Below are 144,179 nucleotides of genomic sequence, written 5' to 3'. Positions count from 1 at the left end.
CGTAGCGATGTTACACCATTTTCCTCCAAAGCCTTTGTTTAACTTTGGGACTTCTATCACTAAAACGTGTATGTCCGCAACAGCTTCTTTAGCTGTATTGTCTGCAATGTGTATTCAAGGAAAACACTTATGCAATGTATGCGCTACACATTTTAAGACGACTATATGTGTAAATAGTAACACAATTTACTCTCTTTAGTTTACACGCTTTTGTTTAAGATACTAATTCTGTTGCATGAGCTGAGTAATTTGAGGAGTAACTGCTAAGTTCTTTTTCCCAGTGTCATTTGATACAACTACAGTATTTTATTTATTTATTTATTTATTTATTTCCATCTACAAATAGCACTTCTCCGTTTTCTGAAGGCGAATCTTTTTGATGCCTTTACTTTTGGTTACTTTTTTCTACTAACTCATAACAATCTAGTTTTGTACCATCCTCCTGACATAATAATGACAGCCGGGTTTAATGTTGTACATCTCTCTATAATCAGATGTGGTTTTGATAACAATGTATTCATACACTATAAATGTCCCGCCGGTGACAAAAACGTCATGTTCATCAGCAAAAGCAATGCAGAAACCGCACGTGGTACTCTCAAAACCAGAGGATGGAACAAAACTATGGTTGCACTTGTTTCTGCAATTTCCAGATTGTGGGACTAATAAAAGACCATCTTTATCTTAATCTTATATCTACAGCAATAGATACTGCATTAACTGTTCTCATGCAGTGCTTCAATGCACATTCTACGTTGTCTAGTTTGGAATAGAAGTATGCGATTGGTTTCATCTTATCTCCATGTTTCTACACTAAAACTAAGGCCTTTTGCATCTGGACAAAGGGTCAGTGCCATACTTAATACGAACACTTGTTTCCTTTCACAAAAGCTGAATATGCTTTATCAGTCCAGTGTAAGGACAATGTCATTTAGAGGTTTTCCTCATTCATCATTTTACTCAGTGGCACAGTAATTTCTGCATAATTTGGAACTCAGACTTTACAATAATTTGTTAATCTTAAGCATGTTAATTTTATTTTTATTTCCTATTTTTCTAACTTTATGACTCATTTTACTTCAACCAGTTCTACCTCAAAGTGAACAAGTACACATCAATGTTATTTGTAGTCTCTAATTTCTTCTCTGCTTTAATTCCTTGGATGTTAAGATGGCGGCGCGCATGGACGCAGCGGCTAACAGCTCCCCCTCACAGTGCTCCTTATTACTTTTTATTAGTGTTTGCTTGCTCTTATTGGCATCAACTGAGGCACAACATCGATATACCCGCCAGGACATCGTGAACATTGGATATCGATGCGAAATAACCATCACAGAGGAATTTTGCTATGATCGCAAAATTCCGAACGAACTGGCGAGGCTGCCCGGCTCACCGTGGCTGGTCATCGGGACCGGGAGGCGGCGCAGGCGACGCAGAGAGAGGAAGCAGAAGCGAGGCTGCAGGTCCGGTGTCTTGCAACGGCTGCGACGGCAGCCCCATAGGCAACCACTACCGAGTCTGCACCTCACCAACGCCAGATCCGTGGTCCACAAAATCGACGACCTGGGATTACAAATCCTGGGAAACCGCTATGTGCGCGATAGCAGTGTGATCGTCGTCACGGAAACCTGGCTGCACGCAGACGTCCCCGACGCTAGCATCCAGCTGGCCGGGCGCTCGCTACATCGCGCGGATCGGACGAGGGACACCGGTAAGAGGAGGGGCGGGGGGCTCTGTGTTTACGTGCATGAGAACTGGTGCGGCGATAGCACGATCGTCGAGAAGCACTCTTCCCCCGACATCGAGTTCATGTCCGTTAAATGCCGGCCTTATTTTCTCCCGAGGGAGCTAACGGTAGTGATTCTCACAGCTGTTTACATCCCTCCCGACGCTAGCACTAGCACGGCGCTCTCGCTACTCGCGTGCGTCATCAATAAACATCAGCGGGCGCACCCTGATGGCGGTCACATTGTAGCGGGAGACTTTAATAAGGCCAATTTAAAGACTGTACTCCCAGAGTTTCACCAGCATGTCAAGTGCCCGACGAGGGGAGACAACACTCTCGACCATGTGTACTCGAACATCAAGCACGCATACAGAGCCCTCCCACTCGCCCCCCTCGGCCAGTCAGACCACCTGTCCTTGCAGCTCGCACCTGCGTACACCCCTCTCAGGCGCAGATTCAGGCCTACCACAAAGACTGTGAAAACCTGGCGTGACGACGCCATGAGTGAATTACAGGACTGCTTTCATGACACAAACTGGGACCTCTTTGATCATCAGGACCTTGATGTCTACACGCATTGTGTACTGGACTACATCAAGTTCTGCATGGAAACTGTGTCCCAACAAAAGACTATACGGACCTTCCCAAATGCGAAGCCCTGGATGTCCAGCAGGGTTCGCGCTCTCCTCAAGGCCCGTGACGCTGCCTTCAGGTCAGGCGACAAAGCCCAGTACAGGGTGGCTCGTGCTGACCTGAGCAAAGGCATCAAGCTAGCAAAGGCAACCTACAAGGGGAGGCTGGAGGCCCACCTTGCCAGTAACAGACCACGGGAGGTGTGGCAGGGTCTACGGAGCATCACCAACTTCCGTGGCAGCAGCACGACCTCTGTAGACCCGAGTGCATCGCTGGCAGAGGAGCTTAACTGCTTCTTCGCTCGCTTTGACTCGCCCCAACCATCACACCCCCGCACTTCAAGCTCCAACTCCCCCCCACTCATCGTAGAGGAACACGGTCAACCCCAGGAAAAGCTACTGGACCCGACGGAATACCAGGCAAGGTCCTCAGAGCATGTGCCCACCAACTGTCACATGTTTTCTGCAGGATCTTCAACCGCTCCCTGGCTCAGGCAGTCATCCCCTCCTGCTTGAAAACCTCCACCATTATTCCTGTCCCCAAAAAGTCACCAGCCGTCCACCTGAATGACTACCGTCCTGTTGCTCTCACACCAGTCATTATGAAGTGCTTCGAGAGGCTGGTTCTCCAGCACATCAGGGACTGCCTTCCTCCCACTCTGGACCCCTACCAGTTTGCATACCGGGCTAACAGATCCACTGAGGACGCCATCGACACTGCTCTGCATGTTGTACTGGGCCACCTGGAACAACAGCGGAGCTATGCAAGGATGCTCTTTGTGGACTACAGCTCGGCATTCAACACGATCATCCCAGACATCCTCGTCGCCAAACTGGACACTCTCGGCCTCCCTGCCCTCACACGCATCTGGATTAAGGACTTTCTGACCAACAGACCCCAGACTGTGTTGCTCGGCCCCTACACGTCCTCCACCCTCATGCTGAGCACCGGTTCCCCCCAAGGATGCGTGCTGAGCCCTCTCCTGTACGCCCTCTACACCTACGACTGCAGCCCGGCCCACGGCAACAACACCATCGTCAAGTTTGCTGACGACACGACAGTGGTCGGTCTGATCTCGGAAGGTTACGAGACAGCCTACAGAGAGGAGGTAAAGAGACTGACAACTTGGTGCAAGGACAACAGACTGCACCTTAACTCTGCTAAAACAAAGGAGATTGTCGTCGACTTCAGGAGGAACAAGACGCTGCCGCCCCCCCTCTGCATCGAAGGCGTGTGTGTGGAGAGGGTCCACACGTTCAAGTTCCTGGGAGTACAGATCTCCGATGACCTTTCTTGGAGTCACAACACCACAGCAGTGGTAAAGAAGGTCCGCCAACGTCTGCACTTCCTGAGAGTCCTCAGGAAATTCAACCTGGACAGGAAGCTGCTGCTGGCCTTCTACCACTCGTCCATCGAGAGCCTGCTGACGTACTCTGTCTCCACCTGGTACAGCGGCTGCACTGAGGCGGACAGAGTGAGGCTCCAGAGGACAGTCAAAACAGCGCAAAGGATTATTGGCTGCCCTCTCCCCTCGCTGTCGGACATCTACACCGCCCGGTGCCTCAGAAGGGCTCTCAACATCGTCAAAGACAATACCCACCCAAACTCACACCTGTTCGACCTGTTGCCCTCTGGCAGGCGCTACAGATGCATCAAATCAAGGACCAATAGACTGAGAAACAGTTTCTTTCCGAGAGCCATCTCCATACTGAACTCTCACACACACACGAGACCACCCTAACCTTGCAAAACAGCATTGTGATGTGTTTCTATATGCCCTATTCAGTCTTATTTATTTATCTAATTTATATATTTGTCTGTATTATTGTTGTATTGCACTGGAGAGGGGAGCCCTCTAATCTCGTTGCACACTTGAGTACAATGACAATAAAGGGATTTCTATTTCTATTTCTATTTCTATTTCTAATGTAAATACTAGCCCTTCTTATCAAATTACCATCTTTTTTTTCCGTGTCATTTCCATCTGTGCATTTTATTCCAGTTACTAACTACAGTTACCTTAATAGAAAGATCATCAACTGAAGTATGAAACATAACATATTTATTTCTTCAAATCATCCTTACAGCAGAACCTAATTCTTATCCTTATTCATTTGTTCAAGTCACACCTTCTTCAATCACCAAACTCTCTCTCTGACTTCCTCCCCCTACTTGGGAACGAGCATCTAACTTCAAAGAGCTGTTAACTCTTTGTTACAGCACACTCATGAGTTACGATTACACCAATACCCATTGCCCTCTGTCAAACTTTCCTCACTCCTTTTTTTTTTTTAATTTTCCAAATTCACTGTAGCCTTACCAAAGCCACTCAAAACTATCAAGGTATCAAATCAAAAACTACAAAATCAGGAAACACCTATGCTCCTACAAGGGTTTCTCATGCTCACTTCTTCATTCAATTAAGATTTCACAACACCTACTCCTCTCTTTCTGAAAAAGACACAAGTATACAATTAAGTAAAACCCATCATCAGAATGATATACCTTGTCTGTCGGATCATGTAAGTATAAATTGTGCCATCAATAATCTTTTTCTGTAAATTAATCACATCCCCACAACTTGGGCTCTCATTGTTCTGTAAAAGTAAACCTAATTTCAATTCATGCAACCAACTCAGTGTCCTTCTGGGTCCCTCAACCACACAGGTTCTAATTCTTTTACTCTAGACAGTTTTCCACTTGCAAATCTGACTATGACACATTTCTCTTGCTCTATCATTTGGAATTAATTTATTACAAGCAATCCTACATGCACCAGTGTCACATAAAAAGGTAATTGGTGACCCATTTACCAATAAGGTTATTTCAGCTCAGTTATTTCATCAAAGGCCAATATCTCTTGTAAATTTAGGAGGACCTCTTCATCTAGAAACTCATCTGTTCCTTGATCAGCCTCTAAATCCTGTTTAGATGCTTCCTATCCTAGTCATGCTGAAGGTTGCTTTTTCTCAGGGCAATCTCTTGCTATATGGCCTTCTTTACCACAACGCCAGCAGCCTGATGTATTTTGCCTGTTTGCTCCTCTTCCTATTCTTCCTCCTCTCTGTCGTCTGCCCCTTTGTCCTCTAAAGCTACCTAGGCCCTTTCCACCTCGATAAAAGACCTCCTGTCCTACCTGTCCTACCTGACCTGTCCTGTCTATAGACCTCTGCTTCTTTTTATTTTCTATCTTCTCAGCATGGAGGGCGTGATTTACATACTCCTCCAGGGTACCTGTTGGCAGGCAAAGGAAATGTTTATTTACCCACTTATGAATTACCTCTCTTGAGCCTGCATGTAAAGCATTCTTCAACTGCTGTTGAAATGGCCCATTTACATTACCATTTTCCTGTAGCCCGCTGTGATTTTTAAACACAGCTGTCATTCTCACTTTGTGTTGCTCAAAAGTCTCATCATCCTTTTGTTTTACTCTTCCTATTTCAGTGTAATTTGCTCTATCTGACTTTTCGCATTCCTTTCCTTTGCTTATTTTGTTTTCATTCTCTTTTTGTTTCCTGTATCCCTCTTCTCTTTTTAAGGCTACCCTCATCCAATATTCTGTTTCCTCAAAGCCATTTTTCTTCATCTTTTTGGGGTCTTTTTCGTCTTTCCTATGATTGATCCCTGCAATGCGGCTATTTTTTGTGTATTTAACTGACCATTAAAGCCATGTTCAGTTATCCATGTATCTAAATACTGAGTTTTATCAGGATCCTGTTTTTCGATGAACTTCCAATCTCTACACTGCAGCGTATCCCTGGGTTTTATTTTACTACCTAATATCCCCATTTTAGAAAATTTGGACCAGTTTGTCAACACCTAAGGTGTTCTAAAAACTGGTTTCTCATCAGTAGGACAGCAACTCAAATTTCCTGTTGTGGTAATTCTCAATTCAACCTTTTCAGGTGGAGAATTATTGCCTTTGCATCCACACCAGTCTGCTGTGTACAACCCTACTGTATTACATCGGATAAAATACCAAGTGGTATTTGTAATCCCCAATCACACCGTTCACTCACTTTACATACGGTTTGCGCAAACATTCACACACGGAATTTAAGTGTACACACAGACTCCGCCGTCCTACTTTCTCCACGGAATTTCTCGGACTCCGCCGTCATATACCTGCCATTGACTAGTATTCACAGGGTTTTTTTATTTCTCACTCCACTGTCCTTCATGGACCTGCCATCGACTAGTATGCACAGGATTTCTTATCTATACACAATTTCTTTCTCTTTTCTCTATCTTTCTTTCTTTCTCTTTTCTTATTTCATCTCTACTTCATGTCTTTCTTTGCTTTTTTTTCTTTTTTATGTTTTATTTTTATTTATTTATTCTTAATGCTCATTTATTTATTCTGAACACTTATTTATTTATTCTTAACGCGCAATGACCTCCAGTCAGTCACTTCCCCCCTAAAAAAAAATATCTCACCACTGTTGTCTTCCCTCCATTGGATCGCCGTCAACCGTCAGATCCCAGCTGGTGGGGTGAGGTCCAGTCCTGGAAAAGGATTTTTAGGCTCTCTCTAGTGAGCCTGCCATGGCCATGGTCTTTCTGGAGTTCACCACACCCGCTGGAATCCTCAGGTATCTTGGCTTCCCGCTCGAAGGACCAAAATAATGTCAGGTTCAATCACCTAAGCATTCACTGAACAAAGGCAAAATGAATGAAAGGAAGACAAGAGTTGATCTTTTACTCGCGAGGAGAACGAACGGAGGTGTGCTCAGTTACATCTCCAACTTCGTTCTGGAGCACACTCCGCCGAGCCCTCTATTTTATTTGGGAAGTCCCTAAACAATACAATGTATTTGCACTAAGGAACGAAGGGGGGAGCACCAGCAGGAACATGTAAACATTTCAGACACAAGAGGAAAGACAGACATCAATGGCAGTCATTTACTGATTGAAAAGGCAGATATGCCTTTTAGTGCTCTGGCACTAAAGTCTCAGTCCTTTTGGTTCAGAGGTGTGTCTCGGCACACCTCCTTTGATGTTGTAGACGTTGATCCTGTCTTCAGGCATCCGCTTCTCTTGAAGTCTTCTCATCCATATGGTCAAACATAGGTCACACTGTGGAACAATTCTTTTGCAATACTAATAGAGTAAAATATGGGATAAAATATATCTTCAACCTAACAATAGTGTAAACTGACATACTGAAGACTGGACAGTCATTAATTTGATTGTCCAGTCTTTCCCTCATGAGATAATGCTTCACTTAGAAAATGTGTACAGCGCGAGCTGAAAATGCATTTGCAGTACTAAACTACCACATTTCTATAACAGCTTAATTCAACGTTTCCAATGTAAATTTCTTCCTTTATATAGTGTAAACTGACATACTGAAGACTGGACAGTCATTAATTTGATTGTCCAGTATTTCCCTTATGAGATATTGCCTCACTTTGCAAATGTGCACAGCGCAAGCTGAAAATGCATTTGCAGCACAATAAAAACCCAAACTTCTATAACAGCTAAACCAAACGTTTCCAATGAAAGATTCCACCTTTATATCGTGGAAAAAGACATCCTGAAGCCTGGACAGTCATTAATTTGATTGTCCAGTATTTCCCTTATGAGATAATGCCCTTTGATCTTGTTCTCTTTGGGAGGTCTCTGTGGCTGAGTGGGTTCTACCTCCTGCAATTCTGTGTTTATAATACCCTCCTCAGTGACAGGGGGGCTGATGCTCTGCGAACTTTGGGTTTTTTCCCGTCGCTGTGCTTCACTCGACTGATTTGACGCATTACTTCGTAAGAAGTATTGGTCAATGCGAGGCCCTTGACTCGGCTTTCCCAAACACCGCTTCTTTCCTTGGTGGATCTTCAACCCTGTAACTGATGTTACTTTTGCCCAGCCACAGGTGCAGACCTGAAGTGAGTGTCCTGCTGCCATTGTCTCATGCACCGTGTTCTTGCTCGTAGTCATGTTTGTTCCTAGGTCTGTAACCGTGTGGTCAGTCATTGAGCCATCTTGCGCCCCCGCTCTCGCAGGCTGTAGGGGTGTCATTCTTTGTAGACTTTCTGTAGCACTTGGCGGGTGTCTCCAACAAACTGAACACAGTGTCAGAGACTGCCAGCATGGGTAGCTAGCCCATGTCAGCCCCAGTGGGGTCTATTCCCTCCTGTCAGCAGTCTCTCCAGGCTGTCACACAGACTTTTTCTAAGTGTTGCTGTATCTCATGAAGGAAATACTGGACAAAGAAATTAATGACTTCCCAGGCTTCAGGATGCATTTTTACACTATATAAATGTGGAAATTTACATTGGAAACGTTTGGTTTAGCTGTTAATGAAGTTTCGTTTTTTTAGTGCTGCAAATTCATTGTCTGCTGGCGCTGTACACATTTTCTAAGTGTTGCAATATCTCATGAAGGAAATACTGGACAATCAAATTAATGACTTTCCAGGCTTCAGGATGCCTTTCTACACTATATAAAGGTGGAAATTTACATTGGAAACGTTTGGTTTAGCTGTTATAAAAGTTTGTTTTTTTAGTGCTGTAAATGCATTCTCAGCTCGCGCTGTACACATTTGCTATGTGAGGCATTATCTCATAAGGGAAATACTGGACAATCAAATTAATGACTTCCCAGGCTTCAGGATGCCTTTTTACACTATATAAAGGTGGAAATTTACATTGGAAACGTTTGGTTTAGCTGTTATAAAAGTTTGGTTTTTTAGTGCTGTAAATGCATTTTCAGCTCGCGCTGTACACATTTGCTATGTGAGGCATTATCTCAAAAGGGAAATACTGGACAATCAAATTAATGACTTCCCAGGCTTCAGGATGCCTTTTTACACTATATAAAGGTGGAAATTTACATTGGAAACGTTTGGTTTAGCTGTTATAAAAGTTTGGTTTTTTAGTGCTGTAAATGCATTTTCAGCTCGCGCTGTACACATTTGCTATGGTGAGGCATTATCTCATAAGGGAAATACTGGACAATCAAATTAATGACTTCCCAGGCTTCAGGATGTCTTTTTACACTATATAAAGGTGGAAATTTACATTGGAAACGTTTGGTTTAGCTGTTATAAAAGTTTGTTTTTTTTGTGCTGTAAATGCATTTTCAGCTCACGCTGTACACATTTGCTATGAGAGGCATTATCTCATAAGGGAAATATTGGACAATCAAATTAATGACTGCCCAGGCTTCAGGATGCCTTTCTACACTATATAAAGGTGGAAATTTACATTGGAAACGTTTGGTTTAGCTGTTAATGAAGTTTCGTTTTTTTAGTGCTGCAAATTCATTGTCTGCTGGCGCTGTACACTTTTTCTAAGTGTTGCAATATCTCATGAAGGAAATACTGGACAATCAAATTAATGACTTTCCAGGCTTCAGGATGCCTTTCTACACTATATAAAGGTGGAAATTTACATTGGAAACGTTTGGTTTAGCTGTTATAAAAGTTTGGTTTTTTAGTGCTGTAAATGCATTTTCAGCTCGCGCTGTACACATTTGCTATGAGAGGCATTATCTCATAAGGGAAATATTGGACAATCAAATTAATGACTGCCCAGGCTTCAGGATGTCTTTTTACACTATATAAAGGTGAAAATTTACATTGGAAACGTTTAGTTTAGCTGTTATAAAAGTTTGTTTTTTTAGTGCTGTAAATGCATTTTCAGCTCGCGCTGTACACATTTGCTATGTGAGGCATTATCTCATAAGGGAAATACTGGACAATCAAATTAATGACTTCCCAGGCTTCAGGATGCCTTTTTACACTATATAAATGTGGAAATTTACATTGGAAACGTTTGGTTTAGCTGGAAATGAAGTTTCGTTTTTTTAGTGCTGCAAATTCATTGTCTGCTGGCGCTGTACACTTTTTCTAAGTGTTGCAATATCTCATGAAGGAAATACTGGACAATCAATTTCATGACTTTCCAGGCTTCAGGATGCCTTTCTACACTATATAAAGGTGGAAATTTACATTGGACACGTTTGGTTTAGCTGTTATAAAAGTTTGGTTTTTTAGTGCTGTAAATGCATTTTCAGCTCGCGCTGTACACATTTGCTATGTGAGGCATTATCTCATAAGGGAAATACTGGACAATCAAATTAATGACTTCCCAGGCTTCAGGATGCCTTTTTACACTATATAAATGTGGAAATTTACATTGGAAACGTTTGGTTTAGCTGTTATAAAAGTTTGTTTTTTTCGTGCTGTAAATGCATTTTCAGCTCGCACTGTACACATTTGCTATGTGAGGCATTATCTCATAAGGGAAATACTGGACAATCAAATTAATGACTTCCCAGGCTTCAGGATGCCTTTTTACACTATATAAAGGTGGAAATGTTCATTGGAAACGTTTGGTTTAGCTGTTATAAAAGTTTGGTTTTTTAGTGCTGTAAATGCATTTTCAGCTCGCGCTGTACTCATTTGCTATGTGAGGCATTATCTCATAAGGGAAATACTGGACAATCAAATTAATGACTTCCCAGGGTTCAGGATGCCTTTTTACACTATATAAATGTGGAAATTTACATTGGAAACGTTTGGTTTAGCTGTTAATGAAGTTTCGTTTTTTTAGTGCTGAAAATTCATTGTCTGCTGGCGCTGTACACTTTTTCTAAGTGTTGCAATATCTCATGAAGGAAATACTGGACAATCAAATTAATGACTTTCCAGGCTTCAGGATGCCTTTCTACACTATATAAAGGTGGAAATTTACATTGGAAACGTTTGGTTTAGCTGTTATAAAAGTTTGGTTTTTTAGTGCTGTAAACGCTATGTGAGGCATTATCTCATAAGGGAAATATTGGACAATCAAATTAATGACTGCCCAGGCTTCAGGATGTCTTTTTTACACTATATAAAGGTGGAAATTTACATTGGAAACGTTTAGTTTAGCTGTTATAAAAGTTAGTTTTTTTAGTGCTGTAAATGCATTTTCAGCTCGCGCTGTACACATTTGCTATGTGAGGCATTATCTCATAAGGGAAATACTGGACAATCAAATTAATGACTTCCCAGGCTTCAGGATGCCTTTTTACACTATATAAATGTGGAAATTTACATTGGAAACGTTTGGTTTAGCTGTTAATGAAGTTTCGTTTTTTTAGTGCTGCAAATTCATTGTCTGCTGGCGCTGTACACTTTTTCTAAGTGTTGCAATATCTCATGAAGGAAATACTGGACAATCAAATTAATGACTTCCCAGGCTTCAGGATGCCTTTTTACACTATATAAATGTGGAAATTTACATTGGAAACGTTTGGTTTAGCTGTTAATGAAGTTTCGTTTTTTTAGTGCTGCAAATTCATTGTCTGCTGTCGCTGTACACTTTTTCTAAGTGTTGCAATATCTCACGAAGGAAATACTGGACAATCAAATTAATGACTTTCCAGGCTTCAGGATGCCTTTTTACACTATATAAAGGTGTAAATTTACATTGGAAACGTTTGGTTTAGCTGTTATAAACGTTTGTTTTTTTAGTGCTGTAAATGCATTTTCAGCTCGCGCTGTACACATTTGCTATGTGAGGCATTATCCCATAAGGGAAATACTGGACAATCAAATTAATGACTTACCAGGCTTCAGGAGACCTTTTTACACTATATAGAGGTGGAAATTTACATTGGAAACGTTTAGTTTAGCTGTTATAAAAGTTTGTTTTTTTAGTGCTGTAAATGCATTTTCAGCTCGCGCTGTACACATTTGCTATGTGAGGCATTATCTCATAAGGGAAATAATGGACAATCAAATTAATGACTTCCCAGGCTTCAGGATGCCTTTTTACACTATATAAATGTGGAAATTTACATTGGAAACGTTTGGTTTAGCTGTTAATGAAGTTTCGTTTTTTTAGTGCTGCAAATTCATTGTCTGCTGGCGCTGTACACTTTTTCTAAGTGTTGCATTTTCTCATGAAGGAAATACTGGACAATCAAATTAATGACTTTCCAGGCTTCAGGATGCCTTTTTACACTATATAAAGGTGGAAATTTACATTGTAAACGTTTGGTTTAGCTGTTATAAAAGTTTGTTTTTTTAGTGCTGTAAATGCATTTTCAGCTCGCGCTGTACACATTTGCTATGTGAGACATTATCTCATAATGGAAATGCTGGACAATCAAATTAATGACTTCCCAGGCTTCAGGAGACCTTTTTACACTATATAATTGTGGAAATTTACATTGGAAACGTTTGGTTTAGCTGTTATAAAAGTTTGGTTTTTTAGTGCTGTAAATGCATTTTCAGCTCGCGCTGTACACATTTGCTATGAGAGGCATTATCTCATAAGGAAAATATTGGACAATCAAATTAATGACTGCCCAGGCTTCAGGATATCTTTTTACACTATATAAAGGTGGAAATTTACATTGGAAACGTTTGGTTTAGCTGTTAATGAAGTTTCGTTTTTTTAGTGCTGCAAATTCATTGTCTGCTGGCGCTGTACACTTTTTCTAAGTGTTGCAATATCTCATGAAGGAAATACTGGACAATCAAATTAATGACTTTCCAGGCTTCAGGATGCCTTTCTACACTATATAAAGGTGGAAATTTACATTGGAAACGTTTGGTTTAGCTGTTATAAAAGTTTGGTTTTTTAGTGCTGTAAATGCATTTTCAGCTCGCGCTGTACACATTTGCTATGAGAGGCATTATCTCATAAGGGAAATATTGGACAATCAAATTAATGACTGCCCAGGCTTCAGGATGTCTTTTTACACTATATAAAGGTGAAAATTTACATTGGAAACGTTTAGTTTAGCTGTTATAAAAGTTTGTTTTTTTAGTGCTGTAAATGCATTTTCAGCTCGCGCTGTACACATTTGCTATGTGAGGCATTATCTCATAAGGGAAATACTGGACAATCAAATTAATGACTTCCCAGGCTTCAGGATGCCTTTTTACACTATATAAATGTGGAAATTTACATTGGAAACGTTTGGTTTAGCTGTAAATGAAGTTTCGTTTTTTTAGTGCTGCAAATTCATTGTCTGCTGGCGTTGTACACTTTTTCTAAGTGTTGCAATATCTCATGTAGGAAATACTGGACAATCAAATTAATGACTTTCCAGGCTTCATGATGCCTTTAAAAGTTTGTTTTTTTCGTGCTGTAAATGCATTTTCAGCACTAAAAAACCAAACTTTTATAACAGCTAAACCAAACGTTTCCAATGTAAATTTCCACCTTTATATAGTGTAAAAAGACATCCTGAAGCCTGGGCAGTCATTCATTTGATTGTCCAATATTTCCCTTATGAGATAATGCCTCTCATAGCAAATGTGTACAGCGCGAGCTGAAAATGCATTTACAGCACTAAAAAACCAAACTTTTATAACAGCTAAACCAAACGTTTCCAATGTACATTTCCACCTTTATATAGTGTAGAAAGGCATCCTGAAGCCTGGAAAGTCATTAATTTGATTGTCCAGTATTTCCTTCATGAGATATTGCAACACTTAGAAAAAGTGTACAGCGCCAGCAGACAATGAATTTTCAGCACTAAAAAAACGAAACTTCATTAACAGCTAAACCAAACGTTTCCAATGTAAATTTCCACCTTTATATAGTGTAAAAAGGCATCCTGAAGCCTGGGCAGTCATTAATTTGATTGTCCAATATTTCCATTATGAGATAATGCCTCTCATAGCAAATGTGTACAGCGCGAGCTGAAAATGCATATACAGCACTAAAAAACCAAACTTTTATAACAGCTAACCAAACGTTTCCAATGTAAATTTCCACCTTTATATAGTGTAAAAAGGCATCCTGAAGCCTGGGAAGTCATTAATTTGATTGTCCAGTATTTCCCTTATGAGATAATGCCTCACATAGCAAATGTGTACAGTGCGAGCTGAAAATGCATTTTCAGCACTAAAAAACCAAACTTTTATAACACCTAAACCAAACGTTTCCAATGTAAATTTCCACCTTTATATAGTGTAAAAAGACATCCTGAAGCCTGGGCAGTCATTAATTTGATTGTCCAATATTTCCCTTATGAGATAATGCCTCTCATAGCAAATGTGTACAGCGCGAGCTGAAAATGCATTTACAGCACAAAAAAAACAAACTTTTATAACAGCTAAACCAAACGTTTCCAATGTAAATTTCCACCTTTATATAGTGTAAAAAGGCATCCTGAAGCCTGGAAAGTCATTAATTTGATTGTCCAGTATTTCCTTCATGAGATATTGCAACACTTAGAAAAAGTGTACAGCGCCAGCAGACAATGAATTTTCAGCACTAAAAAACGAAACTTCATTAACAGCTAAACCAAACGTTTCCAATGTAAATTTCCACATTTATAGAGTGTAAAAAGGCATCCTGAAGCCTGGGAAGTCATTAATTTGATTGTCCAGTATTTCCCTTATGAGATAATGCCTCACATAGCAAATGTGTACAGTGCGAGCTGAAAATGCATTTTCAGCACTAAAAAACCAAACTTTTATAACAGCTAAACCAAACGTTTCCAATGTAAATTTCCACCTTTATATAGTGTAAAAAGACATCCTGAAGCCTGGGCAGTCATTCATTTGATTGTCCAATATTTCCCTTATGAGATAATGCCTCTCATAGCAAATGTGTACAGCGCGAGCTGAAAATGCATTTACAGCACTAAAAAACCAAACTTTTATAACAGCTAAACCAAACGTTTCCAATGTACATTTCCACCTTTATATAGTGTAGAAAGGCATCCTGAAGCCTGGAAAGTCATTAATTTGATTGTCCAGTATTTCCTTCATGAGATATTGCAACACTTAGAAAAAGTGTACAGCGCCAGCAGACAATGAATTTTCAGCACTAAAAAAACGAAACTTCATTAACAGCTAAACTAAACGTTTCCAATGTAAATTTCCACCTTTATATAGTGTAAAAAGACATCCTGAAGCCTGGGCAGTCATTAATTTGATTGTCCAATATTTCCCTTATGAGATAATGCCTCTCATAGCAAATGTGTACAGCGCGAGCTGAAAATGCATATACAGCACTAAAAAACCAAACTTTTATAACAGCTAAACCAAACGTTTCCAATGTAAATTTCCACCTTTATATAGTGTAGAAAGGCATCCTGAAGCCTGGAAAGTCATTAAATTGATTGTCCAGTATTTCCTTCATGAGAAATTGCAACACTTAGAAAAAGTGTACAGCGCCAGCAGACAATGAATTTTCAGCACTAAAAAAACGAAACTTCATTAACAGCTAAACCAAACGTTTCCAATGTAAATTTCCACATTTATAGAGTGTAAAAATGCATCCTGAAGCCTGGGAAGTCATTAATTTGATTGTCCAGTATTTCCCTTATGAGATAATGCCTCACATAGCAAATGTGTACAGTGCGAGCTGAAAATGCATTTTCAGCACTAAAAAACCAAACTTTTATAACAGCTAAACCAAACGTTTCCAATGTAAATTTCCACCTTTATATAGTGTAAAAAGACATCCTGAAGCCTGGGCAGTCATTAATTTGATTGTCCAATATTTCCCTTATGAGATAATGCCTCTCATAGCAAATGTGTACAGCGCGAGCTGAAAATGCATTTACAGCACTAAAAAAACAAACTTTTATAACAGCTAAACCAAACGTTTCCAATGTAAATTTCCACCTTTATATAGTGTAGAAAGGCATCATGAAGCCTGGAAAGTCATTAATTTGATTGTCCAGTATTTCCTTCATGAGATATTGCAACACTTAGAAAAAGTGTACAGCGCCAGCAGACAATGAATTTTCAGCACTAAAAAAACGAAACTTCATTAACAGCTAAACCAAACGTTTCCAATGTAAATTTCCACATTTATAGAGTGTAAAAAGACATCCTGAAGCCTGGGAAGTCATTAATTTGATTGTCCAGTATTTCCCTTATGAGATAATGCCTCACATAGCAAATGTGTACAGTGCGAGCTGAAAATGCATTTTCAGCACTAAAAAACCAAACTTTTATAACAGCTAAACCAAACGTTTCCAATGTAAATTTCCACCTTTAGATAGTGTAAAAAGACATCCTGAAGCCTGGGCAGTCATTAATTTGATTGTCCAGTATTTCCCTTATGAGATAATGCCTCACATAGCAAATGTGTACAGTGCGAGCTGAAAATGCATTTTCAGCACTAAAAAAAACAAACTTTTATAACAGCTAAACCAAACGTTTCCAATGTAAATTTCCACCTTTATATAGTGTAAAAAGACATCCTGAAGCCTGGGCAGTCATTAATTTGATTGTCCAATATTTCCCTTATGAGATAATGCCTCTCATAGCAAATGTGTACAGCGCGAGCTGAAAATGCATTTACAGCACTAAAAAACCAAACTTTTATAACAGCTAAACCAAACGTTTCCAATGTAAATTTCCACCTTTATATAGTGTAGAAAGGCATCCTGAAGCCTGGAAAGTCATTAATTTGATTGTCCAGTATTTCCTTCATGAGATATTGCAACACTTAGAAAAAGTGTACAGCGCCAGCAGACAATGAATTTTCAGCACTAAAAAAACGAAACTTCATTAACAGCTAAACCAAACGTTTCCAATGTAAATTTCCACATTTATAGAGTGTAAAAAGGCATCCTGAAGCCTGGGAAGTCATTAATTTGATTGTCCAGTATTTCCCTTATGAGATAATGCCTCACATAGCAAATGTGTACAGTGCGAGCTGAAAATGCATTTTCAGCACTAAAAAAACAAACTTTTATAACAGCTAAACCAAACGTTTCCAATGTAAATTTCCACCTTTATATAGTGTAAAAAGACATCCTGAAGCCTGGGCAGTCATTAATTTGATTGTCCAGTATTTCCCTTATGAGATAATGCCTCACATAGCAAATGTGTACAGTGCGAGCTGAAAATGCATTTTCAGCACTAAAAAAACCAAACTTTTATAACAGCTAAACCAAACGTTTCCAATGTAAATTTCCACCTTTATATATTGTAAAAAGACATCCTGAAGCCTAGGCAGTCATTAATTTGATTGTCCAATATTTCCCTTATGAGACAATGCCTCTCATAGCAAATGTGTACAGCGCGAGCTGAAAATGCATTTTCAGCACTAAAAAAACAAACTTTTATAACAGCTAAACCAAACGTTTCCAATGTACATTTCCACCTTTATATAGTGTAGAAAGGCATCCTGAAGCCTGGAAAGTCATTGATTTGATTGTCCAGTATTTCCTTCATGAGATATTGCAACACTTAGAAAAAGTGTACAGCGCCAGCAGACAATGAATTTTCAGCACTAAAAAAACGAAACTTCATTAACAGCTAAACTAAACGTTTCCAATGTAAATTTCCAACTTTATATAGAGTAAAAAGACATCCTGAAGCCTGGGCAGCCATTAATTTGATTGTCCAATATTTCCCTTATGAGATAATGCCTCTCATAGCAAATGTGTACAGCGCGAGCTGAAAATGCATTTACAGCACTAAAAAACCAAACTTTTATAACAGCTAAACCAAACGTTTCCAATGTAAATTTCCACCTTTATATAGTGTAAAAAGACATCCTGAAGCCTGGGCAGTCATTAATTTGATTGTCCAATATTTCCCTTATGAGATAATGCCTCTCATAGCAAATGTGTACAGCGCGAGCTGAAAATGCATTTACAGCACTAAAAAACCAAACTTTTATAACAGCTAAACCAAACGTTTCCAATGTAAATTTCCACCTTTATATAGTGTAGAAAGGCATCCTGAAGCCTGGAAAGTCATTAATTTGATTGTCCAGTATTTCCTTCATGAGATATTGCAACACTTAGAAAAAGTGTACAGCGCCAGCAGACAATGAATTTTCAGCACTAAAAAAAACGAAACTTCATTAACAGCTAAACTAAACGTTTCCAATGTAAATTTCCACCTTTATATAGTGTAAAAAGACATCCTGAAGCCTGGGCAGTCATTAATTTGATTGTCCAATATTTCCCTTATGAGATAATGCCTCTCATAGCAAATGTGTACAGCGCGAGCTGAAAATGCATTTACAGCACTAAAAAACCAAACTTTTATAACAGCTAAACCAAACGTTTCCAATGTAAATTTCCACCTTTATATAGTGTAGAAAGGCATCCTGAAGCCTGGAAAGTCATTAATTTGATTGTCCAGTATTTCCTTCATGAGATATTGCAACACTTAGAAAAAGTGTACAGCGCCAGCAGACAATGAATTTTCAGCACTAAAAAAACGAAACTTCATTAACAGCTAAACCAAACGTTTCCAATGTAAATTTCCACATTTATAGAGTGTAAAAAGGCATCCTGAAGCCTGGGAAGTCATTAATTTGATTGTCCAGTATTTCCCTTATGAGATAATGCCTCACATAGCAAATGTGTACAGTGCGAGCTGAAAATGCATTTTCAGCACTAAAAAACCAAACTTTTATAACAGCTAAACCAAACGTTTCCAATGTAAATTTCCACCTTTATATAGTGTAAAAAGACATCCTGAAGCCTGGGCAGTCATTAATTTGATTGTCTAATATTTCCCTTATGAGATAATGCCTCTCATAGCAAATGTGTACAGCGCGAGCTGAAAATGCATTTACAGCACTAAAAAACCAAACTTTTATAACAGCTAAACCAAACGTTTCCAATGTACATTTCCACCTTTATATAGTGTAGAAAGGCATCCTGAAGCCTGGAAAGTCATTAATTTGATTGTCCAGTATTTCCTTCATGAGATATTGCAACACTTAGAAAAAGTGTACAGCGCCAGCAGACAATGAATTTTCAGCACTAAAAAAACGAAACTTCATTAACAGCTAAACTAAACGTTTCCAATGTATATTTCCACCTTTATATAGTGTAAAAAGACATCCTGAAGCCTGGGCAGTCATTAATTTGATTGTCCAATATTTCCCTTATGAGATAATGCCTCTCATAGCAAATGTGTACAGCGCGAGCTGAAAATGCATTTACAGCACTAAAAAAACAAACTTTTATAACAGCTAAACCAAACGTTTCCAATGTAAATTTCCACCTTTATATAGTGTAAAAAGACATCCTGAAGCCTGGGCAGTCATTAATTTGATTGTCCAGTATTTCCCTTATGAGATAATGCCTCACATAGCAAATGTGGACAGTGCGAGCTGAAAATGCATTTTCAGCACTAAAAAAACCAAACTTTTATAACAGCTAAACCAAACGTTTCCAATGTAAATTTCCACCTTTATATAGTGTAAAAAGACATCCTGAAGCCTGGGCAGTCATTAATTTGATTGTCCAGTATTTCCCTTATGAGATAATGCCTCACACAGCAAATGTGTACAGTGCGAGCTGAAAATGCATTTTCAGCACTAAAAAAACCAAACTTTTATAACAGCTAAACCAAACGTTTCCAATGTAAATTTCCACCTTTATATAGTGTAAAAAGACATCCTGAAGCCTGGGCAGTCATTAATTTGATTGTCCAATATTTCCCTTCTGAGATAATGCCTCTCATAGCAAATGTGTACAGCGCGAGCTGAAAATGCATTTACAGCACTAAAAAACCAAACTTTTATAACAGCTAAACCAAACGTTTCCAATGTACATTTCCACCTTTATATAGTGTAGAAAGGCATCCTGAAGCCTGGAAAGTAATTAATTTGATTGTCCAGTATTTCCTTCATGAGATATTGCAACACATAGAAAAAGTGTACAGCGCCAGCAGACAATGAATTTTCAGCACTAAAAAAACGAAACTTCATTAACAGCTAAACAAAACGTTTCCAATGTAAATTTCCACCTTTATATAGTGTAGAAAGGCATCCTGAAGCCTGGAAAGTCATTAATTTGATTGTCCAGTATTTCCTTCATGAGATATTGCAACACTTAGAAAAAGTGTACAGCGCCAGCAGACAATGAATTTTCAGCACTAAAAAAACGAAACTTCATTAACAGCTAAACTAAACGTTTCCAATGTAAATTTCCACCCTTATATAGTGTAAAAAGACATCCTGAAGCCTGGGCAGTCATTAATTTGATTGTCCAATATTTCCCTTATGAGATAATGCTTCTCATAGCAAATGTGTACAGCGCGAGCTGAAAATGCATTTACAGCACTAAAAAACCAAACTTTTATAACAGCTAAACCAAACGTTTCCAATGTAAATTTCCACCTTTATATAGTGTAGAAAGGCATCCTGAAGCCTGGAAAGTCATTAATTTGATTGTCCAGTATTTCCTTCATGAGATATTGCAACACTTAGAAAAAGTGTACAGCGCCAGCAGACAATGAATTTTCAGCACTAAAAAAACGAAACTTCATTAACAGCTAAACCAAACGTTTCCAATGTAAATTTCCACATTTATAGAGTGTAAAAAGGCATCCTGAAGCCTGGGAAGTCATTAATTTGATTGTCCAGTATTTCCCTTATGAGATAATGCCTCACATAGCAAATGTGTACAGTGCGAGCTGAAAATGCATTTTCAGCACTAAAAAACCAAACTTTTATAACAGCTAAACCAAACGTTTCCAATGTAAATTTCCACCTTTATATAGTGTAAAAAGACATCCTGAAGCCTGGGCAGTCATTAATTTGATTGTCCAGTATTTCCCTTATGAGATAATGCCTCACACAGCAAATGTGTACAGTGCGAGCTGAAAATGCATTTTCAGCACTAAAAAAACCAAACTTTTATAACAGCTAAACCAAACGTTTCCAATGTAAATTTCCACCTTTATATAGTGTAAAAAGACATCCTGAAGCCTGGGCAGTCATTAATTTGATTGTCCAATATTTCCCTTCTGAGATAATGCCTCTCATAGCAAATGTGTACAGCGCGAGATGAAAATGCATTTACAGCACTAAAAAACCAAACTTTTATAACAGCTAAACCAAACGTTTCCAATGTACATTTCCACCTTTATATAGTGTAGAAAGGCATCCTGAAGCCTGGAAAGTCATTAATTTGATTGTCCAGTATTTCCTTCATGAGATATTGCAACACTTAGAAAAAGTGTACAGCGCCAGCAGACAATGAATTTTCAGCACTAAAAAAACGAAACTTCATTAACAGCTAAACTAAACGTTTCCAATGTAAATTTCCACCCTTATATAGTGTAAAAATACATCCTGAAGCCTGGGCAGTCATTAATTTGATTGTCCAATATTTCCCTTATGAGATAATGCCTCTCATAGCAAATGTGTACAGCGCGAGCTGAAAATGCATTTACAGCACTAAAAAACCAAACTTTTATAACAGCTAAACCAAACGTTTCCAATGTAAATTTCCACCTTTATATAGTGTAGAAAGGCATCCTGAAGCCTGGAAAGTCATTAATTTGATTGTCCAGTATTTCCTTCATGAGATATTGCAACACTTAGAAAAAGTGTACAGCGCCAGCAGACAATGAATTTTCAGCACTAAAAAAAACGAAACTTCATTAACAGCTAAACCAAACGTTTCCAATGTAAATTTCCACATTTATAGAGTGTAAAAAGGCATCCTGAAGCCTGGGAAGTCATTAATTTGATTGTCCAGTATTTCCCTTATGAGATAATGCCTCACATAGCAAATGTGTACAGTGCGAGCTGAAAATGCATTTTCAGCACTAAAAAAACAAACTTTTATAACAGCTAAACCAAACGTTTCCAATGTAAATTTCCACCTTTATATAGTGTAAAAAGACATCCTGAAGCCTGGGCAGTCATTAATTTGATTGTCCAGTATTTCCCTTATGAGATAATGCCTCACATAGCAAATGTGTACAGTGCGAGCTGAAAATGCATTTTCAGCACTAAAAAAACCAAACTTTTATAACAGCTAAACCAAACGTTTCCAATGTAAATTTCCACCTTTATATAGTGTAAAAAGACATCCTGAAGCCTAGGCAGTCATTAATTTGATTGTCCAATATTTCCCTTATGAGACAATGCCTCTCATAGCAAATGTGTACAGCGCGAGCTGAAAATGCATTTTCAGCACTAAAAAAACAAACTTTTATAACAGCTAAACCAAACGTTTCCAATGTACATTTCCACCTTTATATAGTGTAGAAAGGCATCCTGAAGCCTGGAAAGTCATTGATTTGATTGTCCAGTATTTCCTTCATGAGATATTGCAACACTTAGAAAAAGTGTACAGCGCCAGCAGACAATGAATTTTCAGCACTAAAAAAACGAAACTTCATTAACAGCTAAACTAAACGTTTCCAATGTAAATTTCCAACTTTATATAGAGTAAAAAGACATCCTGAAGCCTGGGCAGCCATTAATTTGATTGTCCAATATTTCCCTTATGAGATAATGCCTCTCGTAGCAAATGTGTACAGCGCGAGCTGAAAATGCATTTACAGCACTAAAAAACCAAACTTTTATAACAGCTAAACCAAACGTTTCCAATGTAAATTTCCACCTTTATATAGTGTAAAAAGACATCCTGAAGCCTGGGCAGTCATTAATTTGATTGTCCAATATTTCCCTTATGAGATAATGCCTCTCATAGCAAATGTGTACAGCGCGAGCTGAAAATGCATTTACAGCACTAAAAAACCAAACTTTTATAACAGCTAAACCAAACGTTTCCAATGTAAATTTCCACCTTTATATAGTGTAGAAAGGCATCCTGAAGCCTGGAAAGTCATTAATTTGATTGTCCAGTATTTCCTTCATGAGATATTGCAACACTTAGAAAAAGTGTACAGCGCCAGCAGACAATGAATTTTCAGCACTAAAAAAAACGAAACTTCATTAACAGCTAAACTAAACGTTTCCAATGTAAATTTCCACCTTTATATAGTGTAAAAAGACATCCTGAAGCCTGGGCAGTCATTAATTTGATTGTCCAATATTTCCCTTATGAGATAATGCCTCTCATAGCAAATGTGTACAGTGCGAGCTGAAAATGCATTTACAGCACTAAAAAACCAAACTTTTATAACAGCTAAACCAAACGTTTCCAATGTAAATTTCCACCTTTATATAGTGTAAAAAGACATCCTGAAGCCTGGGCAGTCATTAATTTGATTGTCCAATATTTCCCTTTTGAGATAATGCCTCTCATAGCAAATGTGTACAGCGCGAGCTGAAAATGCATTTACAGCACTAAAAAACCAAACTTTTATAACAGCTAAACCAAACGTTTCCAATGTACATTTCCACCTTTATATAGTGTAGAAAGGCATCCTGAAGCCTGGAAAGTCATTAATTTGATTGTCCAGTATTTCCTTCATGAGATATTGCAACACTTAGAAAAAGTGTACAGCGCCAGCAGACAATGAATTTTCAGCACTAAAAAAACGAAACTTCATTAACAGCTAAACTAAACGTTTCCGATGTAAATTTCCACCCTTATATAGTGTAAAAAGACATCCTGAAGCCTGGGCAGTCATTAATTTGATTGTCTAATATTTCCCTTATGAGATAATGCCTCTCATAGCAAATGTGTACAGCGCGAGCTGAAAATGCATTTACAGCACTAAAAAACCAAACTTTTATAACAGCTAAACCAAACGTTTCCAATGTACATTTCCACCTTTATATAGTGTAGAAAGGCATCCTGAAGCCTGGAAAGTCATTAATTTGATTGTCCAGTATTTCCTTCATGAGATATTGCAACACTTAGAAAAAGTGTACAGCGCCAGCAGACAATGAATTTTCAGCACTAAAAAAACGAAACTTCATTAACAGCTAAACTAAACGTTTCCAATGTATATTTCCACCTTTATATAGTGTAAAAAGACATCCTGAAGCCTGGGCAGTCATTAATTTGATTGTCCAATATTTCCCTTATGAGATAATGCCTCTCATAGCAAATGTGTACAGCGCGAGCTGAAAATGCATTTACAGCACTAAAAAAACAAACTTTTATAACAGCTAAACCAAACGTTTCCAATGTAAATTTCCACCTTTATATAGTGTAAAAAGACATCCTGAAGCCTGGGCAGTCATTAATTTGATTGTCCAGTATTTCCCTTATGAGATAATGCCTCACATAGCAAATGTGGACAGTGCGAGCTGAAAATGCATTTTCAGCACTAAAAAAACCAAACTTTTATAACAGCTAAACCAAACGTTTCCAATGTAAATTTCCACCTTTATATAGTGTAAAAAGACATCCTGAAGCCTGGGCAGTCATTAATTTGATTGTCCAGTATTTCCCTTATGAGATAATGCCTCACACAGCAAATGTGTACAGTGCGAGCTGAAAATGCATTTTCAGCACTAAAAAAACCAAACTTTTATAACAGCTAAACCAAACGTTTCCAATGTAAATTTCCACCTTTATATAGTGTAAAAAGACATCCTGAAGCCTGGGCAGTCATTAATTTGATTGTCCAATATTTCCCTTCTGAGATAATGCCTCTCATAGCAAATGTGTACAGCGCGAGCTGAAAATGCATTTACAGCACTAAAAAACCAAACTTTTATAACAGCTAAACCAAACGTTTCCAATGTACATTTCCACCTTTATATAGTGTAGAAAGGCATCCTGAAGCCTGGAAAGTAATTAATTTGATTGTCCAGTATTTCCTTCATGAGATATTGCAACACATAGAAAAAGTGTACAGCGCCAGCAGACAATGAATTTTCAGCACTAAAAAAACGAAACTTCATTAACAGCTAAACTAAACGTTTCCAATGTAAATTTCCACCTTTATATAGTGTAGAAAGGCATCCTGAAGCCTGGAAAGTCATTAATTTGATTGTCCAGTATTTCCTTCATGAGATATTGCAACACTTAGAAAAAGTGTACAGCGCCAGCAGACAATGAATTTTCAGCACTAAAAAAACGAAACTTCATTAACAGCTAAACTAAACGTTTCCAATGTAAATTTCCACCTTTATATAGTGTAAAAAGACATCCTGAAGCCTGGGCAGTCATTAATTTGATTGTCCAATATTTCCCTTATGAGATAATGCTTCTCATAGCAAATGTGTACAGCGCGAGCTGAAAATGCATTTACAGCACTAAAAAACCAAACTTTTATAACAGCTAAACCAAACGTTTCCAATGTAAATTTCCACCTTTATATAGTGTAGAAAGGCATCCTGAAGCCTGGAAAGTCATTAATTTGATTGTCCAGTATTTCCTTCATGAGATATTGCAACACTTAGAAAAAGTGTACAGCGCCAGCAGACAATGAATTTTCAGCACTAAAAAAACGAAACTTCATTAACAGCTAAACCAAACGTTTCCAATGTAAATTTCCACATTTATAGAGTGTAAAAAGGCATCCTGAAGCCTGGGAAGTCATTAATTTGATTGTCCAGTATTTCCCTTATGAGATAATGCCTCACATAGCAAATGTGTACAGTGCGAGCTGAAAATGCATTTTCAGCACTAAAAAACCAAACTTTTATAACAGCTAAACCAAACCTTTCCAATGTAAATTTCCACCTTTATATAGTGTAAAAAGACATCCTGAAGCCTGGGCAGTCATTAATTTGATTGTCCAGTATTTCCCTTATGAGATAATGCCTCACACAGCAAATGTGTACAGTGCGAGCTGAAAATGCATTTTCAGCACTAAAAAAACCAAACTTTTATAACAGCTAAACCAAACGTTTCCAATGTAAATTTCCACCTTTATATAGTGTAAAAAGACATCCTGAAGCCTGGGCAGTCATTAATTTGATTGTCCAATATTTCCCTTCTGAGATAATGCCTCTCATAGCAAATGTGTACAGCGCGAGATGAAAATGCATTTACAGCACTAAAAAACCAAACTTTTATAACAGCTAAACCAAACGTTTCCAATGTACATTTCCACCTTTATATAGTGTAGAAAGGCATCCTGAAGCCTGGAAAGTCATTAATTTGATTGTCCAGTATTTCCTTCATGAGATATTGCAACACTTAGAAAAAGTGTACAGCGCCAGCAGACAATGAATTTTCAGCACTAAAAAAACGAAACTTCATTAACAGCTAAACTAAACGTTTCCAATGTAAATTTCCACCCTTATATAGTGTAAAAATACATCCTGAAGCCTGGGCAGTCATTAATTTGATTGGCCAATATTTCCCTTATGAGATAATGCCTCTCATAGCAAATGTGTACAGCGCGAGCTGAAAATGCATTTACAGCACTAAAAAACCAAACTTTTATAACAGCTAAACCAAACGTTTCCAATGTAAATTTCCACCTTTATATAGTGTAGAAAGGCATCCTGAAGCCTGGAAAGTCATTAATTTGATTGTCCAGTATTTCCTTCATGAGATATTGCAACACTTAGAAAAAGTGTACAGCGCCAGCAGACAATGAATTTTCAGCACTAAAAAAACGAAACTTCATTAACAGCTAAACCAAACGTTTCCAATGTAAATTTCCACATTTATAGAGTGTAAAAAGGCATCCTGAAGCCTGGGAAGTCATTAATTTGATTGTCCAGTATTTCCCTTATGAGATAATGCCTCACATAGCAAATGTGTACAGTGCGAGCTGAAAATGCATTTTCAGCACTAAAAAAACAAACTTTTATAACAGCTAAACCAAACGTTTCCAATGTAAATTTCCACCTTTATATAGTGTAAAAAGACATCCTGAAGCCTGGGCAGTCATTAATTTGATTGTCCAGTATTTCCCTTATGAGATAATGCCTCACATAGCAAATGTGTACAGTGCGAGCTGAAAATGCATTTTCAGCACTAAAAAAAACAAACTTTTATAACAGCTAAACCAAACGTTTCCAATGTAAATTTCCACCTTTATATAGTGTAAAAAGACATCCTGAAGCCTAGGCAGTCATTAATTTGATTGTCCAATATTTCCCTTATGAGACAATGCCTCTCATAGCAAATGTGTACAGCGCGAGCTGAAAATGCATTTTCAGCACTAAAAAAACAAACTTTTATAACAGCTAAACCAAACGTTTCCAATGTACATTTCCACCTTTATATAGTGTAGAAAGGCATCCTGAAGCCTGGAAAGTCATTGATTTGATTGTCCAGTATTTCCTTCATGAGATATTGCAACACTTAGAAAAAGTGTACAGCGCCAGCAGACAATGAATTTTCAGCACTAAAAAAACGAAACTTCATTAACAGCTAAACTAAACGTTTCCAATGTAAATTTCCAACTTTATATAGAGTAAAAAGACATCCTGAAGCCTGGGCAGCCATTAATTTGATTGTCCAATATTTCCCTTATGAGATAATGCCTCTCGTAGCAAATGTGTACAGCGCGAGCTGAAAATGCATTTACAGCACTAAAAAACCAAACTTTTATAACAGCTAAACCAAACGTTTCCAATGTAAATTTCCACCTTTATATAGTGTAAAAAGACATCCTGAAGCCTGGGCAGTCATTAATTTGATTGTCCAATATTTCCCTTATGAGATAATGCCTCTCATAGCAAATGTGTACAGCGCGAGCTGAAAATGCATTTACAGCACTAAAAAACCAAACTTTTATAACAGCTAAACCAAACGTTTCCAATGTAAATTTCCACCTTTATATAGTGTAGAAAGGCATCCTGAAGCCTGGAAAGTCATTAATTTGATTGTCCAGTATTTCCTTCATGAGATATTGCAACACTTAGAAAAAGTGTACAGCGCCAGCAGACAATGAATTTTCAGCACTAAAAAAAACGAAACTTCATTAACAGCTAAACTAAACGTTTCCAATGTAAATTTCCACCTTTATATAGTGTAAAAAGACATCCTGAAGCCTGGGCAGTCATTAATTTGATTGTCCAATATTTCCCTTATGAGATAATGCCTCTCATAGCAAATGTGTACAGCGCGAGCTGAAAATGCATTTACAGCACTAAAAAACCAAACTTTTATAACAGCTAAACCAAACGTTTCCAATGTAAATTTCCACCTTTATATAGTGTAGAAAGGCATCCTGAAGCCTGGAAAGTCATTAATTTGATTGTCCAGTATTTCCTTCATGAGATATTGCAACACTTAGAAAAAGTGTACAGCGCCAGCAGACAATGAATTTTCAGCACTAAAAAAACGAAACTTCATTAACAGCTAAACCAAACGTTTCCAATGTAAATTTCCACATTTATAGAGTGTAAAAAGGCATCCTGAAGCCTGGGAAGTCATTAATTTGATTGTCCAGTATTTCCCTTATGAGATAATGCCTCACATAGCAAATGTGTACAGTGCGAGCTGAAAATGCATTTTCAGCACTAAAAAACCAAACTTTTATAACAGCTAAACCAAACGTTTCCAATGTAAATTTCCACCTTTTTATAGTGTAAAAAGACATCCTGAAGCCTGGGCAGTCATTAATTTGATTGTCCAATATTTCCCTTTTGAGATAATGCCTCTCATAGCAAATGTGTACAACGCGAGCTGAAAATGCATTTACAGCACTAAAAAACCAAACTTTTATAACAGCTAAACCAAACGTTTCCAATGTACATTTCCACCTTTATATAGTGTAGAAAGGCATCCTGAAGCCTGGAAAGTCATTAATTTGATTGTCCAGTATTTCCTTCATGAGATATTGCAACACTTAGAAAAAGTGTACAGCGCCAGCAGACAATGAATTTTCAGCACTAAAAAAACGAAACTTCATTAACAGCTAAACTAAACGTTTCCGATGTAAATTTCCACCCTTATATAGTGTAAAAAGACTTCCTGAAGCCTGGGCAGTCATTAATTTGATTGTCTAATATTTCCCTTATGAGATAATGCCTCTCATAGCAAATGTGTACAGCGCGAGCTGAAAATGCATTTACAGCACTAAAAAACCAAACTTTTATAACAGCTAAACCAAACGTTTCCAATGTACATTTCCACCTTTATATAGTGTAGAAAGGCATCCTGAAGCCTGGAAAGTCATTAATTTGATTGTCCAGTATTTCCTTCATGAGATATTGCAACACTTAGAAAAAGTGTACAGCGCCAGCAGACAATGAATTTTCAGCACTAAAAAAACGAAACTTCATTAACAGCTAAACCAAACGTTTCCAATGTAAATTTCCACATTTATAGAGTGTAAAAAGGCATCCTGAAGCCTGGGAAGTCATTAATTTGATTGTCCAGTATTTCCCTTATGAGATAATGCCTCACATAGCAAATGTGTACAGTGCGAGCTGAAAATGCATTTTCAGCACTAAAAAACCAAACTTTTATAACAGCTAAACCAAACGTTTCCAATGTAAATTTCCACCTTTATATAGTGTAAAAAGACATCCTGAAGCCTGGGCAGTCATTAATTTGATTGTCCAGTATTTCCCTTATGAGATAATGCCTCACACAGCAAATGTGTACAGTGCGAGCTGAAAATGCATTTTCAGCACTAAAAAAACCAAACTTTTATAACAGCTAAACCAAACGTTTCCAATGTAAATTTCCACCTTTATATAGTGTAAAAAGACATCCTGAAGCCTGGGCAGTCATTAATTTGATTGTCCAATATTTCCCTTCTGAGATAATGCCTCTCATAGCAAATGTGTACAGCGCGAGCTGAAAATCCATTTACAGCACTAAAAAACCAAACTTTTATAACAGCTAAACCAAACGTTTCCAATGTACATTTCCACCTTTATATAGTGTAGAAAGGCATCCTGAAGCCTGGAAAGTCATTAATTTGATTGTCCAGTATTTCCTTCATGAGATATTGCAACACTTAGAAAAAGTGTACAGCGCCAGCAGACAATGAATTTTCAGCACTAAAAAAACGAAACTTCATTAACAGCTAAACTAAACGTTTCCAATGTAAATTTCCACCCTTATATAGTGTAAAAATACATCCTGAAGCCTGGGCAGTCATTAATTTGATTGTCCAATATTTCCCTTATGAGATAATGCCTCTCATAGCAAATGTGTACAGCGCGAGCTGAAAATGCATTTACAGCACTAAAAAACCAAACTTTTATAACAGCTAAACCAAACGTTTCCAATGTAAATTTCCACCTTTATATAGTGTAGAAAGGCATCCTGAAGCCTGGAAAGTCATTAATTTGATTGTCCAGTATTTCCTTCATGAGATATTGCAACACTTAGAAAAAGTGTACAGCGCCAGCAGACAATGAATTTTCAGCACTAAAAAAACGAAACTTCATTAACAGCTAAACCAAACGTTTCCAATGTAAATTTCCACATTTATAGAGTGTAAAAAGGCATCCTGAAGCCTGGGAAGTCATTAATTTGATTGTCCAGTATTTCCCTTATGAGATAATGCCTCACATAGCAAATGTGTACAGTGCGAGCTGAAAATGCATTTTCAGCACTAAAAAAACAAACTTTTATAACAGCTAAACCAAACGTTTCCAATGTAAATTTCCACCTTTATATAGTGTAAAAAGACATCCTGAAGCCTGGGCAGTCATTAATTTGATTGTCCAGTATTTCCCTTATGAGATAATGCCTCACATAGCAAATGTGTACAGTGCGAGCTGAAAATGCATTTTCAGCACTAAAAAAAACAAACTTTTATAACAGCTAAACCAAACGTTTCCAATGTAAATTTCCACCTTTATATAGTGTAAAAAGACATCCTGAAGCCTAGGCAGTCATTAATTTGATTGTCCAATATTTCCCTTATGAGACAATGCCTCTCATAGCAAATGTGTACAGCGCGAGCTGAAAATGCATTTTCAGCACTAAAAAAACAAACTTTTATAACAGCTAAACCAAACGTTTCCAATGTACATTTCCACCTTTATATAGTGTAGAAAGGCATCCTGAAGCCTGGAAAGTCATTGATTTGATTGTCCAGTATTTCCTTCATGAGATATTGCAACACTTAGAAAAAGTGTACAGCGCCAGCAGACAATGAATTTTCAGCACTAAAAAAACGAAACTTCATTAACAGCTAAACTAAACGTTTCCAATGTAAATTTCCAACTTTATATAGAGTAAAAAGACATCCTGAAGCCTGGGCAGCCATTAATTTGATTGTCCAATATTTCCCTTATGAGATAATGCCTCTCGTAGCAAATGTGTACAGCGCGAGCTGAAAATGCATTTACAGCACTAAAAAACCAAACTTTTATAACAGCTAAACCAAACGTTTCCAATGTAAATTTCCACCTTTATATAGTGTAAAAAGACATCCTGAAGCCTGGGCAGTCATTAATTTGATTGTCCAATATTTCCCTTATGAGATAATGCCTCTCATAGCAAATGTGTACAGCGCGAGCTGAAAATGCATTTACAGCACTAAAAAACCAAACTTTTATAACAGCTAAACCAAACGTTTCCAATGTAAATTTCCACCTTTATATAGTGTAGAAAGGCATCCTGAAGCCTGGAAAGTCATTAATTTGATTGTCCAGTATTTCCTTCATGAGATATTGCAACACTTAGAAAAAGTGTACAGCGCCAGCAGACAATGAATTTTCAGCACTAAAAAAAACGAAACTTCATTAACAGCTAAACTAAACGTTTCCAATGTAAATTTCCACCTTTATATAGTGTAAAAAGACATCCTGAAGCCTGGGCAGTCATTAATTTGATTGTCCAATATTTCCCTTATGAGATAATGCCTCTCATAGCAAATGTGTACAGCGCGAGCTGAAAATGCATTTACAGCACTAAAAAACCAAACTTTTATAACAGCTAAACCAAACGTTTCCAATGTAAATTTCCACCTTTATATAGTGTAGAAAGGCATCCTGAAGCCTGGAAAGTCATTAATTTGATTGTCCAGTATTTCCTTCATGAGATATTGCAACACTTAGAAAAAGTGTACAGCGCCAGCAGACAATGAATTTTCAGCACTAAAAAAACGAAACTTCATTAACAGCTAAACCAAACGTTTCCAATGTAAATTTCCACATTTATAGAGTGTAAAAAGGCATCCTGAAGCCTGGGAAGTCATTAATTTGATTGTCCAGTATTTCCCTTATGAGATAATGCCTCACATAGCAAATGTGTACAGTGCGAGCTGAAAATGCATTTTCAGCACTAAAAAACCAAACTTTTATAACAGCTAAACCAAACGTTTCCAATGTAAATTTCCACCTTTTTATAGTGTAAAAAGACATCCTGAAGCCTGGGCAGTCATTAATTTGATTGTCCAATATTTCCCTTTTGAGATAATGCCTCTCATAGCAAATGTGTACAGCGCGAGCTGAAAATGCATTTACAGCACTAAAAAACCAAACTTTTATAACAGCTAAACCAAACGTTTCCAATGTACATTTCCACCTTTATATAGTGTAGAAAGGCATCCTGAAGCCTGGAAAGTCATTAATTTGATTGTCCAGTATTTCCTTCATGAGATATTGCAACACTTAGAAAAAGTGTACAGCGCCAGCAGACAATGAATTTTTAGCACTAAAAAAACGAAACTTCATTAACAGCTAAACTAAACGTTTCCGATGTAAATTTCCACCCTTATATAGTGTAAAAAGACTTCCTGAAGCCTGGGCAGTCATTAATTTGATTGTCTAATATTTCCCTTATGAGATAATGCCTCTCATAGCAAATGTGTACAGCGCGAGCTGAAAATGCATTTACAGCACTAAAAAACCAAACTTTTATAACAGCTAAACCAAACGTTTCCAATGTACATTTCCACCTTTATATAGTGTAGAAAGGCATCCTGAAGCCTGGGAAGTCATTAATTTGATTGTCCAGTATTTCCCTTATGAGATAATGCCTCACATAGCAAATGTGTACAGTGCGAGCTGAAAATGCATTTTCAGCACTAAAAAACCAAACTTTTATAACAGCTAAACCAAACGTTTCCAATGTAAATTTCCACCTTTATATAGTGTAAAAAGACATCCTGAAGCCTGGGCAGTCATTAATTTGATTGTCCAGTATTTCCCTTATGAGATAATGCCTCACACAGCAAATGTGTACAGTGCGAGCTGAAAATGCATTTTCAGCACTAAAAAAACCAAACTTTTATAACAGCTAAACCAAACGTTTCCAATGTAAATTTCCACCTTTATATAGTGTAAAAAGACATCCTGAAGCCTGGGCAGTCATTAATTTGATTGTCCAGTATTTCCTTCATGAGATATTGCAACACTTAGAAAAAGTGTACAGCGCCAGCAGACAATGAATTTTCAGCACTAAAAAAACGAAACTTCATTAACAGCTAAACTAAACGTTTCCAATGTAAATTTCCACCCTTATATAGTGTAAAAATACATCCTGAAGCCTGGGCAGTCATTAATTTGATTGTCCAATATTTCCCTTATGAGATAATGCCTCTCATAGCAAATGTGTACAGCGCGAGCTGAAAATGCATTTACAGCACTAAAAAACCAAACTTTTATAACAGCTAAACCAAACGTTTCCAATGTAAATTTCCACCTTTATATAGTGTAGAAAGGCATCCTGAAGCCTGGAAAGTCATTAATTTGATTGTCCAGTATTTCCTTCATGAGATATTGCAACACTTAGAAAAAGTGTACAGCGCCAGCAGACAATGAATTTTCAGCACTAAAAAAACGAAACTTCATTAACAGCTAAACCAAACGTTTCCAATGTAAATTTCCACATTTATAGAGTGTAAAAAGGCATCCTGAAGCCTGGGAAGTCATTAATTTGATTGTCCAGTATTTCCCTTATGAGATAATGCCTCACATAGCAAATGTGTACAGTGCGAGCTGAAAATGCATTTTCAGCACTAAAAAAACAAACTTTTATAACAGCTAAACCAAACGTTTCCAATGTAAATTTCCACCTTTATATAGTGTAAAAAGACATCCTGAAGCCTGGGCAGTCATTAATTTGATTGTCCAGTATTTCCCTTATGAGATAATGCCTCACATAGCAAATGTGTACAGTGCGAGCTGAAAATGCATTTTCAGCACTAAAAAAACCAAACTTTTATAACAGCTAAACCAAACGTTTCCAATGTACATTTCCACCTTTATATAGTGTAGAAAGGCATCCTGAAGCCTGGAAAGTCATTGATTTGATTGTCCAGTATTTCCTTCATGAGATATTGCAACACTTAGAAAAAGTGTACAGCGCCAGCAGACAATGAATTTTCAGCACTAAAAAAACGAAACTTCATTAACAGCTAAACTAAACGTTTCCAATGTAAATTTCCAACTTTATATAGAGTAAAAAGACATCCTGAAGCCTGGGCAGCCATTAATTTGATTGTCCAATATTTCCCTTATGAGATAATGCCTCTCATAGCAAATGTGTACAGCGCGAGCTGAAAATGCATTTACAGCACTAAAAAACCAAACTTTTATAACAGCTAAACCAAACGTTTCCAATGTAAATTTCCACCTTTATATAGTGTAAAAAGACATCCTGAAGCCTGGGCAGTCATTAATTTGATTGTCCAATATTTCCCTTATGAGATAATGCCTCTCATAGCAAATGTGTACAGCGCGAGCTGAAAATGCATTTACAGCACTAAAAAACCAAACTTTTATAACAGCTAAACCAAACGTTTCCAATGTAAATTTCCACCTTTATATAGTGTAGAAAGGCATCCTGAAGCCTGGAAAGTCATTAATTTGATTGTCCAGTATTTCCTTCATGAGATATTGCAACACTTAGAAAAAGTGTACAGCGCCAGCAGACAATGCATTTTCAGCACTAAAAAAAACGAAACTTCATTAACAGCTAAACTAAACGTTTCCAATGTAAATTTCCACCTTTATATAGTGTAAAAAGACATCCTGAAGCCTGGGCAGTCATTAATTTGATTGTCCAATATTTCCTTTATGAGATAATGCCTCTCATAGCAAATGTGTACAGCGCGAGCTGAAAATGCATTTACAGCACTAAAAAACCAAACTTTTATAACAGCTAAACCAAACGTTTCCAATGTAAATTTCCACCTTTATATAGTGTAGAAAGGCATCCTGAAGCCTGGAAAGTCATTAATTTGATTGTCCAGTATTTCCTTCATGAGATATTGCAACACTTAGAAAAAGTGTACAGCGCCAGCAGACAATGAATTTTCAGCACTAAAAAAACGAAACTTCATTAACAGCTAAACTAAACGTTTCCGATGTAAATTTCCACCCTTATATAGTGTAAAAAGACATCCTGAAGCCTGGGCAGTCATTAATTTGATTGTCTAATATTTCCCTTATGAGATAATGCCTCTTATAGCAAATGTGTACAGCGCGAGCTGAAAATGCATTTACAGCACTAAAAAACCAAACTTTTATAACAGCTAAACCAAACGTTTCCAATGTACATTTCCACCTTTATATAGTGTAGAAAGGCATCCTGAAGCCTGGAAAGTCATTAATTTGATTATCCAGTATTTCCTTCATGAGATATTGCAACACTTAGAAAAAGTGTACAGCGTCAGCAGACAATGAATTTTCAGCACTAAAAAAACGAAACTTCATTAACAGCTAAACCAAACGTTTCCAATGTAAATTTCCACATTTATAGAGTGTAAAAAGGCATCCTGAAGCCTGGGAAGTCATTAATTTGATTGTCCAGTATTTCCCTTATGAGATAATGCCTCACATAGCAAATGTGTACAGTGCGAGCTGAAAATGCATTTTCAGCACTAAAAAACCAAACTTTTATAACAGCTAAACCAAACGTTTCCAATGTAAATTTCCACCTTTATATAGTGTAAAAAGACATCCTGAAGCCTGGGCAGTCATTAATTTGATTGTCCAGTATTTCCCTTATGAGATAATGCCTCACACAGCAAATGTGTACAGTGCGAGCTGAAAATGCATTTTCAGCACTAAAAAAACCAAACTTTTATAACAGCTAAACCAAACGTTTCCAATGTAAATTTCCACCTTTATATAGTGTAAAAAGACATCCTGAAGCCTGGGCAGTCATTAATTTGATTGTCCAATATTTCCCTTCTGAGATAATGCCTCTCATAGCAAATGTGTACAGTGCGAGCTGAAAATGCATTTTCAGCACTAAAAAAACCAAACTTTTATAACAGCTAAACCAAACGTTTCCAATGTAAATTTCCACCTTTATATAGTGTAAAAAGACATCCTGAAGCCTGGGCAGTCATTAATTTGATTGTCCAATATTTCCCTTATGAGATAATGCCTCTCATAGCAAATGTGTACAGCGCGAGCTGAAAATGCATTTACAGCACTAAAAAAACAAACTTTTATAACAGCTAAACCAAACGTTTCAAATGTAAATTTCCACCTTTATATAGTGTAGAAAGGCATCCTGAAGCCTGGAAAGTCATTAATTTGATTGTCCAGTATTTCCTTCATGAGATATTGCAACACTTAGAAAAAGTGTACAGCGCCAGCAGACAATGAATTTTCAGCACTAAAAAAACGAAACTTCATTAACAGCTAAACTAAACGTTTCCAATGTATATTTCCACCTTTATATAGTGTAAAAAGACATCCTGAAGCCTGGGCAGTCATTAATTTGATTGTCCAATATTTCCCTTATGAGATAATGCCTCTCATAGCAAATGTGTACAGCGCGAGCTGAAAATGCATTTACAGCACTAAAAAACCAAACTTTTATAACAGCTAAACCAAACGTTTCAAATGTAAATTTCCACCTTTATATAGTGTAGAAAGGCATCCTGAAGCCTGGAAAGTCATTAATTTGATTGTCCAGTATTTCCTTCATGAGATATTGCAACACTTAGAAAAAGTGTACAGCGCCAGCAGACAATGAATTTTCAGCACTAAAAAAACGAAACTTCATTAACAGCTAAACCAAACGTTTCCAATGTAAATTTCCACATTTGTAGAGTGTAAAAAGGCATCCTGAAGCCTGGGAAGTCATTAATTTGATTGTCCAGTATTTCCCTTATGAGATAATGCCTCACATAGCAAATGTGTACAGTGCGAGCTGAAAATGCATTTTCAGCACTAAAAAAACAAACTTTTTTAACAGCTAAACCAAACGTTTCCAATGTAAATTTCCACCTTTATATAGTGTAAAAAGACATCCTGAAGCCTGGGCAGTCATTAATTTGATTGTCCAGTATTTCCCTTATGAGATAATGCCTCACATAGCAAATGTGGACAGTGCGAGCTGAAAATGCATTTTCAGCACTAAAAAAACCAAACTTTTATAACAGCTAAACCAAACGTTTCCAATGTAAATTTCCACCTTTATATAGTGTAAAAAGACATCCTGAAGCCTGGGCAGTCATTAATTTGATTGTCCAATATTTCCCTTATGAGATAATGCCTCTCATAGCAAATGTGTACAGCGCGAGCTGAAAATGCATTTACAGCACTAAAAAACCAAACTTTTATAACAGCTAAACCAAACGTTTCCAATGTACATTTCCACCTTTATATAGTGTAGAAAGGCATCCCGAAGCCTGGAAAGTCATTAATTTGATTGTCCAGTATTTCCTTCATGAGATATTGCAACACTTAGAAAAAGTGTACAGCGCCAGCAGACAATGAATTTTCAGCACTAAAAAAACGAAACTTCATTAACAGCTAAACTAAACGTTTCCAATGTAAATTTCCACCCTTATATAGTGTAAAAAGACATCCTGAAGCCTGGGCAGTCATTAATTTGATTGTCCAATATTTCCCTTATGAGATAATGCCTCTCATAGCAAATGTGTACAGCGCGAGCTGAAAATGCATTTACAGCACTAAAAAACCAAACTTTTATAACAGCTAAACCAAACGTTTCCAATGTAAATTTCCACCTTTATATAGTGTAGAAAGGCATCCTGAAGCCTGGAAAGTCATTAATTTGATTGTCCAGTATTTCCTTCATGAGATATTGCAACACTTAGAAAAAGTGTACAGCGCCAGCAGACAATGCATTTTCAGCACTAAAAAAAACGAAACTTCATTAACAGCTAAACTAAACGTTTCCAATGTAAATTTCCACCTTTATATAGTGTAAAAAGACATCCTGAAGCCTGGGCAGTCATTAATTTGATTGTCCAATATTTCCTTTATGAGATAATGCCTCTCATAGCAAATGTGTACAGCGCGAGCTGAAAATGCATTTACAGCACTAAAAAACCAAACTTTTATAACAGCTAAACCAAACGTTTCCAATGTAAATTTCCACCTTTATATAGTGTAGAAAGGCATCCTGAAGCCTGGAAAGTCATTAATTTGATTGTCCAGTATTTCCTTCATGAGATATTGCAACACTTAGAAAAAGTGTACAGCGCCAGCAGACAATGAATTTTCAGCACTAAAAAAACGAAACTTCATTAACAGCTAAACTAAACGTTTCCGATGTAAATTTCCACCCTTATATAGTGTAAAAAGACATCCTGAAGCCTGGGCAGTCATTAATTTGATTGTCTAATATTTCCCTTATGAGATAATGCCTCTCATAGCAAATGTGTACAGCGCGAGCTGAAAATGCATTTACAGCACTAAAAAACCAAACTTTTATAACAGCTAAACCAAACGTTTCCAATGTACATTTCCACCTTTATATAGTGTAGAAAGGCATCCTGAAGCCTGGAAAGTCATTAATTTGATTATCCAGTATTTCCTTCATGAGATATTGCAACACTTAGAAAAAGTGTACAGCGCCAGCAGACAATGAATTTTCAGCACTAAAAAAACGAAACTTCATTAACAGCTAAACCAAACGTTTCCAATGTAAATTTCCACATTTATAGAGTGTAAAAAGGCATCCTGAAGCCTGGGAAGTCATTAATTTGATTGTCCAGTATTTCCCTTATGAGATAATGCCTCACATAGCAAATGTGTACAGTGCGAGCTGAAAATGCATTTTCAGCACTAAAAAACCAAACTTTTATAACAGCTAAACCAAACGTTTCCAATGTAAATTTCCACCTTTATATAGTGTAAAAAGACATCCTGAAGCCTGGGCAGTCATTAATTTGATTGTCCAGTATTTCCCTTATGAGATAATGCCTCACACAGCAAATGTGTACAGTGCGAGCTGAAAATGCATTTTCAGCACTAAAAAAACCAAACTTTTATAACAGCTAAACCAAACGTTTCCAATGTAAATTTCCACCTTTATATAGTGTAAAAAGACATCCTGAAGCCTGGGCAGTCATTAATTTGATTGTCCAATATTTCCCTTCTGAGATAATGCCTCTCATAGCAAATGTGTACAGCGCGAGCTGAAAATGCATTTACAGCACTAAAAAACCAAACTTTTATAACAGCTAAACCAAACGTTTCCAATGTACATTTCCACCTTTATATAGTGTAGAAAGGCATCCTGAAGCCTGGAAAGTCATTAATTTGATTGTCCAGTATTTCCTTCATGAGATATTGCAACACTTAGAAAAAGTGTACAGCGCCAGCAGACAATGAATTTTCAGCACTAAAAAAACGAAACTTCATTAACAGCTAAACTAAACGTTTCCAATGTAAATTTCCACCCTTATATAGTGTAAAAAGACATCCTGAAGCCTGGGCAGTCATTAATTTGATTGTCCACAATATTTCCCTTATGAGATAATGCCTCTCATAGCAAATGTGTACAGCGCGAGCTGAAAATGCATTTACAGCACTAAAAAACCAAACTTTTATAACAGCTAAACCAAACGTTTCCAATGTAAATTTCCACCTTTATATAGTGTAGAAAGGCATCCTGAAGCCTGGAAAGTCATTAATTTGATTGTCCAGTATTTCCTTCATGAGATATTGCAACACTTAGAAAAAGTGTACAGCGCCAGCAGACAATGAATTTTCAGCACTAAAAAAACGAAACTTCATTAACAGCTAAACCAAACGTTTCCAATGTAAATTTCCACATTTATAGAGTGTAAAAAGGCATCCTGAAGCCTGGGAAGTCATTAATTTGATTGTCCAGTATTTCCCTTATGAGATAATGCCTCACATAGCAAATGTGTACAGTGCGAGCTGAAAATGCATTTTCAGCACTAAAAAACCAAACTTTTATAACAGCTAAACCAAACGTTTCCAATGTAAATTTCCACCTTTATATAGTGTAAAAAGACATCCTGAAGCCTGGGCAGTCATTAATTTGATTGTCCAGTATTTCCCTTATGAGATAATGCCTCACACAGCAAATGTGTACAGTGCGAGCTGAAAATGCATTTTCAGCACTAAAAAAACCAAACTTTTATAACAGCTAAACCAAACGTTTCCAATGTAAATTTCCACCTTTATATAGTGTAAAAAGACATCCTGAAGCCTGGGCAGTCATTAATTTGATTGTCCAATATTTCCCTTCTGAGATAATGCCTCTCATAGCAAATGTGTACAGCGCGAGCTGAAAATGCATTTACAGCACTAAAAAACCAAACTTTTATAACAGCTAAACCAAACGTTTCCAATGTACATTTCCACCTTTATATAGTGTAGAAAGGCATCCTGAAGCCTGGAAAGTCATTAATTTGATTGTCCAGTATTTCCTTCATGAGATATTGCAACACTTAGAAAAAGTGTACAGCGCCAGCAGACAATGAATTTTCAGCACTAAAAAAACGAAACTTCATTAACAGCTAAACCAAACGTTTCCAATGTAAATTTCCACATTTATAGAGTGTAAAAAGGCATCCTGAAGCCTGGGAAGTCATTAATTTGATTGTCCAGTATTTCCCTTATGAGATAATGCCTCACATAGCAAATGTGTACAGTGCGAGCTGAAAATGCATTTTCAGCACTAAAAAACCAAACTTTTATAACAGCTAAACCAAACGTTTCCAATGTAAATTTCCACCTTTATATAGTGTAAAAAGACATCCTGAAGCCTGGGCAGTCATTAATTTGATTGTCCAGTATTTCCCTTATGAGATAATGCCTCACATAGCAAATGTGTACAGCGCGAGCTGAAAATGCATTTACAGCACTAAAAAACCAAACTTTTATAACAGCTAAACCAAACGTTTCCAATGTAAATTTCCACCTTTATATAGTGTAAAAAGACATCCTGAAGCCTGGGCAGTCATTAATTTGATTGTCCAATATTTCCCTTATGAGATAATGCCTCTCATAGCAAATGTGTACAGCGCGAGCTGAAAATGCATTTACAGCACTAAAAAAACAAACTTTTATAACAGCTAAACCAAACGTTTCAAATGTAAATTTCCACCTTTATATAGTGTAGAAAGGCATCCTGAAGCCTGGAAAGTCATTAATTTGATTGTCCAGTATTTCCTTCATGAGATATTGCAACACTTAGAAAAAGTGTACAGCGCCAGCAGACAATGAATTTTCAGCACTAAAAAAACGAAACTTCATTAACAGCTAAACTAAACGTTTCCAATGTATATTTCCACCTTTATATAGTGTAAAAAGACATCCTGAAGCCTGGGCAGTCATTAATTTGATTGTCCAATATTTCCCTTATGAGATAATGCCTCTCATAGCAAATGTGTACAGCGCGAGCTGAAAATGCATTTACAGCACTAAAAAACCAAACTTTTATAACAGCTAAACCAAACGTTTCAAATGTAAATTTCCACCTTTATATAGTGTAGAAAGGCATCCTGAAGCCTGGAAAGTCATTAATTTGATTGTCCAGTATTTCCTTCATGAGATATTGCAACACTTAGAAAAAGTGTACAGCGCCAGCAGACAATGAATTTTCAGCACTAAAAAAACGAAACTTCATTAACAGCTAAACCAAACGTTTCCAATGTAAATTTCCACATTTGTAGAGTGTAAAAAGGCATCCTGAAGCCTGGGAAGTCATTAATTTGATTGTCCAGTATTTCCCTTATGAGATAATGCCTCACATAGCAAATGTGTACAGTGCGAGCTGAAAATGCATTTTCAGCACTAAAAAAACAAACTTTTTTAACAGCTAAACCAAACGTTTCCAATGTAAATTTCCACCTTTATATAGTGTAAAAAGACATCCTGAAGCCTGGGCAGTCATTAATTTGATTGTCCAGTATTTCCCTTATGAGATAATGCCTCACATAGCAAATGTGGACAGTGCGAGCTGAAAATGCATTTTCAGCACTAAAAAAACCAAACTTTTATAACAGCTAAACCAAACGTTTCCAATGTAAATTTCCACCTTTATATAGTGTAAAAAGACATCCTGAAGCCTGGGCAGTCATTAATTTGATTGTCCAATATTTCCCTTATGAGATAATGCCTCTCATAGCAAATGTGTACAGCGCGAGCTGAAAATGCATTTACAGCACTAAAAAACCAAACTTTTATAACAGCTAAACCAAACGTTTCCAATGTACATTTCCACCTTTATATAGTGTAGAAAGGCATCCTGAAGCCTGGAAAGTCATTAATTTGATTGTCCAGTATTTCCTTCATGAGATATTGCAACACTTAGAAAAAGTGTACAGCGCCAGCAGACAATGAATTTTCAGCACTAAAAAAACGAAACTTCATTAACAGCTAAACTAAACGTTTCCAATGTAAATTTCCACCCTTATATAGTGTAAAAAGACATCCTGAAGCCTGGGCAGTCATTAATTTGATTGTCCAATATTTCCCTTATGAGATAATGCCTCTCATAGCAAATGTGTACAGCGCGAGCTGAAAATGCATTTACAGCACTAAAAAACCAAACTTTTATAACAGCTAAACCAAACGTTTCCAATGTAAATTTCCACCTTTATATAGTGTAGAAAGGCATCCTGAAGCCTGGAAAGTCATTAATTTGATTGTCCAGTATTTCCTTCATGAGATATTGCAACACTTAGAAAAAGTGTACAGCGCCAGCAGACAATGCATTTTCAGCACTAAAAAAAACGAAACTTCATTAACAGCTAAACTAAACGTTTCCAATGTAAATTTCCACCTTTATATAGTGTAAAAAGACATCCTGAAGCCTGGGCAGTCATTAATTTGATTGTCCAATATTTCCTTTATGAGATAATGCCTCTCATAGCAAATGTGTACAGCGCGAGCTGAAAATGCATTTACAGCACTAAAAAACCAAACTTTTATAACAGCTAAACCAAGCGTTTCCAATGTAAATTTCCACCTTTATATAGTGTAGAAAGGCATCCTGAAGCCTGGAAAGTCATTAATTTGATTGTCCAGTATTTCCTTCATGAGATATTGCAACACTTAGAAAAAGTGTACAGCGCCAGCAGACAATGAATTTTCAGCACTAAAAAAACGAAACTTCATTAACAGCTAAACTAAACGTTTCCAATGTAAATTTCCACCCTTATATAGTGTAAAAAGACATCCTGAAGCCTGGGCAGTCATTAATTTGATTGTCTAATATTTCCCTTATGAGATAATGCCTCTCATAGCAAATGTGTACAGCGCGAGCTGAAAATGCATTTACAGCACTAAAAAACCAAACTTTTATAACAGCTAAACCAAACGTTTCCAATGTACATTTCCACCTTTATATAGTGTAGAAAGGCATCCTGAAGCCTGGAAAGTCATTAATTTGATTATCCAGTATTTCCTTCATGAGATATTGCAACACTTAGAAAAAGTGTACAGCGCCAGCAGACAATGAATTTTCAGCACTAAAAAAACGAAACTTCATTAACAGCTAAACCAAACGTTTCCAATGTAAATTTCCACATTTATAGAGTGTAAAAAGGCATCCTGAAGCCTGGGAAGTCATTAATTTGATTGTCCAGTATTTCCCTTATGAGATAATGCCTCACATAGCAAATGTGTACAGTGCGAGCTGAAAATGCATTTTCAGCACTAAAAAACCAAACTTTTATAACAGCTAAACCAAACGTTTCCAATGTAAATTTCCACCTTTATATAGTGTAAAAAGACATCCTGAAGCCTGGGCAGTCATTAATTTGATTGTCCAATATTTCCCTTCTGAGATAATGCCTCTCATAGCAAATGTGTACAGCGCGAGCTGAAAATGCATTTACAGCACTAAAAAACCAAACTTTTATAACAGCTAAACCAAACGTTTCCAATGTACATTTCCACCTTTATATAGTGTAGAAAGGCATCCTGAAGCCTGGAAAGTCATTAATTTGATTGTCCAGTATTTCCTTCATGAGATATTGCAACACTTAGAAAAAGTGTACAGCGCCAGCAGACAATGAATTTTCAGCACTAAAAAAACGAAACTTCATTAACAGCTAAACTAAACGTTTCCAATGTAAATTTCCACCCTTATATAGTGTAAAAAGACATCCTGAAGCCTGGGCAGTCATTAATTTGATTGTCCACAATATTTCCCTTATGAGATAATGCCTCTCATAGCAAATGTGTACAGCGCGAGCTGAAAATGCATTTACAGCACTAAAAAACCAAACTTTTATAACAGCTAAACCAAACGTTTCCAATGTAAATTTCCACCTTTATATAGTGTAGAAAGGCATCCTGAAGCCTGGAAAGTCATTAATTTGATTGTCCAGTATTTCCTTCATGAGATATTGCAACACTTAGAAAAAGTGTACAGCGCCAGCAGACAATGAATTTTCAGCACTAAAAAAACGAAACTTCATTAACAGCTAAACCAAACGTTTCCAATGTAAATTTCCACATTTATAGAGTGTAAAAAGGCATCCTGAAGCCTGGGAAGTCATTAATTTGATTGTCCAGTATTTCCCTTATGAGATAATGCCTCACATAGCAAATGTGTACAGTGCGAGCTGAAAATGCATTTTCAGCACTAAAAAACCAAACTTTTATAACAGCTAAACCAAACGTTTCCAATGTAAATTTCCACCTTTATATAGTGTAAAAAGACATCCTGAAGCCTGGGCAGTCATTAATTTGATTGTCCAGTATTTCCCTTATGAGATAATGCCTCACACAGCAAATGTGTACAGTGCGAGCTGAAAATGCATTTTCAGCACTAAAAAAACCAAACTTTTATAACAGCTAAACCAAACGTTTCCAATGTAAATTTCCACCTTTATATAGTGTAAAAAGACATCCTGAAGCCTGGGCAGTCATTAATTTGATTGTCCAATATTTCCCTTCTGAGATAATGCCTCTCATAGCAAATGTGTACAGCGCGAGCTGAAAATGCATTTACAGCACTAAAAAACCAAACTTTTATAACAGCTAAACCAAACGTTTCCAATGTACATTTCCACCTTTATATAGTGTAGAAAGGCATCCTGAAGCCTGGAAAGTCATTAATTTGATTGTCCAGTATTTCCTTCATGAGATATTGCAACACTTAGAAAAAGTGTACAGCGCCAGCAGACAATGAATTTTCAGCACTAAAAAAACGAAACTTCATTAACAGCTAAACTAAACGTTTCCAATGTAAATTTCCACCCTTATATAGTGTAAAAAGACATCCTGAAGCCTGGGCAGTCATTAATTTGATTGTCCAATATTTCCCTTATGAGATAATGCCTCTCATAGCAAATGTGTACAGCGCGAGCTGAAAATGCATTTACAGCACTAAAAAACCAAACTTTTATAACAGCTAAACCAAACGTTTCCAATGTAAATTTCCACCTTTATATAGTGTAGAAAGGCATCCTGAAGCCTGGAAAGTCATTAATTTGATTGTCCAGTATTTCCTTCATGAGATATTGCAACACTTAGAAAAAGTGTACAGCGCCAGCAGACAATGAATTTTCAGCACTAAAAAAACGAAACTTCATTAACAGCTAAACTAAACGTTTCCAATGTATATTTCCACCTTTATATAGTGTAAAAAGACATCCTGAAGCCTGGGCAGTCATTAATTTGATTGTCCAATATTTCCCTTATGAGATAATGCCTCTCATAGCAAATGTGTACAGCGCGAGCTGAAAATGCATTTACAGCACTAAAAAACCAAACTTTTATAACAGCTAAACCAAACGTTTCAAATGTAAATTTCCACCTTTATATAGTGTAGAAAGGCATCCTGAAGCCTGGAAAGTCATTAATTTGATTGTCCAGTATTTCCTTCATGAGATATTGCAACACTTAGAAAAAGTGTACAGCGCCAGCAGACAATGAATTTTCAGCACTAAAAAAACGAAACTTCATTAACAGCTAAACCAAACGTTTCCAATGTAAATTTCCACATTTGTAGAGTGTAAAAAGGCATCCTGAAGCCTGGGAAGTCATTAATTTGATTGTCCAGTATTTCCCTTATGAGATAATGCCTCACATAGCAAATGTGTACAGTGCGAGCTGAAAATGCATTTTCAGCACTAAAAAAACAAACTTTTTTAACAGCTAAACCAAACGTTTCCAATGTAAATTTCCACCTTTATATAGTGTAAAAAGACATCCTGAAGCCTGGGCAGTCATTAATTTGATTGTCCAGTATTTCCCTTATGAGATAATGCCTCACATAGCAAATGTGGACAGTGCGAGCTGAAAATGCATTTTCAGCACTAAAAAAACCAAACTTTTATAACAGCTAAACCAAACGTTTCCAATGTAAATTTCCACCTTTATATAGTGTAAAAAGACATCCTGAAGCCTGGGCAGTCATTAATTTGATTGTCCACAATATTTCCCTTATGAGATAATGCCTCTCATAGCAAATGTGTACAGCGCGAGCTGAAAATGCATTTACAGCACTAAAAAACCAAACTTTTATAACAGCTAAACCAAACGTTTCCAATGTAAATTTCCACCTTTATATAGTGTAGAAAGGCATCCTGAAGCCTGGAAAGTCATTAATTTGATTGTCCAGTATTTCCTTCATGAGATATTGCAACACTTAGAAAAAGTGTACAGCGCCAGCAGACAATGAATTTTCAGCACTAAAAAAACGAAACTTCATTAACAGCTAAACCAAACGTTTCCAATGTAAATTTCCACATTTATAGAGTGTAAAAAGGCATCCTGAAGCCTGGGAAGTCATTAATTTGATTGTCCAGTATTTCCCTTATGAGATAATGCCTCACATAGCAAATGTGTACAGTGCGAGCTGAAAATGCATTTTCAGCACTAAAAAACCAAACTTTTATAACAGCTAAACCAAACGTTTCCAATGTAAATTTCCACCTTTATATAGTGTAAAAAGACATCCTGAAGCCTGGGCAGTCATTAATTTGATTGTCCAGTATTTCCCTTATGAGATAATGCCTCACACAGCAAATGTGTACAGTGCGAGCTGAAAATGCATTTTCAGCACTAAAAAAACCAAACTTTTATAACAGCTAAACCAAACGTTTCCAATGTAAATTTCCACCTTTATATAGTGTAAAAAGACATCCTGAAGCCTGGGCAGTCATTAATTTGATTGTCCAATATTTCCCTTCTGAGATAATGCCTCTCATAGCAAATGTGTACAGCGCGAGCTGAAAATGCATTTACAGCACTAAAAAACCAAACTTTTATAACAGCTAAACCAAACGTTTCCAATGTACATTTCCACCTTTATATAGTGTAGAAAGGCATCCTGAAGCCTGGAAAGTCATTAATTTGATTGTCCAGTATTTCCTTCATGAGATATTGCAACACTTAGAAAAAGTGTACAGCGCCAGCAGACAATGAATTTTCAGCACTAAAAAAACGAAACTTCATTAACAGCTAAACTAAACGTTTCCAATGTAAATTTCCACCCTTATATAGTGTAAAAAGACATCCTGAAGCCTGGGCAGTCATTAATTTGATTGTCCAATATTTCCCTTATGAGATAATGCCTCTCATAGCAAATGTGTACAGCGCGAGCTGAAAATGCATTTACAGCACTAAAAAACCAAACTTTTATAACAGCTAAACCAAACGTTTCCAATGTAAATTTCCACCTTTATATAGTGTAGAAAGGCATCCTGAAGCCTGGAAAGTCATTAATTTGATTGTCCAGTATTTCCTTCATGAGATATTGCAACACTTAGAAAAAGTGTACAGCGCCAGCAGACAATGAATTTTCAGCACTAAAAAAACGAAACTTCATTAACAGCTAAACTAAACGTTTCCAATGTATATTTCCACCTTTATATAGTGTAAAAAGACATCCTGAAGCCTGGGCAGTCATTAATTTGATTGTCCAATATTTCCCTTATGAGATAATGCCTCTCATAGCAAATGTGTACAGCGCGAGCTGAAAATGCATTTACAGCACTAAAAAACCAAACTTTTATAACAGCTAAACCAAACGTTTCAAATGTAAATTTCCACCTTTATATAGTGTAGAAAGGCATCCTGAAGCCTGGAAAGTCATTAATTTGATTGTCCAGTATTTCCTTCATGAGATATTGCAACACTTAGAAAAAGTGTACAGCGCCAGCAGACAATGAATTTTCAGCACTAAAAAAACGAAACTTCATTAACAGCTAAACCAAACGTTTCCAATGTAAATTTCCACATTTGTAGAGTGTAAAAAGGCATCCTGAAGCCTGGGAAGTCATTAATTTGATTGTCCAGTATTTCCCTTATGAGATAATGCCTCACATAGCAAATGTGTACAGTGCGAGCTGAAAATGCATTTTCAGCACTAAAAAAACAAACTTTTTTAACAGCTAAACCAAACGTTTCCAATGTAAATTTCCACCTTTATATAGTGTAAAAAGACATCCTGAAGCCTGGGCAGTCATTAATTTGATTGTCCAGTATTTCCCTTATGAGATAATGCCTCACATAGCAAATGTGGACAGTGCGAGCTGAAAATGCATTTTCAGCACTAAAAAAACCAAACTTTTATAACAGCTAAACCAAACGTTTCCAATGTAAATTTCCACCTTTATATAGTGTAAAAAGACATCCTGAAGCCTGGGAAGTCATTAATTTGATTGTCCAGTATTTCCCTTATGAGATAATGCCTCACATAGCAAATGTGTACAGTGCGAGCTGAAAATGCATTTTCAGCACTAAAAAAACAAACTTTTATAACAGCTAAACCAAACGTTTCCAATGTAAATTTCCACCTTTATATAGCGTAAAAAGACATCCTGAAGCCTGGGCAGTCATTAATTTGATTGTCCAGTATTTCCCTTATGAGATAATGCCTCACACAGCAAATGTGTACAGTGCGAGCTGAAAATGCATTTTCAGCACTAAAAAAACCAAACTTTTATAACAGCTAAACCAAACGTTTCCAATGTAAATTTCCACCTTTATATAGTGTAAAAAGACATCCTGAAGCCTGGGCAGTCATTAATTTGATTGTCCAATATTTCCCTTCTGAGATAATGCCTCTCATAGCAAATGTGTACAGCGCGAGCTGAAAATGCATTTACAGCACTAAAAAACCAAACTTTTATAACAGCTAAACCAAACGTTTCCAATGTACATTTCCACCTTTATATAGTGTAGAAGGCATCCTGAAGCCTGGAAAGTCATTAATTTGATTGTCCAGTATTTCCTTCATGAGATATTGCAACACTTAGAAAAAGTGTACAGCGCCAGCAGACAATGAATTTTCAGCACTAAAAAAACGAAACTTCATTAACAGCTAAACTAAACCTTTCCAATGTAAATTTCCACCCTTATATAGTGTAAAAAGACATCCTGAAGCCTGGGCAGTCATTAATTTGATTGTCCAATATTTCCCTTATGAGATAATGCCTCTCATAGCAAATGTGTACAGCGCGAGCTGAAAATGCATTTTCAGCACTAAAAAACCAAACTTTTATAACAGCTAAACCAAACGTTTCCAATGTAAATTTCCACCTTTATATAGTGTAGAAAGGCATCCTGAAGCCTGGAAAGTCATTAATTTGATTGTCCAGTATTTCCTTCATGAGATATTGCAACACTTAGAAAAAGTGTACAGCGCCAGCAGACAATGAATTTTCAGCACTAAAAAAACGAAACTTCATTAACAGCTAAACCAAACGTTTCCAATGTAAATTTCCACATTTATAGAGTGTAAAAAGGCATCCTGAAGCCTGGGAAGTCATTAATTTGATTGTCCAGTATTTCCCTTATGAGATAATGCCTCACATAGCAAATGTGTACAGTGCGAGCTGAAAATGCATTTTCAGCACTAAAAAACCAAACTTTTATAACAGCTAAACCAAACGTTTCCAATGTAAATTTCCACCTTTATATAGTGTAAAAAGACATCCTGAAGCCTGGGCAGTCATTAATTTGATTGTCCAGTATTTCCCTTATGAGATAATGCCTCACACAGCAAATGTGTACAGTGCGAGCTGAAAATGCATTTTCAGCACTAAAAAAACCAAACTTTTATAACAGCTAAACCAAACGTTTCCAATGTAAATTTCCACCTTTATATAGTGTAAAAAGACATCCTGAAGCCTGGGCAGTCATTAATTTGATTGTCCAATATTTCCCTTCTGAGATAATGCCTCTCATAGCAAATGTGTACAGCGCGAGCTGAAAATGCATTTACAGCACTAAAAAACCAAACTTTTATAACAGCTAAACCAAACGTTTCCAATGTACATTTCCACCTTTATATAGTGTAGAAAGGCATCCTGAAGCCTGGAAAGTCATTAATTTGATTGTCCAGTATTTCCTTCATGAGATATTGCAACACTTAGAAAAAGTGTACAGCGCCAGCAGACAATGAATTTTCAGCACTAAAAAAACGAAACTTCATTAACAGCTAAACTAAACGTTTCCAATGTAAATTTCCACCCTTATATAGTGTAAAAAGACATCCTGAAGCCTGGGCAGTCATTAATTTGATTGTCCAATATTTCCCTTATGAGATAATGCTTCTCATAGCAAATGTGTACAGCGCGAGCTGAAAATGCATTTACAGCACTAAAAAACCAAACTTTTATAACAGCTAAACCAAACGTTTCCAATGTAAATTTCCACCTTTATATAGTGTAGAAAGGCATCCTGAAGCCTGGAAAGTCATTAATTTGATTGTCCAGTATTTCCTTCATGAGATATTGCAACACTTAGAAAAAGTGTACAGCGCCAGCAGACAATGAATTTTCAGCACTAAAAAAACGAAACTTCATTAACAGCTAAACCAAACGTTTCCAATGTAAATTTCCACATTTATAGAGTGTAAAAAGGCATCCTGAAGCCTGGGAAGTCATTAATTTGATTGTCCAGTATTTCCCTTATGAGATAATGCCTCACATAGCAAATGTGTACAGTGCGAGCTGAAAATGCATTTTCAGCACTAAAAAACCAAACTTTTATAACAGCTAAACCAAACGTTTCCAATGTAAATTTCCACCTTTATATAGTGTAAAAAGACATCCTGAAACCTGGGCAGTCATTAATTTGATTGTCCAGTATTTCCCTTATGAGATAATGCCTCACACAGCAAATGTGTACAGTGCGAGCTGAAAATGCATTTTCAGCACTAAAAAAACCAAACTTTTATAACAGCTAAACCAAACGTTTCCAATGTAAATTTCCACCTTTATATAGTGTAAAAAGACATCCTGAAGCCTGGGCAGTCATTAATTTGATTGTCCAATATTTCCCTTCTGAGATAATGCCTCTCATAGCAAATGTGTACAGCGCGAGCTGAAAATGCATTTACAGCACTAAAAAACCAAACTTTTATAACAGCTAAACCAAACGTTTCCAATGTACATTTCCACCTTTATATAGTGTAGAAGGCATCCTGAAGCCTGGAAAGTCATTAATTTGATTGTCCAGTATTTCCTTCATGAGATATTGCAACACTTAGAAAAAGTGTACAGCGCCAGCAGACAATGAATTTTCAGCACTAAAAAAACGAAACTTAATTAACAGCTAAACTAAACGTTTCCAATGTAAATTTCCACCCTTATATAGTGTAAAAAGACATCCTGAAGCCTGGGCAGTCATTAATTTGATTGTCCAGTATTTCCCTTATGAGATAATGCCTCACATAGCAAATGTGTACAGTGCGAGCTGAAAATGCATTTTCAGCACTAAAAAAACCAAACTTTTATAACAGCTAAACCAAACGTTTCCAATGTAAATTTCCACCTTTATATAGTGTAAAAAGACATCCTGAAGCCTGGGCAGTCATTAATTTGATTGTCCAATATTTCCCTTATGAGATAATGCCTCTCATAGCAAATGTGTACAGCGCGAGCTGAAAATGCATTTTCAGCACTAAAAAACCAAACTTTTATAACAGCTAAACCAAACGTTTCCAATGTAAATTTCCACCTTTATATAGTGTAGAAAGGCATCTTGAATCCTGGAAAGTCATTAATTTGATTGTCCAGTATTTCCTTCATGAGATATTGCAACACTTAGAAAAAGTGTACAGCGCCAGCAGACAATGAATTTTCAGCACTAAAAAAACGAAACTTCATTAACAGCTAAACCAAACGTTTCCAATGTAAATTTCCACATTTATAGAGTGTAAAAAGGCATCCTGAAGCCTGGGAAGTCATTAATTTGATTGTCCAGTATTTCCCTTATGAGATAATGCCTCACATAGCAAATTTGTACAGTGCGAGCTGAAAATGCATTTTCAGCACTAAAAAACCAAACTTTTATAACAGCTAAACCAAACGTTTCCAATGTAAATTTCCACCTTTATATAGTGTAAAAAGACATCCTGAAGCCTGGGCAGTCATTAATTCGATTGTCCAGTATTTCCCTTATGAGATAATGCCTCACATAGCAAATGTGTACAGTGCGAGCTGAAAATGCATTTTCAGCACTAAAAAAACCAAACTTTTATAACAGCTAAACCAAACGTTTCCAATGTAAATTTCCACCTTTATATAGTGTAAAAAGACATCCTGAAGCCTGGGCAGTCATTAATTTGATTGTCCAATATTTCCCTTCTGAGATAATGCCTCTCATAGCAAATGTGTACAGCGCGAGCTGAAAATGCATTTACAGCACTAAAAAACCAAACTTTTATAACAGCTAAACCAAACGTTTCCAATGTACATTTCCACCTTTATATAGTGTAGAAAGGCATCCTGAAGCCTGGAAAGTCATTAATTTGATTGTCCAGTATTTCCTTCATGAGATATTGCAACACTTAGAAAAAGTGTACAGCGCCAGCAGACAATGAATTTTCAGCACTAAAAAAACGAAACTTCATTAACAGCTAAACTAAACGTTTCCAATGTAAATTTCCACCCTTATATAGTGTAAAAAGACATCCTGAAGCCTGGGCAGTCATTAATTTGATTGTCCAATATTTCCCTTGAGATAATGCCTCTCATAGCAAATGTGTACAGCGCGAGCTGAAAATGCATTTACAGCACTAAAAAACCAAACTTTTATAACAGCTAAACCAAACGTTTCCAATGTAAATTTCCACCTTTATATAGTGTAGAAAGGCATCCTGAAGCCTGGAAAGTCATTAATTTGATTGTCCAGTATTTCCTTCATGAGATATTGCAACACTTAGAAAAAGTGTACAGCGCCAGCAGACAATGAATTTTCAGCACTAAAAAAACGAAACTTCATTAACAGCTAAACCAAACGTTTCCAATGTATATTTCCACATTTATAGAGTGTAAAAAGGCATCCTGAAGCCTGGGAAGTCATTAATTTGATTGTCCAGTATTTCCCTTATGAGATAATGCCTCACATAGCAAATGTGTACAGTGCGAGCTGAAAATGCATTTTCAGCACTAAAAAACCAAACTTTTATAACAGCTAAACCAAACGTTTCCAATGTAAATTTCCACCTTTATATAGTGTAAAAAGACATCCTGAAGCCTGGGCAGTCATTAATTTGATTGTCCAGTATTTCCCTTATGAGATAATGCCTCACACAGCAAATGTGTACAGTGCGAGCTGAAAATGCATTTTCAGCACTAAAAAAACCAAACTTTTATAACAGCTAAACCAAACGTTTCCAATGTAAATTTCCACCTTTATATAGTGTAAAAAGACATCCTGAAGCCTGGGCAGTCATTAATTTGATTGTCCAATATTTCCCTTCTGAGATAATGCCTCTCATAGCAAATGTGTACAGCGCGAGCTGAAAATGCATTTACAGCACTAAAAAACCAAACTTTTATAACAGCTAAACCAAACGTTTCCAATGTACATTTCCACATTTATATAGTGTAGAAAGGCATCCTGAAGCCTGGAAAGTCATTAATTTGATTGTCCAGTATTTCCTTCATGAGATATTGCAACACTTAGAAAAAGTGTACAGCGCCAGCAGACAATGAATTTTCAGCACTAAAAAAACGAAACTTCATTAACAGCTAAACTAAACGTTTCCAATGTAAATTTCCACCCTTATATAGTGTAAAAAGACATCCTTAAGCCTGGGCAGTCATTAATTTGATTGTCCAATATTTCCCTTATGAGATAATGCCTCTCATAGCAAATGTGTACAGCGCGAGCTGAAAATGCATTTACAGCACTAAAAAAACAAACTTTTATAACAGCTAAACCAAACGTTTCCAATGTAAATTTCCAACTTTATATAGTGTAGAAAGGCATCCTGAAGCCTGGAAAGTCATTAATTTGATTGTCCAGTATTTCCTTCATGAGATATTGCAACACTTAGAAAAAGTGTACAGCGCCAGCAGACAATGAATTTTCAGCACTAAAAAAACGAAACTTCATTAACAGCTAAACCAAACGTTTCCAATGTAAATTTCCACATTTATAGAGTGTAAAAAGGCATCCTGAAGCCTGGGAAGTCATTAATTTGATTGTCCAGTATTTCCCTTATGAGATAATGCCTCACATAGCAAATGTGTACAGTGCGAGCTGAAAATGCATTTTCAGCACTAAAAAACCAAACTTTTATAACAGCTAAACCAAACGTTTCCAATGTAAATTTCCACCTTTATATAGTGTAAAAAGACATCCTGAAGCCTGGGCAGTCATTAATTTGATTGTCCAATATTTCCCTTATGAGATAATGCCTCTCATAGCAAATGTGTACAGCGCGAGCTGAAAATGCATTTACAGCACTAAAAAACCAAACTTTTATAACAGCTAAACCAAACGTTTCAAATGTAAATTTCCACCTTTATATAGTGTAGAAAGGCATCCTGAAGCCTGGAAAGTCATTAATTTGATTGTCCAGTATTTCCTTCATGAGATATTGCAACACTTAGAAAAAGTGTACAGCGCCAGCAGACAATGAATTTTCAGCACTAAAAAAACGAAACTTCATTAACAGCTAAACCAAACGTTTCCAATGTAAATTTCCACATTTATAGAGTGTAAAAAGGCATCCTGAAGCCTGGGAAGTCATTAATTTGATTGTCCAGTATTTCCCTTATGAGATAATGCCTCACATAGCAAATGTGTACAGTGCGAGCTGAAAATGCATTTACAGCACTAAAAAAACAAACTTTTATAACAGCTAAACGAAACGTTTCCAATGTAAATTTCCACCTTTATATAGTGTAGAAAGGCATCCTGAAGCCTGGAAAGTCATTAATTTGATTATCCAGTATTTCCTTCATGAGATATTGCAACACTTAGAAAAAGTGTACAGCGCCAGCAGACAATGAATTTTCAGCACTAAAAAAACGAAACTTCATTAACAGCTAAACTAAACGTTTCCAATGTAAATTTCCACCCTTATATAGTGTAAAAAGACATCCTGAAGCCTGGGCAGTCATTAATTTGTTTGTCCAATATTTCCCTTATGAGATAATGCCTCTCATAGCAAATGTGTACAGCGCGAGCTGAAAATGCATTTACAGCACTAAAAAAACAAACTTTTATAACAGCTAAACCAAACGTTTCCAATGTAAATTTCCACCTTTATATAGTGTAGAAAGGCATCCTGAAGCCTGGAAAGTCATTAATTTGATTGTCCAGTATTTCCTTCATGAGATATTGCAACACTTAGAAAAAGTGTACAGCGCCAGCAGACAATGAATTTTCAGCACTAAAAAAACGAAACTTCATTAACAGCTAAACCAAACGTTTCCAATGTAAATTTCCACATTTATAGAGTGTAAAAAGGCATCCTGAAGCCTGGGAAGTCATTAATTTGATTGTCCAGTATTTCCCTTATGAGATAATGCCTCACATAGCAAATGTGTACAGTGCGAGCTGAAAATGCATTTACAGCACTAAAAAACCAAACTTTTATAACAGCTAAACCAAACGTTTCCAATGTAAATTTCCACCTTTATATAGTGTAGAAAGGCATCCTGAAGCCTGGAAAGTCATTAATTTGATTGTCCAGTATTTCCTTCATGAGATATTGCAACACTTAGAAAAAGTGTACAGCGCCAGCAGACAATGAATTTTCAGCACTAAAAAAACGAAACTTCATTAACAGCTAAACTAAACGTTTCCAATGTAAATTTCCACCGTTATATAGTGTAAAAAGACATCCTGAAGCCTGGGCAGTCATTAATTTGATTGTCCACAATATTTCCCTTATGAGATAATGCCTCTCATAGCAAATGTGTACAGCGCGAGCTGAAAATGCATTTACAGCACTAAAAAAACCAAACTTTTATAACAGCTAAACCAAACGTTTCCAATGTAAATTTCCACCTTTATATAGTGTAGAAAGGCAACCTGAAGCCTGGAAAGTCATTAATTTGATTGTCCAGTATTTCCTTCATGAGATATTGCAACACTTAGAAAAAGTGTACAGCGCCAGCAGACAATGAATTTTCAGCACTAAAAAAACGAAACTTCATTAACAGCTAAACCAAACGTTTCCAATGTAAATTTCCACATTTATAGAGTGTAAAAAGGCATCCTGAAGCCTGGGAAGTCATTAATTTGATTGTCCAGTATTTCCCTTATGAGATAATGCCTCACATAGCAAATGTGTACAGTGCGAGCTGAAAATGCATTTTCAGCACTAAAAAACCAAACTTTTATAACAGCTAAACCAAACGTTTCCAATGTAAATTTCCACCTTTATATAGTGTAAAAAGACATCCTGAAGCCTGGGCAGTCATTAATTTGATTGTCCAGTATTTCCCTTATGAGATAATGCCTCACACAGCAAATGTGTACAGTGCGAGCTGAAAATGCATTTTCAGCACTAAAAAAACCAAACTTTTATAACAGCTAAACCAAACGTTTCCAATGTAAATTTCCACCTTTATATAGTGTAAAAAGACATCCTGAAGCCTGGGCAGTCATTAATTTGATTGTCCAATATTTCCCTTCTGAGATAATGCCTCTCATAGCAAATGTGTACAGCGCGAGCTGAAAATGCATTTACAGCACTAAAAAACCAAACTTTTATAACAGCTAAACCAAACGTTTCCAATGTACATTTCCACCTTTATATAGTGTAGAAAGGCATCCTGAAGCCTGGAAAGTCATTAATTTGATTGTCCAGTATTTCCTTCATGAGATATTGCAACACTTAGAAAAAGTGTACAGCGCCAGCAGACAATGAATTTTCAGCACTAAAAAAACGAAACTTCATTAACAGCTAAACTAAACGTTTCCAATGTAAATTTCCACCCTTATATAGTGTAAAAAGACATCCTGAAGCCTGGGCAGTCATTAATTTGATTGTCCAATATTTCCCTTATGAGATAATGCCTCTCATAGCAAATGTGTACAGCGCGAGCTGAAAATGCATTTACAGCACTAAAAAACCAAACTTTTATAACAGCTAAACCAAACGTTTCCAATGTAAATTTCCACCTTTATATAGTGTAGAAAGGCATCCTGAAGCCTGGAAAGTCATTAATTTGATTGTCCAGTATTTCCTTCATGAGATATTGCAACACTTAGAAAAAGTGTACAGCGCCAGCAGACAATGAATTTTCAGCACTAAAAAAACGAAACTTCATTAACAGCTAAACCAAACGTTTCCAATGTAAATTTCCACATTTATAGAGTGTAAAAAGGCATCCTGAAGCCTGGGAAGTCATTAATTTGATTGTCCAGTATTTCCCTTATGAGATAATGCCTCACATAGCAAATGTGTACAGTGCGAGCTGAAAATGCATTTTCAGCACTAAAAAAACAAACTTTTATAACAGCTAAACCAAACGTTTCCAATGTAAAATTCCACCTTTATATAGTGTAAAAAGACATCCTGAAGCCTGGGCAGTCATTAATTTGATTGTCCAGTATTTCCCTTATGAGATAATGCCTCACACAGCAAATGTGTACAGTGCGAGCTGAAAATGCATTTTCAGCACTAAAAAAACCAAACTTTTATAACAGCTAAACCAAACGTTTCCAATGTAAATTTCCACCTTTATATAGTGTAAAAAGACATCCTGAAGCCTGGGCAGTCATTAATTTGATTGTCCAATATTTCCCTTCTGAGATAATGCCTCTCATAGCAAATGTGTACAGCGCGAGCTGAAAATGCATTTACAGCACTAAAAAACCAAACTTTTATAACAGCTAAACCAAACGTTTCCAATGTACATTTCCACCTTTATATAGTGTAGAAGGCATCCTGAAGCCTGGAAAGTCATTAATTTGATTGTCCAGTATTTCCTTCATGAGATATTGCAACACTTAGAAAAAGTGTACAGCGCCAGCAGACAATGAATTTTCAGCACTAAAAAAACGAAACTTCATTAACAGCTAAACTAAACGTTTCCAATGTAAATTTCCACCCTTATATAGTGTAAAAAGACATCCTGAAGCCTGGGCAGTCATTAATTTGATTGTCCAATATTTCCCTTATGAGATAATGCCTCTCATAGCAAATGTGTACAGCGCGAGCTGAAAATGCATTTTCAGCACTAAAAAACCAAACTTTTATAACAGCTAAACCAAACGTTTCCAATGTAAATTTCCACCTTTATATAGTGTAGAAAGGCATCCTGAAGCCTGGAAAGTCATTAATTTGATTGTCCAGTATTTCCTTCATGAGATATTGCAACACTTAGAAAAAGTGTACAGCGCCAGCAGACAATGAATTTTCAGCACTAAAAAAACGAAACTTCATTAACAGCTAAACCAAACGTTTCCAATGTAAATTTCCACATTTATAGAGTGTAAAAAGGCATCCTGAAGCCTGGGAAGTCATTAATTTGATTGTCCAGTATTTCCCTTATGAGATAATGCCTCACATAGCAAATGTGTACAGTGCGAGCTGAAAATGCATTTTCAGCACTAAAAAACCAAACTTTTATAACAGCTAAACCAAACGTTTCCAATGTAAATTTCCACCTTTATATAGTGTAAAAAGACATCCTGAAGCCTGGGCAGTCATTAATTTGATTGTCCAATATTTCCCTTATGAGATAATGCCTCTCATAGCAAATGTGTACAGCGCGAGCTGAAAATGCATTTACAGCACTAAAAAACCAAACTTTTATAACAGCTAAACCAAACGTTTCAAATGTAAATTTCCACCTTTATATAGTGTAGAAAGGCATCCTGAAGCCTGGAAAGTCATTAATTTGATTGTCCAGTATTTCCTTCATGAGATATTGCAACACTTAGAAAAAGTGTACAGCGCCAGCAGACAATGAATTTTCAGCACTAAAAAAACGAAACTTCATTAACAGCTAAACCAAACGTTTCCAATGTAAATTTCCACATTTATAGAGTGTAAAAAGGCATCCTGAAGCCTGGGAAGTCATTAATTTGATTGTCCAGTATTTCCCTTATGAGATAATGCCTCACATAGCAAATGTGTACAGTGCGAGCTGAAAATGCATTTACAGCACTAAAAAAACAAACTTTTATAACAGCTAAACGAAACGTTTCCAATGTAAATTTCCACCTTTATATAGTGTAGAAAGGCATCCTGAAGCCTGGAAAGTCATTAATTTGATTATCCAGTATTTCCTTCATGAGATATTGCAACACTTAGAAAAAGTGTACAGCGCCAGCAGACAATGAATTTTCAGCACTAAAAAAACGAAACTTCATTAACAGCTAAACTAAACGTTTCCAATGTAAATTTCCACCCTTATATAGTGTAAAAAGACATCCTGAAGCCTGGGCAGTCATTAATTTGTTTGTCCAATATTTCCCTTATGAGATAATGCCTCTCATAGCAAATGTGTACAGCGCGAGCTGAAAATGCATTTACAGCACTAAAAAAACAAACTTTTATAACAGCTAAACCAAACGTTTCCAATGTAAATTTCCACCTTTATATAGTGTAGAAAGGCATCCTGAAGCCTGGAAAGTCATTAATTTGATTGTCCAGTATTTCCTTCATGAGATATTGCAACACTTAGAAAAAGTGTACAGCGCCAGCAGACAATGAATTTTCAGCACTAAAAAAACGAAACTTCATTAACAGCTAAACCAAACGTTTCCAATGTAAATTTCCACATTTATAGAGTGTAAAAAGGCATCCTGAAGCCTGGGAAGTCATTAATTTGATTGTCCAGTATTTCCCTTATGAGATAATGCCTCACATAGCAAATGTGTACAGTGCGAGCTGAAAATGCATTTACAGCACTAAAAAACCAAACTTTTATAACAGCTAAACCAAACGTTTCCAATGTAAATTTCCACCTTTATATAGTGTAGAAAGGCATCCTGAAGCCTGGAAAGTCATTAATTTGATTGTCCAGTATTTCCTTCATGAGATATTGCAACACTTAGAAAAAGTGTACAGCGCCAGCAGACAATGAATTTTCAGCACTAAAAAAACGAAACTTCATTAACAGCTAAACTAAACGTTTCCAATGTAAATTTCCACCGTTATATAGTGTAAAAAGACATCCTGAAGCCTGGGCAGTCATTAATTTGATTGTCCACAATATTTCCCTTATGAGATAATGCCTCTCATAGCAAATGTGTACAGCGCGAGCTGAAAATGCATTTACAGCACTAAAAAAACCAAACTTTTATAACAGCTAAACCAAACGTTTCCAATGTAAATTTCCACCTTTATATAGTGTAGAAAGGCAACCTGAAGCCTGGAAAGTCATTAATTTGATTGTCCAGTATTTCCTTCATGAGATATTGCAACACTTAGAAAAAGTGTACAGCGCCAGCAGACAATGAATTTTCAGCACTAAAAAAACGAAACTTCATTAACAGCTAAACCAAACGTTTCCAATGTAAATTTCCACATTTATAGAGTGTAAAAAGGCATCCTGAAGCCTGGGAAGTCATTAATTTGATTGTCCAGTATTTCCCTTATGAGATAATGCCTCACATAGCAAATGTGTACAGTGCGAGCTGAAAATGCATTTTCAGCACTAAAAAACCAAACTTTTATAACAGCTAAACCAAACGTTTCCAATGTAAATTTCCACCTTTATATAGTGTAAAAAGACATCCTGAAGCCTGGGCAGTCATTAATTTGATTGTCCAGTATTTCCCTTATGAGATAATGCCTCACACAGCAAATGTGTACAGTGCGAGCTGAAAATGCATTTTCAGCACTAAAAAAACCAAACTTTTATAACAGCTAAACCAAACGTTTCCAATGTAAATTTCCACCTTTATATAGTGTAAAAAGACATCCTGAAGCCTGGGCAGTCATTAATTTGATTGTCCAATATTTCCCTTCTGAGATAATGCCTCTCATAGCAAATGTGTACAGCGCGAGCTGAAAATGCATTTACAGCACTAAAAAACCAAACTTTTATAACAGCTAAACCAAACGTTTCCAATGTACATTTCCACCTTTATATAGTGTAGAAAGGCATCCTGAAGCCTGGAAAGTCATTAATTTGATTGTCCAGTATTTCCTTCATGAGATATTGCAACACTTAGAAAAAGTGTACAGCGCCAGCAGACAATGAATTTTCAGCACTAAAAAAACGAAACTTCATTAACAGCTAAACTAAACGTTTCCAATGTAAATTTCCACCCTTATATAGTGTAAAAAGACATCCTGAAGCCTGGGCAGTCATTAATTTGATTGTCCAATATTTCCCTTATGAGATAATGCCTCTCATAGCAAATGTGTACAGCGCGAGCTGAAAATGCATTTACAGCACTAAAAAACCAAACTTTTATAACAGCTAAACCAAACGTTTCCAATGTAAATTTCCACCTTTATATAGTGTAGAAAGGCATCCTGAAGCCTGGAAAGTCATTAATTTGATTGTCCAGTATTTCCTTCATGAGATATTGCAACACTTAGAAAAAGTGTACAGCGCCAGCAGACAATGAATTTTCAGCACTAAAAAAACGAAACTTCATTAACAGCTAAACCAAACGTTTCCAATGTAAATTTCCACATTTATAGAGTGTAAAAAGGCATCCTGAAGCCTGGGAAGTCATTAATTTGATTGTCCAGTATTTCCCTTATGAGATAATGCCTCACATAGCAAATGTGTACAGTGCGAGCTGAAAATGCATTTTCAGCACTAAAAAAACAAACTTTTATAACAGCTAAACCAAACGTTTCCAATGTAAAATTCCACCTTTATATAGTGTAAAAAGACATCCTGAAGCCTGGGCAGTCATTAATTTGATTGTCCAGTATTTCCCTTATGAGATAATGCCTCACACAGCAAATGTGTACAGTGCGAGCTGAAAATGCATTTTCAGCACTAAAAAAACCAAACTTTTATAACAGCTAAACCAAACGTTTCCAATGTAAATTTCCACCTTTATATAGTGTAAAAAGACATCCTGAAGCCTGGGCAGTCATTAATTTGATTGTCCAATATTTCCCTTCTGAGATAATGCCTCTCATAGCAAATGTGTACAGCGCGAGCTGAAAATGCATTTACAGCACTAAAAAACCAAACTTTTATAACAGCTAAACCAAACGTTTCCAATGTACATTTCCACCTTTATATAGTGTAGAAGGCATCCTGAAGCCTGGAAAGTCATTAATTTGATTGTCCAGTATTTCCTTCATGAGATATTGCAACACTTAGAAAAAGTGTACAGCGCCAGCAGACAATGAATTTTCAGCACTAAAAAAACGAAACTTCATTAACAGCTAAACTAAACGTTTCCAATGTAAATTTCCACCCTTATATAGTGTAAAAAGACATCCTGAAGCCTGGGCAGTCATTAATTTGATTGTCCAATATTTCCCTTATGAGATAATGCCTCTCATAGCAAATGTGTACAGCGCGAGCTGAAAATGCATTTTCAGCACTAAAAAACCAAACTTTTATAACAGCTAAACCAAACGTTTCCAATGTAAATTTCCACCTTTATATAGTGTAGAAAGGCATCCTGAAGCCTGGAAAGTCATTAATTTGATTGTCCAGTATTTCCTTCATGAGATATTGCAACACTTAGAAAAAGTGTACAGCGCCAGCAGACAATGAATTTTCAGCACTAAAAAAACGAAACTTCATTAACAGCTAAACCAAACGTTTCCAATGTAAATTTCCACATTTATAGAGTGTAAAAAGGCATCCTGAAGCCTGGGAAGTCATTAATTTGATTGTCCAGTATTTCCCTTATGAGATAATGCCTCACATAGCAAATGTGTACAGTGCGAGCTGAAAATGCATTTTCAGCACTAAAAAACCAAACTTTTATAACAGCTAAACCAAACGTTTCAAATGTAAATTTCCACCTTTATATAGTGTAGAAAGGCATCCTGAAGCCTGGAAAGTCATTAATTTGATTGTCCAGTATTTCCTTCATGAGATATTGCAACACTTAGAAAAAGTGTACAGCGCCAGCAGACAATGAATTTTCAGCACTAAAAAAACGAAACTTCATTAACAGCTAAACCAAACGTTTCCAATGTAAATTTCCACATTTGTAGAGTGTAAAAAGGCATCCTGAAGCCTGGGAAGTCATTAATTTGATTGTCCAGTATTTCCCTTATGAGATAATGCCTCACATAGCAAATGTGTACAGTGCGAGCTGAAAATGCATTTTCAGCACTAAAAAAACAAACTTTTTTAACAGCTAAACCAAACGTTTCCAATGTAAATTTCCACCTTTATATAGTGTAAAAAGACATCCTGAAGCCTGGGCAGTCATTAATTTGATTGTCCAGTATTCCCCTTATGAGATAATGCCTCACATAGCAAATGTGGACAGTGCGAGCTGAAAATGCATTTTCAGCACTAAAAAAACCAAACTTTTATAACAGCTAAACCAAACGTTTCCAATGTAAATTTCCACCTTTATATAGTGTAAAAAGACATCCTGAAGCCTGGGCAGTCATTAATTTGATTGTCCAATATTTCCCTTATGAGATAATGCCTCTCATAGCAAATGTGTACAGCGCGAGCTGAAAATGCATTTACAGCACTAAAAAACCAAACTTTTATAACAGCTAAACCAAACGTTTCCAATGTACATTTCCACCTTTATATAGTGTAGAAAGGCATCCTGAAGCCTGGAAAGTCATTAATTTGATTGTCCAGTATTTCCTTCATGAGATATTGCAACACTTAGAAAAAGTGTACAGCGCCAGCAGACAATGAATTTTCAGCACTAAAAAAACGAAACTTCATTAACAGCTAAACTAAACGTTTCCAATGTAAATTTCCACCCTTATATAGTGTAAAAAGACATCCTGAAGCCTGGGCAGTCATTAATTTGATTGTCCAATATTTCCCTTATGAGATAATGCCTCTCATAGCAAATGTGTACAGCGCGAGCTGAAAATGCATTTACAGCACTAAAAAACCAAACTTTTATAACAGCTAAACCAAACGTTTCCAATGTAAATTTCCACCTTTATATAGTGTAGAAAGGCATCCTGAAGCCTGGAAAGTCATTAATTTGATTGTCCAGTATTTCCTTCATGAGATATTGCAACACTTAGAAAAAGTGTACAGCGCCAGCAGACAATGCATTTTCAGCACTAAAAAAAACGAAACTTCATTAACAGCTAAACTAAACGTTTCCAATGTAAATTTCCACCTTTATATAGTGTAAAAAGACATCCTGAAGCCTGGGCAGTCATTAATTTGATTGTCCAATATTTCCTTTATGAGATAATGCCTCTCATAGCAAATGTGTACAGCGCGAGCTGAAAATGCATTTACAGCACTAAAAAACCAAACTTTTATAACAGCTAAACCAAACGTTTCCAATGTAAATTTCCACCTTTATATAGTGTAGAAAGGCATCCTGAAGCCTGGAAAGTCATTAATTTGATTGTCCAGTATTTCCTTCATGAGATATTGCAACACTTAGAAAAAGTGTACAGCGCCAGCAGACAATGAATTTTCAGCACTAAAAAAACGAAACTTCATTAACAGCTAAACTAAACGTTTCCGATGTAAATTTCCACCCTTATATAGTGTAAAAAGACATCCTGAAGCCTGGGCAGTCATTAATTTGATTGTCTAATATTTCCCTTATGAGATAATGCCTCTCATAGCAAATGTGTACAGCGCGAGCTGAAAATGCATTTACAGCACTAAAAAACCAAACTTTTATAACAGCTAAACCAAACGTTTCCAATGTACATTTCCACCTTTATATAGTGTAGAAAGGCATCCTGAAGCCTGGAAAGTCATTAATTTGATTATCCAGTATTTCCTTCATGAGATATTGCAACACTTAGAAAAAGTGTACAGCGCCAGCAGACAATGAATTTTCAGCACTAAAAAAACGAAACTTCATTAACAGCTAAACCAAACGTTTCCAATGTAAATTTCCACATTTATAGAGTGTAAAAAGGCATCCTGAAGCCTGGGAAGTCATTAATTTGATTGTCCAGTATTTCCCTTATGAGATAATGCCTCACATAGCAAATGTGTACAGTGCGAGCTGAAAATGCATTTTCAGCACTAAAAAACCAAACTTTTATAACAGCTAAACCAAACGTTTCCAATGTAAATTTCCACCTTTATATAGTGTAAAAAGACATCCTGAAGCCTGGGCAGTCATTAATTTGATTGTCCAGTATTTCCCTTATGAGATAATGCCTCACACAGCAAATGTGTACAGTGCGAGCTGAAAATGCATTTTCAGCACTAAAAAAACCAAACTTTTATAACAGCTAAACCAAACGTTTCCAATGTAAATTTCCACCTTTATATAGTGTAAAAAGACATCCTGAAGCCTGGGCAGTCATTAATTTGATTGTCCAATATTTCCCTTCTGAGATAATGCCTCTCATAGCAAATGTGTACAGTGCGAGCTGAAAATGCATTTTCAGCACTAAAAAAACCAAACTTTTATAACAGCTAAACCAAACGTTTCCAATGTAAATTTCCACCTTTATATAGTGTAAAAAGACATCCTGAAGCCTGGGCAGTCATTAATTTGATTGTCCAATATTTCCCTTCTGAGATAATGCCTCTCATAGCAAATGTGTACAGCGCGAGCTGAAAATGCATTTACAGCACTAAAAAACCAAACTTTTATAACAGCTAAACCAAACGTTTCCAATGTACATTTCCACCTTTATATAGTGTAGAAAGGCATCCTGAAGCCTGGAAAGTCATTAATTTGATTGTCCAGTATTTCCTTCATGAGATATTGCAACACTTAGAAAAAGTGTACAGCGCCAGCAGACAATGAATTTTCAGCACTAAAAAAACGAAACTTCATTAACAGCTAAACTAAACGTTTCCAATGTAAATTTCCACCCTTATATAGTGTAAAAAGACATCCTGAAGCCTGGGCAGTCATTAATTTGATTGTCCACAATATTTCCCTTATGAGATAATGCCTCTCATAGCAAATGTGTACAGCGCGAGCTGAAAATGCATTTACAGCACTAAAAAACCAAACTTTTATAACAGCTAAACCAAACGTTTCCAATGTAAATTTCCACCTTTATATAGTGTAGAAAGGCATCCTGAAGCCTGGAAAGTCATTAATTTGATTGTCCAGTATTTCCTTCATGAGATATTGCAACACTTAGAAAAAGTGTACAGCGCCAGCAGACAATGAATTTTCAGCACTAAAAAAACGAAACTTCATTAACAGCTAAACCAAACGTTTCCAATGTAAATTTCCACATTTATAGAGTGTAAAAAGGCATCCTGAAGCCTGGGAAGTCATTAATTTGATTGTCCAGTATTTCCCTTATGAGATAATGCCTCACATAGCAAATGTGTACAGTGCGAGCTGAAAATGCATTTTCAGCACTAAAAAACCAAACTTTTATAACAGCTAAACCAAACGTTTCCAATGTAAATTTCCACCTTTATATAGTGTAAAAAGACATCCTGAAGCCTGGGCAGTCATTAATTTGATTGTCCAGTATTTCCCTTATGAGATAATGCCTCACACAGCAAATGTGTACAGTGCGAGCTGAAAATGCATTTTCAGCACTAAAAAAACCAAACTTTTATAACAGCTAAACCAAACGTTTCCAATGTAAATTTCCACCTTTATATAGTGTAAAAAGACATCCTGAAGCCTGGGCAGTCATTAATTTGATTGTCCAATATTTCCCTTCTGAGATAATGCCTCTCATAGCAAATGTGTACAGCGCGAGCTGAAAATGCATTTACAGCACTAAAAAACCAAACTTTTATAACAGCTAAACCAAACGTTTCCAATGTACATTTCCACCTTTATTTCGTGTAGAAAGGCATCCTGAAGCCTGGAAAGTCATTAATTTGATTGTCCAGTATTTCCTTCATGAGATATTGCAACACTTAGAAAAAGTGTACAGCGCCAGCAGACAATGAATTTTCAGCACTAAAAAAACGAAACTTCATTAACAGCTAAACTAAACGTTTCCAATGTAAATTTCCACCCTTATATAGTGTAAAAAGACATCCTGAAGCCTGGGCAGTCATTAATTTGATTGTCCAATATTTCCCTTATGAGATAATGCCTCTCATAGCAAATGTGTACAGCGCGAGCTGAAAATGCATTTACAGCACTAAAAAACCAAACTTTTATAACAGCTAAACCAAACGTTTCCAATGTAAATTTCCACCTTTATATAGTGTAGAAAGGCATCCTGAAGCCTGTAAAGTCATTAATTTGATTGTCCAGTATTTCCTTCATGAGATATTGCAACACTTAGAAAAAGTGTACAGCGCCAGCAGACAATGAATTTTCAGCACTAAAAAAACGAAACTTCATTAACAGCTAAACCAAACGTTTCCAATGTAAATTTCCACATTTATAGAGTGTAAAAAGGCATCCTGAAGCCTGGGAAGTCATTAATTTGATTGTCCAGTATTTCCCTTATGAGATAATGCCTCACATAGCAAATGTGTACAGTGCGAGCTGAAAATGCATTTTCAGCACTAAAAAAACAAACTTTTATAACAGCTAAACCAAACGTTTCCAATGTAAATTTCCACCTTTATATAGTGTAAAAAGACATCCTGAAGCCTGGGCAGTCATTAATTTGATTGTCCAGTATTTCCCTTATGAGATAATGCCTCACACAGCAAATGTGTACAGTGCGAGCTGAAAATGCATTTTCAGCACTAAAAAAACCAAACTTTTATAACAGCTAAACCAAACGTTTCCAATGTAAATTTCCACCTTTATATAGTGTAAAAAGACATCCTGAAGCCTGGGCAGTCATTAATTTGATTGTCCAATATTTCCCTTCTGAGATAATGCCTCTCATAGCAAATGTGTACAGCGCGAGCTGAAAATGCATTTACAGCACTAAAAAACCAAACTTTTATAACAGCTAAACCAAACGTTTCCAATGTACATTTCCACCTTTATATAGTGTAGAAGGCATCCTGAAGCCTGGAAAGTCATTAATTTGATTGTCCAGTATTTCCTTCATGAGATATTGCAACACTTAGAAAAAGTGTACAGCGCCAGCAGACAATGAATTTTCAGCACTAAAAAAACGAAACTTCATTAACAGCTAAACTAAACGTTTCCAATGTAAATTTCCACCCTTATATAGTGTAAAAAGACATCCTGAAGCCTGGGCAGTCATTAATTTGATTGTCCAATATTTCCCTTATGAGATAATGCTTCTCATAGCAAATGTGTACAGCGCGAGCTGAAAATGCATTTACAGCACTAAAAAACCAAACTTTTATAACAGCTAAACCAAACGTTTCCAATGTAAATTTCCACCTTTATATAGTGTAGAAAGGCATCCTGAAGCCTGGAAAGTCATTAATTTGATTGTCCAGTATTTCCTTCATGAGATATTGCAACACTTAGAAAAAGTGTACAGCGCCAGCAGACAATGAATTTTCAGCACTAAAAAAACGAAACTTCATTAACAGCTAAACCAAACGTTTCCAATGTAAATTTCCACATTTATAGAGTGTAAAAAGGCATCCTGAAGCCTGGGAAGTCATTAATTTGATTGTCCAGTATTTCCCTTATGAGATAATGCCTCACATAGCAAATGTGTACAGTGCGAGCTGAAAATGCATTTTCAGCACTAAAAAACCAAACTTTTATAACAGCTAAACCAAACGTTTCCAATGTAAATTTCCACCTTTATATAGTGTAAAAAGACATCCTGAAACCTGGGCAGTCATTAATTTGATTGTCCAGTATTTCCCTTATGAGATAATGCCTCACACAGCAAATGTGTACAGTGCGAGCTGAAAATGCATTTTCAGCACTAAAAAAACCAAACTTTTATAACAGCTAAACCAAACGTTTCCAATGTAAATTTCCACCTTTATATAGTGTAAAAAGACATCCTGAAGCCTGGGCAGTCATTAATTTGATTGTCCAATATTTCCCTTCTGAGATAATGCCTCTCATAGCAAATGTGTACAGCGCGAGCTGAAAATGCATTTACAGCACTAAAAAACCAAACTTTTATAACAGCTAAACCAAACGTTTCCAATGTACATTTCCACCTTTATATAGTGTAGAAGGCATCCTGAAGCCTGGAAAGTCATTAATTTGATTGTCCAGTATTTCCTTCATGAGATATTGCAACACTTAGAAAAAGTGTACAGCGCCAGCAGACAATGAATTTTCAGCACTAAAAAAACGAAACTTAATTAACAGCTAAACTAAACGTTTCCAATGTAAATTTCCACCCTTATATAGTGTAAAAAGACATCCTGAAGCCTGGGCAGTCATTAATTTGATTGTCCAATATTTCCCTTATGAGATAATGCCTCTCATAGCAAATGTGTACAGCGCGAGCTGAAAATGCATTTTCAGCACTAAAAAACCAAACTTTTATAACAGCTAAACCAAACGTTTCCAATGTAAATTTCCACCTTTATATAGTGTAGAAAGGCATCCTGAAGCCTGGAAAGTCATTAATTTGATTGTCCAGTATTTCCTTCATGAGATATTGCAACACTTAGAAAAAGTGTACAGCGCCAGCAGACAATGAATTTTCAGCACTAAAAAAACGAAACTTCATTAACAGCTAAACCAAACGTTTCCAATGTAAATTTCCACATTTATAGAGTGTAAAAAGGCATCCTGAAGCCTGGGAAGTCATTAATTTGATTGTCCAGTATTTCCCTTATGAGATAATGCCTCACATAGCAAATGTGTACAGTGCGAGCTGAAAATGCATTTTCAGCACTAAAAAACCAAACTTTTATAACAGCTAAACCAAACGTTTCCAATGTAAATTTACACCTTTATATAGTGTAAAAAGACATCCTGAAGCCTGGGCAGTCATTAATTTGATTGTCCAGTATTTCCCTTATGAGATAATGCCTCACACAGCAAATGTGTACAGTGCGAGCTGAAAATGCATTTTCAGCACTAAAAAAACCAAACTTTTATAACAGCTAAACCAAACGTTTCCAATGTAAATTTCCACCTTTATATAGTGTAAAAAGACATCCTGAAGCCTGGGCAGTCATTAATTTGATTGTCCAATATTTCCCTTCTGAGATAATGCCTCTCATAGCAAATGTGTACAGCGCGAGCTGAAAATGCATTTACAGCACTAAAAAACCAAACTTTTATAACAGCTAAACCAAACGTTTCCAATGTACATTTCCACCTTTATATAGTGTAGAAAGGCATCCTGAAGCCTGGAAAGTCATTAATTTGATTGTCCAGTATTTCCTTCATGAGATATTGCAACACTTAGAAAAAGTGTACAGCGCCAGCAGACAATGAATTTTCAGCACTAAAAAAACGAAACTTCATTAACAGCTAAACTAAACGTTTCCAATGTAAATTTCCACCCTTATATAGTGTAAAAAGACATCCTGAAGCCTGGGCAGTCATTAATTTGATTGTCCAATATTTCCCTTATGAGATAATGCTTCTCATAGCAAATGTGTACAGCGCGAGCTGAAAATGCATTTACAGCACTAAAAAACCAAACTTTTATAACAGCTAAACCAAACGTTTCCAATGTAAATTTCCACCTTTATATAGTGTAGAAAGGCATCCTGAAGCCTGGAAAGTCATTAATTTGATTGTCCAGTATTTCCTTCATGAGATATTGCAACACTTAGAAAAAGTGTACAGCGCCAGCAGACAATGAATTTTCAGCACTAAAAAAACGAAACTTCATTAACAGCTAAACCAAACGTTTCCAATGTAAATTTCCACATTTATAGAGTGTAAAAAGGCATCCTGAAGCCTGGGAAGTCATTAATTTGATTGTCCAGTATTTCCCTTATGAGATAATGCCTCACATAGCAAATGTGTACAGTGCGAGCTGAAAATGCATTTTCAGCACTAAAAAACCAAACTTTTATAACAGCTAAACCAAACGTTTCCAATGTAAATTTCCACCTTTATATAGTGTAAAAAGACATCCTGAAACCTGGGCAGTCATTAATTTGATTGTCCAGTATTTCCCTTATGAGATAATGCCTCACACAGCAAATGTGTACAGTGCGAGCTGAAAATGAATTTTCAGCACTAAAAAAACCAAACTTTTATAACAGCTAAACCAAACGTTTCCAATGTAAATTTCCACCTTTATATAGTGTAAAAAGACATCCTGAAGCCTGGGCAGTCATTAATTTGATTGTCCAATATTTCCCTTCTGAGATAATGCCTCTCATAGCAAATGTGTACAGCGCGAGCTGAAAATGCATTTACAGCACTAAAAAACCAAACTTTTATAACAGCTAAACCAAACGTTTCCAATGTACATTTCCACCTTTATATAGTATAGAAGGCATCCTGAAGCCTGGAAAGTCATTAATTTGATTGTCCAGTATTTCCTTCATGAGATATTGCAACACTTAGAAAAAGTGTACAGCGCCAGCAGACAATGAATTTTCAGCACTAAAAAAACGAAACTTAATTAACAGCTAAACTAAACGTTTCCAATGTAAATTTCCACCCTTATATAGTGTAAAAAGACATCCTGAAGCCTGGGCAGTCATTAATTTGATTGTCCAATATTTCCCTTATGAGATAATGCCTCTCATAGCAAATGTGTACAGCGCGAGCTGAAAATGCATTTTCAGCACTAAAAAACCAAACTTTTATAACAGCTAAACCAAACGTTTCCAATGTAAATTTCCACCTTTATATAGTGTAGAAAGGCATCTTGAATCCTGGAAAGTCATTAATTTGATTGTCCAGTATTTCCTTCATGAGATATTGCAACACTTAGAAAAAGTGTACAGCGCCAGCAGACAATGAATTTTCAGCACTAAAAAAACGAAACTTCATTAACAGCTAAACCAAACGTTTCCAATGTAAATTTCCACATTTATAGAGTGTAAAAAGGCATCCTGAAGCCTGGGAAGTCATTAATTTGATTGTCCAGTATTTCCCTTATGAGATAATGCCTCACATAGCAAATGTGTACAGTGCGAGCTGAAAATGCATTTTCAGCACTAAAAAACCAAACTTTTATAACAGCTAAACCAAACGTTTCCAATGTAAATTTCCACCTTTATATAGTGTAAAAAGACATCCTGAAGCCTGGGCAGTCATTAATTTGATTGTCCAGTATTTCCCTTATGAGATAATGCCTCACATAGCAAATGTGTACAGTGCGAGCTGAAAATGCATTTTCAGCACTAAAAAAACCAAACTTTTATAACAGCTAAACCAAACGTTTCCAATGTAAATTTCCACCTTTATATAGTGTAAAAAGACATCCTGAAGCCTGGGCAGTCATTAATTTGATTGTCCAATATTTCCCTTATGAGATAATGCCTCTCATAGCAAATGTGTACAGCGCGAGCTGAAAATGCATTTTCAGCACTAAAAAACCAAACTTTTATAACAGCTAAACCAAACGTTTCCAATGTAAATTTCCACCTTTATATAGTGTAGAAAGGCATCTTGAATCCTGGAAAGTCATTAATTTGATTGTCCAGTATTTCCTTCATGAGATATTGCAACACTTAGAAAAAGTGTACAGCGCCAGCAGACAATGAATTTTCAGCACTAAAAAAACGAAACTTCATTAACAGCTAAACCAAACGTTTCCAATGTAAATTTCCACATTTATAGAGTGTAAAAAGGCATCCTGAAGCCTGGGAAGTCATTAATTTGATTGTCCAGTATTTCCCTTATGAGATAATGCCTCACATAGCAAATTTGTACAGTGCGAGCTGAAAATGCATTTTCAGCACTAAAAAACCAAACTTTTATAACAGCTAAACCAAACGTTTCCAATGTAAATTTCCACCTTTATATAGTGTAAAAAGACATCCTGAAGCCTGGGCAGTCATTAATTTGATTGTCCAGTATTTCCCTTATGAGATAATGCCTCACATAGCAAATGTGTACAGTGCGAGCTGAAAATGCATTTTCAGCACTAAAAAAACCAAACTTTTATAACAGCTAAACCAAACGTTTCCAATGTAAATTTCCACCTTTATATAGTGTAAAAAGACATCCTGAAGCCTGGGCAGTCATTAATTTGATTGTCCAATATTTCCCTTCTGAGATAATGCCTCTCATAGCAAATGTGTACAGCGCGAGCTGAAAATGCATTTACAGCACTAAAAAACCAAACTTTTATAACAGCTAAACCAAACGTTTCCAATGTACATTTCCACCTTTATATAGTGTAGAAAGGCATCCTGAAGCCTGGAAAGTCATTAATTTGATTGTCCAGTATTTCCTTCATGAGATATTGCAACACTTAGAAAAAGTGTACAGCGCCAGCAGACAATGAATTTTCAGCACTAAAAAAACGAAACTTCATTAACAGCTAAACTAAACGTTTCCAATGTAAATTTCCACCCTTATATAGTGTAAAAAGACATCCTGAAGCCTGGGCAGTCATTAATTTGATTGTCCAATATTTCCCTTGAGATAATGCCTCTCATAGCAAATGTGTACAGCGCGAGCTGAAAATGCATTTACAGCACTAAAAAACCAAACTTTTATAACAGCTAAACCAAACGTTTCCAATGTAAATTTCCACCTTTATATAGTGTAGAAAGGCATCCTGAAGCCTGGAAAGTCATTAATTTGATTGTCCAGTATTTCCTTCATGAGATATTGCAACACTTAGAAAAAGTGTACAGCGCCAGCAGACAATGAATTTTCAGCACTAAAAAAACGAAACTTCATTAACAGCTAAACCAAACGTTTCCAATGTATATTTCCACATTTATAGAGTGTAAAAAGGCATCCTGAAGCCTGGGAAGTCATTAATTTGATTGTCCAGTATTTCCCTTATGAGATAATGCCTCACATAGCAAATGTGTACAGTGCGAGCTGAAAATGCATTTTCAGCACTAAAAAACCAAACTTTTATAACAGCTAAACCAAACGTTTCCAATGTAAATTTCCACCTTTATATAGTGTAAAAAGACATCCTGAAGCCTGGGCAGTCATTAATTTGATTGTCCAGTATTTCCCTTATGAGATAATGCCTCACACAGCAAATGTGTACAGTGCGAGCTGAAAATGCATTTTCAGCACTAAAAAAACCAAACTTTTATAACAGCTAAACCAAACGTTTCCAATGTAAATTTCCACCTTTATATAGTGTAAAAAGACATCCTGAGGCCTGGGCAGTCATTAATTTGATTGTCCAATATTTCCCTTCTGAGATAATGCCTCTCATAGCAAATGTGTACAGCGCGAGCTGAAAATGCATTTACAGCACTAAAAAACCAAACTTTTATAACAGCTAAACCAAACGTTTCCAATGTACATTTCCACATTTATATAGTGTAGAAAGGCATCCTGAAGCCTGGAAAGTCATTAATTTGATTGTCCAGTATTTCCTTCATGAGATATTGCAACACTTAGAAAAAGTGTACAGCGCCAGCAGACAATGAATTTTCAGCACTAAAAAAACGAAACTTCATTAACAGCTAAACTAAACGTTTCCAATGTAAATTTCCACCCTTATATAGTGTAAAAAGACATCCTTAAGCCTGGGCAGTCATTAATTTGATTGTCCAATATTTCCCTTATGAGATAATGCCTCTCATAGCAAATGTGTACAGCGCGAGCTGAAAATGCATTTACAGCACTAAAAAAACAAACTTTTATAACAGCTAAACCAAACGTTTCCAATGTAAATTTCCAACTTTATATAGTGTAGAAAGGCATCCTGAAGCCTGGAAAGTCATTAATTTGATTGTCCAGTATTTCCTTCATGAGATATTGCAACACTTAGAAAAAGTGTACAGCGCCAGCAGACAATGAATTTTCAGCACTAAAAAAAACGAAACTTCATTAACAGCTAAACCAAACGTTTCCAATGTAAATTTCCACCTTTATATAGTGTAGAAAGGCATCCTGAAGCCTGGAAAGTCATTAATTTGATTGTCCAGTATTTCCTTCATGAGATATTGCAACACTTAGAAAAAGTGTACAGCGCCAGCAGACAATGAATTTTCAGCACTAAAAAAACGAAACTTCATTAACAGCTAAACCAAACGTTTCCAATGTAAATTTCCACATTTATAGAGTGTAAAAAGGCATCCTGAAGCCTGGGAAGTCATTAATTTGATTGTCCAGTATTTCCCTTATGAGATAATGCCTCACATAGCAAATGTGTACAGTGCGAGCTGAAAATGCATTTTCAGCACTAAAAAACCAAACTTTTATAACAGCTAAACCAAACGTTTCCAATGTAAATTTCCACCTTTATATAGTGTAAAAAGACATCCTGAAGCCTGGGCAGTCATTAATTTGATTGTCCAATATTTCCCTTATGAGATAATGCCTCTCATAGCAAATGTGTACAGCGCGAGCTGAAAATGCATTTACAGCACTAAAAAACCAAACTTTTATAACAGCTAAACCAAACGTTTCAAATGTAAATTTCCACCTTTATATAGTGTAGAAAGGCATCCTGAAGCCTGGAAAGTCATTAATTTGATTGTCCAGTATTTCCTTCATGAGATATTGCAACACTTAGAAAAAGTGTACAGCGCCAGCAGACAATGAATTTTCAGCACTAAAAAAACGAAACTTCATTAACAGCTAAACCAAACGTTTCCAATGTAAATTTCCACATTTATAGAGTGTAAAAAGGCATCCTGAAGCCTGGGCAGTCATTAATTTGATTGTCCAGTATTTCCCTTATGAGATAATGCCTCACATAGCAAATGTGTACAGTGCGAGCTGAAAATGCATTTTCAGCACTAAAAAACCAAACTTTTATAACAGCTAAACCAAACGTTTCCAATATAAATTTCCACCTTTATATAGTGTAGAAAGGCATCCTGAAGCCTGGAAAGTCATTAATTTGATTGTCCAGTATTTCCTTCATGAGATATTGCAACACTTAGAAAAAGTGTACAGCGCCAGCAGACAATGAATTTTCAGCACTAAAAAAACGAAACTTCATTAACAGCTAAACCAAACGTTTCCAATGTAAATTTCCACATTTATAGAGTGTAAAAAGGCATCCTGAAGCCTGGGAAGTCATTAATTTGATTGTCCAGTATTTCCCTTATGAGATAATGCCTCACATAGCAAATGTGTACAGTGCGAGCTGAAAATGCATTTACAGCACTAAAAAAACAAACTTTTATAACAGCTAAACGAAACGTTTCCAATGTAAATTTCCACCTTTATATAGTGTAGAAAGGCATCCTGAAGCCTGGAAAGTCATTAATTTGATTGTCCAGTATTTCCTTCATGAGATATTGCAACACTTAGAAAAAGTGTACAGCGCCAGCAGACAATGAATTTTCAGCACTAAATAAACGAAACTTCATTAACAGCTAAAGTAAACGTTTCCAATGTAAATTTCCACCTTTATATAGTGTAAAAAGACATCCTGAAGCCTGGGCAGTCATTAATTTGATTGTCCAATATTTCCCTTATGAGATAATGCCTCTCATAGCAAATGTGTACAGTGCGAGCTGAAAATGCATTTACAGCACTAAAAAAACAAACTTTTATAACAGCTAAACCAAACGTTTCCAATGTAAATTTCCACCTTTATATAGTGTAAAAAGACATCCTGAAGCCTGGGCAGTCATTAATTTGATTGTCCAATATTTCCCTTATGAGATAATGCCTCTCATAGCAAATGTGTACAGCGCGAGCTGAAAATGCATTTACAGCACTAAAAAACCAAACTTTTATAACGGCTAAACCAAACGTTTCCAATGTAAATTTCCACCTTTATATAGTGTAGAAAGGCATCCTGAAGCCTGGAAAGTCATTAATTTGATTGTCCAGTATTTCCTTCATGAGATATTGCAACACTTAGAAAAAGTGTACAGCGCCAGCAGACAATGAATTTTCAGCACTAAAAAAAACGAAACTTCATTAACAGCTAAACCAAACGTTTCCAATGTAAATTTCCACATTTATAGAGTGTAAAAAGGCATCCTGAAGCCTGGGAAGTCATTAATTTGATTGTCCAGTATTTCCCTTATGAGATAATGCCTCACATAGCAAATGTGTACAGTGCGAGCTGAAAATGCATTTACAGCACTAAAAAAACAAACTTTTATAACAGCTAAACCAAACGTTTCCAATGTAAATTTCCACCTTTATATAGTGTAGAAAGGCATCCTGAAGCCTGGAAAGTCATTAATTTGATTGTCCAGTATTTCCTTCATGAGATATTGCAACACTTAGAAAAAGTGTACAGCGCCAGCAGACAATGAATTTTCAGCACTAAATAAACGAAACTTCATTAACAGCTAAAGTAAACGTTTCCAATGTAAATTTCCACCTTTATATAGTGTAAAAACACATCCTGAAGCCTGGGCAGTCATTAATTTGATTGTCCAATATTTCCCTTATGAGATAATGCCTCTCATAGCAAATGTGTACAGTGCGAGCTGAAAATGCATTTACAGCACTAAAAAAACAAACTTTTATAACAGCTAAACCAAACGTTTCCAATGTAAATTTCCACCTTTATATAGTGTAAAAAGACATCCTGAAGCCTGGGCAGTCATTAATTTGATTGTCCAATATTTCCCTTATGAGATAATGCCTCTCATAGCAAATGTGTACAGCGCGAGCTGAAAATGCATTTACAGCACTAAAAAACCAAACTTTTATAACAGCTAAACCAAACGTTTCCAATGTAAATTTCCACCTTTATATAGTGTAGAAAGGCATCCTGAAGCCTGGAAAGTCATTAATTTGATTGTCCAGTATTTCCTTCATGAGATATTGCAACACTTAGAAAAAGTGTACAGCGCCAGCAGACAATGAATTTTCAGCACTAAAAAAAACGAAACTTCATTAACAGCTAAACCAAACGTTTCCAATGTAAATTTCCACATTTATAGAGTGTAAAAAGGCATCCTGAAGCCTGGGAAGTCATTAATTTGATTGTCCAGTATTTCCCTTATGAGATAATGCCTCTCATTGCAAATGTGTACAGCGCGAGCTGAAAATGCATTTTCAGCACTAAAAAACCAAACTTTTATAACACCTAAACCAAACGTTTCCAATGTAAATTTCCTCCTTTATATAGTGTAAAAAGACATCCTGAAGCCTGGGCAGTCATTAATTTGATTGTCCAATATTTCCCTTATGAGATAATGCCTCTCATAGCAAATTTGTACAGTGCGAGCTGAAAATGCATTTTCAGCACTAAAAAAACAAACTTTTATAACAGCTAAACCAAACGTTTCCAATGTAAATTTCCACCTTTATATAGTGTAAAAAGACATCCTGAAGCCTGGGCAGTCATTAATTTGATTGTCCAGTATTTCCCTTATGAGATAATGCCTCACATAGCAAATGTGTACAGTGCGAGCTGAAAATGCATTTTCAGCACTAAAAAAACCAAACTTTTATAACAGCTAAACCAAACGTTTCCAATGTAAATTTCCACCTTTATATAGTGTAAAAAGACATCCTGAAGCCTGGGCAGTCATTAATTTGATTGTCCAATATTTCCCTTCTGAGATAATGCCTCTCATAGCAAATGTGTACAGCGCGAGCTGAAAATGCATTTACAGCACTAAAAAACCAAACTTTTATAACAGCTAAACCAAACGTTTCCAATGTACATTTCCACCTTTATATAGTGTAGAAAGGCATCCTGAAGCCTGGAAAGTCATTAATTTGATTGTCCAGTATTTCCTTCATGAGATATTGCAACACTTAGAAAAAGTGTACAGCGCCAGCAGACAATGAATTTTCAGCACTAAAAAAACGAAACTTCATTAACAGCTAAACTAAACGTTTCCAATGTAAATTTCCACCCTTATATAGTGTAAAAAGACATCCTGAAGCCTGGGCAGTCATTAATTTGATTGTCCAATATTTCCCTTGAGATAATGCCTCTCATAGCAAATGTGTACAGCGCGAGCTGAAAATGCATTTACAGCACTAAAAAAACAAACTTTTATAACAGCTAAACCAAACGTTTCCAATGTAAATTTCCACCTTTATATAGTGTAGAAAGGCATCCTGAAGCCTGGAAAGTCATTAATTTGATTGTCCAGTATTTCCTTCATGAGATATTGCAACACTTAGAAAAAGTGTACAGCGCCAGCAGACAATGAATTTTCAGCACTAAAAAAACGAAACTTCATTAACAGCTAAACTAAACGTTTCCAATGTAAATTTCCACCCTTATATAGTGTAAAAAGACATCCTTAAGCCTGGGCAGTCATTAATTTGATTGTCCAATATTTCCCTTATGAGATAATGCCTCTCATAGCAAATGTGTACAGCGCGAGCTGAAAATGCATTTACAGCACTAAAAAAACAAACTTTTATAACAGCTAAACCAAACGTTTCCAATGTAAATTTCCAACTTTATATAGTGTAGAAAGGCATCCTGAAGCCTGGAAAGTCATTAATTTGATTGTCCAGTATTTCCTTCATGAGATATTGCAACACTTAGAAAAAGTGTACAGCGCCAGCAGACAATGAATTTTCAGCACTAAAAAAAACGAAACTTCATTAACAGCTAAACCAAACGTTTCCAATGTAAATTTCCACCTTTATATAGTGTAGAAAGGCATCCTGAAGCCTGGAAAGTCATTAATTTGATTGTCCAGTATTTCCTTCATGAGATATTGCAACACTTAGAAAAAGTGTACAGCGCCAGCAGACAATGAATTTTCAGCACTAAAAAAACGAAACTTCATTAACAGCTAAACCAAACGTTTCCAATGTAAATTTCCACATTTATAGAGTGTAAAAAGGCATCCTGAAGCCTGGGAAGTCATTAATTTGATTGTCCAGTATTTCCCTTATGAGATAATGCCTCACATAGCAAATGTGTACAGTGCGAGCTGAAAATGCATTTTCAGCACTAAAAAACCAAACTTTTATAACAGCTAAACCAAACGTTTCCAATGTAAATTTCCACCTTTATATAGTGTAAAAAGACATCCTGAAGCCTGGGCAGTCATTAATTTGATTGTCCAATATTTCCCTTATGAGATAATGCCTCTCATAGCAAATGTGTACAGCGCGAGCTGAAAATGCATTTACAGCACTAAAAAACCAAACTTTTATAACAGCTAAACCAAACGTTTCAAATGTAAATTTCCACCTTTATATAGTGTAGAAAGGCATCCTGAAGCCTGGAAAGTCATTAATTTGATTGTCCAGTATTTCCTTCATGAGATATTGCAACACTTAGAAAAAGTGTACAGCGCCAGCAGACAATGAATTTTCAGCACTAAAAAAACGAAACTTCATTAACAGCTAAACCAAACGTTTCCAATGTAAATTTCCACATTTATAGAGTGTAAAAAGGCATCCTGAAGCCTGGGCAGTCATTAATTTGATTGTCCAGTATTTCCCTTATGAGATAATGCCTCACATAGCAAATGTGTACAGTGCGAGCTGAAAATGCATTTTCAGCACTAAAAAACCAAACTTTTATAACAGCTAAACCAAACGTTTCCAATGTAAATTTCCACCTTTATATAGTGTAAAAAGACATCCTGAAGCCTGGGCAGTCATTAATTTGATTATCCAGTATTTCCCTTATGAGATAATGCCTCACATAGCAAATGTGTACAGTGCGAGCTGAAAATGCATTTTCAGCACTAAAAAAAACAAACTTTTATAACAGCTAAACCAAACGTTTCCAATGTAAATTTCCACCTTTATATAGTGTAGAAAGGCATCCTGAAGCCTGGAAAGTCATTAATTTGATTGTCAAGTATTTCCTTCATGAGATATTGCAACACTTAGAAAAAGTGTACAGCGCCAGCAGACAATGAATTTTCAGCACTAAAAAAACGAAACTTCATTAACAGCTAAACCAAACGTTTCCAATGTAAATTTCCACATTTATAGAGTGTAAAAAGGCATCCTGAAGCCTGGGAAGTCATTAATTTGATTGTCCAGTATTTCCCTTATGAGATAATGCCTCACATAGCAAATGTGTACAGTGCGAGCTGAAAATGCATTTTCAGCACTAAAAAAGCCAAACTTTTATAACAGCTAAACCAAACGTTTCCAATATAAATTTCCACCTTTATATAGTGTAGAAAGGCATCCTGAAGCCTGGAAAGTCATTAATTTGATTGTCCAGTATTTCCTTCATGAGATATTGCAACACTTAGAAAAAGTGTACAGCGCCAGCAGACAATGAATTTTCAGCACTAAAAAAACGAAACTTCATTAACAGCTAAACCAAACGTTTCCAATGTAAATTTCCACATTTATAGAGTGTAAAAAGGCATCCTGAAGCCTGGGAAGTCATTAATTTGATTGTCCAGTATTTCCCTTATGAGATAATGCCTCACATAGCAAATGTGTACAGTGCGAGCTGAAAATGCATTTACAGCACTAAAAAAACAAACTTTTATAACAGCTAAACGAAACGTTTCCAATGTAAATTTCCACCTTTATATAGTGTAGAAAGGCATCCTGAAGCCTGGAAAGTCATTAATTTGATTGTCCAGTATTTCCTTCATGAGATATTGCAACACTTAGAAAAAGTGTACAGCGCCAGCAGACAATGAATTTTCAGCACTAAATAAACGAAACTTCATTAACAGCTAAAGTAAACGTTTCCAATGTAAATTTCCACCTTTATATAGTGTAAAAAGACATCCTGAAGCCTGGGCAGTCATTAATTTGATTGTCCAATATTTCCCTTATGAGATAATGCCTCTCATAGCAAATGTGTACAGTGCGAGCTGAAAATGCATTTACAGCACTAAAAAAACAAACTTTTATAACAGCTAAACCAAACGTTTCCAATGTAAATTTCCACCTTTATATAGTGTAAAAAGACATCCTGAAGCCTGGGCAGTCATTAATTTGATTGTCCAATATTTCCCTTATGAGATAATGCCTCTCATAGCAAATGTGTACAGCGCGAGCTGAAAATGCATTTACAGCACTAAAAAACCAAACTTTTATAACAGCTAAACCAAACGTTTCCAATGTAAATTTCCACCTTTATATAGTGTAGAAAGGCATCCTGAAGCCTGGAAAGTCATTAATTTGATTGTCCAGTATTTCCTTCATGAGATATTGCAACACTTAGAAAAAGTGTACAGCGCCAGCAGACAATGAATTTTCAGCACTAAAAAAAACGAAACTTCATTAACAGCTAAACCAAACGTTTCCAATGTAAATTTCCACATTTATAGAGTGTAAAAAGGCATCCTGAAGCCTGGGAAGTCATTAATTTGATTGTCCAGTATTTCCCTTATGAGATAATGCCTCACATAGCAAATGTGTACAGTGCGAGCTGAAAATGCATTTACAGCACTAAAAAAACAAACTTTTATAACAGCTAAACCAAACGTTTCCAATGTAAATTTCCACCTTTATATAGTGTAGAAAGGCATCCTGAAGCCTGGAAAGTCATTAATTTGATTGTCCAGTATTTCCTTCATGAGATATTGCAACACTTAGAAAAAGTGTACAGCGCCAGCAGACAATGAATTTTCAGCACTAAATAAACGAAACTTCATTAACAGCTAAAGTAAACGTTTCCAATGTAAATTTCCACCTTTATATAGTGTAAAAACACATCCTGAAGCCTGGGCAGTCATTAATTTGATTGTCCAATATTTCCCTTATGAGATAATGCCTCTCATAGCAAATGTGTACAGTGCGAGCTGAAAATGCATTTACAGCACTAAAAAAACAAACTTTTATAACAGCTAAACCAAACGTTTCCAATGTAAATTTCCACCTTTATATAGTGTAAAAAGACATCCTGAAGCCTGGGCAGTCATTAATTTGATTGTCCAATATTTCCCTTATGAGATAATGCCTCTCATAGCAAATGTGTACAGCGCGAGCTGAAAATGCATTTACAGCACTAAAAAACCAAACTTTTATAACAGCTAAACCAAACGTTTCCAATGTAAATTTCCACCTTTATATAGTGTAGAAAGGCATCCTGAAGCCTGGAAAGTCATTAATTTGATTGTCCAGTATTTCCTTCATGAGATATTGCAACACTTAGAAAAAGTGTACAGCGCCAGCAGACAATGAATTTTCAGCACTAAAAAAAACGAAACTTCATTAACAGCTAAACCAAACGTTTCCAATGTAAATTTCCACATTTATAGAGTGTAAAAAGGCATCCTGAAGCCTGGGAAGTCATTAATTTGATTGTCCAGTATTTCCCTTATGAGATAATGCCTCTCATTGCAAATGTGTACAGCGCGAGCTGAAAATGCATTTTCAGCACTAAAAAACCAAACTTTTATAACACCTAAACCAAACGTTTCCAATGTAAATTTCCTCCTTTATATAGTGTAAAAAGACATCCTGAAGCCTGGGCAGTCATTAATTTGATTGTCCAATATTTCCCTTATGAGATAATGCCTCTCATAGCAAATGTGTACAGCGCGAGCTGAAAATGCATTTACAGCACTAAAAAACCAAACTTTTATAAAAGCTAAACCAAACGTTTCCAATGTAAATTTCCACCTTTATATAGTGTAGAAAGGCATCCTGAAGCCTGGAAAGTCATTAATTTGATTGTCCAGTATTTCCTTCATGAGATATTGCAACATTTAGAAAAAGTGTACAGCGCCAGCAGACAATGAATTTTCAGCACTAAAAAAACGAAACTTCATTAACAGCTAAACTAAACGTTTCCAATGTAAATTTCCACCTTTATATAGTGTAAAAAGACATCCTGAAGCCCGGGCAGCCATTAATTTGATTGTCCAATATTTCCCTTATGAGATAATGCCTCTCATAGCAAATGTGTACAGCGCGAGCTGAAAATGCATTTACAGCACTAAAAAACCAAACTTTTATAACAGCTAAACCAAACGTTTCCAATGTAAATTTCCACCTTTATATAGTGTAAAAAGACATCCTGAAGCCTGGGCAGTCATTAATTTGATTGTCCAATATTTCCCTTATGAGATAATGCCTCTCATAGCAAATGTGTACAGCGCGAGCTGAAAATGCATTTACAGCACTAAAAAAACTAACTTTTATAACAGCTAAACCAAACGTTTCCAATGTAAATTTCCACCTTTATATAGTGTAGAAAGGCATCCTGAAGCCTGGAAAGTCATTAATTTGATTGTCCAGTATTTCCTTCATGAGATATTGCAACACTTAGAAAAAGTGTACAGCGCCAGCAGACAATGAATTTTCAGCACTAAAAAAACGAAACTTCTTTAACAGCTAAACTAAATGTTTCCAATGTAAATTTCCACCTTTATATAGTGTAAAAAGACATCCTGAAGCCTGGGCAGTCATTAATTTGATTGTCCAATATTTCCCTTATGAGATAATGCCTCTCATAGCAAATGTGTACAGCGCGAGCTGAAAATGCATTTACAGCACTAAAAAACCAAACTTTTATAACAGCTAAACCAAACGTTTCCAATGTAAATTTCCACCTTTATATAGTGTAAAAAGGCATCCTGAAGCCTGGAAAGTCTTTAATTTGATTGTCCAGTATTTCCTTCATGAGATATTGCAACACTTAGAAAAAGTGTACAGCGCCAGCAGACAATGAATTTCCAGCACTAAAAAAACGAAACTTCATTAACAGCTAAACTAAACGTTTCCAATGTAAATTTCCACCTTTATATAGTGTAAAAAGACATCCTGAAGCCTGGGCAGTCATTAATTTGATTGTCCAATATTTCCCTTATGAGATAATGCCTCTCATAGCAAATGTGTACAGCGCGAGCTGAAAATGCATTTACAGCACTAAAAAACCAAACTTTTATAACAGCTAAACCAAACGTTTCCAATGTAAATTTCCACCTTTATATAGTGTAGAAAGGCATCCTGAAGCCTGGAAAGTCATTAATTTGATTGTCCAGTATTTCCTTCATGAGATATTGCAACACTTAGAAAAAGTGTACAGCGCCAGCAGACAATGAATTTTCAGCACTAAAAAAACGAAACTTCATTAACAGCTAAACCAAACGTTTCCAATGTAAATTTCCACATTTATAGAGTGTAAAAAGGCATCCTGAAGCCTGGGAAGTCATTAATTTGATTGTCCAGTATTTCCCTTATTAGATAATGCCTCACATAGCAAATGTGTACAGTGCGAGCTGAAAATGCATTTTCAGCACTAAAAAACCAAACTTTTATAACAGCTAAACCAAACGTTTCCAATGTAAATTTCCACCTTTATATAGTGTAAAAAGACATCCTGAAGCCTGGGCAGTCATTAATTTGATTGTCCAGTATTTCCCTTATGAGATAATGCCTCACATAGCAAATGTGTACAGCGCGAGCTGAAAATGCATTTACAGCACTAAAAAAACAAACTTTTATAACAGCTAAACCAAACGTTTCCAATGTAAATTTCCACATTTATAGAGTGTAAAAATGCATCCTGAAGCCTGGGAAGTCATTAATTTGATTGTCCAGTATTTCCCTTATGAGATAATGCCTCACATAGCAAATGTGTACAGTGCGAGCTGAAAATGCATTTTCAGCACTAAAAAACCAAACTTTTATAACAGCTAAACCAAACGTTTCCAATGTAAATTTCCACCTTTATATAGTGTAAAAAGACATCCTGAAGCCTGGGCAGTCATTAATTTGATTGTCCAATATTTCCCTTATGAGATAATGCCTCTCATAGCAAATGTGTACAGCGCGAGCTGAAAATGCATTTACAGCACTAAAAAACCAAACTTTTATAACAGCTAAACCAAACGTTTCCAATGTAAATTTCCACCTTTATATAGTGTAAAAAGACATCCTGAAGCCTGGGCAGTCATTAATTTGATTGTCCAATATTTCCCTTATGAGATAATGCCTCTCATAGCAAATGTGTACAGCGCGAGCTGAAAATGCATTTACAGCACTAAAAAAACAAACTTTTATAACAGCTAAACCAAACGTTTCCAATGTAAATTTCCACCTTTATATAGTGTAGAAAGGCATCCTGAAGCCTGGAAAGTCATTAATTTGATTGTCCAGTATTTCCTTCATGAGATATTGCAACACTTAGAAAAAGTGTACAGCGCCAGCAGACAATGAATTTTCAGCACTAAAAAAACGAAACTTCATTAACAGCTAAACTAAATGTTTCCAATGTAAATTTCCACCTTTATATAGTGTAAAAAGACATCCTGAAGCCTGGGCAGTCATTAATTTGATTGTCCAATATTTCCCTTATGAGATAATGCCTCTCATAGCAAATGTGTACAGCGCGAGCTGAAAATGCATTTACAGCACTAAAAAACCAAACTTTTATAACAGCTAAACCAAACGTTTCCAATGTAAATTTCCACCTTTATATAGTGTAGAAAGGCATCCTGAAGCCTGGAAAGTCATTAATTTGATTGTCCAGTATTTCCTTCATGAGATATTGCAACACTTAGAAAAAGTGTACAGCGCCAGCAGACAATGAATTTTCAGCACTAAAAAAACGAAACTTCATTAACAGCTAAACCAAACGTTTCCAATGTAAATTTCCACATTTATAGAGTGTAAAAAGGCATCCTGAAGCCTGGGAAGTCATTAATTTGATTGTCCAGTATTTCCCTTATGAGATAATGCCTCACATAGCAAATGTGTACAGTGCGAGCTGAAAATGCATTTTCAGCACTAAAAAACCAAACTTTTATAACAGCTAAACCAAACGTTTCCAATGTAAATTTCCACCTTTATATAGTGTAAAAAGACATCCTGAAGCCTGGGCAGTCATTAATTTGATTGTCCAGTATTTCCCTTATGAGATAATGCCTCACATAGCAAATGTGTACAGCGCGAGCTGAAAATGCATTTACAGCACTAAAAAAACAAACTTTTATAACAGCTAAACCAAACGTTTCCAATGTAAATTTCCACATTTATAGAGTGTAAAAATGCATCCTGAAGCCTGGGAAGTCATTAATTTGATTGTCCAGTATTTCCCTTATGAGATAATGCCTCACATAGCAAATGTGTACAGTGCGAGCTGAAAATGCATTTTCAGCACTAAAAAACCAAACTTTTATAACAGCTAAACCAAACGTTTCCAATGTAAATTTCCACCTTTATATAGTGTAAAAAGACATCCTGAAGCCTGGGCAGTCATTAATTTGATTGTCCAATATTTCCCTTATGAGATAATGCCTCTCATAGCAAATGTGTACAGCGCGAGCTGAAAATGCATTTACAGCACTAAAAAACCAAACTTTTATAACAGCTAAACCAAACGTTTCCAATGTAAATTTCCACCTTTATATAGTGTAGAAAGGCATCCTGAAGCCTGGAAAGTCATTAATTTGATTGTCCAGTATTTCCTTCATGAGATATTGCAACACTTAGAAAAAGTGTACAGCGCCAGTAGACAATGAATTTTCAGCACTAAAAAAACGAAACTTCATTAACAGCTAAACTAAACGTTTCCAATGTAAATTTCCACCTTTATATAGTGTAAAAAGACATCCTGAAGCCTGGGCAGTCATTAATTTGATTGTCCAATATTTCCCTTATGAGATAATGCCTCTCATAGCAAATGTGTACAGCGCGAGCTGAAAATGCATTTACAGCACTAAAAAACCAAACTTTTATAACAGCTAAACCAAACGTTTCCAATGTAAATTTCCACCTTTATATAGTGTAGAAAGGCATCCTGGAGCCTGGAAAGTCATTAATTTGATTGTCCAGTATTTCCTTCATGAGATATTGCAACACTTAGAAAAAGTGTACAGCGCCAGCAGACAATGAATTTTCAGCACTAAAAAAACCAAACTTCTATAACAGCTAAACCAAACGTTTCCAATGTAAATTTCCACCTTTATATAGTGTAAAAAGACATCCTGAAGCCTGGGCAGTCATTAATTTGATTGTCCAGTATTTCCCTTATGAGATAATGCCTCACATAGCAAATGTGTACAGCGCGAGCTGAAAATGCATTTACAGCACTAAAAAAACAAACTTTTATAACAGCTAAACCAAACGTTTCCAATGTAAATTTCCACATTTATAGAGTGTAAAAATGCATCCTGAAGCCTGGGAAGTCATTAATTTGATTGTCCAGTATTTCCCTTATGAGATAATGCCTCACATAGCAAATGTGTACAGTGCGAGCTGAAAATGCATTTTCAGCACTAAAAAACCAAACTTTTATAACAGCTAAACCAAACGTTTCCAATGTAAATTTCCACCTTTATATAGTGTAAAAAGACATCCTGAAGCCTGGGCAGTCATTAATTTGATTGTCCAATATTTCCCTTATGAGATAATGCCTCTCATAGCAAATGTGTACAGCGCGAGCTGAAAATGCATTTACAGCACTAAAAAACCAAACTTTTATAACAGCTAAACCAAACGTTTCCAATGTAAATTTCCACCTTTATATAGTGTAAAAAGACATCCTGAAGCCTGGGCAGTCATTAATTTGATTGTCCAATATTTCCCTTATGAGATAATGCCTCTCATAGCAAATGTGTACAGCGCGAGCTGAAAATGCATTTACAGCACTAAAAAAACAAACTTTTATAACAGCTAAACCAAACGTTTCCAATGTAAATTTCCACCTTTATATAGTGTAGAAAGGCATCCTGAAGCCTGGAAAGTCATTAATTTGATTGTCCAGTATTTCCTTCATGAGATATTGCAACACTTAGAAAAAGTGTACAGCGCCAGCAGACAATGAATTTTCAGCACTAAAAAAACGAAACTTCATTAACAGCTAAACTAAATGTTTCCAATGTAAATTTCCACCTTTATATAGTGTAAAAAGACATCCTGAAGCCTGGGCAGTCATTAATTTGATTGTCCAATATTTCCCTTATGAGATAATGCCTCTCATAGCAAATGTGTACAGCGCGAGCTGAAAATGCATTTACAGCACTAAAAAACCAAACTTTTATAACAGCTAAACCAAACGTTTCCAATGTAAATTTCCACCTTTATATAGTGTAAAAAGGCATCCTGAAGCCTGGAAAGTCTTTAATTTGATTGTCCAGTATTTCCTTCATGAGATATTGCAACACTTAGAAAAAGTGTACAGCGCCAGCAGACAATGAATTTTCAGCACTAAAAAAACCAAACTTCTATAACAGCTAAACCAAACGTTTCCAATGTAAATTTCCACCTTTATATAGTGTAAAAAGACATCCTGAAGCCTGGGCAGTCATTAATTTGATTGTCCAGTATTTCCCTTATGAGATAATGCCTCACATAGCAAATGTGTACAGCGCGAGCTGAAAATGCATTTACAGCACTAAAAAAACAAACTTTTATAACAGCTAAACCAAACGTTTCCAATGTAAATTTCCACATTTATAGAGTGTAAAAATGCATCCTGAAGCCTGGGAAGTCATTAATTTGATTGTCCAGTATTTCCCTTATGAGATAATGCCTCACATAGCAAATGTGTACAGTGCGAGCTGAAAATGCATTTTCAGCACTAAAAAACCAAACTTTTATAACAGCTAAACCAAACGTTTCCAATGTAAATTTCCACCTTTATATAGTGTAAAAAGACATCCTGAAGCCTGGGCAGTCATTAATTTGATTGTCCAATATTTCCCTTATGAGATAATGCCTCTCATAGCAAATGTGTACAGCGCGAGCTGAAAATGCATTTACAGCACTAAAAAACCAAACTTTTATAACAGCTAAACCAAACGTTTCCAATGTAAATTTCCACCTTTATATAGTGTAAAAAGACATCCTGAAGCCTGGGCAGTCATTAATTTGATTGTCCAATATTTCCCTTATGAGATAATGCCTCTCATAGCAAATGTGTACAGCGCGAGCTGAAAATGCATTTACAGCACTAAAAAAACAAACTTTTATAACAGCTAAACCAAACGTTTCCAATGTAAATTTCCACCTTTATATAGTGTAGAAAGGCATCCTGAAGCCTGGAAAGTCATTAATTTGATTGTCCAGTATTTCCTTCATGAGATATTGCAACACTTAGAAAAAGTGTACAGCGCCAGCAGACAATGAATTTTCAGCACTAAAAAAACGAAACTTCATTAACAGCTAAACTAAATGTTTCCAATGTAAATTTCCACCTTTATATAGTGTAAAAAGACATCCTGAAGCCTGGGCAGTCATTAATTTGATTGTCCAATATTTCCCTTATGAGATAATGCCTCTCATAGCAAATGTGTACAGCGCGAGCTGAAAATGCATTTACAGCACTAAAAAACCAAACTTTTATAACAGCTAAACCAAACGTTTCCAATGTAAATTTCCACCTTTATATAGTGTAAAAAGGCATCCTGAAGCCTGGAAAGTCTTTAATTTGATTGTCCAGTATTTCCTTCATGAGATATTGCAACACTTAGAAAAAGTGTACAGCGCCAGCAGACAATGAATTTCCAGCACTAAAAAAACGAAACTTCATTAACAGCTAAACTAAACGTTTCCAATGTAAATTTCCACCTTTATATAGTGTAAAAAGACATCCTGAAGCCTGGGCAGTCATTAATTTGATTGTCCAATATTTCCCTTATGAGATAATGCCTCTCATAGCAAATGTGTACAGCGCGAGCTGAAAATGCATTTACAGCACTAAAAAACCAAACTTTTATAACAGCTAAACCAAACGTTTCCAATGTAAATTTCCACCTTTATATAGTGTAGAAAGGCATCCTGAAGCCTGGAAAGTCATTAATTTGATTGTCCAGTATTTCCTTCATGAGATATTGCAACACTTAGAAAAAGTGTACAGCGCCAGCAGACAATGAATTTTCAGCACTAAAAAAACGAAACTTCATTAACAGCTAAACCAAACGTTTCCAATGTAAATTTCCACATTTATAGAGTGTAAAAAGGCATCCTGAAGCCTGGGAAGTCATTAATTTGATTGTCCAGTATTTCCCTTATTAGATAATGCCTCACATAGCAAATGTGTACAGTGCGAGCTGAAAATGCATTTTCAGCACTAAAAAACCAAACTTTTATAACAGCTAAACCAAACGTTTCCAATGTAAATTTCCACCTTTATATAGTGTAAAAAGACATCCTGAAGCCTGGGCAGTCATTAATTTGATTGTCCAGTATTTCCCTTATGAGATAATGCCTCACATAGCAAATGTGTACAGCGCGAGCTGAAAATGCATTTACAGCACTAAAAAAACAAACTTTTATAACAGCTAAACCAAACGTTTCCAATGTAAATTTCCACATTTATAGAGTGTAAAAATGCATCCTGAAGCCTGGGAAGTCATTAATTTGATTGTCCAGTATTTCCCTTATGAGATAATGCCTCACATAGCAAATGTGTACAGTGCGAGCTGAAAATGCATTTTCAGCACTAAAAAACCAAACTTTTATAACAGCTAAACCAAACGTTTCCAATGTAAATTTCCACCTTTATATAGTGTAAAAAGACATCCTGAAGCCTGGGCAGTCATTAATTTGATTGTCCAATATTTCCCTTATGAGATAATGCCTCTCATAGCAAATGTGTACAGCGCGAGCTGAAAATGCATTTACAGCACTAAAAAACCAAACTTTTATAACAGCTAAACCAAACGTTTCCAATGTAAATTTCCACCTTTATATAGTGTAAAAAGACATCCTGAAGCCTGGGCAGTCATTAATTTGATTGTCCAATATTTCCCTTATGAGATAATGCCTCTCATAGCAAATGTGTACAGCGCGAGCTGAAAATGCATTTACAGCACTAAAAAAACAAACTTTTATAACAGCTAAACCAAACGTTTCCAATGTAAATTTCCACCTTTATATAGTGTAGAAAGGCATCCTGAAGCCTGGAAAGTCATTAATTTGATTGTCCAGTATTTCCTTCATGAGATATTGCAACACTTAGAAAAAGTGTACAGCGCCAGCAGACAATGAATTTTCAGCACTAAAAAAACGAAACTTCATTAACAGCTAAACTAAATGTTTCCAATGTAAATTTCCACCTTTATATAGTGTAAAAAGACATCCTGAAGCCTGGGCAGTCATTAATTTGATTGTCCAATATTTCCCTTATGAGATAATGCCTCTCATAGCAAATGTGTACAGCGCGAGCTGAAAATGCATTTACAGCACTAAAAAACCAAACTTTTATAACAGCTAAACCAAACGTTTCCAATGTAAATTTCCACCTTTATATAGTGTAGAAAGGCATCCTGAAGCCTGGAAAGTCATTAATTTGATTGTCCAGTATTTCCTTCATGAGATATTGCAACACTTAGAAAAAGTGTACAGCGCCAGCAGACAATGAATTTTCAGCACTAAAAAAACGAAACTTCATTAACAGCTAAACCAAACGTTTCCAATGTAAATTTCCACATTTATAGAGTGTAAAAAGGCATCCTGAAGCCTGGGAAGTCATTAATTTGATTGTCCAGTATTTCCCTTATGAGATAATGCCTCACATAGCAAATGTGTACAGTGCGAGCTGAAAATGCATTTTCAGCACTAAAAAACCAAACTTTTATAACAGCTAAACCAAACGTTTCCAATGTAAATTTCCACCTTTATATAGTGTAAAAAGACATCCTGAAGCCTGGGCAGTCATTAATTTGATTGTCCAGTATTTCCCTTATGAGATAATGCCTCACATAGCAAATGTGTACAGCGCGAGCTGAAAATGCATTTACAGCACTAAAAAAACAAACTTTTATAACAGCTAAACCAAACGTTTCCAATGTAAATTTCCACATTTATAGAGTGTAAAAATGCATCCTGAAGCCTGGGAAGTCATTAATTTGATTGTCCAGTATTTCCCTTATGAGATAATGCCTCACATAGCAAATGTGTACAGTGCGAGCTGAAAATGCATTTTCAGCACTAAAAAACCAAACTTTTATAACAGCTAAACCAAACGTTTCCAATGTAAATTTCCACCTTTATATAGTGTAAAAAGACATCCTGAAGCCTGGGCAGTCATTAATTTGATTGTCCAATATTTCCCTTATGAGATAATGCCTCTCATAGCAAATGTGTACAGCGCGAGCTGAAAATGCATTTACAGCACTAAAAAACCAAACTTTTATAACAGCTAAACCAAACGTTTCCATTGTAAATTTCCACCTTTATATAGTGTAGAAAGGCATCCTGAAGCCTGGAAAGTCATTAATTTGATTGTCCAGTATTTCCTTCATGAGATATTGCAACACTTAGAAAAAGTGTACAGCGCCAGTAGACAATGAATTTTCAGCACTAAAAAAACGAAACTTCATTAACAGCTAAACTAAACGTTTCCAATGTAAATTTCCACCTTTATATAGTGTAAAAAGACATCCTGAAGCCTGGGCAGTCATTAATTTGATTGTCCAATATTTCCCTTATGAGATAATGCCTCTCATAGCAAATGTGTACAGCGCGAGCTGAAAATGCATTTACAGCACTAAAAAACCAAACTTTTATAACAGCTAAACCAAACGTTTCCAATGTAAATTTCCACCTTTATATAGTGTAGAAAGGCATCCTGGAGCCTGGAAAGTCATTAATTTGATTGTCCAGTATTTCCTTCATGAGATATTGCAACACTTAGAAAAAGTGTACAGCGCCAGCAGACAATGAATTTTCAGCACTAAAAAAACCAAACTTCTATAACAGCTAAACCAAACGTTTCCAATGTAAATTTCCACCTTTATATAGTGTAAAAAGACATCCTGAAGCCTGGGCAGTCATTAATTTGATTGTCCAGTATTTCCCTTATGAGATAATGCCTCACATAGCAAATGTGTACAGCGCGAGCTGAAAATGCATTTACAGCACTAAAAAAACAAACTTTTATAACAGCTAAACCAAACGTTTCCAATGTAAATTTCCACATTTATAGAGTGTAAAAATGCATCCTGAAGCCTGGGAAGTCATTAATTTGATTGTCCAGTATTTCCCTTATGAGATAATGCCTCACATAGCAAATGTGTACAGTGCGAGCTGAAAATGCATTTTCAGCACTAAAAAACCAAACTTTTATAACAGCTAAACCAAACGTTTCCAATGTAAATTTCCACCTTTATATAGTGTAAAAAGACATCCTGAAGCCTGGGCAGTCATTAATTTGATTGTCCAATATTTCCCTTATGAGATAATGCCTCTCATAGCAAATGTGTACAGCGCGAGCTGAAAATGCATTTACAGCACTAAAAAACCAAACTTTTATAACAGCTAAACCAAACGTTTCCAATGTAAATTTCCACCTTTATATAGTGTAAAAAGACATCCTGAAGCCTGGGCAGTCATTAATTTGATTGTCCAATATTTCCCTTATGAGATAATGCCTCTCATAGCAAATGTGTACAGCGCGAGCTGAAAATGCATTTACAGCACTAAAAAAACAAACTTTTATAACAGCTAAACCAAACGTTTCCAATGTAAATTTCCACCTTTATATAGTGTAGAAAGGCATCCTGAAGCCTGGAAAGTCATTAATTTGATTGTCCAGTATTTCCTTCATGAGATATTGCAACACTTAGAAAAAGTGTACAGCGCCAGCAGACAATGAATTTTCAGCACTAAAAAAACGAAACTTCATTAACAGCTAAACTAAATGTTTCCAATGTAAATTTCCACCTTTATATAGTGTAAAAAGACATCCTGAAGCCTGGGCAGTCATTAATTTGATTGTCCAATATTTCCCTTATGAGATAATGCCTCTCATAGCAAATGTGTACAGCGCGAGCTGAAAATGCATTTACAGCACTAAAAAACCAAACTTTTATAACAGCTAAACCAAACGTTTCCAATGTAAATTTCCACCTTTATATAGTGTAGAAAGGCATCCTGAAGCCTGGAAAGTCATTAATTTGATTGTCCAGTATTTCCTTCATGAGATATTGCAACACTTAGAAAAAGTGTACAGCGCCAGCAGACAATGAATTTTCAGCACTAAAAAAACGAAACTTCATTAACAGCTAAACCAAACGTTTCCAATGTAAATTTCCACATTTATAGAGTGTAAAAAGGCATCCTGAAGCCTGGGAAGTCATTAATTTGATTGTCCAGTATTTCCCTTATGAGATAATGCCTCACATAGCAAATGTGTACAGTGCGAGCTGAAAATGCATTTTCAGCACTAAAAAACCAAACTTTTATAACAGCTAAACCAAACGTTTCCAATGTAAATTTCCACCTTTATATAGTGTAAAAAGACATCCTGAAGCCTGGGCAGTCATTAATTTGATTGTCCAGTATTTCCCTTATGAGATAATGCCTCACATAGCAAATGTGTACAGCGCGAGCTGAAAATGCATTTACAGCACTAAAAAAACAAACTTTTATAACAGCTAAACCAAACGTTTCCAATGTAAATTTCCACATTTATAGAGTGTAAAAATGCATCCTGAAGCCTGGGAAGTCATTAATTTGATTGTCCAGTATTTCCCTTATGAGATAATGCCTCACATAGCAAATGTGTACAGTGCGAGCTGAAAATGCATTTTCAGCACTAAAAAACCAAACTTTTATAACAGCTAAACCAAACGTTTCCAATGTAAATTTCCACCTTTATATAGTGTAAAAAGACATCCTGAAGCCTGGGCAGTCATTAATTTGATTGTCCAATATTTCCCTTATGAGATAATGCCTCTCATAGCAAATGTGTACAGCGCGAGCTGAAAATGCATTTACAGCACTAAAAAACCAAACTTTTATAACAGCTAAACCAAACGTTTCCAATGTAAATTTCCACCTTTATATAGTGTAGAAAGGCATCCTGAAGCCTGGAAAGTCATTAATTTGATTGTCCAGTATTTCCTTCATGAGATATTGCAACACTTAGAAAAAGTGTACAGCGCCAGTAGACAATGAATTTTCAGCACTAAAAAAACGAAACTTCATTAACAGCTAAACTAAACGTTTCCAATGTAAATTTCCACCTTTATATAGTGTAAAAAGACATCCTGAAGCCTGGGCAGTCATTAATTTGATTGTCCAATATTTCCCTTATGAGATAATGCCTCTCATAGCAAATGTGTACAGCGCGAGCTGAAAATGCATTTACAGCACTAAAAAACCAAACTTTTATAACAGCTAAACCAAACGTTTCCAATGTAAATTTCCACCTTTATATAGTGTAGAAAGGCATCCTGGAGCCTGGAAAGTCATTAATTTGATTGTCCAGTATTTCCTTCATGAGATATTGCAACACTTAGAAAAAGTGTACAGCGCCAGCAGACAATGAATTTTCAGCACTAAAAAAACCAAACTTCTATAACAGCTAAACCAAACGTTTCCAATGTAAATTTCCACCTTTATATAGTGTAAAAAGACATCCTGAAGCCTGGGCAGTCATTAATTTGATTGTCCAGTATTTCCCTTATGAGATAATGCCTCACATAGCAAATGTGTACAGCGCGAGCTGAAAATGCATTTACAGCACTAAAAAAACAAACTTTTATAACAGCTAAACCAAACGTTTCCAATGTAAATTTCCACATTTATAGAGTGTAAAAATGCATCCTGAAGCCTGGGAAGTCATTAATTTGATTGTCCAGTATTTCCCTTATGAGATAATGCCTCACATAGCAAATGTGTACAGTGCGAGCTGAAAATGCATTTTCAGCACTAAAAAACCAAACTTTTATAACAGCTAAACCAAACGTTTCCAATGTAAATTTCCACCTTTATATAGTGTAAAAAGACATCCTGAAGCCTGGGCAGTCATTAATTTGATTGTCCAATATTTCCCTTATGAGATAATGCCTCTCATAGCAAATGTGTACAGCGCGAGCTGAAAATGCATTTACAGCACTAAAAAACCAAACTTTTATAACAGCTAAACCAAACGTTTCCAATGTAAATTTCCACCTTTATATAGTGTAAAAAGACATCCTGAAGCCTGGGCAGTCATTAATTTGATTGTCCAATATTTCCCTTATGAGATAATGCCTCTCATAGCAAATGTGTACAGCGCGAGCTGAAAATGCATTTACAGCACTAAAAAAACAAACTTTTATAACAGCTAAACCAAACGTTTCCAATGTAAATTTCCACCTTTATATAGTGTAGAAAGGCATCCTGAAGCCTGGAAAGTCATTAATTTGATTGTCCAGTATTTCCTTCATGAGATATTGCAACACTTAGAAAAAGTGTACAGCGCCAGCAGACAATGAATTTTCAGCACTAAAAAAACGAAACTTCATTAACAGCTAAACTAAATGTTTCCAATGTAAATTTCCACCTTTATATAGTGTAAAAAGACATCCTGAAGCCTGGGCAGTCATTAATTTGATTGTCCAATATTTCCCTTATGAGATAATGCCTCTCATAGCAAATGTGTACAGCGCGAGCTGAAAATGCATTTACAGCACTAAAAAACCAAACTTTTATAACAGCTAAACCAAACGTTTCCAATGTAAATTTCCACCTTTATATAGTGTAAAAAGGCATCCTGAAGCCTGGAAAGTCTTTAATTTGATTGTCCAGTATTTCCTTCATGAGATATTGCAACACTTAGAAAAAGTGTACAGCGCCAGCAGACAATGAATTTTCAGCACTAAAAAAACCAAACTTCTATAACAGCTAAACCAAACGTTTCCAATGTAAATTTCCACCTTTATATAGTGTAAAAAGACATCCTGAAGCCTGGGCAGTCATTAATTTGATTGTCCAGTATTTCCCTTATGAGATAATGCCTCACATAGCAAATGTGTACAGCGCGAGCTGAAAATGCATTTACAGCACTAAAAAAACAAACTTTTATAACAGCTAAACCAAACGTTTCCAATGTAAATTTCCACATTTATAGAGTGTAAAAATGCATCCTGAAGCCTGGGAAGTCATTAATTTGATTGTCCAGTATTTCCCTTATGAGATAATGCCTCACATAGCAAATGTGTACAGTGCGAGCTGAAAATGCATTTTCAGCACTAAAAAACCAAACTTTTATAACAGCTAAACCAAACGTTTCCAATGTAAATTTCCACCTTTATATAGTGTAAAAAGACATCCTGAAGCCTGGGCAGTCATTAATTTGATTGTCCAATATTTCCCTTATGAGATAATGCCTCTCATAGCAAATGTGTACAGCGCGAGCTGAAAATGCATTTACAGCACTAAAAAACCAAACTTTTATAACAGCTAAACCAAACGTTTCCAATGTAAATTTCCACCTTTATATAGTGTAAAAAGACATCCTGAAGCCTGGGCAGTCATTAATTTGATTGTCCAATATTTCCCTTATGAGATAATGCCTCTCATAGCAAATGTGTACAGCGCGAGCTGAAAATGCATTTACAGCACTAAAAAAACAAACTTTTATAACAGCTAAACCAAACGTTTCCAATGTAAATTTCCACCTTTATATAGTGTAGAAAGGCATCCTGAAGCCTGGAAAGTCATTAATTTGATTGTCCAGTATTTCCTTCATGAGATATTGCAACACTTAGAAAAAGTGTACAGCACCAGCAGACAATGAATTTTCAGCACTAAAAAAACGAAACTTCATTAACAGCTAAACCAAACGTTTCCAATGTAAATTTCCACATTTATAGAGTGTAAAAAGGCATCCTGAAGCCTGGGAAGTCATTAATTTGATTGTCCAGTATTTCCCTTATGAGATAATGCCTCACATAGCAAATGTGTACAGTGCGAGCTGAAAATGCATTTTCAGCACTAAAAAACCAAACTTTTATAACAGCTAAACCAAACGTTTCCAATGTAAATTTCCACCTTTATATAGTGTAAAAAGACATCCTGAAGCCTGGGCAGTCATTAATTTGATTGTCCAGTATTTCCCTTATGAGATAATGCCTCACATAGCAAATGTGTACAGCGCGAGCTGAAAATGCATTTACAGCACTAAAAAAACAAACTTTTATAACAGCTAAACCAAACGTTTCCAATGTAAATTTCCACCTTTATATAGTGTAGAAAGGCATCCTGAAGCCTGGAAAGTCATTAATTTGATTGTCCAGTATTTCCTTCATGAGATATTGCAACACTTAGAAAAAGTGTACAGCGCCAGCAGAAAATGAATTTTCAGCACTAAAAAAACGAAACTTCATTAACAGCTAAACCAAACGTTTCCAATGTAAATTTCCACATTTATAGAGTGTAAAAAGGCATCCTGAAGCCTGGGAAGTCATTAATTTGATTGTCCAGTATTTCCCTTATGAGATAATGCCTCACAGCAAATGTGTACAGTGCGAGCTGAAAATGCATTTACAGCACTAAAAAAACAAACTTTTATAACAGCTAAACCAAACGTTTCCAATGTAAATTTCCACCTTTATATAGTGTAGAAAGGCATCCTGAAGCCTGGAAAGTCATTAATTTGATTGTCCAGTATTTCCTTCATGAGATATTGCAACACTTAGAAAAAGTGTACAGCGCCAGCAGACAATGAATTTTCAGCACTAAATAAACGAAACTTCATTAACAGCTAAAGTAAACGTTTCCAATGTAAATTTCCACCTTTATATAGTGTAAAAAGACATCCTGAAGCCTGGGCAGTCATTAATTTGATTGTCCAATATTTCCCTTATGAGATAATGCCTCTCATAGCAAATGTGTACAGCGCGAGCTGAAAATGCATTTACAGCACTAAAAAACCAAACTTTTATAACAGCTAAACCAAACGTTTCCAATGTAAATTTCCACCTTTATATAGTGTAGAAAGGCATCCTGGAGCCTGGAAAGTCATTAATTTGATTGTCCAGTATTTCCTTCATGAGATATTGCAACACTTAGAAAAAGTGTACAGCGCCAGCAGACAATGAATTTTCAGCACTAAAAAAACCAAACTTCTATAACAGCTAAACCAAACGTTTCCAATGTAAATTTCCACCTTTATATAGTGTAAAAAGACATCCTGAAGCCTGGGCAGTCATTAATTTGATTGTCCAGTATTTCCCTTATGAGATAATGCCTCACATAGCAAATGTGTACAGCGCGAGCTGAAAATGCATTTACAGCACTAAAAAAACAAACTTTTATAACAGCTAAACCAAACGTTTCCAATGTAAATTTCCACCTTTATATAGTGTAGAAAGGCATCCTGAAGCCTGGAAAGTCATTAATTTGATTGTCCAGTATTTCCTACATGAGATATTGCAAAACTTAGAAAAAGTGTACAGCGCCAGCAGACAATGAATTTTCAGCACTAAAAAAACGAAACTTCATTAACAGCTAAACCAAACGTTTCCAATGTAAATTTCCACATTTATAGAGTGTAAAAAGGCATCCTGAAGCCTGGGAAGTCATTAATTTGATTGTCCAGTATTTCCCTTATGAGATAATGCCTCACATAGCAAATGTGTACAGTGCGAGCTGAAAATGCATTTTCAGCACTAAAAAACCAAACTTATATAACACCTAAACCAAACGTTTCCAATGTAAATTTCCACCTTTATATAGTGTAAAAAGACATCCTGAAACCTGGGCAGTCATTAATTTGATTGTCCAATATTTCCCTTATGAGATAATGCCTCTCATAGCAAATGTGTACAGCGCGAGCTGAAAATGCATTTACAGAACTAAAAAACCAAACTTTTATAACAGCTAAACCAAACGTTTCCAATGTAAATTTCCACCTTTATATAGTGTAAAAAGACATCCTGAAGCCTGGGCAGTCATTAATTTGATTGTCCAATATTTCCCTTATGAGATAATGCCTCTCATAGCAAATGTGTACAGTGCGAGCTGAAAATGCATTTACAGCACTAAAAAAACAAACTTTTATAACAGCTAAACCAAACGTTTCCAATGTAAATTTCCACCTTTATATAGTGTAAAAAGACATCCTGAAGCCTGGGCAGTCATTAATTTGATTGTCCAATATTTCCCTTATGAGATAATGCCTCTCATAGCAAATGTGTACAGCGCGAGCTGAAAATGCATTTACAGCACTAAAAAACCAAACTTTTATAACAGCTAAACCAAACGTTTCCAATGTAAATTTCCACCTTTATATAGTGTAGAAAGGCATCCTGAAGCCTGGAAAGTCATTAATTTGATTGTCCAGTATTTCCTTCATGAGATATTGCAACACTTAGAAAAAGTGTACAGCGCCAGCAGAAAATGAATTTTCAGCACTAAAAAAACGAAACTTCATTAACAGCTAAACCAAACGTTTCCAATGTAAATTTCCACATTTATAGAGTGTAAAAAGGCATCCTGAAGCCTGGGAAGTCATTAATTTGATTGTCCAGTATTTCCCTTATGAGATAATGCCTCACAGCAAATGTGTACAGTGCGAGCTGAAAATGCATTTACAGCACTAAAAAAACAAACTTTTATAACAGCTAAACCAAACGTTTCCAATGTAAATTTCCACCTTTATATAGTGTAGAAAGGCATCCTGAAGCCTGGAAAGTCATTAATTTGATTGTCCAGTATTTCCTTCATGAGATATTGCAACACTTAGAAAAAGTGTACAGCGCCAGCAGACAATGAATTTTCAGCACTAAATAAACGAAACTTCATTAACAGCTAAAGTAAACGTTTCCAATGTAAATTTCCACCTTTATATAGTGTAAAAAGACATCCTGAAGCCTGGGCAGTCATTAATTTGATTGTCCAATATTTCCCTTATGAGATAATGCCTCTCATAGCAAATGTGTACAGTGCGAGCTGAAAATGCATTTACAGCACTAAAAAAACAAACTTTTATAACAGCTAAACCAAACGTTTCCAATGTAAATTTCCACCTTTATATAGTGTAAAAAGACATCCTGAAGCCTGGGCAGTCATTAATTTGATTGTCCAATATTTCCCTTATGAGATAATGCCTCTCATAGCAAATGTGTACAGCGCGAGCTGAAAATGCATTTACAGCACTAAAAAACCAAACTTTTATAACAGCTAAACCAAACGTTTCCAATGTAAATTTCCACCTTTATATAGTGTAGAAAGGCATCCTGAAGCATGGAAAGTCATTAATTTGATTGTCCAGTATTTCCTTCATGAGATATTGCAACACTTAGAAAAAGTGTACAGCGCCAGCAGACAATGAATTTTCAGCACTAAAAAAACGAAACTTCATTAACAGCTAAACCAAACGTTTCCAATGTAAATTTCCACATTTATAGAGTGTAAAAAGGCATCCTGAAGCCTGGGAAGTCATTAATTTGATTGTCCAGTATTTCCCTTATGAGATAATGCCTCACATAGCAAATGTGTACAGTGCGAGCTGAAAATGCATTTTCAGCACTAAAAAAACAAACTTATATAACACCTAAACCAAACGTTTCCAATGTAAATTTCCACCTTTATATAGTGTAAAAAGACATCCTGAAGCCTGGGCAGTCATTAATTTGATTGTCCAATATTTCCCTTATGAGATAATGCCTCTCATAGCAAATGTGTACAGCGCGAGCTGAAAATGCATTTACAGCACTAAAAAAACCAAACTTTTATAACAGCTAAACCAAACGTTTCCAATGTAAATTTCCACCTTTATATAGTGTAGAAAGGCATCCTGAAGCCTGGAAAGTCATTAATTTGATTGTCCAGTATTTCCTTCATGAGATATTGCAACATTTAGAAAAAGTGTACAGCGCCAGCAGACAATGAATTTTCAGCACTAAAAAAACGAAACTTCATTAACAGCTAAACTAAACGTTTCCAATGTAAATTTCCACCTTTATATAGTGTAAAAAGACATCCTGAAGCCCGGGCAGCCATTAATTTGATTGTCCAATATTTCCCTTATGAGATAATGCCTCTCATAGCAAATGTGTACAGCGCGAGCTGAAAATGCATTTACAGCACTAAAAAAACAAACTTTTATAACAGCTAAACCAAACGTTTCCAATGTAAATTTCCACCTTTATATAGTGTAAAAAGACATCCTGAAGCCTGCGCAGTCATTAATTTGATTGTCCAATATTTCCCTTATGAGATAATGCCTCTCATAGCAAATGTGTACAGCGCGAGCTGAAAATGCATTTACAGCACTAAAAAAACAAACTTTTATAACAGCTAAACCAAACGTTTCCAATGTAAATTTCTACCTTTATATAGTGTAGAAAGGCATCCTGAAGCCTGCAAAGTCATTAATTTGATTGTCCAGTATTTCCTTCATGAGATATTGCAACACTTAGAAAAAGTGTACAGCGCCAGCAGACAATGAATTTTCAGCACTAAAAAAACGAAACTTCATTAACAGCTAAACTAAACGTTTCCAATGTAAATTTCCACCTTTATATAGTGTAAAAAGACATTCTGAAGCCTGGGCAGTCATTAATTTGATTGTCCAATATTTCCCTTATGAGATAATGCCTCTCATAGCAAATGTGTACAGCGCGAGCTGAAAATGCATTTAGAGCACTAAAAAACCAAACTTTTATAACAGCTAAACCAAACGTTTCCAATGTAAATTTCCACCTTTATATAGTGTAGAAAGGCATCCTGAAGCCTGGAAAGTCATTAATTTGATTGTCCAGTATTTCCTTCATGAGATATTGCAACACTTAGAAAAAGTGTACAGCGCCAGCAGACAATGAATTTTCAGCACTAAAAAAACGAAACTTCATTAACAGCTAAACCAAACGTTTCCAATGTAAATTTCCACATTTATAGAGTGTAAAAAGGCATCCTGAAGCCTGGGAAGTCATTAATTTGATTGTCCAGTATTTCCCTTCTGAGATAATGCCTCACATAGCAAATGTGTACAGTGCGAGCTGAAAATGCATTTTCAGCACTAAAAAAACAAACTTTTATAACAGCTAAACTAAACGTTTCCAATGTAAATTTCCACCTTTATATATTGTAAAAAGACATCCTGAAGCCTGGGCAGTCATTAATTTGATTGTCCAATATTTCCCTTATGAGATAATGCCTCTCATAGCAAATGTGTACAGCGCGAGCTGAAAATTCATTTACAGCACTAAAAAAACAAACTTTTATAACAGCTAAACTAAACGTTTCCAATGTAAATTTCCACCTTTATATAGTGTAAAAAGACATCCTGAAGCCTGGGCAGTCATTAATTTGATTGTCCAATATTTCCCTTATGAGATAATGCCTCTCATAGCAAATGTGTACAGCGCGAGCTGAAAATGCATTTACAGCACTAAAAAACCAAACTTTTATAACAGCTAAACCAAACGTTTCCAATGTAAATTTCCACCTTTATATAGTGTAGAAAGGCATCCTGAAGCCTGGAAAGTCATTAATTTGATTGTCCAGTATTTCCTTCATGAGATATTGCAACACTTAGAAAAAGTGTACAGCGCCAGCAGACAATGAATTTTCAGCACTAAAAAAACGAAACTTCATTAACAGCTAAACCAAACGTTTCCAATGTAAATTTCCACATTTATAGAGTGTAAAAAGGCATCCTGAAGCCTGGGAAGTCATTAATTTGATTGTCCAGTATTTCCCTTATGAGATAATGCCTCACATAGCAAATGTGTACAGTGCGAGCTGAAAATGCATTTTCAGCACTAAAAAACCAAACTTTTATAACAGCTAAACCAAACGTTTCCAATGTAAATTTCCACCTTTATATAGTGTAAAAAGACATCCTGAAGCCTGGGCAGTCATTAATTTGATTGTCCAGTATTTCCCTTATGAGATAATGCCTCACATAGCAAATGTGTACAGCGCGAGCTGAAAATGCATTTACAGCACTAAAAAAACAAACTTTTATAACAGCTAAACTAAACGTTTCCAATGTAAATTTCCTCCTTTATATAGTGTAAAAAGACATCCTGAAGCCTGGGCAGTCATTAATTTGATTGTCCAATATTTCCCTTATGAGATAATGCCTCTCATAGCAAATGTGTACAGCGCGAGCTGAAAATGCATTTACAGCACTAAAAAACCAAACTTTTATAACAGCTAAACCAAACGTTTCCAATGTAAATTTCCACCTTTATATAGTGTAGAAAGGCATCCTGAAGCCTGGAAAGTCATTAATTTTATTGTCCAGTATTTCATTCATGAGATATTGCAACACTTAGAAAAAGTGTACAGCGCCAGCAGACAATGAATTTTCAGCACTAAAAAAACGAAACTTCATTAACAGCTAAACCAAACGTTTCCAATGTAAATTTCCACATTTATAGAGTGTAAAAAGGCATCCTGAAGCCTGGGAAGTCATTAATTTGATTGTCCAGTATTTCCCTTATGAGATAATGCCTCACATAGCAAATGTGTACAGTGCAAGCTGAAAATGCATTTTCAGCACTAAAAAACCAAACTTTTATAACAGCTAAACCAAACGTTTCCAATGTAAATTTCCACCTTTATATAGTGTAGAAAGGCATCCTGAAGCCTGGGCAGTCATTAATTTGATTGTCCAATATTTCCCTTATGAGATAATGCCTCTCATAGCAAATGTGTACAGCGCGAGCTGAAAATGCATTTACAGCACTAAAAAACCAAACTTTTATAACAGCTAAACCAAACGTTTCCAATGTAAATTTCCACCTTTATATAGTGTAGAAAGGCATCCTGAAGCCTGGAAAGTCATTAATTTGATTGTCCAGTATTTCCTTCATGAGATATTGCAACACTTAGAAAAAGTGTACAGCGCCAGTAGACAATGAATTTTCAGCACTAAAAAAACGAAACTTCATTAACAGCTAAACTAAACGTTTCCAATGTAAATTTCCACCTTTATATAGTGTAAAAAGACATCCTGAAGCCTGGGCAGTCATTAATTTGATTGTCCAATATTTCCCTTATGAGATAATGCCTCTCATAGCAAATGTGTACAGCGCGAGCTGAAAATGCATTTACAGCACTAAAAAACCAAACTTTTATAACAGCTAAACCAAACGTTTCCAATGTAAATTTCCACCTTTATATAGTGTAGAAAGGCATCCTGGAGCCTGGAAAGTCATTAATTTGATTGTCCAGTATTTCCTTCATGAGATATTGCAACACTTAGAAAAAGTGTACAGCGCCAGCAGACAATGAATTTTCAGCACTAAAAAAACCAAACTTTTATAACAGCTAAACCAAACGTTTCCAATGTAAATTTCCACCTTTATATAGTGTAAAAAGACATCCTGAAGCCTGGGCAGTCATTAATTTGATTGTCCAGTATTTCCCTTATGAGATAATGCCTCACATAGCAAATGTGTACAGCGCGAGCTGAAAATGCATTTACAGCACTAAAAAACCAAACTTTTATAACAGCTAAACCAAACGTTTCCAATGTAAATTTCCACCTTTATATAGTGTAGAAAGGCATCCTGGAGCCTGGAAAGTCATTAATTTGATTGTCCAGTATTTCCTTCATGAGATATTGCAACACTTAGAAAAAGTGTACAGCGCCAGCAGACAATGAATTTCCAGCACTAAAAAAACGAAACTTCATTAACAGCTAAACTAAACGTTTCCAATGTAAATTTCCACCTTTATATAGTGTAAAAAGACATCCTGAAGCCTGGGCAGTCATTAATTTGATTGTCCAATATTTCCCTTATGAGATAATGCCTCTCATAGCAAATGTGTACAGCGCGAGCTGAAAATGCATTTACAGCACTAAAAAACCAAACTTTTATAACAGCTAAACTAAACGTTTCCAATGTAAATTTCCACCTTTATATAGTGTAGAAAGGCATCCTGAAGCCTGGAAAGTCATTAATTTGATTGTCCAGTATTTCCTTCATGAGATATTGCAACACTTAGAAAAAGTGTACAGCGCCAGCAGACAATGAATTTTCAGCACTAAAAAAACGAAACTTCATTAACAGCTAAACCAAACGTTTCCAATGTAAATTTCCACATTTATAGAGTGTAAAAAGGCATCCTGAAGCCTGGGAAGTCATTAATTTGATTGTCCAGTATTTCCCTTATGAGATAATGCCTCACATAGCAAATGTGTACAGTGCGAGCTGAAAATGCATTTTCAGCACTAAAAAAACAAACTTTTATAACAGCTAAACCAAACGTTTCCAATGTAAATTTCCACCTTTATATAGTGTAAAAAGACATCCTGAAGCCTGGGCAGTCATTAATTTGATTGTCCAGTATTTCCCTTATGAGATAATGCCTCACATAGCAAATGTGTACAGCGCGAGCTGAAAATGCATTTACAGCACTAAAAAAACAAACTTTTATAACAGCTAAACTAAACGTTTCCAATGTAAATTTCCACCTTTATATAGTGTAAAAAGACATCCTGAAGCCTGGGCAGTCATTAATTTGATTGTCCAATATTTCCCTAATGAGATAATGCCTCTCATAGCAAATGTGTACAGCGCGAGCTGAAAATGCATTTACAGCACTAAAAACCCAAACTTTTATAACAGCTAAACCAAACGTTTCCAATGTAAATTTCCACCTTTATATAGTGTAGAAAGGCATCCTGAAGCCTGGAAAGTCATTAATTTGATTGTCCAGTATTTCCTTCATGAGATATTGCAACACTTAGAAAAGGTGTACAGCGCCAGCAGACAATGAATTTTCAGCACTAAAAAATCGAAACTTCATTAACAGCTAAACCAAACGTTTCCAAAGTAAATTTCCACCTTTATATAGTGTAGAAAGGCATCCTGAAGCCTGGAAAGTCATTAATTTGATTGTCCAGTATTTCCTTCATGAGATATTGCAACACTTAGAAAAGGTGTACAGCGCCAGCAGACAATGAATTTTCAGCACTAAAAAAACGAAACTTCATTAACAGCTAAACCAAACGTTTCCAATGTAAATTTCCACATTTATAGAGTGTAAAAAGGCATCCTGAAGCCTGGGAAGTCATTAATTTGATTGTCCAGTATTTCCCTTATGAGATAATGCCTCACATAGCAAATGTGTACAGTTCGAGCTGAAAATGCATTTGCAGCACTAAAAAACCAAACTTTTATAACAGCTAAACCAAACGTTTCCAATGTAAATTTCCACCTTTATATAGTGTAGAAAGGCATCCTGAAGCCTGGAAAGTCATTGATTTGATTGTCCAGTATTTCCTTCATGAGATATTGCAACACTTAGAAAAAGTGTACAGCGCCAGCAGACAATGAATTTTCAGCACTAAAAAAACGAAACTTCATTAACAGCTAAACTAAACGTTTCCAATGTAAATTTCCACCTTTATATAGAGTAAAAAGACATCCTGAAGCCTGGGCAGCCATTTATTTGATTGTCCAATATTTCCCTTATGAGATAATGCCTCTCATAGCAAATGTGTACAGCACGAGCTGAAAATGCATTTACAGCACTAAAAAACCAAACTTTTATAACAGCTAAACCAAACGTTTCCAATGTAAATTTCCACCTTTATATAGTGTAAAAAGACATCCTGAAGCCTGGGCAGTCATTAATTTGATTGTCCAATATTTCCCTTATGAGATAATGCCTCTCATAGCAAATGTGTACAGCGCGAGCTGAAAATGCATTTACAGCACTAAAAAAACCAAACTTTTATAACAGCTAAACCAAACGTTTCCAATGTAAATTTCCACCTTTATATAGTGTAGAAAGGCACCCTGAAGCCTGGAAAGTCATTAATTTGATTGTCCAGTATTTCCTTCATGAGATATTGCAACACTTAGAAAAAGTGTACAGCGCCAGCAGACAATGAATTTTCAGCACTAAAAAAACGAAACTTCATTAACAGCTAAACCAAACGTTTCCAATGTAAATTTCCACATTTATAGAGTGTAAAAAGGCATCCTGAAGCCTGGGAAGTCATTAATTTGATTGTCCAGTATTTCCCTTATGAGATAATGCCTCACATAGCAAATGTGTACAGTGCGAGCTGAAAATGCATTTTCAGCACTAAAAAACCAAACTTTTATAACAGCTAAACCAAACGTTTCCAATGTAAATTTCCACCTTTATATAGTGTAAAAAGACATCCTGAAGCCTGGGCAGTCATTAATTCGATTGTCCAATATTTCCTTTATGAGATAATGCCTCTCATAGGCAAATGTATACAGCGCGAGCTGAAAATGCATTTACAGCACTAAAAAACCAAACTTTTATAACAGCTAAACCAAACTTTCCAATGTAAATTTCCACCTTTATATAGTGTAAAAAGGCATCCTGAAGCCTGGGAAGTCATTAATTTGATTGTCCAGTATTTCCCTTATGAGATAATGCCTCACATAGCAAATGTGTACAGTGCGAAGCTGAAAATGCATTTTCAGCACTAAAAAACCAAACTTTTATAACAGCTAAACCAAACGTTTCCAATGTAAATTTCCACCTTTATATAGTGTAAAAAGACATCCTGAAGCCTGGGCAGTCATTAATTCGATTGTCCAATATTTCCTTTATGAGATAATGCCTCTCATAGCAAATGTGTACAGCGCGAGCTGAAAATGCTATTTCAGCACTAAAAAACCAAACTTTTATAACACCTAAACCAAACGTTTCCAATGTAAATTTCCTCCTTTATATAGTGTAAAAAGACATCCTGAAGCCTGGGCAGTCATTAATTTGATTGTCCAATATTTCCCTTATGAGATAATGCCTCTCATAGCAAATGTGTACAGCGCGAGCTGAAAATGCATTTACAGCACTAAGAAAACAAACTTTTATAACAGCTAAACCAAACGTTTCCAATGTAAATTTCCACCTTTATATAGTGTAGAAAGGCATCCTGAAGCCTGGAAAGTCATTAATTTGATTGTCCAGTATTTCCTTCATGAGATATTGCAACATTTAGAAAAAGTGTACAGCGCCAGCAGACAATGAATTTTCAGCACTAAAAAAACGAAACTTCATTAACAGCTAAACTAAACGTTTCCCATGTAAATTTCCACCTTTATATAGTGTAAAAAGACATCCTGAAGCCCGGGCAGCCATTAATTTGATTGTCCAATATTTCCCTTATGAGATAATGCCTCTCATAGCAAATGTGTACAGCGCGAGCTGAAAATGCATTTACAGCACTAAAAAACCAAACTTTTATAACAGCTAAACCAAACGTTTCCAATGTAAATTTCCACCTTTATATAGTGTAAAAAGACATCCTGAAGCCTGGGCAGTCATTAATTTGATTGTCCAATATTTCCCTTATGAGATAATGCCTCTCATAGCAAATGTGTACAGCGCGAGCTGAAAATGCATTTACAGCACTAAGAAAACAAACTTTTATAACAGCTAAACCAAACGTTTCCAATGTAAATTTCCACCTTTATATAGTGTAGAAAGGCATCCTGAAGCCTGGAAAGTCATTAATTTGATTGTCCAGTATTTCCTTCATGAGATATTGCAACACTTAGAAAAAGTGTACAGCGCCAGCAGACAATGAATTTTCAGCACTAAAAAAACGAAACTTCATTAACAGCTAAACTAAATGTTTCCAATGTAAATTTCCACCTTTATATAGTGTAAAAAGACATCCTGAAGCCTGGGCAGTCATTAATTTGATTGTCCAATATTTCCCTTATGAGATAATGCCTCTCATAGCAAATGTGTACAGCGCGAGCTGAAAATGCATTTACAGCACTAAAAAACCAAACTTTTATAACAGCTAAACCAAACGTTTCCAATGTAAATTTCCACCTTTATATAGTGTAAAAAGCCATCCTGAAGCCTGGAAAGTCTTTAATTTGATTGTCCAGTATTTCCTTCATGAGATATTGCAACACTTAGAAAAAGTGTACAGCGCCAGCAGACAATGAATTTCCAGCACTAAAAAAACGAAACTTCATTAACAGCTAAACTAAACGTTTCCAATGTAAATTTCCACCTTTATATAGTGTAAAAAGACATCCTGAAGCCTGGGCAGTCATTAATTTGATTGTCCAATATTTCCCTTATGAGATAATGCCTCTCATAGCAAATGTGTACAGCGCGAGCTGAAAATGCATTTACAGCACTAAAAAACCAAACTTTTATAACAGCTAAACCAAACGTTTCCAATGTAAATTTCCACCTTTATATAGTGTAGAAAGGCATCCTGAAGCCTGGAAAGTCATTAATTTGATTGTCCAGTATTTCCTTCATGAGATATTGCAACACTTAGAAAAAGTGTACAGCGCCAGCAGACAATGAATTTTCAGCACTAAAAAAACGAAACTTCATTAACAGCTAAACCAAACGTTTCCAATGTAAATTTCCACATTTATAGAGTGTAAAAAGGCATCCTGAAGCCTGGGAAGTCATTAATTTGATTGTCCAGTATTTCCCTTATGAGATAATGCCTCACATAGCAAATGTGTACAGTGCGAGCTGAAAATGCATTTTCAGCACTAAAAAACCAAACTTTTATAACAGCTAAACCAAACGTTTCCAATGTAAATTTCCACCTTTATATAGTGTAAAAAGACATCCTGAAGCCTGGGCAGTCATTAATTTGATTGTCCAGTATTTCCCTTATGAGATAATGCCTCACATAGCAAATGTGTACAGCGCGAGCTGAAAATGCATTTACAGCACTAAAAAAACAAACTTTTATAACAGCTAAACCAAACGTTTCCAATGTAAATTTCCACATTTATAGAGTGTAAAAATGCATCCTGAAGCCTGGGAAGTCATTAATTTGATTGTCCAGTATTTCCCTTATGAGATAATGCCTCACATAGCAAATATGTACAGTGCGAGCTGAAAATGCATTTTCAGCACTAAAAAACCAAACTTTTATAACAGCTAAACCAAACGTTTCCAATGTAAATTTCCACCTTTATATAGTGTAAAAAGACATCCTGAAGCCTGGGCAGTCATTAATTTGATTGTCCAATATTTCCCTTATGAGATAATGCCTCTCATAGCAAATGTGTACAGCGCGAGCTGAAAATGCATTTACAGCACTAAAAAACCAAACTTTTATAACAGCTAAACCAAACGTTTCCAATGTAAATTTCCACCTTTATATAGTGTAGAAAGGCATCCTGAAGCCTGGAAAGTCATAAATTTGATTGTCCAGTATTTCCTTCATGAGATATTGCAACACTTAGAAAAAGTGTACAGCGCCAGTAGACAATGAATTTTCAGCACTAAAAAAACGAAACTTCATTAACAGCTAAACTAAACGTTTCCAATGTAAATTTCCACCTTTATATAGTGTAAAAAGACATCCTGAAGCCTGGGCAGTCATTAATTTGATTGTCCAATATTTCCCTTATGAGATAATGCCTCTCATAGCAAATGTGTACAGCGCGAGCTGAAAATGCATTTACAGCACTAAAAAACCAAACTTTTATAACAGCTAAACCAAACGTTTCCAATGTAAATTTCCACCTTTATATAGTGTAGAAAGGCATCCTGGAGCCTGGAAAGTCATTAATTTGATTGTCCAGTATTTCCTTCATGAGATATTGCAACACTTAGAAAAAGTGTACAGCGCCAGCAGACAATGAATTTTCAGCACTAAAAAAACCAAACTTTTATAACAGCTAAACCAAACGTTTCCAATGTAAATTTCCACCTTTATATAGTGTAAAAAGACATCCTGAAGCCTGGGCAGTCATTAATTTGATTGTCCAGTATTTCCCTTATGAGATAATGCCTCACATAGCAAATGTGTACAGCGCGAGCTGAAAATGCATTTACAGCACTAAAAAAACAAACTTTTATAACAGCTAAACCAAACGTTTCCAATGTAAATTTCCACCTTTATATAGTGTAGAAAGGCATCATGAAGCCTGGAAAGTCATTAATTTGATTGTCCAGTATTTCCTACATGAGATATTGCAAAACTTAGAAAAAGTGTACAGCGCCAGCAGACAATGAATTTTCAGCACTAAAAAAACGAAACTTCATTAACAGCTAAACCAAACGTTTCCAATGTAAATTTCCACATTTATAGAGTGTAAAAAGGCATCCTGAAGCCTGGGAAGTCATTAATTTGATTGTCCAGTATTTCCCTTATGAGATAATGCCTCACATAGCAAATGTGTACAGTGCGAGCTGAAAATGCATTTTCAGCACTAAAAAACCAAACTTATATAACACCTAAACCAAACGTTTCCAATGTAAATTTCCACCTTTATATAGTGTAAAAAGACATCCTGAAACCTGGGCAGTCATTAATTTGATTGTCCAATATTTCCCTTATGAGATAATGCCTCTCATAGCAAATGTGTACAGCGCGAGCTGAAAATGCATTTACAGCACTAAAAAACCAAACTTTTATAACAGCTAAACCAAACGTTTCCAATGTAAATTTCCACCTTTATATAGTGTAAAAAGACATCCTGAAGCCTGGGCAGTCATTAATTTGATTGTCCAATATTTCCCTTATGAGATAATGCCTCTCATAGCAAATGTGTACAGCGCGAGCTGAAAATGCATTTTCAGCACTAAAAAACCAAACTTTTATAACAGCTAAACCAAACGTTTCAAATGTAAATTTCCACCTTTATATAGTGTAAAAAGACATCCTGAAGCCTGGGCAGTCATTAATTTGATTGTCCAATATTTCCCTTATGAGATAATGCCTCTCATAGCAAATGTGTACAGCGCGAGCTGAAAATGCATTTACAGCACTAAAAAACCAAACTTTTATAACAGCTAAACCAAACGTTTCCAATGTAAATTTCCACCTTTATATAGTGTAGAAAGGCATCCTGAAGCCTGGAAAGTCATTAATTTGATTGTCCAGTATTTCCTACATGAGATATTGCAAAACTTAGAAAAAGTGTACAGCGCCAGCAGACAATGAATTTTCAGCACTAAAAAAACGAAACTTCATTAACAGCTAAACCAAACGTTTCCAATGTAAATTTCCACATTTATAGAGTGTAAAAAGGCATCCTGAAGCCTGGGAAGTCATTAATTTGATTGTCCAGTATTTCCCTTATGAGATAATGCCTCACATAGCAAATGTGTACAGCGCGAGCTGAAAATGCATTTACAGCACTAAAAAACCAAACTTTTATAACAGCTAAACCAAACGTTTCCAATGTAAATTTCCACCTTTATATAGTGTAGAAAGGCATCCTGAAGCCTGGAAAGTGATTAATTTGATTGTCCAGTATTTCCTTCATGAGATATTGCAACACTTAGAAAAAGTGTACAGCGCCAGCAGACAATGAATTTTCTGCACTAAAAAACCGAAACTTCATTAACAGCTAAACTAAACGTTTCCAATGTAAATTTCCACCTTTATATAGTGTAAAAAGACATCCTGAAGCCTGGGCAGTCATTAATTTGATTGTCCAATATTTCCCTTATGAGATAATGCCTCTCATAGCAAATGTGTACAGCGCGAGCTGAAAATGCATTTACAGCACTAAAAAACCAAACTTTTATAACAGCTAAACCAAACGTTTCCAATGTAAATTTCCACCTTTATATAGTGTAGAAAGGCATCCTGAAGCCTGGAAAGTCATTAATTTGATTGTCCAGTATTTCCTTCATGAGATATTGCAACACTTAGAAAAAGTGTACAGCGCCAGCAGACAATGAATTTTCAGCACTAAAAAAACGAAACTTCATTAACAGCTAAACCAAACGTTTCCAATGTAAATTTCCACATTTATAGAGTGTAAAAAGGCATCCTGAAGCCTGGGAAGTCATTAATTTGATTGTCCAGTATTTCCCTTATGAGATAATGCCTCACATAGCAAATGTGTACAGTGCGAGCTGAAAATGCATTTTCAGCACTAAAAAACCAAACTTTTATAACAGCTAAACCAAACGTTTCCAATGTAAATTTCCACCTTTATATAGTGTAAAAAGACATCCTGAAGCCTGGGCAGTCATTAATTTGATTGTCCAGTATTTCCCTTATGAGATAATGCCTCACATAGCAAATGTGTACAGCGCGAGCTGAAAATGCATTTACAGCACTAAAAAAACAAACTTTTATAACAGCTAAACTAAACGTTTCCAATGTAAATTTCCACCTTTATATAGTGTAAAAAGACATCCTGAAGCCTGGGCAGTCATTAATTTGATTGTCCAATATTTCCCTTATGAGATAATGCCTCTCATAGCAAATGTGTACAGCGCGAGCTGAAAATGCATTTACAGCACTAAAAACCCAAACTTTTATAACAGCTAAACCAAACGTTTCCAATGTAAATTTCCACCTTTATATAGTGTAGAAAGGCATCCTGAAGCCTGGAAAGTCATTAATTTGATTGTCCAGTATTTCCTTCATGAGATATTGCAACACTTAGAAAAGGTGTACAGCGCCAGCAGACAATGAATTTTCAGCACTAAAAAATCGAAACTTCATTAACAGCTAAACCAAACGTTTCCAATGTAAATTTCCACCTTTATATAGTGTAGAAAGGCATCCTGAAGCCTGGAAAGTCATTAATTTGATTGTCCAGTATTTCCTTCATGAGATATTGCAACACTTAGAAAAGGTGTACAGCGCCAGCAGACAATGAATTTTCAGCACTAAAAAAACGAAACTTCATTAACAGCTAAACCAAACGTTTCCAATGTAAATTTCCACATTTATAGAGTGTAAAAAGGCATCCTGAAGCCTGGGAAGTCATTAATTTGATTGTCCAGTATTTCCCTTATGAGATAATGCCTCACATAGCAAATGTGTACAGTTCGAGCTGAAAATGCATTTACAGCACTAAAAAACCAAACTTTTATAACAGCTAAACCAAACGTTTCCAATGTAAATTTCCACCTTTATATAGTGTAGAAAGGCATCCTGAAGCCTGGAAAGTCATTGATTTGATTGTCCAGTATTTCCTTCATGAGATATTGCAACACTTAGAAAAAGTGTACAGCGCCAGCAGACAATGAATTTTCAGCACTAAAAAAACGAAACTTCATTAACAGCTAAACTAAACGTTTCCAATGTAAATTTCCACCTTTATATAGAGTAAAAAGACATCCTGAAGCCTGGGCAGCCATTTATTTGATTGTCCAATATTTCCCTTATGAGATAATGCCTCTCATAGCAAATGTGTACAGCGCGAGCTGAAAATGCATTTACAGCACTAAAAAACCAAACTTTTATAACAGCTAAACCAAACGTTTCCAATGTAAATTTCCACCTTTATATAGTGTAAAAAGACATCCTGAAGCCTGGGCAGTCATTAATTTGATTGTCCAATATTTCCCTTATGAGATAATGCCTCTCATAGCAAATGTGTACAGCGCGAGCTGAAAATGCATTTACAGCACTAAAAAAACCAAACTTTTATAACAGCTAAACCAAACGTTTCCAATGTAAATTTCCACCTTTATATAGTGTAGAAAGGCACCCTGAAGCCTGGAAAGTCATTAATTTGATTGTCCAGTATTTCCTTCATGAGATATTGCAACACTTAGAAAAAGTGTACAGCGCCAGCAGACAATGAATTTTCAGCACTAAAAAAACGAAACTTCATTAACAGCTAAACCAAACGTTTCCAATGTAAATTTCCACATTTATAGAGTGTAAAAAGGCATCCTGAAGCCTGGGAAGTCATTAATTTGATTGTCCAGTATTTCCCTTATGAGATAATGCCTCACATAGCAAATGTGTACAGTGCGAGCTGAAAATGCATTTTCAGCACTAAAAAACCAAACTTTTATAACAGCTAAACCAAACGTTTCCAATGTAAATTTCCACCTTTATATAGTGTAAAAAGACATCCTGAAGCCTGGGCAGTCATTAATTCGATTGTCCAATATTTCCTTTATGAGATAATGCCTCTCATAGGCAAATGTATACAGCGCGAGCTGAAAATGCATTTACAGCACTAAAAAACCAAACTTTTATAACAGCTAAACCAAACTTTCCAATGTAAATTTCCACCTTTATATAGTGTAAAAAGGCATCCTGAAGCCTGGGAAGTCATTAATTTGATTGTCCAGTATTTCCCTTATGAGATAATGCCTCACATAGCAAATGTGTACAGTGCGAGCTGAAAATGCATTTTCAGCACTAAAAAAACGAAACTTCATTAACAGCTAAACCAAACGTTTCCAATGTAAATTTCCACATTTATAGAGTGTAAAAAGGCATCCCGAAGCCTGGGAAGTCATTAATTTGATTGTCCAGTATTTCCCTTATGAGATAATGCCTCACATAGCAAATGTGTACAGTGCGAGCTGAAAATGCATTTTCAGCACTAAAAAACCAAACTTTTATAACAGCGAAACCAAACGTTTCCAATGTAAATTTCCACCTTTATATAGTGTAAAAAGACATCCTGAAGCCTGGGCAGTCATTAATTTGATTGTCCAAAATTTCCCTTATGAGATAATGCCTCTCATAGCAAATGTGTACAGCGCGAGCTGAAAATGCATTTACAGCACTAAAAAACCAAACTTTTATAACAGCTAAACCAAACGTTTCCAATGTAAATTTCTACCTTTATATAGTGTAGAAAGGCATCCTGAAGCCTGGAAAGTCATTAATTTGATTGTCCAGTATTTCCTTCATGAGATATTGCAACACTTAGAAAAAGTGTACAGCGCCAGCAGACAATGAATTTTCAGCACTAAAAAAACGAAACTTCATTAACAGCTAAACTAAACGTTTCCAATGTAAATTTCCATCTTTATATAGTGTAAAAAGACATCCTGAAGCCTGGGCAGTCATTAATTTGATTGTCCAGTATTTCCCTTATGAGATAATGCCTCACATAGCAAATGTGTACAGTGCGAGCTGAAAATGCATTTTCAGCACTAAAAAACCAAACTTTTATAACAGCGAAACCAAACGTTTCCAATGTAAATTTCCACCTTTATATAGTGTAAAAAGACATCCTGAAGCCTGGGCAGTCATTAATTTGATTGTCCAAAATTTCCCTTATGAGATAATGCCTCTCATAGCAAATGTGTACAGCGCGAGCTGAAAATGCATTTACAGCACTAAAAAACCAAACTTTTATAACAGCTAAACCAAACGTTTCCAATGTAAATTTCTACCTTTATATAGTGTAGAAAGGCATCCTGAAGCCTGGAAAGTCATTAATTTGATTGTCCAGTATTTCCTTCATGAGATATTGCAACACTTAGAAAAAGTGTACAGCGCCAGCAGACAATGAATTTTCAGCACTAAAAAAACGAAACTTCATTAACAGCTAAACTAAACGTTTCCAATGTAAATTTCCATCTTTATATAGTGTAAAAAGACATCCTGAAGCCTGGGCAGTCATTAATTTGATTGTCCAATATTTCCCTTATGAGATAATGCCTCTCATAGCAAATGTGTACAGCGCGAGCTGAAAATGCATTTACAGCACTAAAAAACCAAACTTTTATAACAGCTAAACCAAACGTTTCCAATGTAAATTTCCACCTTTATATAGTGTAGAAAGGCATCCTGAAGCCTGGAAAGTCATTAATTTGATTGTCCAGTATTTCCTTCATGAGATATTGCAACACTTAGAAAAAGTGTACAGCGCCAGCAGACAATGAATTTTCAGCACTAAAAAAACGAAACTTCATTAACAGCTAAACCAAACGTTTCCAATGTAAATTTCCACATTTATAGAGTGTAAAAAGGCATCCTGAAGCCTGGGAAGTCATTAATTTGATTGTCCAGTATTTCCCTTATGAGATAATGCCTCACATAGCAAATGTGTACAGTGCGAGCTGAAAATGCATTTTCAGCACTAAAAAACCAAACTTTTATAACAGCTAAACCAAACGTTTCCAATGTAAATTTCCACCTTTATATAGTGTAAAAAGACATCCTGAAGCCTGGGCAGTCATTAATTTGATTGTCCAGTATTTCCCTTATGAGATAATGCCTCACATAGCAAATGTGTACAGCGCGAGCTGAAAATGCATTTACAGCACTAAAAAAACAAACTTTTATAACAGCTAAACTAAACGTTTCCAATGTAAATTTCCACCTTTATATAGTGTAAAAAGACATCCTGAAGCCTGGGCAGTCATTAATTTGATTGTCCAATATTTCCCTTATGAGATAATGCCTCTCATAGCAAATGTGTACAGCGCGAGCTGAAAATGCATTTACGTGACTAAAAACCCAAACTTTTATAACAGCTAAACCAAACGTTTCCAATGTAAATTTCCACCTTTATATAGTGTAGAAAGGCATCTTGAAGCCTGGAAAGTCATTAATTTGATTGTCCAGTATTTCCTTCATGAGATATTGCAACACTTAGAAAAGGTGTACAGCGCCAGCAGACAATGAATTTTCAGCACTAAAAAACGAAACTTCATTAACAGCTAAACCAAACGTTTCCAATGTAAATTTCCACATTTATAGAGTGTAAAAAGGCATCCTGAAGCCTGGGAAGTCATTAATTTGATTGTCCAGTATTTCCCTTATGAGATAATGCCTCACATAGCAAATGTGTACAGTGCGAGCTGAAAATGCATTTTCAGCACTAAAAAACCAAACTTTTATAACAGCTAAACCAAACGTTTCCAATGTAAATTTCCACCTTTATATAGTGTAAAAAGACATCCTGAAGCCTGGGCAGTCATTAATTCGATTGTCCAATATTTCCTTTATGAGATAATGCCTCTCATAGCAAATGTGTACAGCGCGAGCTGAAAATGCATTAACAGCACTAAAAAACCAAACTTTTATAACAGCTAAACCAAACGTTTCCAATGTAAATTTTCACCTTTATATAGTGTAAAAAGGCATCCTGAAGCCTGGAAAGTCATTAATTTGATTGTCCAGTATTTCCTTCATGAGATAATGCCTCACATAGCAAATGTGTACAGTGCGAGCTGAAAATGCATTTTCAGCACTAAAAAACCAAACTTTTATAACAGCTAAACCAAACGTTTCCAATGTAAATTCCACCTTTATATAGTGTAAAAAGACATCCTGAAGCCTGGGCAGTCATTAATTTGATTGTCCAATATTTCCCTTATGAGATAATGCCTCTCATAGCAAATGTGTACAGCGCGAGCTGAAAATGCATTTACAGCACTAAAAAACCAAACTTTTATAACAGCTAAACCAAACGTTTCCAATGTAAATTTCCACCTTTATATAGTGTAGAAAGGCATCCTGAAGCCTGGAAAGTCATTAATTTGATTGTCCAGTATTTCCTTCATAAGATATTGCAACACTTAGAAAAAGTGTACAGCGCCAGGAGACAATGAATTTTCAGCACTAAAAAACCGAAACTTCATTAACAGCTAAACTAAACGTTTCCAATGTAAATTTCCACCTTTATATAGTGTAAAAAGACATCCTGAAGCCTGGGCAGCCATTAATTTGATTGTCCAATATTTCCCTTATGAGATAATGCCTCTCATAGCAAATGTGTACAGCGCGAGCTGAAAATGCATTTACAGCACTAAAAAACCAAACTTTTATAACAGCTAAACCAAACGTTTCCAATGTAAATTTCCACCTTTATATAGTGTAAAAAGACATCCTGAAGCCTGGGCAGTCATTAATTTGATTGTCCAGTATTTCCCTTATGAGATAATGCCTCACATAGCAAATGTGTACAGCGCGAGCTGAAAATGCATTTACAGCACTAAAAAAACAAACTTTTATAACAGCTAAACTAAACGTTTCCAATGTAAATTTCCACCTTTATATAGTGTAAAAAGACATCCTGAAGCCTGGGCAGCCATTAATTTGATTGTCCAATATTTCCCTTATGAGATAATGCCTCTCATAGCAAATGTGTACAGCGCGAGCTGAAAATGCATTTACAGCACTAAAAAAACAAACTTTTATAACAGCTAAACCAAACGTTTCCAATGTAAATTTCCACCTTTATATAGTGTAGAAAGGCATCCTGAAGCCTGGAAAGTCATTAATTTGATTGTCCAGTATTTCCTTCATGAGATATTGCAACACTTAGAAAAAGTGTACAGCGCCAGCAGACAATGAATTTTCAGCACTAAAAAAACGAAACTTCATTAACAGCTAAACCAAACGTTTCCAATGTAAATTTCCACATTTATAGAGTGTAAAAAGGCATCCTGAAGCCTGGGAAGTCATTAATTTGATTGTCCAGTATTTCCCTTATGAGATAATGCCTCACATAGCAAATGTGTACAGTGCGAGCTGAAAATGCATTTTCAGCACTAAAAAACCAAACTTTTATAACAGCTAAACCAAACGTTTCCAATGTAAATTTCCACCTTTATATAGTGTAAAAAGACATCCTGAAGCCTGGGCAGTCATTAATTCGATTGTCCAATATTTCCTTTATGAGATAATGCCTCTCATAGGCAAATGTATACAGCGCGAGCTGAAAATGCATTTACAGCACTAAAAAACCAAACTTTTATAACAGCTAAACCAAACTTTCCAATGTAAATTTCCACCTTTATATAGTGTAAAAAGGCATCCTGAAGCCTGGGAAGTCATTAATTTGATTGTCCAGTATTTCCCTTATGAGATAATGCCTCACATAGCAAATGTGTACAGTGCGAGCTGAAAATGCATTTTCAGCACTAAAAAAACGAAACTTCATTAACAGCTAAACCAAACGTTTCCAATGTAAATTTCCACATTTATAGAGTGTAAAAAGGCATCCCGAAGCCTGGGAAGTCATTAATTTGATTGTCCAGTATTTCCCTTATGAGATAATGCCTCACATAGCAAATGTGTACAGTGCGAGCTGAAAATGCATTTTCAGCACTAAAAAACCAAACTTTTATAACAGCGAAACCAAACGTTTCCAATGTAAATTTCCACCTTTATATAGTGTAAAAAGACATCCTGAAGCCTGGGCAGTCATTAATTTGATTGTCCAAAATTTCCCTTATGAGATAATGCCTCTCATAGCAAATGTGTACAGCGCGAGCTGAAAATGCATTTACAGCACTAAAAAACCAAACTTTTATAACAGCTAAACCAAACGTTTCCAATGTAAATTTCTACCTTTATATAGTGTAGAAAGGCATCCTGAAGCCTGGAAAGTCATTAATTTGATTGTCCAGTATTTCCTTCATGAGATATTGCAACACTTAGAAAAAGTGTACAGCGCCAGCAGACAATGAATTTTCAGCACTAAAAAAACGAAACTTCATTAACAGCTAAACTAAACGTTTCCAATGTAAATTTCCATCTTTATATAGTGTAAAAAGACATCCTGAAGCCTGGGCAGTCATTAATTTGATTGTCCAATATTTCCCTTATGAGATAATGCCTCTCATAGCAAATGTGTACAGCGCGAGCTGAAAATGCATTTACAGCAATAAAAAACCAAACTTTTATAACAGCTAAACCAAACGTTTCCAATGTAAATTTCCACCTTTATATAGTGTAGAAAGGCATCCTGAAGCCTGGAAAGTCATTAATTTGATTGTCCAGTATTTCCTTCATGAGATATTGCAACACTTAGAAAAAGTGTACAGCGCCAGCAGACAATGAATTTTCAGCACTAAAAAAACGAAACTTCATTAACAGCTAAACCAAACGTTTCCAATGTAAATTTCCACATTTATAGAGTGTAAAAAGGCATCCTGAAGCCTGGGAAGTCATTAATTTGATTGTCCAGTATTTCCCTTATGAGATAATGCCTCACATAGCAAATGTGTACAGTGCGAGCTGAAAATGCATTTTCAGCACTAAAAAACCAAACTTTTATAACAGCTAAACCAAACGTTTCCAATGTAAATTTCCACCTTTATATAGTGTAAAAAGACATCCTGAAGCCTGGGCAGTCATTAATTTGATTGTCCAGTATTTCCCTTATGAGATAATGCCTCACATAGCAAATGTGTACAGCGCGAGCTGAAAATGCATTTACAGCACTAAAAAAACAAACTTTTATAACAGCTAAACTAAACGTTTCCAATGTAAATTTCCACCTTTATATAGTGTAAAAAGACATCCTGAAGCCTGGGCAGTCATTAATTTGATTGTCCAATATTTCCCTTATGAGATAATGCCTCTCATAGCAAATGTGTACAGCGCGAGCTGAAAATGCATTTACGGGACTAAAAACCCAAACTTTTATAACAGCTAAACCAAACGTTTCCAATGTAAATTTCCACCTTTATATAGTGTAGAAAGGCATCTTGAAGCCTGGAAAGTCATTAATTTGATTGTCCAGTATTTCCTTCATGAGATATTGCAACACTTAGAAAAGGTGTACAGCGCCAGCAGACAATGAATTTTCAGCACTAAAAAACGAAACTTCATTAACAGCTAAACCAAACGTTTCCAATGTAAATTTCCACATTTATAGAGTGTAAAAAGGCATCCTGAAGCCTGGGAAGTCATTAATTTGATTGTCCAGTATTTCCCTTATGAGATAATGCCTCACATAGCAAATGTGTACAGTGCGAGCTGAAAATGCATTTTCAGCACTAAAAAACCAAACTTTTATAACAGCTAAACCAAACGTTTCCAATGTAAATTTCCACCTTTATATAGTGTAAAAAGACATCCTGAAGCCTGGGCAGTCATTAATTCGATTGTCCAATATTTCCTTTATGAGATAATGCCTCTCATAGCAAATGTGTACAGCGCGAGCTGAAAATGCATTAACAGCACTAAAAAACCAAACTTTTATAACAGCTAAACCAAACGTTTCCAATGTAAATTTTCACCTTTATATAGTGTAAAAAGGCATCCTGAAGCCTGGAAAGTCATTAATTTGATTGTCCAGTATTTCCTTCATGAGATAATGCCTCACATAGCAAATGTGTACAGTGCGAGCTGAAAATGCATTTTCAGCACTAAAAAACCAAACTTTTATAACAGCTAAACCAAACGTTTCCAATGTAAATTCCACCTTTATATAGTGTAAAAAGACATCCTGAAGCCTGGGCAGTCATTAATTTGATTGTCCAATATTTCCCTTATGAGATAATGCCTCTCATAGCAAATGTGTACAGCGCGAGCTGAAAATGCATTTACAGCACTAAAAAACCAAACTTTTATAACAGCTAAACCAAACGTTTCCAATGTAAATTTCCACCTTTATATAGTGTAGAAAGGCATCCTGAAGCCTGGAAAGTCATTAATTTGATTGTCCAGTATTTCCTTCATAAGATATTGCAACACTTAGAAAAAGTGTACAGCGCCAGGAGACAATGAATTTTCAGCACTAAAAAACCGAAACTTCATTAACAGCTAAACTAAACGTTTCCAATGTAAATTTCCACCTTTATATAGTGTAAAAAGACATCCTGAAGCCTGGGCAGCCATTAATTTGATTGTCCAATATTTCCCTTATGAGATAATGCCTCTCATAGCAAATGTGTACAGCGCGAGCTGAAAATGCATGTACAGCACTAAAAAACCAAACTTTTATAACAGCTAAACCAAACGTTTCCAATGTAAATTTCCACCTTTATATAGTGTAAAAAGACATCCTGAAGCCTGGGCAGTCATTAATTTGATTGTCCAGTATTTCCCTTATGAGATAATGCCTCACATAGCAAATGTGTACAGCGCGAGCTGAAAATGCATTTACAGCACTAAAAAAACAAACTTTTATAACAGCTAAACTAAACGTTTCCAATGTAAATTTCCACCTTTATATAGTGTAAAAAGACATCCTGAAGCCTGGGCAGCCATTAATTTGATTGTCCAATATTTCCCTTATGAGATAATGCCTCTCATAGCAAATGTGTACAGCGCGAGCTGAAAATGCATTTACAGCACTAAAAAAACAAACTTTTATAACAGCTAAACCAAACGTTTCCAATGTAAATTTCCACCTTTATATAGTGTAGAAAGGCATCCTGAAGCCTGGAAAGTCATTAATTTGATTGTCCAGTATTTCCTTCATGAGATATTGCAACACTTAGAAAAAGTGTACAGCGCCAGCAGACAATGAATTTTCAGCACTAAAAAAACGAAACTTCATTAACAGCTAAACCAAACGTTTCCAATGTAAATTTCCACATTTATAGAGTGTAAAAAGGCATCCTGAAGCCTGGGAAGTCATTAATTTGATTGTCCAGTATTTCCCTTATGAGATAATGCCTCACATAGCAAATGTGTACAGTGCGAGCTGAAAATGCATTTTCAGCACTAAAAAACCAAACTTTTATAACAGCTAAACCAAACGTTTCCAATGTAAATTTCCACCTTTATATAGTGTAAAAAGACATCCTGAAGCCTGGGCAGTCATTAATTTGATTGTCCAGTATTTCCCTTATGAGATAATGCCTCACATAGCAAATGTGTACAGTGCGAGCTGAAAATGCATTTTCAGCACGAAAAAAACCAAACTTTTATAACAACTAAACCAAACGTTTCCAATGTAAATTTCCACCTTTATATAGTGTAAAAAGACATCCTGGAGCCTGGGCAGTCATTAATTTGATTGTCCAATATTTCCCTTATGAGATAATGCCTCTCATAGCAAATGTGTACAGCGCGAGCTGAAAATGCATTTACAGCACTAAAAAAACAAACTTTTATAACAGCTAAACCAAACGTTTCCAATGTACATTTCCACCTTTATATAGTGTAGAAAGGCATCCTGAAGCCTGGAAAGTCATTAATTTGATTGTCCAGTATTTCCTTCATGAGATATTGCAACACTTAGAAAAAGTGTACAGCGCCAGCAGACAATGAATTTTCAGCACTAAAAAAACGAAACTTCATTAACAGCTAAACTAAACGTTTCCAATGTAAATTTCCACCTTTATATAGTGTAAAAAGACATCCTGAAGCCTGGGCAGTCATTAATTTGATTGTCCAATATTTCCCTTATGAGATAATGCCTCTCATAGCAAATGTGTACAGCGCGAGCTGAAAATGCATTTACAGCACTAAAAAACCAAACTTTTATAACAGCTAAACCAAACGTTTCCAATGTAAATTTCCACCTTTATATAGTGTAGAAAGGCATCCTGAAGCCTGGAAAGTCATTAATTTGATTGTCCAGTATTTCCTTCATGAGATATTGCAACACTTAGAAAAAGTGTACAGCGCCAGCAGACAATGAATTTTCAGCACAAAAAAAACGAAACTTCATTAACAGCTAAACCAAACGTTTCCAATGTAAATTTCCACATTTATAGAGTGTAAAAAGGCATCCTGAAGCCTGGGAAGTCATTAATTTGATTGTCCAGTATTTCCCTTATGAGATAATGCCTCACATAGCAAATGTGTACAGTGCGAGCTGAAAATGCATTTTCAGCACTAAAAAACCAAACTTTTATAACAGCTAAACCAAACGTTTCCAATGTAAATTTCCACCTTTATATAGTGTAAAAAGACATCCTTAAGCCTGGGCAGTCATTAATTTGATTGTCCAGTATTTCCCTTATGAGATAATGCCTCACATAGCAAATGTGTACAGCGCGAGCTGAAAATGCATTTACAGCACTAAAAAAACAAACTTTTATAACAGCTAAACTAAACGTTTCCAATGTAAATTTCCACCTTTATATAGTGTAAAAAGACATCCTGAAGCCTGGGCAGTCATTAATTTGATTGTCCAATATTTCGCTTATGAGATAATGCCTCTCATAGCAAATGTGTACAGCGCGAGCTGAAAATGCAATTACAGGACTAAAAACCCAAACTTTTATAACAGCTAAACCAAACGTTTCCAATGTAAATTTCCACCTTTATATAGTGTAGAAAGGCATGTTGAAGCCTGGAAAGTCATTAATTTGATTGTCCAGTATTTCCTTCATGAGATATTGCAACACTTAGAAAAGGTGTACAGCGCCAGCAGACAATGAATTTTCAGCACTAAAAAAACGAAACTTCATTAACAGCTAAACCAAACGTTTCCAATGTAAATTTCCACATTTATAGAGTGTAAAAAGGCATCCTGAAAGCCCCGGAAGTCATTAATTTGATTGTCCAGTATTTCCCTTATGAGATAATGCCTCACATAGCAAATGTGTACAGTGCGAGCTGAAAATGCATTTTCAGCACTAAAAAACCAAACTTTTATAACAGCTAAACCAAACGTTTCCAATGTAAATTTCCACCTTTATATAGTGTAAAAAGACATCCTGAAGCCTGGGCAGTCATTAATTCGATTGTCCAATATTTCCTTTATGAGATAATGCCTCTCATTGCAAATGTTTACAGCGCGAGCTGAAAATGCATTTACAGCACTAAAAAACCAAACTTTTATAACAGCTAAACCAAACGTTTCCAATGTAAATTTCCACCTTTATATAGTGTAAAAAGGCATCCTGAAGCCTGGAAAGTCATTAATTTGATTGTCCAGTATTTCCTTCATGAGATAATGCCTCACATAGCAAATGTGTACAGTGCGAGCTGAAAATGCATTTTCAGCACTAAAAAACCAAACTTTTATAACAGCTAAACCAAACGTTTCCAATGTAAATTCAACCAAACGTTTCCAATGTAAATTTCCACCTTTATATAGTGTAGAAAGGCATCCTGAAGCCTGGAAAGTCATTAATTTGATTGTCCAGTATTTCCTTCATGAGATATTGCAACACTTAGAAAAAGTGTACAGCGCCAGCAGACAATGAATTTTCAGCACTAAAAAAACGAAACTTCATTAACAGCTAAACCAAACGTTTCCAATGTAAATTTCCACATTTATAGAGTGTAAAAAGGCATCCTGAAGCCTGGGAAGTCATTAATTTGATTGTCCAGTATTTCCCTTATGAGATAATGCCTCACATAGCAAATGTGTACAGTGCGAGCTGAAAATGCATTTTCAGCACTAAAAAACCAAACTTATATAACACCTAAACCAAACGTTTCCAATGTAAATTTCCACCTTTATATAGTGTAAAAAGACATCCTGAAGCCTGGGCAGTCATTAATTTGATTGTCCAATATTTCCCTTATGAGATAATGCCTCTCATAGCAAATGTGTACAGCGCGAGCTGAAAATGCATTTACAGCACTAAAAAACCAAACTTTTATAACAGCTAAACCAAACGTTTCCAATGTAAATTTCCACCTTTATATAGTGTAAAAAGGCATCCTGAAGCCTGGAAAGTCTTTAATTTGATTGTCCAGTATTTCCTTCATGAGATATTGCAACACTTAGAAAAAGTGTACAGCGCCAGCAGACAATGAATTTCCAGCACTAAAAAAACGAAACTTCATTAACAGCTAAACTAAACGTTTCCAATGTAAATTTCCACCTTTATATAGTGTAAAAAGACATCCTGAAGCCTGGGCAGTCATTAATTTGATTGTCCAATATTTCCCTTATGAGATAATGCCTCTCATAGCAAATGTGTACAGCGCGAGCTGAAAATGCATTTACAGCACTAAAAAACCAAACTTTTATAACAGCTAAACCAAACGTTTCCAATGTAAATTTCCACCTTTATATAGTGTAGAAAGGCATCCTGAAGCCTGGAAAGTCATTAATTTGATTGTCCAGTATTTCCTTCATGAGATATTGCAACACTTAGAAAAAGTGTACAGCGCCAGCAGACAATGAATTTTCAGCACTAAATAAACGAAACTTCATTAACAGCTAAACCAAACGTTTCCAATGTAAATTTCCACATTTATAGAGTGTAAAAAGGCATCCTGAAGCCTGGGAAGTCATTAATTTGATTGTCCAGTATTTCCCTTATGAGATAATGCCTCACATAGCAAATGTGTACAGTGCGAGCTGAAAATGCATTTTCAGCACTAAAAAACCAAACTTTTATAACAGCTAAACCAAACGTTTCCAATGTAAATTTCCACCTTTATATAGTGTAAAAAGACATCCTGAAGCCTGGGCAGTCATTAATTTGATTGTCCAGTATTTCCCTTATGAGATAATGCCTCACATAGCAAATGTGTACAGCGCGAGCTGAAAATGCATTTACAGCACTAAAAAAACAAACTTTTATAACAGCTAAACCAAACGTTTCCAATGTAAATTTCCACATTTATAGAGTGTAAAAATGCATCCTGAAGCCTGGGAAGTCATTAATTTGATTGTCCAGTATTTCCCTTATGAGATAATGCCTCACATAGCAAATGTGTACAGTGCGAGCTGAAAATGCATTTTCAGCACTAAAAAACCAAACTTTTATAACAGCTAAACCAAACGTTTCCAATGTAAATTTCCACCTTTATATAGTGTAAAAAGACATCCTGAAGCCTGGGCAGTCATTAATTTGATTGTCCAATATTTCCCTTATGAGATAATGCCTCTCATAGCAAATGTGTACAGCGCGAGCTGAAAATGCATTTACAGCACTAAAAAAACAAACTTTTATAACAGCTAAACCAAACGTTTCCAATGTAAATTTCCACCTTTATATAGTGTAGAAAGGCATCCTGAAGCCTGGAAAGTCATTAATTTGATTGTCCAGTATTTCCTTCATGAGATATTGCAACACTTAGAAAAAGTGTACAGCGCCAGCAGACAATGAATTTTCAGCACTAAAAAAACGAAACTTCATTAACAGCTAAACTAAACGTTTCCAATGTAAATTTCCACCTTTATATAGTGTAAAAAGACATCCTGAAGCCTGGGCAGTCATTAATTTGATTGTCCAATATTTCCCTTATGAGATAATGCCTCTCATAGCAAATGTGTACAGCGCGAGCTGAAAATGCATTTACAGCACTAAAAAACCAAACTTTTATAACAGCTAAACCAAACGTTTCCAATGTAAATTTCCACCTTTATATAGTGTAGAAAGGCATCCTGGAGCCTGGAAAGTCATTAATTTGATTGTCCAGTATTTCCTTCATGAGATATTGCAACACTTAGAAAAAGTGTACAGCGCCAGCAGACAATGAATTTTCAGCACTAAAAAAACCAAACTTTTATAACAGCTAAACCAAACGTTTCCAATGTAAATTTCCACCTTTATATAGTGTAAAAAGACATCCTGAAGCCTGGGCAGTCATTAATTTGATTGTCCAGTATTTCCCTTATGAGATAATGCCTCACATAGCAAATGTGTACAGCGCGAGCTGAAAATGCATTTACAGCACTAAAAAAACAAACTTTTATAACAGCTAAACCAAACGTTTCCAATGTAAATTTCCACCTTTATATAGTGTAGAAAGGCATCCTGAAGCCTGGAAAGTCATTAATTTGATTGTCCAGTATTTCCTACATGAGATATTGCAAAACTTAGAAAAAGTGTACAGCGCCAGCAGACAATGAATTTTCAGCACTAAAAAAACGAAACTTCATTAACAGCTAAACCAAACGTTTCCAATGTAAATTTCCACATTTATAGAGTGTAAAAAGGCATCCTGAAGCCTGGGAAGTCATTAATTTGATTGTCCAGTATTTCCCTTATGAGATAATGCCTCACATAGCAAATGTGTACAGTGCGAGCTGAAAATGCATTTTCAGCACTAAAAAACCAAACTTATATAACACCTAAACCAAACGTTTCCAATGTAAATTTCCACCTTTATATAGTGTAAAAAGACATCCTGAAACCTGGGCAGTCATTAATTTGATTGTCCAATATTTCCCTTTTGAGATAATGCCTCTCATAGCAAATGTGTACAGCGCGAGCTGAAAATGCATTTACAGCACTAAAAAACCAAACTTTTATAACAGCTAAACCAAACGTTTCCAATGTAAATTTCCACCTTTATATAGTGTAGAAAGGCATCCTGAAGCCTGGAAAGTCATTAATTTGATTGTCCAGTATTTCCTTCATGAGATATTGCAACACTTAGAAAAAGTGTACAGCGCCAGCAGACAATGAATTTTCAGCACTAAAAAAACGAAACTTCATTAACAGCTAAACCAAACGTTTCCAATGTAAATTTCCACATTTATAGAGTGTAAAAAGGCATCCTGAAGCCTGGGAAGTCATTAATTTGATTGTCCAGTATTTCCCTTATGAGATAATGCCTCACATAGCAAATGTGTACAGTGCGAGCTGAAAATGCATTTTCAGCACTAAAAAACCAAACTTTTATAACAGCTAAACCAAACGTTTCCAATGTAAATTTCCACCTTTATATAGTGTAAAAAGACATCCTGAAGCCTGGGCAGTCATTAATTTGATTGTCCAGTATTTCCCTTATGAGATAATGCCTCACATAGCAAATGTGTACAGTGCGAGCTGAAAATGCATTTTCAGCACGAAAAAAAACAAACTTTTATAACAACTAAACCAAACGTTTCCAATGTAAATTTCCACCTTTATATAGTGTAAAAAGACATCCTGGAGCCTGGGCAGTCATTAATTTGATTGTCCAATATTTCCCTTATGAGATAATGCCTCTCATAGCAAATGTGTACAGCGCGAGCTGAAAATGCATTTACAGCACTAAAAAAACAAACTTTTATAACAGCTAAACCAAACGTTTCCAATGTACATTTCCACCTTTATATAGTGTAGAAAGGCATCCTGAAGCCTGGAAAGTCATTAATTTGATTGTCCAGTATTTCCTTCATGAGATATTGCAACACTTAGAAAAAGTGTACAGCGCCAGCAGACAATGAATTTTCAGCACTAAAAAAACGAAACTTCATTAACAGCTAAACTAAACGTTTCCAATGTAAATTTCCACCTTTATATAGTGTAAAAAGACATCCTGAAGCCTGGGCAGTCATTAATTTGATTGTCCAATATTTCCCTTATGAGATAATGCCTCTCATAGCAAATGTGTACAGCGCGAGCTGAAAATGCATTTACAGCACTAAAAAACCAAACTTTTATAACAGCTAAACCAAACGTTTCCAATGTAAATTTCCACCTTTATATAGTGTAGAAAGGCATCCTGAAGCCTGGAAAGTCATTAATTTGATTGTCCAGTATTTCCTTCATGAGATATTGCAACACTTAGAAAAAGTGTACAGCGCCAGCAGACAATGAATTTTCAGCACAAAAAAAACGAAACTTCATTAACAGCTAAACCAAACGTTTCCAATGTAAATTTCCACATTTATAGAGTGTAAAAAGGCATCCTGAAGCCTGGGAAGTCATTAATTTGATTGTCCAGTATTTCCCTTATGAGATAATGCCTCACATAGCAAATGTGTACAGTGCGAGCTGAAAATGCATTTTCAGCACTAAAAAACCAAACTTTTATAACAGCTAAACCAAACGTTTCCAATGTAAATTTCCACCTTTATATAGTGTAAAAAGACATCCTGAAGCCTGGGCAGTCATTAATTTGATTGTCCAGTATTTCCCTTATGAGATAATGCCTCACATAGCAAATGTGTACAGCGCGAGCTGAAAATGCATTTACAGCACTAAAAAAACAAACTTTTATAACAGCTAAACCAAACGTTTCCAATGTAAATTTCCACATTTATAGAGTGTAAAAATGCATCCTGAAGCCTGGGAAGTCATTAATTTGATTGTCCAGTATTTCCCTTATGAGATAATGCCTCACATAGCAAATGTGTACAGTGCGAGCTGAAAATGCATTTTCAGCACTAAAAAACCAAACTTTTATAACAGCTAAACCAAACGTTTCCAATGTAAATTTCCACCTTTATATAGTGTAAAAAGACATCCTGAAGCCTGGGCAGTCATTAATTTGATTGTCCAATATTTCCCTTATGAGATAATGCCTCTCATAGCAAATGTGTACAGCGCGAGCTGAAAATGCATTTACAGCACTAAAAAAACAAACTTTTATAACAGCTAAACCAAACGTTTCCAATGTAAATTTCCACCTTTATATAGTGTAGAAAGGCATCCTGAAGCCTGGAAAGTCATTAATTTGATTGTCCAGTATTTCCTTCATGAGATATTGCAACACTTAGAAAAAGTGTACAGCGCCAGCAGACAATGAATTTTCAGCACTAAAAAAACGAAACTTCATTAACAGCTAAACTAAATGTTTCCAATGTAAATTTCCACCTTTATATAGTGTAAAAAGACATCCTGAAGCCTGGGCAGTCATTAATTTGATTGTCCAATATTTCCCTTATGAGATAATGCCTCTCATAGCAAATGTGTACAGCGCGAGCTGAAAATGCATTTACAGCACTAAAAAACCAAACTTTTATAACAGCTAAACCAAACGTTTCCAATGTAAATTTCCACCTTTATATAGTGTAGAAAGGCATCCTGAAGCCTGGAAAGTCATTAATTTGATTGTCCAGTATTTCCTTCATGAGATATTGCAACACTTAGAAAAAGTGTACAGCGCCAGCAGACAATGAATTTTCAGCACTAAATAAACGAAACTTCATTAACAGCTAAACCAAACGTTTCCAATGTAAATTTCCACATTTATAGAGTGTAAAAAGGCATCCTGAAGCCTGGGAAGTCATTAATTTGATTGTCCAGTATTTCCCTTATGAGATAATGCCTCACATAGCAAATGTGTACAGTGCGAGCTGAAAATGCATTTTCAGCACTAAAAAACCAAACTTTTATAACAGCTAAACCAAACGTTTCCAATGTAAATTTCCACCTTTATATAGTGTAAAAAGACATCCTGAAGCCTGGGCAGTCATTAATTTGATTGTCCAGTATCTCCCTTATGAGATAATGCCTCACATAGCAAATGTGTACAGCGCGAGCTGAAAATGCATTTACAGCACTAAAAAAACAAACTTTTATAACAGCTAAACCAAACGTTTCCAATGTAAATTTCCACATTTATAGAGTGTAAAAATGCATCCTGAAGCCTGGGAAGTCATTAATTTGATTGTCCAGTATTTCCCTTATGAGATAATGCCTCACATAGCAAATGTGTACAGTGCGAGCTGAAAATGCATTTTCAGCACTAAAAAACCAAACTTTTATAACAGCTAAACCAAACGTTACCAATGTAAATTTCCACCTTTATATAGTGTAAAAAGACATCCTGAAGCCTGGGCAGTCATTAATTTGATTGTCCAATATTTCCCTTATGAGATAATGCCTCTCATAGCAAATGTGTACAGCGCGAGCTGAAAATGCATTTACAGCACTAAAAAACCAAACTTTTATAACAGCTAAACCAAACGTTTCCAATGTAAATTTCCACCTTTATATAGTGTAGAAAGGCATCCTGGAGCCTGGAAAGTCATTAATTTGATTGTCCAGTATTTCCTTCATGAGATATTGCAACACTTAGAAAAAGTGTACAGCGCCAGCAGACAATGAATTTTCAGCACTAAAAAAACCAAACTTTTATAACAGCTAAACCAAACGTTTCCAATGTAAATTTCCACCTTTATATAGTGTAAAAAGACATCCTGAAGCCTGGGCAGTCATTAATTTGATTGTCCAGTATTTCCCTTATGAGATAATGCCTCACATAGCAAATGTGTACAGCGCGAGCTGAAAATGCATTTACAGCACTAAAAAAACAAACTTTTATAACAGCTAAACCAAACGTTTCCAATGTAAATTTCCACCTTTATATAGTGTAGAAAGGCATCCTGAAGCCTGGAAAGTCATTAATTTGATTGTCCAGTATTTCCTACATGAGATATTGCAAAACTTAGAAAAAGTGTACAGCGCCAGCAGACAATGAATTTTCAGCACTAAAAAAACGAAACTTCATTAACAGCTAAACCAAACGTTTCCAATGTAAATTTCCACATTTATAGAGTGTAAAAAGGCATCCTGAAGCCTGGGAAGTCATTAATTTGATTGTCCAGTATTTCCCTTATGAGATAATGCCTCACATAGCAAATGTGTACAGTGCGAGCTGAAAATGCATTTTCAGCACTAAAAAACCAAACTTATATAACACCTAAACCAAACGTTTCCAATGTAAATTTCCACCTTTATATAGTGTAAAAAGACATCCTGAAACCTGGGCAGTCATTAATTTGATTGTCCAATATTTCCCTTATGAGATAATGCCTCTCATAGCAAATGTGTACAGCGCGAGCTGAAAATGCATTTACAGCACTAAAAAACCAAACTTTTATAACAGCTAAACCAAACGTTTCCAATGTAAATTTCCACCTTTATATAGTGTAAAAAGACATCCTGAAGCCTGGGCAGTCATTAATTTGATTGTCCAATATTTCCCTTATGAGATAATGCCTCTCATAGCAAATGTGTACAGCGCGAGCTGAAAATGCATTTTCAGCACTAAAAAACCAAACTTTTATAACAGCTAAACCAAACGTTTCAAATGTAAATTTCCACCTTTATATAGTGTAAAAAGACATCCTGAAGCCTGGGCAGTCATTAATTTGATTGTCCAATATTTCCCTTATGAGATAATGCCTCTCATAGCAAATGTGTACAGTGCGAGCTGAAAATGCATTTACAGCACTAAAAAAACAAACTTTTATAACAGCTAAACCAAACGTTTCCAATGTAAATTTCCACCTTTATATAGTGTAAAAAGACATCCTGAAGCCTGGGCAGTCATTAATTTGATTGTCCAATATTTCCCTTATGAGATAATGCCTCTCATAGCAAATGTGTACAGTGCGAGCTGAAAATGCATTTACAGCACTAAAAAAACAAACTTTTATAACAGCTAAACCAAACGTTTCCAATGTAAATTTCCACCTTTATATAGTGTAAAAAGACATCCTGAAGCCTGGGCAGTCATTAATTTGATTGTCCAATATTTCCCTTATGAGATAATGCCTCTCATAGCAAATGTGTACAGCGCGAGCTGAAAATGCATTTACAGCACTAAAAAACCAAACTTTTATAACAGCTAAACCAAACGTTTCCAATGTAAATTTCCACCTTTATATAGTGTAGAAAGGCATCCTGAAGCCTGGAAAGTCATTAATTTGATTGTCCAGTATTTCCTTCATGAGATATTGCAACACTTAGAAAAAGTGTACAGCGCCAGCAGACAATGAATTTTCAGCACTAAAAAAACGAAACTTCATTAACAGCTAAACCAAACGTTTCCAATGTAAATTTCCACATTTATAGAGTGTAAAAAGGCATCCTGAAGCCTGGGAAGTCATTAATTTGATTGTCCAGTATTTCCCTTATGAGATAATGCCTCACAGCAAATGTGTACAGTGCGAGCTGAAAATGCATTTACAGCACTAAAAAAACAAACTTTTATAACAGCTAAACCAAACGTTTCCAATGTAAATTTCCACCTTTATATAGTGTAGAAAGGCATCCTGAAGCCTGGAAAGTCATTAATTTGATTGTCCAGTATTTCCTTCATGAGATATTGCAACACTTAGAAAAAGTGTACAGCGCCAGCAGACAATGAATTTTCAGCACTAAATAAACGAAACTTCATTAACAGCTAAAGTAAACGTTTCCAATGTAAATTTCCACCTTTATATAGTGTAAAAAGACATCCTGAAGCCTGGGCAGTCATTAATTTGATTGTCCAATATTTCCCTTATGAGATAATGCCTCTCATAGCAAATGTGTACAGTGCGAGCTGAAAATGCATTTACAGCACTAAAAAAACAAACTTTTATAACAGCTAAACCAAACGTTTCCAATGTAAATTTCCACCTTTATATAGTGTAAAAAGACATCCTGAAGCCTGGGCAGTCATTAATTTGATTGTCCAATATTTCCCTTATGAGATAATGCCTCTCATAGCAAATGTGTACAGCGCGAGCTGAAAATGCATTTACAGCACTAAAAAACCAAACTTTTATAACAGCTAAACCAAACGTTTCCAATGTAAATTTCCACCTTTATATAGTGTAGAAAGGCATCCTGAAGCCTGGAAAGTCATTAATTTGATTGTCCAGTATTTCCTTCATGAGATATTGCAACACTTAGAAAAAGTGTACAGCGCCAGCAGACAATGAATTTTCAGCACTAAAAAAACGAAACTTCATTAACAGCTAAACCAAACGTTTCCAATGTAAATTTCCACATTTATAGAGTGTAAAAAGGCATCCTGAAGCCTGGGAAGTCATTAATTTGATTGTCCAGTATTTCCCTTATGAGATAATGCCTCACATAGCAAATGTGTACAGTGCGAGCTGAAAATGCATTTTCAGCACTAAAAAACCAAACTTATATAACACCTAAACCAAACGTTTCCAATGTAAATTTCCACCTTTATATAGTGTAAAAAGACATCCTGAAGCCTGGGCAGTCATTAATTTGATTGTCCAATATTTCCCTTATGAGATAATGCCTCTCATAGCAAATGTGTACAGCGCGAGCTGAAAATGCATTTACAGCACTAAAAAAACCAAACTTTTATAACAGCTAAACCAAACGTTTCCAATGTAAATTTCCACCTTTATATAGTGTAGAAAGGCATCCTGAAGCCTGGAAAGTCATTAATTTGATTGTCCAGTATTTCCTTCATGAGATATTGCAACATTTAGAAAAAGTGTACAGCGCCAGCAGACAATGAATTTTCAGCACTAAAAAAACGAAACTTCATTAACAGCTAAACTAAACGTTTCCAATGTAAATTTCCACCTTTATATAGTGTAAAAAGACATCCTGAAGCCCGGGCAGCCATTAATTTGATTGTCCAATATTTCCCTTATGAGATAATGCCTCTCATAGCAAATGTGTACAGCGCGAGCTGAAAATGCATTTACAGCACTAAAAAAACAAACTTTTATAACAGCTAAACCAAACGTTTCCAATGTAAATTTCCACCTTTATATAGTGTAAAAAGACATCCTGAAGCCTGCGCAGTCATTAATTTGATTGTCCAATATTTCCCTTATGAGATAATGCCTCTCATAGCAAATGTGTACAGCGCGAGCTGAAAATGCATTTACAGCACTAAAAAACCAAACTTTTATAACAACTAAACCAAACGTTTCCAATGTAAATTTCCACCTTTATATAGTGTAAAAAGACATCCTGGAGCCTGGGCAGTCATTAATTTGATTGTCCAATATTTCCCTTATGAGATAATGCCTCTCATAGCAAATGTGTACAGCGCGAGCTGAAAATGCATTTACAGCACTAAAAAACCAAACTTTTATAACAGCTAAACCAAACGTTTCCAATGTAAATTTCCACCTTTATATAGTGTAGAAAGGCATCCTGAAGCCTGGAAAGTCATTAATTTGATTGTCCAGTATTTCCTTCATGAGATATTGCAACACTTAGAAAAAGTGTACAGCGCCAGCAGACAATGAATTTTCAGCAATAAAAAAAACGAAACTTCATTAACAGCTAAACCAAACGTTTCCAATGTAAATTTCCACATTTATAGAGTGTAAAAAGGCATCCTGAAGCCTGGGAAGTCATTAATTTGATTGTCCAGTATTTCCCTTCTGAGATAATGCCTCACATAGCAAATGTGTACAGTGCGAGCTGAAAATGCATTTTCAGCACTAAAAAAACAAACTTTTATAACAGCTAAACTAAACGTTTCCAATGTAAATTTCCACCTTTATATAGTGTAAAAAGACATCCTGAAGCCTGGGCAGTCATTAATTTGATTGTCCAATATTTCCCTTATGAGATAATGCCTCTCATAGCAAATGTGTACAGCGCGAGCTGAAAATGCATTTACAGCACTAAAAAAACAAACTTTTATAACAGCTAAACTAAACGTTTCCAATGTAAATTTCCACCTTTATATAGTGTAAAAAGACATCCTGAAGCCTGGGCAGTCATTAATTTGATTGTCCAATATTTCCCTTATGAGATAATGCCTCTCATAGCAAATGTGTACAGCGCGAGCTGAAAATGCATTTACAGCACTAAAAAACCAAACTTTTATAACAGCTAAACCAAACGTTTCCAATGTAAATTTCCACCTTTATATAGTGTAGAAAGGCATCCTGAAGCCTGGAAAGTCATTAATTTGATTGTCCAGTATTTCCTTCATGAGATATTGCAACACTTAGAAAAAGTGTACAGCGCCAGCAGACAATGAATTTTCAGCACTAAAAAAACGAAACTTCATTAACAGCTAAACCAAACGTTTCCAATGTAAATTTCCACATTTATAGAGTGTAAAAAGGCATCCTGAAGCCTGGGAAGTCATTAATTTGATTGTCCAGTATTTCCCTTATGAGATAATGCCTCACATAGCAAATGTGTACAGTGCGAGCTGAAAATGCATTTTCAGCACTAAAAAACCAAACTTTTATAACAGCTAAACCAAACGTTTCCAATGTAAATTTCCACCTTTATATAGTGTAAAAAGACATCCTGAAGCCTGGGCAGTCATTAATTTGATTGTCCAGTATTTCCCTTATGAGATAATGCCTCACATAGCAAATGTGTACAGCGCGAGCTGAAAATGCATTTACAGCACTAAAAAAACAAACTTTTATAACAGCTAAACTAAACGTTTCCAATGTAAATTTCCACCTTTATATAGTGTAAAAAGACATCCTGAAGCCTGGGCAGTCATTAATTTGATTGTCCAATATTTCCCTTATGAGATAATGCCTCTCATAGCAAATGTGTACAGCGCGAGCTGAAAATGCATTTACAGCACTAAAAAACCAAACTTTTATAACAGCTAAACCAAACGTTTCCAATGTAAATTTCCACCTTTATATAGTGTAGAAAGGCATCCTGAAGCCTGGAAAGTCATTAATTTTATTGTCCAGTATTTCCTTCATGAGATATTGCAACACTTAGAAAAAGTGTACAGCGCCAGCAGACAATGAATTTTCAGCACTAAAAAAACGAAACTTCATTAACAGCTAAACCAAACGTTTCCAATGTAAATTTCCACATTTATAGAGTGTAAAAAGGCATCCTGAAGCCTGGGAAGTCATTAATTTGATTGTCCAGTATTTCCCTTATGAGATAATGCCTCACATAGCAAATGTGTACAGTGCGAGCTGAAAATGCATTTTCAGCACTAAAAAAACAAACTTTTATAACAGCTAAACTAAACGTTTCCAATGTAAATTTCCACCTTTATATAGTGTAAAAAGACATCCTGAAGCCTGGGCAGTCATTAATTTGATTGTCCAATATTTCCCTTATGAGATAATGCCTCTCATAGCAAATGTGTACAGCGCGAGCTGAAAATGCATTTACAGCACTAAAAAAACAAACTTTTATAACAGCTAAACTAAACGTTTCCAATGTAAATTTCCACCTTTATATAGTGTAAAAAGACATCCTGAAGCCTGGGCAGTCATTAATTTGATTGTCCAATATTTCCCTTATGAGATAATGCCTCTCATAGCAAATGTGTACAGCGCGAGCTGAAAATGCATTTACAGCACTAAAAACCCAAACTTTTATAACAGCTAAACCAAACGTTTCCAATGTAAATGTCCACCTTTATATAGTGTAGAAAGGCATCCTGAAGCCTGGAAAGTCATTAATTTGATTGTCCAGTATTTCCTTCATGAGATATTGCAACACTTAGAAAAGGTGTACAGCGCCAGCAGACAATGAATTTTCAGCACTAAAAAAACGAAACTTCATTAACAGCTAAACCAAACGTTTCCAATGTAAATTTCCACATTTATAGAGTGTAAAAATGCATCCTGAAGCCTGGGAAGTCATTAATTTGATTGTCCAGTATTTCCCTTATGAGATAATGCCTCACATAGCAAATGTGTACAGTGCAAGCTGAAAATGCATTTTCAGCACTAAAAAACCAAACTTTTATAACAGCTAAACCAAACGTTTCCAATGTAAATTTCCACCTTTATATAGTGTAAAAAGACATCCTGAAGCCTGGGCAGTCATTAATTTGATTGTCCAATATTTCCCTTATGAGATAATGCCTCTCATAGCAAATGTGTACAGCGCGAGCTGAAAATGCATTTACAGCACTAAAAAACCAAACTTTTATAACAGCTAAACCAAACGTTTCCAATGTAAATTTCCACCTTTATATAGTGTAGAAAGGCATCCTGAAGCCTGGAAAGTCATTAATTTGATTGTCCAGTATTTCCTTCATGAGATATTGCAACACTTAGAAAAAGTGTACAGCGCCAGTAGACAATGAATTTTCAGCACTAAAAAAACGAAACTTCATTAACAGCTAAACTAAACGTTTCCAATGTAAATTTCCACCTTTATATAGTGTAAAAAGACATCCTGAAGCCTGGGCAGTCATTAATTTGATTGTCCAATATTTCCCTTATGAGATAATGCCTCTCATAGCAAATGTGTACAGCGCGAGCTGAAAATGCATTTACAGCACTAAAAAACCAAACTTTTATAACAGCTAAACCAAACGTTTCCAATGTAAATTTCCACCTTTATATAGTGTAGAAAGGCATCCTGGAGCCTGGAAAGTCATTAATTTGATTGTCCAGTATTTCCTTCATGAGATATTGCAACACTTAGAAAAAGTGTACAGCGCCAGCAGACAATGAATTTTCAGCACTAAAAAAACCAAACTTTTATAACAGCTAAACCAAACGTTTCCAATGTAAATTTCCACCTTTATATAGTGTAAAAAGACATCCTGAAGCCTGGGCAGTCATTAATTTGATTGTCCAGTATTTCCCTTATGAGATAATGCCTCACATAGCAAATGTGTACAGCGCGAGCTGAAAATGCATTTACAGCACTAAAAAAACAAACTTTTATAACAGCTAAACCAAACGTTTCCAATGTAAATTTCCACCTTTATATAGTGTAGAAAGGCATCCTGAAGCCTGGAAAGTCATTAATTTGATTGTCCAGTATTTCCTACATGAGATATTGCAAAACTTAGAAAAAGTGTACAGCGCCAGCAGACAATGAATTTTCAGCACTAAAAAAACGAAACTTCATTAACAGCTAAACCAAACGTTTCCAATGTAAATTTCCACATTTATAGAGTGTAAAAAGGCATCCTGAAGCCTGGGAAGTCATTAATTTGATTGTCCAGTATTTCCCTTATGAGATAATGCCTCACATAGCAAATGTGTACAGCGCGAGCTGAAAATGCATTTACAGCACTAAAAAACCAAACTTTTATAACTGCTAAACCAAACGTTTCCAATGTAAATTTCCACCTTTATATAGTGTAGAAAGGCATCCTGAAGCCTGGAAAGTGATTAATTTGATTGTCCAGTATTTCCTTCATGAGATATTGCAACACTTAGAAAAGTGTACAGCGCCAGCAGACAATGAATTTTCAGCACTAAAAAACCGAAACTTCATTAACAGCTAAACTAAACGTTTCCAATGTAAATTTCCACCTTTATATAGTGTAAAAAGACATCCTGAAGCCTGGGCAGTCATTAATTTGATTGTCCAATATTTCCCTTATGAGATAATGCCTCTCATAGCAAATGTGTACAGCGCGAGCTGAAAATGCATTTACAGCACTAAAAAACCAAACTTTTATAACAGCTAAACCAAACGTTTCCAATGTAAATTTCCACCTTTATATAGTGTAGAAAGGCATCCTGAAGCCTGGAAAGTCATTAATTTGATTGTCCAGTATTTCCTTCATGAGATATTGCAACACTTAGAAAAAGTGTACAGCGCCAGCAGACAATGAATTTCCAGCACTAAAAAAACGAAACTTCATTAACAGCTAAACTAAACGTTTCCAATGTAAATTTCCACCTTTATATAGTGTAAAAAGACATCCTGAAGCCTGGGCAGTCATTAATTTGATTGTCCAATATTTCCCTTATGAGATAATGCCTCTCATAGCAAATGTGTACAGCGCGAGCTGAAAATGCATTTACAGCACTAAAAAACCAAACTTTTATAACAGCTAAACTAAACGTTTCCAATGTAAATTTCCACCTTTATATAGTGTAGAAAGGCATCCTGAAGCCTGGAAAGTCATTAATTTGATTGTCCAGTATTTCCTTCATGAGATATTGCAACACTTAGAAAAAGTGTACAGCGCCAGCAGACAATGAATTTTCAGCACTAAAAAAACGAAACTTCATTAACAGCTAAACCAAACGTTTCCAATGTAAATTTCCACATTTATAGAGTGTAAAAAGGCATCCTGAAGCCTGGGAAGTCATTAATTTGATTGTCCAGTATTTCCCTTATGAGATAATGCCTCACATAGCAAATGTGTACAGTGCGAGCTGAAAATGCATTTTCAGCACTAAAAAACCAAACTTTTATAACAGCTAAACCAAACGTTTCCAATGTAAATTTCCACCTTTATATAGTGTAAAAAGACATCCTGAAGCCTGGGCAGTCATTAATTTGATTGTCCAGTATTTCCCTTATGAGATAATGCCTCACATAGCAAATGTGTACAGCGCGAGCTGAAAATGCATTTACAGCACTAAAAAAACAAACTTTTATAACAGCTAAACTAAACGTTTCCAATGTAAATTTCCACCTTTATATAGTGTAAAAAGACATCCTGAAGCCTGGGCAGTCATTAATTTGATTGTCCAATATTTCCCTTATGAGATAATGCCTCTCATAGCAAATGTGTACAGCGCGAGCTGAAAATGCATTTACAGCACTAAAAACCCAAACTTTTATAACAGCTAAACCAAACGTTTCCAATGTAAATTTCCACCTTTATATAGTGCAGAAAGGCATCCTGAAGCCTGGAAAGTCATTAATTTGATTGTCCAGTATTTCCTTCATGAGATATTGCAACACTTAGAAAAGGTGTACAGCGCCAGCAGACAATGAATTTTCAGCACTAAAAAATCGAAACTTCATTAACAGCTAAACCAAACGTTTCCAATGTAAATTTCCACCTTTATATAGTGTAGAAAGGCATCCTGAAGCCTGGAAAGTCATTAATTTGATTGTCCAGTATTTCCTTCATGAGATATTGCAACACTTAGAAAAGGTGTACAGCGCCAGCAGACAATGAATTTTCAGCACTAAAAAAACGAAACTTCATTAACAGCTAAACCAAACGTTTCCAATGTAAATTTCCACATTTATAGAGTGTAAAAAGGCATCCTGAAGCCTGGGAAGTCATTAATTTGATTGTCCAGTATTTCCCTTATGAGATAATGCCTCACATAGCAAATGTGTACAGTTCGAGCTGAAAATGCATTTACAGCACTAAAAAACCAAACTTTTATAACAGCTAAACCAAACGTTTCCAATGTAAATTTCCACCTTTATATAGTGTAGAAAGGCATCCTGAAGCCTGGAAAGTCATTGATTTGATTGTCCAGTATTTCCTTCATGAGATATTGCAACACTTAGAAAAAGTGTACAGCGCCAGCAGACAATGAATTTTCAGCACTAAAAAAACGAAACTTCATTAACAGCTAAACTAAACGTTTCCAATGTAAATTTCCACCTTTATATAGAGTAAAAAGACATCCTGAAGCCTGGGCAGCCATTTATTTGATTGTCCAATATTTCCCTTATGAGATAATGCCTCTCATAGCAAATGTGTACAGCGCGAGCTGAAAATGCATTTACAGCACTAAAAAACCAAACTTTTATAACAGCTAAACCAAACGTTTCCAATGTAAATTTCCACCTTTATATAGTGTAAAAAGACATCCTGAAGCCTGGGCAGTCATTAATTTGATTGTCCAATATTTCCCTTATGAGATAATGCCTCTCATAGCAAATGTGTACAGCGCGAGCTGAAAATGCATTTACAGCACTAAAAAAACCAAACTTTTATAACAGCTAAACCAAACGTTTCCAATGTAAATTTCCACCTTTATATAGTGTAGAAAGGCACCCTGAAGCCTGGAAAGTCATTAATTTGATTGTCCAGTATTTCCTTCATGAGATATTGCAACACTTAGAAAAAGTGTACAGCGCCAGCAGACAATGAATTTTCAGCACTAAAAAAA

Source organism: Idiotropiscis lumnitzeri, unplaced genomic scaffold (genome assembly GCF_059441095.1).
Source record: "Idiotropiscis lumnitzeri isolate Australia: NSW breed Sydney's pygmy pipehorse unplaced genomic scaffold, RoL_Ilum_1.0 HiC_scaffold_51, whole genome shotgun sequence".
Lineage (NCBI taxonomy): Eukaryota > Metazoa > Chordata > Actinopteri > Syngnathiformes > Syngnathidae > Idiotropiscis > Idiotropiscis lumnitzeri.
Note: the sequence above shows the minus strand (reverse complement) of the source record.